Source organism: Oncorhynchus nerka, linkage group LG5 (genome assembly GCF_034236695.1).
Source record: "Oncorhynchus nerka isolate Pitt River linkage group LG5, Oner_Uvic_2.0, whole genome shotgun sequence".
In the NCBI taxonomy this organism is placed as follows: domain Eukaryota; kingdom Metazoa; phylum Chordata; class Actinopteri; order Salmoniformes; family Salmonidae; genus Oncorhynchus; species Oncorhynchus nerka.
Window position 1 is genome coordinate 9,175,972 of NC_088400.1, and position 144,179 is coordinate 9,320,150.

A 144,179-nucleotide genomic window follows, 5' to 3' on the forward strand; every position below is an offset into this window, starting at 1 on the left:
CTGAGCGTACAAAACATTATGAACACCTGCTCTTTCCATGACAGACTGACCAGGACTATGCATAGACACTGAGCGTACAAAACATTAAGAACGCCTGCACTGTCCATGACAGACTGACCAGGACTATGCATAGACACTGAGCGTACAAAACATTATGAACACCTGCTCTTTCCATGACAGACTGACCAGGACTATGCATAGACACTGAGCGTACAAAACATTAAGAACGCCTGCACTGTCCATGACAGACTGACCAGGACTATGCATAGACACTGATTATACAAACCATTAAGAACGCCTGCACTGTCCATGACAGACTGACCAGGTGAAAGCTATGATCTCTTTTTAATGTCACTTTTTAAATCAGATGAAATGGAGGAGACAGGTTGACTTGGCAAGACAAAATATTGAAGTGCCTTTGAACTGGGCATGGTGGAGGGTTGGGGGGGTAGATAGATGAGGAAAACGAGGTTCGAAAGACAAGGTTATCCCCTCAGTATCTCCCATGCACTTAAGGAAATTACAAATGTCATGGATATATTGAAACTAGTGGATATATGGAGGCTTAAATATCCTGACCTTGTGAGATATACATGGCGGAGGCTCAATCAAGCTAGTCGTCTTGACTACTTTCTTATGTCATTCTCTCTGGCACCAGAAGTTTTAAAAAGTGTTGAAAGGGGACAGAATGCGGTCGAACCATCACATTACTCATTACAGATTACTCTGTGTATACACATTACTCTTACAGAATTTCCGCAAGGGCGAGGATATTGGAAATGTATTCAAAGCCTACTGGATGACAAAATATTTTTTTAACCAATACCAAGAATAATTAATAACTTACTTTTTCCTACACAACATAGGTACAGCAGATCCCCTTATTGTAAGGAACACTTTTAAATGTGCTTTTAAGAGGCCATGCAATTCAACACTCATCTTTAAAACAAAACAATTGAGGTCTAAAAAACTCAGTCCAGATATATAGCAACAAAAACTGTAACATAGAGGTTCAGAATAAGTTTAGAGGAAAAACAAAAATAACGCAAGTGTAATATATTATAAAAATGAAGCGAACTGGATGGGGAAATGGAAGAAAATAAACCAGATTACGTTTTGATCTTCCAACACAGAAATGCTAACAAAAATAATTCACAGAAACTCATCCATGATTTACCAAACAATATTTTGAAAGAGGAAGCAAAGTACTTTAAAAGCTTAAATGTTTTAATTTCAGTCTCCTCCATTTTCACTAATTGAAAATAGTTACTAGTGTAACTTATTTTAGTGTCGACTTAACAGCTGTACAGAAACACTCATGTGAAGGACTAATTACAGAGGAGGAGCTTATAGATGCAATTAAAGCGTTCAAGTCTGGGAAAACTCCAGGGCTGAATGGGAAGTATATCAAATCTTTTTCAATGTACTCAAAAGGTTTATTAGCTTATTAGCATGTTTTAACCAGTCCTACAAAAATGGTAGACTATCACAAACTCAGTAAGGTGGTTAGATTTGACTATGACTGAAACAGGACCCTGGTGGTAAATATAAAGATCTAGGCCCCCTAAAAAAACACCCCTTACACTGCGGTGTTGTGATGCTAAAATCCAGGCAAAATGCATAGTGCATAGAATTTAAAAGGTATTGTCGGATATTGTTAATCCTAAACAGACAGGTTTTTTTTTTACATGGAGATAATATAAGACAATGTCACACCAATGTCACACCCTGACCATAGTTTTCTTTCTTTTGTGTTGGGTTTTGTGTGTGATTGTCTATGTTGATCGCTTGTGTCAGCACAGTTCTCATTAGCTTCACGGTCGTTTATTGTTTTTGTATAGTGTGTTTCAGTGTTCAGTGTTTTCTTTATTACATTTCATGATGAACACATACCACGCCGCATTTTGGTCCTCCGATCCTTCTCGCCTCTCCTCTTCAAATGAAGAGGAGGACGCCCGTGACAGCTCAAGTACTGGAAACAATAGAACACTATTAAAAATGTGTGAAACCAGGCCTGGTATTCATTGCTGACTTTGAGGCCTTTGATCAAATACGACTGGAATTTATATATAAATGCCTGGACTTTTTTTCTAATATTGGAGAATCTCTTATCCAATGAGTTAAAGTTATGTATAGTAACCCCAGGTGTAAAATAGTAAATAATGGCTACTTCTCAGAAATAATTAAACTGTCAAGAGGAGTAAAACAAGGTTGTCCACTATTGGCATATCTATTTCCTATAGCCATCGAAATGCTAGCTATTCAAATCAGATCCAACAATAATATCAAGAGGCTAGAAATCTAAGGCTTAACCTGTTCAACCTCTCTTTCTTTTTTTCTCCCTCTTTCAGTACAGTGGCCTGACAAACTGATTTTATGGGAAATTAAAATAATTCAGCTGTCACAGTTTAGTGTCACGCTAGCCTCTCCTAGCCCACGACATTCCACCCAAATCCAGATAGCTGATGTTCTGAAAGAGCTGCAAAATCTGGACCCCAACAAATCAGCTGGGCTAGACAATCTGGACCCTCTCTTTCTAAAATTGTCGGCCGCAATTCTTGCAAACCCTTTTACTAGCCTGTTCAACCACCCTTTCGTATCGTCTGAGATCCCTCAAGATTGGAAACCTGCCGCGGTCATCCCCCTCTTCAAAGGGGGAGACACTCTAGACCCAAACTGTTATAGAACTATATCCATCCTGCCCTGCCTTTCTGAAATCTTCGAAAGCCAAGTTAACAGATCACAGAGCATTTCGAATCCCAATCTGTTTTCGTAGCTGGTCATGGGTGTCCACATTAGCCACGCTCAAGGTCCTAAAAGATATCATAACCACCATCGATAAAAGAAAGTACTGTACAGCCGTCTTCATCAACCTGGCCAAGGCTTTCGTCTCTGTCAATCACCACATTCTTATCGGCAGACTCAATAGCCTACTTCTCAGATTGAGTTCAGTGTGTCAAATCGGAGGGCCTGTTGTCCAGACGTATGGCAGTCTCTATGGGGGTGCCACAGGGTTCATTTCTCAGGCCAACTAATTTCTCTATATACATCAATGATGTCGCTCTTGCTGCTGGTGATTCTCTGATCCACCTCTACGCAGACGACACCATTCTGTATACTTCTGGCCCTTCTTTGGACACTGTGCTAGTAATAGGGGTTGCAATCATTTCGGGTTAGGGAGGGTTTGGCCGGTAAGGATATCCTTGTCTCATCGCGTACCAACGACTCCTGTGGCGGGCCGGGCACAGTGCACGCTAACCAAGGTTGCCAGGTGCACGGTGTTTCCTCTGACACATTGGTGCGGCTGGCTTCTGGGTTGGATGAGCGCTGTGTTAAGAAGCAGTACGTCTTGGTTGGGTTGTGTATCGGAGGACGCATGACTTTCAACCTTCGTCTCTCCCGAGCCCGTACAGGAGTTGTAGCGATGAGACCAGATAGTAGCTACTGAACAATTGGATACCACGAAATTGGGGAGAAAAAGGGGTAAAATTCACACAAAAAATAAAATAATAATAATAATAATGAGGTGATTGCTGAGATCATGGTTGAAGACAGCAGAGGTGTATTTAGATGGCATGTTGGTCAGGATGATATCTAAGAGTCTGCCCATGGTTAAGGATTTAGGGTTGTACATGGTCGGTTCCTTGATCATTTGTGTGAGATTGAGGGCATCTAGCTTAGATTGTAGGGCGGCTGGGGTGTTAATAAGCATATCCCAGTTTAGGTCACCTAACTGTACGAACTCTGAAGATAAATGGGGGGCAATCAATTCACATATGGTGTCCAGGGCACAGCTGGGGGCTGAGGGGGTCTATAACAAGCGGCAACGGTGAGAAACTTGTTTCTGGAGAGGTGGATTTTTAAAAGTAGAAGCTCGAATTGTTTGGGCACAGACCTATCTCTGCAGTAGATTGCAACTCCGCCCCCTTTGGCAGTTCTATCTTGTCGAAAAATGTTGTAGTTGGGGATGGAAATTTGGGGATTTTTGGTGGCCTTCCTAAGCCAGGATTCAGACACGGCAAGGACATCAGGGTTGGCGGAGTGTGCTAAAGCAGTGAGTAAAACAAACTTAAGGAGGAGGCTTCTGATGTTAACATGCATGAAACCAAGGCTTTTACAGTTACAGAAGTCAACAAATGAGAGCGCCTGGGGAATGGGAGTGGTGCTTGGGGCTGCAGGGCCTGGGTTAACCTCTACATCACCAGAGGAACAGAGGAGGAGTCGGATAAGGGTACGGCAAAAGGCTATAAGAACTGGTCGTCTAGTGCATTCGGAACAGAGAGTAAAAGGAGCAGATTCCTGGGCGTGGAAGAATATATTCAAGGTATAATGTACAGACAAGGGTATGGTAGGATGTGAGTACAGTGAAGGTAAACCTAGGCATTGAGTGATGAGGAGAGAGGTTTTGTCTCTAGAGGCACCAGTTAAGCCAGGTGAGGTCACCACATGTGTGGGGGGTGGGACAAAAGGGCTATCTAAGGCATATTGGGCAGGGCTGGGTGCTCTACAGTGAAATAAGACAATAATCACTAACCAAAACAGCAATAGACAAGACATATTGACATTAGGGAGAGGCATGCATTGCTGAGTGATCATAGGGTCCAATGAGTAGCAATAGGTGAGTCAGGGAGACGATTCAGTAGTCGCTATTACGCTAGGCGAGCTGGAGACACAGTGACTCAGACAGCTAGCGGGTCGGAGCTAGCAGATGGGCCTTCGGCAATGTCGCAACGGAAGTTCCTATTGAAACCACCTCGGACGATTACATCAACAGACCAGTCGTGATGGATTGGCTGGGCTCCGTGTCGGCAGTAAAGGGTCAAGGCCAATTGGCAAAAGAGGTATTGTAGCCCAATAATCAGCTGGTGGACCTCTTCGACTAGCCGGGAGATGGGCCTAGCTCGAGGCTAGCTCAAGGCTAACTGGTGCTTGCTTAGGGACAGAGACGTTAACCAGGAGTAGCCACTCGGATTGCAGCTAGCTAGCTGCGATGATCCGGTGTAAAGATTCAGAGTTTGCAGTAGGAATCCGGAGATGTGGTAGAGAAAGCAGTCCAATATGCTCTGGGTTGATGTTGCGCTGTACAGACTGGCAGGTATTGACCGAGCTGAGGCTGGCTGGTGTCTGAGTTAACGGTGAAGACCGCTAGCAGTGGCTAACCAACTACTAGCTAGTAGCTAGTTAGCTGTCTAGCTTCTGATGGGGGTTCTGGTTCTTAATTAAGTATAAAAAATAGCAGATCCGTACCACATTGGGTGAGGCGGGTTGCAGGAGAGTATATTCAGTCCATAGATGGAAAGCGAGATTAAAATATATATACGAAATATATACTGGAATAAAATGAAGAAAACGATATTTACAGAGGACAGGACAGGACGGGACAAAACACACGTCCGATTGCTACGCCATCTTGGGTGGACTTTACCGTATGATGTACTGCATGTGATGAGCTTTATTTGTGAGTGCAGCTGTTGTCAAGCCTCTCAGAGTTAAAAGCGGAAAGAAGAAAATAGGGTTTTGAGAGAGGAGGAAATCCCCTACATCAGGCCAAGAGATCCATGGCAACGTGTAGACTGTAGACTGCACCGTGCAGCAGCCCAACACTGATCATTTAAACAAAGACTACATAACGACACAACCTCAAAATTATCCCTATTTTATGTCCGATATTATAAATTCATAGATCAAGGTAAATAGTAAGCTTTCTTTGCAATGCATTGTCAGATCATCACCCTGTGTTGCAAAATTGTCCTTTCTGACTGCTGTAAAAGTAAGGCAATTCTATTGGATTCTCTTCAAGTCAAATTGTATAGTTTAATATAAATGAGATTAGACTTGGTTATTAGGGCCTTATACTGTATGGACATTAATGGCTGTGTTATGTAAACTAAATGTACATAGATACACATGAGACCTCATGTCATTTAATTTCCATCACACTTTAGTTGTGATTCATAAAGGGTACGATGCAAAAAAACTCTCAAACTGTACAGTTTTATCCCCATCTCTTCATTTAAAGACTCAAACTGTACAGTTTTATCTCCATCTTTTCATTTAAAGACTCAACTGTACAGTTTTATCTCCATCTTTTCATTTAAAGACTCAAACTGTACAGTTTTATCTCCATCTCTTCATTTAAAGACTCAAACTGTACAGTTTTATCTCCATCTTTTCATTTAAAGACTCAAACATGGACACTCTTGCTGACAGTTGTGGCTGCTTTGTGTGATGTATTGTTGTCTCTACCTTCTTGCCCTTTGTGCTGTTTTCTGTGCCAATAATGTTTTGTGCTGCTACAATGTTGTGCTGCTGCTATGTTGTGTTGCTACCATGTTGTTGTCATGCTGTGTTGCTACCATGTTGTTGTCATGTGTTGCTGCCATGCTATGCTGTTGTCTTAGGTCTCTCTTTATGTAGTGTTGTGGTGTCTCTCTTGTCGTGATGTGTGTTTTGTCCTATATACGTATATATTTTTTTTAATCCCAGCCCCCGTCCCCACAGGAGGCCTTTTGGTAGGCCGTCATTGTAAATAAGAATTGGTTCTTAACTGACTTGTCTAGTTAAATAAAGGTTCAATAAAATGAAAATAACATAAAACTCTAGTATTTCTGTGTAGAGTAGAATTAACACATACCAGACTGATAGTGTTGATTGTGTCTGTTCTGCTGGTTGTCTTGTGTTGTTCACTTTAGGACAGATCAGTCTACGCTAGCGCTCAGTTGGACGGAGCCCAGGTCCCCCTGCTCTGCTCTGTTCTCTTCTGTTGAGGCTATGAACTGCATCAGATTCTTTCTCTATGTGGGAATTCCCCATGTATCTCTAAAAACATTGAAATAGCTTCCCCCGACTCACCAGTTTCCTTATTAAAAAGCGCCTCTCGGAAAGACGCTCAATGTGTCGGTGAGTTTCTTTGCTTTTTTTCTAAATTGTATATATTGATTTGATTTAGTTAAATGTTATAAGATAGTTTGTCTAGGTTATAAAGAGTCCTGTGCTGAAGCTTTCTGACTCTGACTTGGTCATGCTAAATGAATCATCTAATTTGCTTACAGGGGAATTTGATTTGTGAATGATTGTTAACATTAAAAAGGTTAAATTTATCGAGAATATAATTCTTAATATCTCAAACAGATACATCATAAATATAAATATGATACTCTTTCTGTAATCTAAAAATCATGTTTTGATGTCATATAATATATATATTTTTAAACATTTAAATCCATTTATGTGATGTAATATAATCTCTTTAACTGATTTGGCGGAAGAAAAAGAATTGCAAAACTTTCCAGAGTCATTATAGGTCCTATTTGTTCCAAAAACACATCAGAAATTATAACATTACATTTTTGTAATCACTTCAAATTAAACATGATTTTACAATTGGTGTATATTAACAGTACATTTTTAACCTTTATTTAACTAGGCAAGACAGTTAAGAACAAATTCTTATTTTCAATGACAGCCTAGGAACAGTAGGTTAACTGGTCTAGGAACAGTGGGTTAACTGGTCTAGGAACAGTGGGTTAACTGGTCTAGGAACAGTGGGTTAACTGGTCTAGGAACAGTGGGTTAACTGCCTGTTGAGGGGCAGAAGGACAGACAGACTTGTACCTTGTCAGCTCAGAGGATTTGAACTTGCAACCTTTCGGTTACTAGTCCAACGCTCTAACCACTAGGCAACCCTGCCGCCCCATCTGCTGCCCCATCTGCTGCCCCATACATCTGAATTATGAATAACAAACACTATACTGAACGGTGTACAGTCAGCTTTTCCAGACTTCCATTCAGCACATATCCAACCAAGTTACAGTCCAGATGTGGACTTTTCACAGTATTTTGTTCTTGAGGAGAATTATATTGTATTGCGGAAAATTATGTGATGTTCATTCCTACAAAGAAGAAAATAACTTTGATATTAAAAGTATATTAGTTCAAATGTTTTTGTTAAACATTTGTGCTCGAGACCCAAATGAGAAATTGACAGTCTTCCCTTGACCCAAATCGTCCTCCTGGTTAACGTCTCTGTCCCTAAATTAATTCAAATTAAGAATAAATAATACCCACCTCTCACATGCCCAGGGCCCACTTTTGGTCCTGACCCATAGTTTAAGAAATCCTGGGCTAGATCAAGGGCCAGTATCCACTCGGACAGATGAAAAAATATTTCAATGGAGATTGGAGATTTAGGGTTAGGGTTAGGGTTTCCATCTACTTTATTCTACTCTATTCTACTGTATTCTACTCTACTGTACTCTATTCTACTGTATTCTACTCTACTGTACTCTATTCTACTGTATTCTACTCTACCGTACTCTATTCTACTCCATTATATTGTATTCTACTATACTGTACTCTATTCTACTGTATTCTACTCTACTGTACTCTATTCTACTGTATTCTACTCTACCGTACTCTATTCTACTCCATTATATTGTATTCTACTCTACTGTACTCTATTCTACTGTATTCTACTCTACTGTACTCTATTCTACTGTATTCTACTCTACCGTACTCTATTCTACTCCATTATATTGTATTCTACTCTACTGTACTCTATTCTACTGTATTCTACTCTACTGTACTCTATTCTACTGTATTCTACTCTACCTTACTCTATTCTACTCCATTACATTGTATTCTACTCTACTGTACTCTATTCTACTGTATTCTACTCCACTGTACTCTATTCTCCTCTACTATACTCTATTCTACTCTATTATACTGTAGTCTACTCTACTGTACTCTATTCTACTCCATTCCAATGTATTCTACTCTACTGTACTCTATTCTACTGTATTCTACTCCACTGTACTCTATTCTACTCTACTGTACTCTGTTATACTCTATTATACTGTATTCGAATCTACTGTACTCTATTCTACTCTATTATACTGTATTCTACTCTACAGTACTCTATTCTACTCTATTATACTGTATTCTACTCTACTGTACTCTATTCTACTCCATTCTAATGTATTCTACTCCACTGTACTCTATTATACTGTATTCTACTGAATTCAACTCTACTGTACTCTATTCTACTCTATTCTTCTGTATTCCAATCTACTGTACTCCATTCTACTCTATTCTATTGTATTCTACTCTATTCTACTCTATTCTACTGTATTCTACTCTACTGTACTATATTCTACTCTATTATACTGTATTCTACTCTACTGTACTCTATTCTACTCTATTATACTGTATTCTACTCTACAATACTATATTATACTGTATTCTACTCTACTGTACTCTATTCTACTCTATTCAAAACCAGCGAGCCGATGTTCAAGATAAGCAATACAACTAAATTATTCCTGATTAGAAAGACAACATTTTGCAGGTTTTTTTTGTTTCACAATATAAACATGTTTTGTTGGTTATGTAACGCCAAATGTAAAAATTTTGCAGAGCTAGAATATGTATATTTCTGAAAAACAGATTTGATTAAGCTTTAGCTCAGCAGGCTAAAACTGTCTTTAGTTCCAGCTGGGTTTGAACTGGGTTTGTTCCAACTGGGTTTGTGCCGTCCGACTGGGTTTGATGGAAAGGGAAGAATAAAAAGATAGCAGAGTGCCAAGTTTGAACCATTGTGATGGTTACCTGGCCTGACATGAGTGAACTGTTGTGTCGCCCCCCATACCGGAAACAAAGCTTTTCAGTCTTTCTAGGTCTAAGGTTGGCTCGGAGGGCTGGTTATGGCCAGGGTTGCCTAGGTTACTTTCTAAATGTAATCCGTTTCTAGTTACCTGTCTGATTACTTTCAGATTACCTTGAAAAGGCATTAGAAGACAAAAATGATAGATCAAATGCCTTAGGTTTGTCATCATAGTGGTTTCTGTGTTCAGTCTCACTCAGGTGGAACAAACTGAAACGTGTGCTGTTTTTCAATGCTGAATTGAATGTCATTGGGAAAAAAAAACATACTTTTGGGAATTTAAAAGTAATCCAAGAAGTAATCATCCATTTTTTTCCCAAAAGTATCTGTAATCAGATTACAGCATCATTGCTGGTGATGTAATAGATTACAGTTACTGTTTTTTGTAATCAGATTACATTACTCCCCAACCCTGAATATGGTGTCCAATGGGTCCTACAGACCATAGAGAATGAGAGAGGCCTCTAGTGGAAAAAAGACTGTGTTAGCATGGGCATCGCCAATGAGGGCTTCCACCATTTTAATGTCGTCAAACGGGTGGGACTTCCTACTTCCTTGACTGATCCCTCCTAGTGACACTGTTGGACTCATGTCCACCGGAGTCATCAGGAGAGATCAGCCAATCGTGAAGAAGAAATTGACTACTTCAAAACCAGTGGAGGCTGGTGAGAGGAGCTATAGGAGGACAGACTGTGTAATGGTAGGAATGTAATTCATGGAATGGAGTCAAACACGTGGTTTCCATATGTTTGATACCGTTCCATTTAATTATATTCCAGCCATTAAAACAAGAGCCTCCTATCCTCCTATAGCTCCTCCCACCAGCCTCCACTGGTCAAAATGGAGCCCATGCTGTCACAGACGCTTTAATGACACATATGCAAAGGTGAGTCATCTATCTAACTGTATGGTAAAGACACAGGTCTGCACTGTGTCTCACTTATTTTAGTCAATAGCAGTTTGTGTTTAGGTATTATTATATTTCCCACAAGATGTCTCTATTGGTTTTGGTTGCATCTAGTGTATGGAGGTCACCCATCATGAGATTCCTATCTTTGAAAATAACTGAGCAGAATGTTGTTGATCATAGGCATATCTGCAGTAGGCCTATGCATGCTGGTGTTGGCACTTGTATCAAGGTTGTCGCAGAGTTCATATGAGCATACAGTGAGGGAAATTAGTATTTGATCCCCTGCAGATTTTGTACGTTTGCCCACTGACAAAGAAATGATCAGTCTATAATTTTAAAGGTTTATTTGAACAGTGAGAGACAGAATAACAACAACAAAAGAATCCCGAAAGACACATGTCAAAAATGTTAGAAATGTATTTGCATTTTAATGAGGGAAATAAGTATTTTACCCCCTCTCAATCAGAAGGATTTCTGGCTCCCGGGTGTCTTTTATACAGGTAACAAGCTGAGATTAGGAGCACACTCTTAAAGGGAGTGCTCCTAATCTCAGTTTGTTACCTGTATAAAAGACACCTGTCCACAGAAGCAATCAATCAATCAGATTCCAAACTCTCCACCATGGCCAAGACCAAAGAGCTCTCCAAGGATGTCAGGGACAAGATTGTAGACCTACACAAGGCTGGAATGGGCTACAAGACCATCGCCAAGCAGCTTAGTGAGAAGGTGACAACAGTTGGTACGATTATTCGCGAATGGAAGAAACACAAAATAACTGTCAATCTCCCTCGGCCTGGGGCTTCATGCAAGATCTCACCTCGTGGAGTTGCAATGATCATGAGAACGGTGAGGAATCAGCCCAGAACTACACGGGAGGATCTTGTCAATGATCTCAAGGCAGCTGGGACCATAGTCATCAAGAAAACAATTGGTAACACACTACGCTGTGAAGGACTGAAATCCTGCAGCGCCCACAAGGTCCCCCGGCTCAAGAAAGCACATATACATGCCCGTCTGAAGTGTGCCAATGAACATCTAAATGATTCAGAGGACAACTGGGAGAAAGTGTTGTGGTCAGATGACACCAAAATGGAGCTCTTTGGCATCAACTCAACTCGCTGTGTTTGGAGGAGGAGTATTGCTGCCTATGACCCCAAGAACACCATCCCCACTGTCAATCATGGAGGTGGAAACATTCTGCTTTGGGGGTGTTTTTCTGCTAAGGGGACAGGACAACTTCACCGTATCAAAGGGACGATGGACGGGGCCATGTACCGTCAAATCTTTGGTGAGAACCCTCAGCCAGGGCATAGAAAAAGGGTCGTGGATGGGTATTCCAGCATGACAATGACCCAAAACACACGGACAAGGCAAAAAAGGAGTGGCTCAAGAAGAAGCACATTAAGGCCCTGGAGTGGCCTAGCCAGTCTCCAGACCTTAATCCCATAGAAAATCTGTGGAGGGAGCTGAAGGTTGGAGTTGCCAAACGTCAGCCTCAAAACCTTAATGACTTGGAGAAGATCTGCAAAGAGGAGTAGGACAAAATCCCTCCTGAGATGTGTGCAAAGCTGGTGGCCAACTACAAGAAACGTCTGACCTCTGTGATTGCCAACAAGGGTTTTTCCAACAAGTACTAAGTCATGTTTTGCAGAGGGGTCAAATACTTATTTCCCTCATTAAAATGCAAAACAATTTATAACATTTTTGACATGTGTTTTTCTGGATTTTGTTGTTGTTATTCTGTCTCTCACTGTTCAAATAAAGCTACCATTAAATTATAGACTGATCATTTCTTTGTCAGTGGGCAAACATACAAAATCAGCAGGGGATCAAATACTTTCCCCCCTCACTGTAGATTGAACATCATGGAAATAGTCATTCGTCCTGTAGAGCTTTTTAAAGGAGTAGTGAAGTCTGTGACTGTACTACAGCCTCTGTCTAGAGGTGCAGAGCTATAAAGGAGTAGTGAAGTCTGTGACTGTACTACAGCCTCTGTCTAGAGGTGCGGAGCTATAAAGGAGTAGTGAAGTCTATGTGACTGTACTACAGCCTCTGCCTAGAGGTGCGGAGCTATAAAGGAGTAGTGAAGTCTGTGACTGTACTACAGCCTCTGCCTAGAGGTGCGGAGCTATAAAGGAGTAGTGAAGTCTGTGACTGTACTACAGCCTCTGCCTAGAGGTGCGGAGCTATAAAGGAGTAGTGAAGTCTGTGACTGTACTACAGCCTCTGCCTAGAGGTGCGGAGCTATTAAGGAGTAGTGAAGTCTGTGACTGTACTACAGCCTCTGCCTAGAGGTGGGGAGCTATAAAGGAGTAGTGAAGTTTATGTGACTGTACTACAGCCTCTGTCTAGAGGTGCGGAGCTATAAAGGAGTAGTGAAGTCTGTGACTGTACTACAGCCTCTGCCTAGAGGTGGGGAGCTATAAGGAGTAGTGAAGTCTATGTGACTGTACTACAGCCTCTGCCTAGAGGTGCGGAGCTATAAAGGAGTAGTGAAGTCTACGTGACTGTACTACAGCCTCTGCCTAGAGGTGCGGAGCTATAAAGGAGTAGTGAAGTCTGTGACTGTACTACAGCCTCTGCCTAGAGGTGCAGAGCTATAAAGGAGTATTGAAGTCTGTGACTGTACTACAGCCTTTGCCTAGAGGTGCGGAGCTATAAAGGAGTAGTGAAGTCTGTGACTGTACTACAGCCTCTGTCTAGAGGTGGGGAGCTATAAAGGAGTAGTGAAGTCTGTGACTGTACTACAGCCTCTGCCTAGAGGTGCGGAGCTATAAAGGAGTAGTGAAGTCTGTGACTGTACTACAGCTATAAAGGAGTAGTGAAGTCTGTGACTGTACTACAGCCTCTGCCTAGAGGTGCAGAGCTATTAAGGAGTAGTGAAGTCTGTGACTGTACTACAGCTATAAAGGAGTAGTGAAGTCTGTGACTGTACTACAGTCTCTGTCTAGAGGTGCAGAGCTATAAAGGAGTAGTGAAGTCTATGTGACTGTACTACAGCTATAAAGGAGTAGTGAAGTCTGTGACTGTACTACAGCCTCTGCCTAGAGGTGCGGAGCTATAAAGGAGTAGTGAAGTCTGTGACTGTACTACAGCTATAAAGGAGTAGTGAAGTCTGTGACTGTACTACAGCCTGTCTAGAGGTGCAGAGCTATAAAGGAGTAGTGAAGTCTGTGACTGTACTACAGCCTCTGTCTAGAGGTGCAGAGCTATAAAGGAGTAGTGAAGTCTGTGTGACTGTACTACAGCCTCTGTCTAGAGGTGCAGAGCTTATAGCTAAAATCCTTAGTTGCTACATATTTTGGGGGGACTTATAAATTAATGACATATACCCATTGATTCTTGAAGAATATAATTTATAAACACTTAATGAGATTAGTTCAACAGTCGTACCCCATCTCAAACCAAAATATACATTTGTTTTACACCAATGTTTGTAAACAAGATACATTTAAACACACACACTGTATAGCCTCATAACATGGTTCAAATCATAATTGTGGTATCATGGACAGTCAGTCCTTAGCATCTATAGCTCTGTCTATGAATTTGAGAGTGGTTACATATGTCTAGGTCCATCCCTCAGCTTTTTACCAAACCAGAGGTGGCTTGACGGCTTTGTTATTGTTTCAACTAAGGATTCTAGCTTTAAGGTCACGGGTTCAAGCCTTGCTCTGGCTGCAGTCATCCATGCCCCCGAATCAGTCCCTGAGCTACCAAGGTTTGGAGCAACAACAAAAAAAACTGCACGGTTTCTTTAAAGATTAACAGCCTGTGTCAAGCTTCTGCATTGGTCGGTCCGCTTGTCAACCACAACTGTTTACAACATCAAACGACAGCGAGGTGGAATTTCCCAGGTTACAGCAGAGGCCACTTCCGCAATTGGTGTCTGGGTAAATGGATGGAGCCACTGAAGCAGAAAGGTAGCTAAACATAAGCCAAATATCTCTTTGTTTACCATGAACATTTATAGAAAGTTGGCTAGCTACGGTGTCTGGATTCAGACACTGTTTTTTGTTGCGTAACAAATGACTAGTTCGTTTGCTATCCATTATATATTGTGTCATGTCAGCTATAATTTGCATGACTTTGTTAGCCAGGACGTTATCTTGTAGAAATACTTTCACTTAGATATATAACGTTATCTAACGCGAATAGGGCTATCGTTCAAATAAGCAAAATGTTAGCTTGCTATACAGTCCGATTTACTACTTTGTTAGCTAACTAATGTTTTTTTTTCGGCATCTTAGCAACTGAAATGACTAGTTAGCTAGCTAGCTCCATGGCTAGACGTAATTGTATCGTTAACTAAAGCCAGCGGTGAAACTATCAAGGATGTCGCTCCTAACTACTGAACCGCGAGATATGTTGTTCTCGCTTGTCATCTAATCAGGGACTGTTTTCTGGACTGGATACTTTAGTCGTCTCTTCTTCTAATCTGTAAATGAACGAAGAAAGAAAGAAAGGCCGAAAAGACAGAGTGAGTTGGGTCATGTTGTCTTGTCTCTCGGTGGACATCATCACATCTCATGACAACATCCAGTTTCAATTCAATTGGTTTTAATATATTGTCTTTCATTTCGTTATTCTATTTTGCAACTGAGATCAACTACTAATCGTCTGGTTACTACTGTACAATGTCTTTGTTTCTCATCTTTTCTGTCTGGAAGTTCCGTTTTTTATTATTGCATGGTCATTCTCCAGTGTGGCATTTTTAATAGCATTTTCACAAGGTTGTTATCACTCAATGACTTGACCACATCAGTGTTTCTAGGGTTACACATTTTAAATGATCGTGTCCTAAAATAGCTTTTACAGAAGTCCCCTTTGATGGTGACGTTCATATGTGACTCTTTGCATTGTAAATGATTTAGTGGGAAACCAAAACAATGTTTTTTATGTAACAAAACTTCTCCTCCAACGCTTTCGGGAAGTATTTAGACCCCTTGACTTTTTCCACATTTTAGTTTACGTTACAGACTTATTCTAAAATTGCTTTTTTCCCCCTTTATCAATCTACACACAATACCCCATAATGTCAAAGCAAAAACAGGATTTTAGAAATCTTTGCAAATGTGTCTAAATTATTATTATTTTTTTAAAGACTGACATACCACATTTACATAAGTATTCAGACCCTTTACTCAGTACTTTGTTGAAGCACCTTTGGCAGCGATTACAGCCTCAAGTCTTCTTGAGTGTGACGCTACAAACCTGTATTTGTGGAGTTTCTCCAATTCTTCTCCGCAGATCCTCTCAAGCTCTGTCAGGTTGGCTGGGGAGTGTCGCTGCACAGCTATTTCCAGGTCTCTCCAGAGATGTTAGATCGGGTCCAAGTCAAGGCTCTGACTGGGCCACTCAAGGACATTCAGAGACTTGTCCCAAAGCCACTCTTGCGTTGTCTTGGCTGTGTGCTTAGGGTCGTTGTCCTGTTGGAAGGTGAACCTTCGCTCCAGTTTGAGGTCCTGAGCGCTCTTGAGCAGGTTTTCATCAGGGAGCTCTCTGTACTTTGCTCAATTCATCTTTCCCTCGATCCTGACTAGTCTCCCAGTCCCTGCCGCTGAAAAACATCCCCACAGCATGATGCTGCCACCACCATGCTTCACCATAGGGATGGTGCCAGGTGTCCTCCAGACGTGACACTTGGCATTCAGGACAAAGAGTTCAATCTTGGTTTCATCAGACCAGAGAATCTTGTTTCTTATGGTCTGCGAGTCTTTAGGTGCCTTTTGGAAAACTCCAAGCGGGCTGTCGTGCCTTTTACTGAGGAGTGGATTCCGTCTGAGGAGCTGGCCTGATTGGTGGAGTGCTGCAAAGATGGTTGTCCTTCTGGAAGGTTCTCCCATCTCCACAGAGGAACTCTGGAGCTCTGTCAGTGACCATCAGGTTCTTGGTCACCTCCCTGACCAAAGCACTTCTCCCCTGATTGCTCATTTTAGCCGGGTGGCCAGCTCTAGGAAGAGTCTTGGTGGTTCCAAACTTCTTCCATTTTAAAAATGATGGAGGGCACTGTGTTCTTGGAGACCTTCAATGCTGCAGAAATGTTTGGTACCCATTCCCAGATCTGTGCTTCGATACAATCCTGTGTCTGAGCTCTATGGACAATTCCTTCAACCTCATGGCTTGGTTTTTGCACTGTCAACTGTGGGACATTATATAGACATGTGCCTTTCCAAAGCATCTCCAATCAATTGAATTTACCACAGGTGGACTCCAATCAAATTGTAGAAACATCTCAAGGATGATCAATGAAAACAGGAAGCGCCTGAGCTCAATTTCGAGTCTCATAGCAAAGGGTCTGAATACTTATGTAAATAAGGTATTTCTGTTTTTTATTTTAAATTTGCAAACATTTCTAAAAACCTGTTCCATTTGTCATTATGGGGAATTGTGTGTAGATTGATTTAGAAAAAAAGTTATTAAATCCAGGCTGTGCCATAACAAAATGTGAAGACAGTCAAGGGGTCTGAATACTTTCAGAATGCACTGTATATGAGGGAGTAGGAGGTTGGTACTTCTCCTCCTGTAGGAGGTTGGTACTTCTCCTCCTGTAGGAGGTTGGTATGAGATTTGCATTTTGTAATGTCATGCTAAAGATCATCTCAATGTCTATTAGTTTCCCCCTTCGCTTTGTGTGCTAGATCTATTGACTTAGCCTGGTCCCAGATCTGTTTGTCAACTGTCAACTCCTTGTCATTCATTGCCATGCCATGGAGTTGACATGATGGCACAAACTGATCTGGCACCAGGCTACTAAAGTCTAGGTTCTCCCATCACAAACGGTAAACATGACATGGGCCTATTTGGCCTATTTGCCTATTTCTAAAAGTTACTGAGCATAGTCAAAACACATCCCCTAACTGAAACCTCCCACACAGCTCTGCCTCTCTTTTTCTATTGGTTCTTTCCTATTGACTTTTCTGTTCTGTTGTTCCTCCAGTTCCCAGCACCATGCCTGGTAAGTGAATCCGTGGCGATGGAAGGAAAAGGGCCCTATCATATCTACGACCCAGGCGGGGGCGAGGCTAAGGCCAGAGAGGCCAGGGAGGAGGGCAGCAGCGTTGGAGGGAGCAGCTATAGACTACTGCTGGAAGAGAACAGCGTTCTCCGAGAGAGGATGAAGGGACTCAAGAGCTTAGGTCCGTACCTGCTTTTGTGACGCAGCCTGCCGCTCGGGTCTAGCTCTTTATTATGGTCCTAATCTCTTGTGGACAGAAAACATAGACACATAAGTGGGCATCTGCCCAAATTGCGGCAGATTTGAGTTCTGGGTTCATTTTAAATGATTGTAAGACATGTCTTTAAACAACATCCCCATCATCTACCTGTATTATTGTAGGGACTTGTGGCATTGTACCAATGCCACTGTACAGCAGTAGACCTGGGTTAACTACACCCCTGGTCAAAAGTTTTAGAACGCCTACTCATTCAAGGGTTTTTCCTTTATTTTTACTATTTTCCTCATTGTACAATTTAATAGTGAAGACATCAAAACTATGAAATAACACATGGAGTCATGTAGTAACCCCCAAAAAGTATTAAACAAATCAAAATATATTTGAGATTCTTCAAATAGCCACCCTTTGCCTTGATGACAGCTTTGCACACTCTTGACATTCTCTCAACCAGCTTCATGAGGTAGTCACCTGGAATGCATTTCAATTAACAGGTGTGTCTTCTTAAAAGTGAATTTGTGGAATTTCTTTCCTTAATGCGTTTGAGCCAATCAGTGTGTTGTGACAAGGTAGGGGTGGTATACAGAAGATAGCCCTATTTGGTAAAAGACCAAGGCCGTATTATGGCAAGGACACCTCAAATAAGCAAAGAGAAATGACATTCCGTCATTAAAAATTTCAAGTTGCAGTAGCAAAAGAACATCAAGCGTTATGTCTCTCATGAGGACCACCACAGGAATGAAAGACCCAGAGTTACCTCTGCTGCAGAGGATATGTTCATTAGAGTTACCAGCCTCTGAAATTGCAGCCCAAGTAAGTTCTTCACAGGGTTCAAGTAACAGACACATCTCAACATGTGCCTTCATGGTCAAATTTCGGCAAAGAAACCACTACTAAAGGACACAATAAGAAGACTTACTTGACTTGCTTTTCAACAGGACATTGACCCAACACACCTCCAGGCTGTGTAAGGGCTATTTTACCGAGAAGGAGAGTGATGGAGTGCTGCATCAGATGACCTGGCCTCCACAATCCCCTGACCCCAACCAAATTGAGATGGTTTGGGATGAGTCGGACCACACAGTGAAGAAAAAGCATCCAACAAGTGCTCAGCATATGTGGGAACTCTGTTGGAAAAGCATTCCAAGTGAAGCAGGTTGAGAGAATGCCAAGAGTGTACAAAGTGTGGCTATTTTGAAGAAGCTCACGTATAAAATATATTTTGATTGAACATTGCTTGGTTACTACATGATTCCATATGTGTTATTTCATCGTTTTGTAAGATGGCGCCAGAGAAGGCAGACGTTTTACGTGCCCCCAGCCGATTTGTGTATTTGCAACTTTATTTTTTAAACTTATTTTGTACATAATGTTGCCGCTACCGTCTCTTATGACAGAAAATAACTTCTAGGCATCAGGACTGTGATTACTCACCACGGACTAGCAGAATCCCGGCGTAAAGGATATACTGCTTCCTCGGGAACAGGCCCTGATCTGCGTGAAGAGCTGGCAGAGAAAAAGGGGCCAAAGGGTGGGCTGCCTTCTGAGAATTCGTAGGCGATCGAATAAACCTCCACTTCCTTCCATTCTGCTAGCAAATGTCAATTTTATTCTCCAAAGATTGCACGAGTTATGCGGAAGATTAAACTACCAACGGGACTTTTAAAAACTGTAACATCTTGTACTTCACGGAGTTGTGGCTGAACGACGACAATATCAACATACAGCTGGCTGGTTATACGATGTACCGGCAGGACAGAACAACGGCATCTGGTAAGACATGGGGCTGCGGACTATGTATTTTTGTAAATAACCGGTGGTGCACGATATCTAAGGAAGTCTCGAGCTATTGTTCGCCTGAGGTAGAGTATCTCATGATAAGCTGTAGACCACACAACCTACTGAGAGAGTTTTCATCCGTATTCTTCGTAGCTGTTTACATACCACCACAATCAGAGGCTGGCACTAAGACGGCAAAGAATGAGCTGTATTCCTGCATAAGCAAACAATAAAACGCTCACCCAGAGGCGGCGCTCCTAGTAGCCGGGGACTTTAATGCAGGGAAACCTAATCTGTTTTACCAAATATCTATCGGCATGTTAAACGTGCAACCAAAGGAAAATAAATCTGGACCACCTTTACTCCACACACAGAGATGCGTACAAAGCTCTCCCTCGCCCTCCATTTGTCAAATATGACCATAATACTATCCTCCTGATTCTTGCTTACAAGCAAAAATTAAAGCAGGAAGCACTAGTGACCTAGATGATTTTGTTTTTAAAGTGGTCAGATGAAGCAGATGCTAAGCTACAGGACTGTTTTGCTAGAACAGACTGGAATATGTTCCCGGGATTCCTCCAATGGAATTGATGAGTACACCACATCAGTCATTGGGACCCTGGGACTAAACACCTCCCTTTGCAACTGGATCCTGGACTCCCTGATGGGCCGACCCCAGGTGGTAAGGGTAGGTAACAACACATCCTCAACACAGGGGCCCCTTGGGGGTGCGTGCTCAGTCTCCTGTACCACATGACACAACAGTGGTAGGCCTGTTCAATGACGAGACGGCCAATAGGGTGGAGGTCAGAGACCTGGCTGTGTGGTGCCAGGACAACAACCTCTCCCTCAACGTGATCAAGACCAAGGAGATGATTGTGGACTACAGGAAAAAGAGAACCAAGCACGTCCCGATTCTCATCGATGGGGCTGCAGTGGAGCAGGCTGAGAGCTTCAAGTTCCTTGATGTCCACATCACCAACAAACTAACATGGTCCAAGCACATCAAGACAGTCGTGAAGAGGGCACGACAAAACCTATTCCCCCTCAGGAGACTGAAAAGATTTGGCATGGGTCCTCAGATCCTCAAAGCGTTCTACAGCTGCACCATTAAGAGCATCCTGATTGCATCACTGCCTGGTATGGCAACTGCTCGGCCTCCGACCACAAGGCACTACAAAGGGTAGTGCGTATGGCCCAGTACATCACTGGGGCCAAGCTTCCTGCCATCCAGGACCTCTATACCAGGCGGTGTCAGAGGAAGGCCCCAAAAATTGTCAGACTCCAGCCACCCTAGTCATAGACTGTTCTCTCTGCTACCGCACAGCAAGCGGTGCCGGAGCGTCAAGTCTAGGTCCAAAATACTTCTACCCTCAAGCCATAAGACTCCTGAACATCTAGTCAAATGGCTACTCAGATTATTTGCATTGCCCCCCCCTTACACCACTGCTACTCTGTCATCTATGCATAGTCACTTTAATAACTCTACCTACATGTACATACTACCTCAACTAACATTGACTCTGTATTGGTACCCCCCCTGTGTATAGTCTTGCTATTGTTATTTTACTGCTACTCTTTAATTACTTGTTACTTTTATTTCTTATTTTTATCTTTTTTTTTGTTTTTTTTACTGCATTGTTGGTTAGGGGCTCGTAAGCATTTCACTGTAATGTCTACTATACCTGTTGTATTCGGCACATGTGACTATGATTCACAATGTAGAAAATATTAAATATAAGGATCAACCCTTGAATGAGTAGGTGTTCTAAAACGTTTGACCGGTAGTATCCATGTGATCTATCTGACAGATCTCAAGACCATACCCCCCCCCCCCCACCCCAACCCTCATCACACTCCTCTGTCGAGATTATTGTTGTGACCTATACATTATGGGTACATATTCTCATAGCCTTGTAGGAACAATGTGGTTAGACCTGATTTCATTCTTTGGCAATGTGCTGTAATGTTTGCAGGGAGTTTCTCTAGTGACTTGTGACCTTGTATATTTTTGTTGAGTTTGTGTGGTCCATTCTTCTGGTTATGTGCTGTTTCTCTGTAATGAGTAATGTTCTCAGGGTCGGCATGATTTTAGTTGTTAGTCATCAGAAACACTAGCTACCGTCTATCCGTCATGTATTATAGGTCATGAATAACATTCATCCAAATGCCACAACGCAAAATGAACAAGTGACTACTTCAAATCAAGATGTTTCTGACCGTCTGTCTGTCTGGTGTGTAGGAGCAGTTTGTTACTGCTGTGAATACGGTTGTTACTAATGGTTTGGTGTGTAGGAGACCTGTTACTGCTGTGAATAGGATTGTTACTAATGGTTTGGTGTGTAGGAGATCTGTTGTTACTGCTGTGAATAGGGTTGTTACTAATGGTTTGGTGTGTAGGAGACCTGTTACTGCTGTGAATACGGTTGTTACTAATGGTTTGGTGTGTAGGAGACCTGTTACTGCTGTGAATACGGTTGTTACTAATGGTTTGGTGTGTAGGAGACCTGTTACTGCTGTGAATACGGTTGTTACTAATGGTTTGGTGTGTAGGAGACCTGTTACTGCTGTGAATACGGTTGTTACTAATGGTTTGGTGTGTAGGAGACCTGTTACTGCTGTGAATACGGTTGTTACTAATGGTTTGGTGTGTAGGAGACCTGTTACTGCTGTGAATAGGGTTGTTACTAATGGTTTGGTGTGTAGGAGACCTGTTACTGCTGTGAATACGGTTGTTACTAATGGTTTGGTGTGTAGGAGATCTGTTACTGCTGTGAATAGGGTTGTTACTAATGGTTTGGTGTGTAGGAGACCTGTTACTGCTGTGAATACGGTTGTTACTAATGGTTTGGTGTGTAGGAGATCTGTTGTTACTGCTGTGAATACGGTTGTTACTAATGGTTTGGTGTGTAGGAGACCTGTTGTTACTGCTGTGAATAGGGTTGTTACTAATGGTTTGGTGTGTAGGAGATCTGTTGTTACTGCTGTGAATACGGTTGTTACTAATGGTTTGGTGTGTAGGAGACCTGTTACTGCTGTGAATACGGTTGTTACTAATGGTTTGGTGTGTAGGAGACCTGTTACTGCTGTGAATACGGTTGTTACTAATGGTTTGGTGTGTAGGAGACCTGTTACTGCTGTGAATAGGGTTGTTACTAATGGTTTGGTGTGTAGGAGACCTGTTACTGCTGTGAATACGGTTGTTACTAATGGTTTGGTGTGTAGGAGATCTGTTGTTACTGCTGTGAATACGGTTGTTACTAATGGTTTGGTGTGTAGGAGATCTGTTGTTACTGCTGTGAATACGGTTGTTACTAATGGTTTGGTGTGTAGGAGACCTGTTGTTACTGCTGTGAATAGGGTTGTTACTAATGGTTTGGTGTGTAGGAGATCTGTTGTTACTGCTGTGAATACGGTTGTTACTAATGGTTTGGTGTGTAGGAGATCTGTTGTTACTGCTGTGAATACGGTTGTTACTAATGGTTTGGTGTGTAGGAGATCTGTTGTTACTGCTGTGAATACGGTTGTTACTAATGGTTTGGTGTGTAGGAGATCTGTTGTTACTGCTGTGAATACGGTTGTTACTAATGGTTTGGTGTGTAGGAGATCTGTTGTTACTGCTGTGAATACGGTTGTTACTAATGGTTTGGTGTGTAGGAGATCTGTTGTTACTGCTGTGAATACGGTTGTTACTAATGGTTTGGTGTGTAGGAGACCTGTTACTGCTGTGAATAGGGTTGTTACTAATGGTTTGGTGTGTAGGAGATCTGTTGTTACTGCTGTGAATAGGGTTGTTACTAATGGTTTGGTGTGTAGGAGACCTGTTGGAGGAGTCTCAGTGGGAGGCTTCTAAGTTGCGTCAGCGTGTAGAGGAGCTGGTCAGAGACAACGAGGCCCTGAAGTCTTCGACCTTCAGCTTCGCTACCAGTCTGTGTATGGGAGGACCTGTTCAGACTGAGACACAAGGTATGGTATCAGAGATGCGTTTCCTACCTGATTATTCATGATTTGCAGCAATATGTTATCACCAATGGCCCAGTGCAATCAAAAACGTGATTGTCCTGTTTTTAAAAATATATATATTTTTTAAATATTACATTTCCACACTGAGGTTGGTGTAATATTGTGAAAATGATCATGTAATTTTAGTGTAAGAGGTGATTGAAAATACCACCTGAAATTTCAGCCTGTTTTGGTGGGATGGAGTTTTGGCCTTGGTGACATCACTAGTTAATAGACCAATAGGAGGTCCTAATCTCTCTGTCAATAATGGCTCATTTTCATACCCCTCCCAGACACTCCTAGCAAAATTCCTGCTTGAGAAATTGCCCTTTGATAAGAAGCTATTTTGAATGTATTTTTGACCCTATAACCGTGATGTGACTCCTAACTGTTTCAGGTCAGGGGAAGCTTCACCGTCAGCCCAGTAACGACCAGAGACCGAGTCAGTCGTATCTCTCAACGGAGAAGGCCCTACATCATGATCAGCCCAGCGTAAGTAAACAGAGATTTTACTTTATAGCTATATAGTACTTTATATTTTATAGATAATGTGCTGGGCTGCTCAGCTTGCTCAATAATAAGTACAGCCTCATTAGCCTACATCTGAAACATAACATTCACATGGCCGGTGGTGGTGTCTGTCCCAACTGGTTTCTGGCTTCCAGCAAAAGCTAACTGAAAGTAGTTTAATTTGAATGGTTCACTTACATTCAATACATTGTAGCTACAAGTGTCTATATATATATATATATATATATATATATAACCATATTGGTTAACTAAATAGTCGTATTGGTTTACTTAAAGGGATAGTTTGGGATTTTGGCAATGAAGTTCCTTTTTCTTCCCCAGAGTTGGGTGAACTTGTGGATATATATATTTTTTTTGGGGGGGGGGGGGGCTCTTTGTGTAGTTTTAGGGAGGTTGCTAACTGGCATTAGTGCATCATGCTAGCTGTTCTCATAGACTTCCAGTCATTGCGCTACTGCTAGTTAGCCTTGGTTCGGGAAACTACCTCTAACGTCCTCCTTACTGGATACAGAGGCATAAAAATAAAAGAGGTATCCATGAGTTGGTCGGACTCTGGGGAAGTAGATAAAGGGCTCCATTGCCAAAATCCTGAAGTATCCCTTTAATACTGACCAGTCTGGATCATTGTCCTCCTTGGTGCTTGTAGGAAGGTCTGTCCGAGTTTGAGGTGGTGAATATGGAGCAGAAAACCTCCGATACCCTGACGGTAAGTACTAGTTTTCATACGAGGCTAACAATAACAGGGAGCAAAAAATGGGATGTTTGGAAGATTGGACTCTGTGTGTGTGTGTGTGTGTGTGTGTGTGTGTGTGTGTGTGTGTGTGTGTGTGTGTGTGTGTGTAGTTATAACTTCCAGTCAGCACTGTTACACTGAGCAGTTGTTTTGGGCCCTGTACAGGGCCAGATAAGAACAACAATATGATCAGAAAATAGAAAGGTTTTAAATGATACATCACTATACCTCTTCCCCCATAAATCATGCTCTATGTTCACAGAACATACAACATAGGTCAAGTCACCAAAGGTGTAATTGGTGTCCTATTTTATTTCAAATTTCTCATTCACCAACATGGGGACAATTGTCTGTTTTTTTAAATGTTACTATCTCTGTAGTAGACGTGTTTTTGTTTTTAGGACAACCTCATCAGTATTCCTCTGTTACCTTTTCTAACAGTACTAAAACAGATCCTCCGTACCGCCATACTGACTGGACAGGACTGTGTTTGTAGGACTTAAGAGTTCTGAAACCCCAAAATGTATTTTATGAGGGTAGTAATACAATATTCACATGTCGTTTTAGAAAAAGCCACTAGAGTTAAGAGGTTTTAAAAACCATGGTCGTTATACCTGGTGGAGAATCTAAGAGCGGCTCCTCAAGTTTCATTTCCTTAGCTCTCGGTTGTCTTTGGTCATGTCTTCTATATCAGGAACTTCTCCTGTGTCTCTTTTCTAGTGAGTCAACTAACAGCCAACTAACTCAATACTGGTAGCTCGACATGAGTCAGCACAGGGAATGTCCACGATTTATTACTGACCACACACACACACACACACGCCTGCAGTTAGAGAATGCCTGACAGGGAAGAATGTCAGTCACAGAATATTCCGGACTGATATGGTGTAGAATCAAATGACTATCGCTGATATAATGCATCATCACCCAAAAGTATAGGAAAACTGTGACACATTTTCACAAGTCTATAGACTGAGCTTCTTCTAAATGTTTCATCAGCTCGGAGTCGATCTTAATGGGTTTTTTGCTTCATTGTATAATATTGCACAACATGTATAGCCCTGCATTGCATATAGGATATGGAGCGCTACTTACATGATTGATCAGTCAATACAACACGCAGGGATAGAATCTATCTACAGGCCAATCAATACAACACGCAGGGATAGAATCTATCTACAGGCCAATCAATACAACACGCAGGGATAGAATCTATCTACAGGCCAATCAATACAACACGCAGGGGCAGGCCAATCAATACAACACGCAGGGATAGAATCTATCTACAGGCCAATCAATACAACACGCAGGGATAGAATCTATCTACAGGCCAATCAATACAACATACAACAGGGATAGAATCTATCTACAGGCCAATCAATACAACACGCAGGGATAGAATCTATCTACAGGCCAATCAATACAACACGCAGGGATAGAATCTATCTACAGGCCAATCAATACAACACGCAGGGATAGAATCTATCTACAGGCCAATCAATACAACACGCAGGGATAGAATCTATCTACAGGCCAATCAATACAACACGCAGGGATAGAATCTATCTACAGGCCAATCAATACAACACGCAGGGATAGAATCTATCTACAGGCCAATCAATACAACACGCAGGGATAGAATCTATCTACAGGCCAATCAATACAACACGCAGGGATAGAATCTATCTACAGGCCAATCAATACAACACGCAGGGATAGAATCTATCTACAGGCCAATCAATACAACACGCAGGGATAGAATCTATCTACAGGCTGTATGATCCAGATGGGATTTGTCCTTATTTTTATACATCTCGTATCCATGAAACTGGAGAACTAGAAATATGTTGTTTTTGACATTACTTGATTGGAGTTCTGTCCAGTCAGTATGGCAGTACAGAGCTTCTGATTGGTGTTTCTCAGATCCTCTTTGTTTTGCTATCATATAACTCTTATGAAATAACAAAGATTTTTTTTTTCTTAATGTCATATTTGTCTATAAATGTATTGTTTTGGAGGTGCTATATAAATAAAGTTTGATTTGATCTCCAGGCTGGTGCAGGAACAGGACAGCTTCCTCAGGAGAACCAGGAGTTAACCAGCCAGCTACAGCATCTAGAAAGCTCCTTCAGTATCTTTGCTGAGGCGTCCAACCCCAACCAGCTCCTAGCCCACCTGGGACGCATGGCCGTTGAGTTCCACCACCTCTCCTCCAAGGTCCAGAAGAACGAGCAGAGGACCTCCCTCCTACAGGTAACTGACAGGGGAGAGAGGCAGGTAGACAGCCAGGCTTAGTAGACAAATGTCCACACAGGTATTTCAAAGACTGGAAATTCAGCATATGACCTGAATAGCGAATAACAGTTGTGTATTTTGTCATTCCTGATGCTGAACCAAATGTTGCAAAACCAAACCAAGGCAGCGTCTAGTCTTCCTGGGTCCAAATAGGAAACGAAACACAACAAATGAAATGCATAACACAATACATCATATAATTCAAAATACAATAAAAATGCATTTCTTTATATGCCGTACGGTGTTCTTTTATCAGGTTTTATCGCTAGCTTGAGTTTCCTGGGGTGGCAGAGTTCCATGCTACCGCACAGCAAGTGGTACTGGAGCGCCAAGTCTAGAACCAAAAGGTTCCTTACCAGCTTCTGCCCCCAAGCTATAAGAACTGCTGTAAATAGTCCGGCCACCCAGACTATTGATTATTATGACAGGGGGGGGGGGGGGACTGGAGCACTAGCCTAGCGGTTCACTATGTTGAAGGAGATCATCCTGGAACCACTGTGGTTAGGGAGAATCCCCTCTCTTTTAAAGACTGTTGGTTGCTCCCACAGCAAGTCAAAAGTCAAGTCCCTCAGTGTTACAAACAGAGACGTTCCTGTCTGTGCAAAGTTTCTTCAGGGACTCCTTTAGGGCAGCGAGGCGGCAGTAACTTTCCAAACCTTTCTATAGTACGGCATCGGGCCAGATATGATTATTCTCTTCCCTTTTTATTTATTTATTTTTATTTGACCTTTATTTAACTAGGCAAGTCAGTTAAGAACAAATTCTTATTTTCAATGACTGCCTGGGAACAGTGAGTTAACTGCCTGTTCAGGGGCAGAACGACAGATTTGTACTTTGTCAGCTCGGGGGTTTGAACTCGCAACCTTCCGGTTACTAGTCCGACGCTCTAACCACTGGGCTACCTGCCACCTCTACACTCTAACCACTAGGCTACCCTGCCGTCAACAAGGGTGTTCAAGACAATGTTTTAGTCCTTCTACGGTTCCTCAGATTGCCAAAGTGAGTGACCGATGGTGCCAGTATTAGAGTAGTTGGCTAGAACTGTGGGCAGAAGGGAATTGATGTCTCGGACACGGGCGCCTGTGTGACGCTGGACCTTGGTCAGCCCACAGGCCATAGGCAGGCCGAAGTCTCTCACCATCGAGCGTCCCATGATGACCGTGGTCGAGAGAGTCCGATGGGGAAGGAGAAGGGGGAACAGAACGGGACTGCCTCGGTCAGGGGGGGGTGTGTCTTGATACAGGAGGACAGTGCTGTGTTACTCATGCGTGTCCCTCTGTTTGTCAAGACTCTTTGTGAGCAGCTCAGACACGAGAACAGCGAGCTGAGAAAGAAGATGGAGGAAGACCTTCAGTACAGAAACGGAGATGTGGAACTGCTGAGGTGAGTTGTTGTATTTTCTCTGCATTCAGTTTCATCTCCCCAGGGGAGAGGAGGAGTTTACATTTATTATTGTGAATTGAAACGGTTGGCTTTATGCTGTTTTCTGCTCCTAAGTCAAGTTTAGTACTTTGTTGGAGTTTATTGAGCTTAAATAAAGGCAATAAACTCTTGGTAGTCAGTAAATTATAAGTGGACTTTCCCTTTCTTTTTCACATTGATTCTCTGTCTAGCAACTACAAAGCTTCAAGTGAAGTGACAGTTGGTCAAAGTTTTGTTTTTGATGATTCCCGGAATTGCCCTAATATTCTCCCTACCTCAGTGGGGCTGTAGGGTCTTCCCAGAGAATATTCTAGGGCTCTGCCAAGCAGCACATTCCTCCTACTAAACACTGCGATACATAGTCTAGATATCTCTATAACTGCATAGTAACACTAACCCTGCTGGTCACTGCAGACCAGAGAACCTGAAGCTGAAAGAGCAGGTAACGGGAGCAGGAGAGACCGCGGCAGAGAGCGAGGGGCAGCCAGAAGCCAAAGAAGACGTGGTGAAAGAGGAAACTGCCAGCGTTAGATCCAAGATGGAGGTCAGCACACCACAGAAGGTATGGAAATCCCTCCCCAGAATGGATGGAATGTCACCTGTCTGATTCAGAGTACATTAAAAGCTGGGGGGGAGAGAGAGAGGGGGGAATGATCAGCATAGACGTCTAGGAAGCCACAGCATCATTTCAGAATGGATGGAATGGCACCTGTCTGATTCAGAGTACATTAAAAGCTGAGAGGGAGAGGGGGGAATGTCTAGGAAGCCACAGCATCATTTCAGAATGTGCGCTGTTACAGTAAACACTCCAGTATTTAAATACTCTAGTTTCCGTATTGAGTATTGGCAGTATGAGTCAGGTCATTGCCAGGCATCGCGGTAGTGGAATAGTTACCATGACTGACGTCTCATCCTAACGTACTGTACAGTATGGGGATGTGATTGACTGTAGTACTACTGTAATGCTTTTTTCACATTGTCCCATCGGTCACTGTAGAATGTCTTGAGAGACTTCCCCAAAAAAGCACATGTTTATTTTTATGACACGACTTGTGTAAATGGTGATCTGTACTAGTGCTGGGAATTGGAAGAGCAATGTTTCATATCCTTGTCCTGTTGCAGAGTGGGCTCTGTGAATGAATTACGTTTCTAATCATTTATTGCGAAACGCATCATTGTGATGTTTTGACAGTTAGCTTTTTGAAAGTCCTATGTCTTGAAAATGTGATTGCTGACATGGGGGGGGGGGGGGGGGGGGTGCATTTTTGTCATTGTATCAACAGTGGGATCTAATGAAAACAAATACCAACAAAAAAAAAAAACAGGTTTGGAATTGGATTATTCCTTCTTTAGTTTTTTTTAAAGAATCATCACGTTTTATATCCCTTGTACTACAGCGGAGGGGGAATGCCACAGAGATGGAGAAAGCCCTGGCCAAGCCCTGTGACCCAGAGGCCTACGAGAAGAAGATCAAGCTTCTAGAGAAGCAGAGGAAAGATGTGAGTCCCTCTCAACTTTGATTCAGTTGTTCTCTTGCCACGTTAAAAAAAAGTATTTGTTATAAAAGTGTATGTCCCAAATGACACCCTATTCCCTTTAAAAAAATTATAATTGTGACCTGGGTCAATACATAGTAGTGCACTAGTTTTGACCTGGGTCAATACATAGTAGTGCACTAGTTTTGACCTGGGTCAATACATAGTAGTGCACTTTTTATAGGGAGACATTTTGGGACACACCCTTGATAAGGTGTTTGTGTTCCCGCTTGAGGGAGTCTGTGCAAAAATGTGTACATGTTGTATTGGTTTCAGTCATATTTCTGTTGTGATGATGATGATGATAACAGGTACTGGATGTTAACAAGCAATGGGATGCCCAGTGGAACTCGATGAAGTCACAGTTTGAACAGAAGGTATGTTCTATCTCTCTCACACACACACTGTGTTCATATAGTAACCTGTGTGTGTGTGTGTGTGTGTGTGTGTGTGTGTGTGTTGATGGAGAAGATGTAGTGGTGTGTACTTGGATGACACCCAGTGTGTGTGTGTGTGTGTCAACCACATGTTCTTGTGACACATCAGAAATCCCCTCACCTCTCTGGTACTCACTGTTCCTGCTGTGGTCCACCCACACACTGAGACGCACACACCCACACACTGAGACGCGCGCGCACACACACTGAGACTCACACACCTACACGCCCACACACACTTCCACGGCTCGGAGATTTGGGGCTCACCCTAAACTGCTCCACATCATTCTTCTGAGTCTGAAATGATGATTCTGATCATATGTCTCGTTGAAAAGACATACTCCCTGTATTTAAGAGTTTGAACCCCCCGATCAGATCACAGACCTGCGTCAGCGGCTAGCGGACTCCCAGAAGGCCGTGCAGGAGTTAGAGGCGGAGCGAGAACAGCGGCAGCGGGATTACGATAAGAAGCTGCTGCTCGCCAAGTCCAAGATTGAGAACGTACAGGTGAGAACAGACAGAAACCTAGTATAGACACAACCATGTCCTCAAGACGTATACAAACCCAACAACGTACACAACATTTTTGGTGTGTGTGTGTGAGTTGGTGTTGGTGTGTGTTGGTGTGTGCGTGAGTGTGAGTGTGTGTGTGTGTGTGTGTGTCTTCACTGCTGGGAACACGTGCATGTCAGCGTGGAGGAGAACCGCTCCAGCCCACTCAGCCACGGTCCAATGAGTATTTCTCACCAGTCTGTTGTGACACAATGGACTCAAAATAGCTCATTTGAAGCCAAGGAAATCAAATATGTATGTAGACATAACATGTAGAGTGAGCTACTCCAGGAAGTGATGTTGCGGGCTAGCTCAGTGCTGCCCCCTCTCATTGAGTATCTCAAGTTGAAGGCCAACCGGGGTACTGCAGGCTGCCAGTAGCAACTGAATTATCCTAATAACTTCTTCTGTGTGCAAATTTTTCTGATGTAAAGTTACATTTTGTCACATGCACCGAATACAACTGGTGTAGACTTAACCGTGAAATGCTGAATACAACAGGTGTAGTAGACCTTACAGTGAAATGCTGAATACAACAGGTGTAGACTTAACCGTGAAATGCTTAGTTATGAGCCTTTTCCCAACAATGCAGAGTACTAATATATATATATACACACACACACACACACACACACACACACACCAGTACTGAGTCAATGTGCAGGGATACCAGGTTAAGATAATTGATGTAATATTCACATGTACAGAGCCTTCGGGGTTGGTCTCCGGGGCCTTTGGGGTGGTCTCCGGGGCCTTTGGGGTAGTCTCCGGGGCCTTTGGGGTAGTCTCCGGGGCCTTTGGGGTAGTCTCCGGGGCCTTTGGGGTAGTCTCCGGGGTAGTCTCCGGGGCCTTTGGGGTAGTCTCCGGGGCCTTTGGGGTAGTCTCCGGGGTGGCCTTTGGGGTAGTCTCCGGGGTGGCCTTTGGGGTAGTCTCCGGGGTGGCCTTTGGGGTAGTCTCCGGGGTGGCCTTTGGGGTAGTCTCCGGGGTGGCCTTTGGGGTAGTCTCCGGGGTGGCCTTTGGGGTAGTCTCCGGGGTGGCCTTTGGGGTAGTCTCCGGGGTAGTCTCCGGGGTAGTCTCCGGGGTAGTCTCGGGGTAGTCTCGGGGTAGTCTCCGGGGTAGTCTCCGGGGTAGTCTCCGGGGTAGTCTCCGGGGTAGTCTCCGGGGCCTTCGGGGTAGGGGCCTTCGGGGTAGTCTCCGGGGCCTTCGGGGTAGTCTCCGGGGCAGTCTTCGGGGTAGTCTCCGGGGCCAGTCTTCGGGGTAGTCTCCGGGGCCTTTGGGGTAGTCTTCGGGGGGTAGTCTCCGGGGCCTTTGGGGTAGTCTCCGGGGCCTTTGGGGTAGTCTCCGGGGCCTTCGGGGTAGTCTCCGGGGCCTTTGGGGTAGTCTTCGGGGGGTAGTCTCCGGGGCCTTTGGGGTAGTCTTCGGGGTAGTCTCCGGGGCCTTTGGGGTAGTCTTCGGGGTAGTCTCCGGGGCCTTCGGGGTAGTCTCTGGGGCCTTTGGGGTAGTCTCCGGGGCCTTTGGGGTAGTCTCCGGGGCCTTTGGGGTAGTCTCCGGGGCCTTTGGGGTAGTCTCCGGGGCCTTTGGGGTAGTCTCCGGGGCCTTCGGGGTAGTCTCCGGGGCCTTTGGGGTAGTCTTCGGGGCCTTCGGGGTAGTCTCCGGGGCCTTCGGGGTAGTCTCCGGGGCCTTTGGGGTAGTCTCCGGGGCCTTCGGGTTAGTCTCCGGGGCCTTTGGGGTAGTCTTCGGGGTAGTCTCCGGGGCCTTCGGGGTAGTCTCCGGGGCCTTCAGAGTATACATACACCTTGACTTATTCCACATTTTGTTGTTACAGCCGGGATTCAAAATGGATAAAATAATCTCACCCATCTATCAGTTAGGATCACCTCCTTTTTATTTTAAGAATGTGAAATGTCAGAATAATAGTAGAGAATGATTTATTTAAGCTTTTATTTTGTTCATCACATTCCCAGTGGGTCAGAAGTTTACATACACTCAATTAGTATTTTGTAGCATTGCCTTTAACTTGGGTCAAATATTTCTGGTAGCCTTCCGCAAGCTTCCCACATTAAGTTGGGTGAATTGTGGCCCATTCCTCCTGATAGAGCTGGTGTAACTGTGTCAGGTTTGTAGGCCTCCTTGCTCGCACATGCTTTTTCAGTTCTGCCCACAAATGATCTATAGGCTTGAGGTCAGGGCTTTGTGATGGCCACTCCATTACCTTGACTTTGTTGTCCTTAAGCCATTTTGCCATAACTTTGGAAGTATGCTTGGGGTCATTGTCCATTCGGAGGATCCATTTGCGACCAAGCTTTAACTTCCTGACTGATGTCTTGAGATGTTGCTTCAATATATCCACATAATTTTAGATGATGCCATCTATTTTGTGAAGTGCACCAGTCCCTCCTGCAGCAAAGCACACCCACAACATGATGCTGCCACCCCCGTGCTTCACGATTGGGATAGTGTTCTTTGGCTTACAAGCCTCCCCCTTTTTGCTCCAAACATAATACATTTACATTTTACATTTAAGTCATTTAGCAGACGCTCTTATCCAGAGCGACTTACAAATTGGTGCGTTCACCTTATGACATCCAGTGGAACTGCCACTTTACAATAGTGCATCTAAATATTTTAAGGGGGGGGGGTGAGAAGGATTACTTTATCCTATCCTAGGTATTCCTTAAAGAGGTGGGGTTTCAGGTGTCTCCGGAAGGTGGTGATTGACTCCGCTGTCCTGGCGTCGTGAGGGAGTTTGTTCCACCATTGGGGGGCCAGAGCAGCGAACAGTTTTGACTGGGCTGAGCGGGAACTGTACTTCCTCAGTGGTAGGGAGGCGAGCAGGCCAGAGGTGGATGAACGCAGTGCCCTTGTTTGGGTGTAGGGCCTGATCAGAGCCTGGAGGTACTGAGGTGCCGTTCCCCTCACAGCTCCGTAGGCAAGCACCATGGTCTTGTAGCGGATGCGAGCTTCAACTGGAAGCCAGTGGAGAGAGCGGAGGAGCGGGGTGACGTGAGAGAACTTGGGAAGGTTGAACACCAGACGGGCTGCGGCGTTCTGGATGAGCTGTAGGGGTTTAATGGCACAGGCAGGGAGCCCAGCCAACAGCGAGTTGCAGTAATCCAGACGGGAGATGACAAGTACCTGGATTACGACCTGCGCCGCTTCCTGTGTGAGGCAGGGTCGTACTCTGCGGATGTTGTAGAGCATGAACCTACAGGAACGGGCCACCGCCTTGATGTTATTTGAGAACGACAGGGTGTTGTCCAGGATCACGCCAAGGTTCTTAGCGCTCTGGGACGAGGACACAATGGAGTTGTCAACCGTGATGGCGAGATCATGGAACGGGCAGTCCTTCCCCGGGAGGAAGAGCAGCTCCGTCTTGCCGAGGTTCAGCTTGAGGTGATGATCCGTCATCCACACTGATATGTCTGCCAGACATGCAGAGATGCGATTCGCCACCTGGTCGTCAGAAGGGGGAAAGGAGAAGATTAATTGTGTGTCGTCTGCATAGCAATGATAGGAGAGACCATGTGAGGTTATGACAGAGCCAAGTGACTTGGTGTATAGCGAGAATAGGAGAGGGCCTAGAACAGAGCCCTGGGGACACCAGTGGTGAGAGCACGTGGTGAGGAGACAGATTCTCGCCACGCCACCTGGTAGGAGCGACCTGTCAGGTAGGACGCAATCCAAGCGTGGGCCGCGCCGGAGATGCCCAACTCGGAGAGGGTGGAGAGGAGGATCTGATGGTTCACAGTATCGAAGGCAGCCGATAGGTCTAGAAGGATGAGAGCAGAGGAGAGAGAGTTAGCTTTAGCAGTGCGGAGCGCCTCCGTGATACAGAGAAGAGCAGTCTCAGTTGAATGACTAGTCTTGAAACCTGACTGATTTGGATCAAGAAGGTCACTCTGAGAGAGATAGCGGGAGAGCTGGCCAAGGACGGCACGTTCAAGAGTTTTGGAGAGAAAAGAAAGAAGGGATACTGGTCTGTAGTTGTTGACATCGGAGGGATCGAGTGTAGGTTTTTTCAGAAGGGGTGCAACTCTCGCTCTCTTGAAGACGGAAGGGACGTAGCCAGCGGTCAGGGATGAGTTGATGAGCGAGGTGAGGTAAGGGAGAAGGTCTCCGGAAATGGTCTGGAGAAGAGAGGAGGGGATAGGGTCAAGGGGGCAGGTTGTTGGGCGGCCGGCCGTCACAAGATGCGAGATTTCATCTGGAGAGAGAGGGGAGAAAGAGGTCAGAGCACAGGGTAGGGCAGTGTGAGCAGAACCAGCGGTGCCGTTTGACTTAGCAAACGAGGATCGGATGTCGTCGACCTTCTTTTCAAAATGGTTGACGAAGTCATCTGCAGAGAGGGAGGAGGGAGGGGGAGGAGGATTCAGGAGGGAGGAGAAGGTGGCAAAGAGCTTCCTAGGGTTAGAGGCAGATGCTTGGAATTTAGAGTGGTAGAAAGTGGCTTTAGCAGCAGAGACAGAAGAGGAAAATGTAGAGAGGAGGGAGTGAAAGGATGCCAGGTCCGCAGGGAGGCGAGTTTTCCTCCATTTCCGCTCGGCTGCCCGGAGCCCTGTTCTGTGAGCTCGCAATGAGTCGTCGAGCCACGGAGCGGGAGGTGAGGACCGAGCCGGCCTGGAGGATAGGGGACATAGAGAGTCAAAGGATGCAGAAAGGGAGGAGAGGAGGGTTGAGGAGGCAGAATCAGGAGATAGGTTTGAGCAGAGGGAAGAGATGATAGGATGGAAGAGGAGAGAGTAGCGGGGAGAGAGAGCGAAGGTTGGGACGGCGCGATACCATCCAGTAGGGGCAGTGTGGGAAGTGTTGGATGAGAGCGAGAGGGAAAAGGATACAAGGTAGTGGTCGGAGACTTGGAGGGGAGTTGCAATGAGGTTAGTGGAAGAACAGCATCTAGTAAAGATGAGGTCGAGCGTATTGCCTGCCTTGTGAGTAGGGGGGGAAGGTGAGGTCAAAAGAGGAGAGGAGTGGAAAGAAGGAGGCAGAGAGGAATGAGTCAAAGGTAGACGTGGGGAGGTTAAAGTCGCCCAGAACTGTGAGAGGTGAGCCGTCCTCAGGAAAGGAGCTTATCAAGGCATCAAGCTCATTGATGAACTCTCCGAGGGAACCTGGAGGGCGATAAATGATAAGGATGTTAAGCTTGAAAGGGCTGGTAACTGTGACAGCATGGAATTCAAAGGAGGCGATAGACAGATGGGTAAGGGGAGAAAGAGAGAATGACCACTTGGGAGAGATGAGGATCCCGGTGCCACCACCCCGCTGACCAGAAGCTCTCGGGGTGTGCGAGAACACGTGGGCGGACGAAGAGAGAGCAGTAGGAGTAGCGGTGTTATCTGTGGTGATCCATGTTTCCGTCAGTGCCAAGAAGTCGAGGGACTGGAGGGAGGCATAGGCTGAGATGAACTCTGCCTTGTTGGCCGCAGATCGGCAGTTCCAGAGGCTACCGGAGACCTGGAACTCCACGTGGGTCGTGCGCGCTGGGACCACCAGATTAGGGTGGCCGCGGCCACGCGGTGTGGAGCGTTTGTATGGTCTGTGCAGAGAGGAGAGAACAGGGATAGACAGACACATAGTTGACAGGCTACAGAAGAGGCTACGCTAATGCAAAGGAGATTGGAATGACAAGTGGACTACACGTCTCGAATGTTCAGAAAGTTAAGCTTACGTAGCAAGAATCGAATTGACTAAAATGATTAAAATGATACAGTACTGCTGAAGTAGGCTAGCTGGCAGTGGCTGCGTTGTTGACTTTGTAGGCTAGCTGGCAGTGGCTGCGTTGTTGACACTACACTAATCAAGTCGTTCCGTTGGGTGTGATAGTTTCGACAGTGCTGCTATTCGGGGGCTAGCTGGCTAGCTAGCAGTGTTGATTACGTTACGTTGCGTTAAAAGAACGACAATAGCTGGCTAGCTAACCTAGAAAATCGCTCTAGACTACACAATTATCTTTGATACAAAGACGGCTATGTAGCTAGCTATGTAGCTAGCTACGATCAAACAAATCAAACCGTTGTACTGTAATGAAATGAAATGAAAATGTGATACTACCTGTGGAGCGAAGCGGAATGCGACCGGGTTGTTGAGTGAGGAAGTTCAATTCGGTGGACGTTGGCTAGCTGTTGGCTAGCTAGCAGTGTCTCCTACGTTAAGGACGACAAATAGCTGGCTAGCTAACCTCGGTAAATTAAGATAATCACTCTAAGACTACACACTCTAAACTACACAATTATCTTGGATACGAAGACAGCAAAGACAACTATGTAGCTAGCTAACACTACACTAATCAGGTCATTCAGTTGAGTGTAATAGTTTTTAGTGCTGCTATTCGATAGACGGTGGACGTTAGCTAGCTGGCTAGCTGCTGGGCAGATAGCAGTGTAGACTGCGTTCAATATGGCCAAACAGTTCTCTTTTTGTTTCATCAGACCAGAGGACATTTCTCCAAAAAGTACAATCTTTGTCCCCATGTGCAGTTGCAAACCGTAGTCTGGCTTTTTTATGGTGGTTTGGAGCAGTGGCTTCTTTCTTGCTGAGCGGCCTTTCAAGTTATGTCAATTATAGGACTCATTTTACTGTGGATATAGATACTTTTGTACCTGTTTTCTACAGCATCTTTACAAGGTCCTTTTGCTGTTGTTCTTCGATTGATTTGCACTTTTCACACCAAAGTACGTTCATCTCTAGGAGACAGAACGCGTCTCCTTCCTGAGTGGTATGATGGCTGCATGGTCCCATGGTGTTTATACTTGTTTATCCACAGGTACACCTCCAATTGACTCAAATAATGTCAATTAGCCTATCAGAAGCTTCTAAAGCCATGACATCATTTTCTGGAATTTTCCAAGCTGTTTAAAGGCACAGTCAACTTAGTGTATGTAAACTTCTGACCCACTGGAATTGTGATACAGTGAAATAATCTGTCTGTAAACAATTGTTGGAAAAATTACTTGTCATGCACAAAGTAGATGTCCTAACTGACTTGCCAAAACTATAGTTTGTTAACAAGAAATTTGTGGAGTGGTTGAAAAACAAGTTTTAATGACTCCAACCTAAGTGTATGTAAACTTACGACTTCAACTGTATCTAATTTACACAATTAGTCACACCCCTGAGTCAATACTTTGTAGAAGCATCTTTGATTACAGATTTGAGTCTTTCTGGGTAAGTCTCTAAGAGCTTTCCACACCTGGATTGTGCAACATTTGCCCATTTTTAAAAATATATATATTTTGTAATTATTTTATAAATTCATCAAGCTCAGTCAAATTGGTTGTTGATCATTGCTAGACAACCATTTTCAGGTCTTGCCATAGATTTAAGTCAACTGTAACACGACCATTCAGGAACATTCACTGCCTTCTTGGTAAACAACTCCAGTGTCTATTTGGTATTGTTTTACGTTATTGTCCTGCTGAAAGGTGACTTCATTTCCCAGTGTCTGTTAGAAAGCAGACTGAACCAGGTTTTCCTCTAGGATTTTGCCTATGCTTAGCTCAATTCCATTTCTTTTTTTTATGCTGAAAAACTCCCCAGTCCATTTTGATTACAAGCATACCCATAACATGATGCAGCCCCCACAATGCTTGAAAATATGGGGAGTGGTACTCAGTAATATGTTTGGGGAAAATCCAATACAATACTTTGTATTCAGGACAAAAAGTTCATTTCTTTGCCACATCTTTTGTAGTTTCACTTTAGTGCCTTGTTGCAAACAGGATGCATGTTCTAGAATGTGTTTTGTGTTCTAGAATCTGTACAGGCTTCCTTCTTTTCACTCTGTCAATTAGGTTAGTATTGTAGAGTAACACTAATGTTGTTGATCCATACTCCGGTTTCTGACCATTAAACTCTGTGACTGTATTAAAGTCCCCATTGGCCACTGACAGAACATCTAAATGTAATCCATTTTCAATTCAGGCAGTAACACAACATGTAGGATAAGTCAATGGGTGTGAATACGTTCTGAAGGGAATGTAGGTAAGTGACTAGGTAATCGGGATAGATATTAAGTGTGTGTGAGCATATGTAGTCTGTGTGTGTTGGAACTGTCAGTGTAGTATGTGTGAGTAGAGTCCAGTGCAAGGGTCAGTGTAAATAATAAAGGGGCTCAATACAAATAGTCTGGGTAGCCATTTTGATGAGCTGTTCAGCAGTCTGCTGGCTTGGGGGGTAGAAGCTGTTCAGAAGTCTGCTGGCTTGGGGGGTAGAAGCTGTTCAGCAGTCTGGTGGCTTGGGGGTAGAAGCTGTCCAGCAGTCTGGTGGCTTGGGGGTAGAAGCTGTTCAGCAGTCTGGTGGCTTGGGGGTAGAAGCTGTTCAGCAGTCTGGTGGCTTGGGGGTAGAAGATGTTCAGCAGTCTGGTGGCTTGGGGGTAGAAGATGTTCAGCAGTCTGCTGGCTTGGGGGTAGAAGCTGTTCAGCAGTCTGCTGGCTTGGGGGTAGAAGCTGTTCAGCAGTCTGCTGGCTTGGGGGTAGAAGCTGTTCAGCAGTCTGCTGGCTTGGGGGTAGAAGCTGTTCAGCAGTCTGCTGGCTTGGGGGTAGAAGCTGTTCAGCAGTCTGATGGCTTGGGGGTAGAAGCTGTTCAGCAGTCTGATGGCTTGGGGGTAGAAGCTGTTCAGCAGTCTGATGGCTTGGGGGTAGAAGCTGTTCAGCAGTCTGATGGCTTGGGGGTAGAAGCTGTTCAGCAGTCTGATGGCTTGGGGGGTAGAAGCTGTTCAGCAGTCTGATGGCTTGGGGGTAGAAGCTGTTCAGCAGTCTGCTGGCTTGGGGGTAGAAGCTGTTCAGCAGTCTGCTGGCTTGGGGGTAGAAGCTGTTCAGCAGTCTGCTGGCTTGGGGGTAGAAGCTGTTCAGCAGTCTGCTGGCTTGGGGGTAGAAGCTGTTCAGCAGTCTGGTGGCTTGGGGGGGGGGGGGTAGAACCTTTTTTGCAAAAACATGCCAGGTTGACTATGATATGATGTTGGTCATTGTTAGGTCACCATCAGATGAACTTTAACCTGACAGTCTCTGACATGTGGAACATTACTTATCAGAATGTCACATCCTTCAGTCTGGTTTAAACTGTGAATGAACTCTGAAAAGGTGGGAGTCGAAGCAGGTTATGGTAATGTTGTATGAATGTTTTCAGGGGGAGAAGGAGTGTCTGAACTCTGAGACCACAGAGTTGAAGCAGAAGGTTCGTTACCTGCAGGATCAGCTGCTGCCCCTCAGTAAACAGAGAGACTACCAGGAGAAGGAGATACAACGCCTCAACAGGGTCTCTATCGTGTGTGTGTGTGTGTGTGTACTGTGTGTGTGTGTACACTGTGTGTGTGTGTGTACTGTGTTCTAATTTACTGTCTCCCTCTGCCACCCTTCAGGCTTTAGAAAAGGCCCTGAACCTGCATCCTCCCCCGTCCTCCCAGCAGCCACCGGGCCAGGGCACCAGTGGTAACCATGACGACATGCCTAGTAACTTGAGGCAGGAGCTTCTCACTCAGATAACGGTGTTAAAGGAACAGGTCAGTTAGACACACTTAGTACCTAAGTTAATCCTCCTCCCTCAACAATTTAGTACCCGAGGTAATCCTCCTCCTCCCTCACCAACTTAGTACCCGAGGTAATCCTCCTCCTCCCTCACCAATTTAGTACCCGAGGTAATCCTCCTCCTCCCTCACCAACTTAGTACCCGAGGTAATCCTCCTCCTCCCTCACCAATTTAGTACCCGAGGTAATCCTCCTCCCTCACCAACTTAGTACCCGAGGTAATCCTCCTCCCTCACCAACTTAGTACCCGAGGTAATCCTCCTCCCTCACCAATTTAGTACCCGAGGTAATCCTCCTCCCTCACCAACTTAGTACCCGAGGTAATCCTCCTCCCTCACCAACTTAGTACCCGAGGTAATCCTCCTCCCTCACCAACTTAGTACCCGAGGTAATCCTCCTCCCTCACCAACTTAGTACCCGGGGTAATCCTCCTCCCTCACCAATTTAGTACCCGAGGTAATCCTCCTCCTCCCTCACCAATTTAGTACCCGAGGTAATCCTCCTCCTTCACCAACTTAGTACCCGAGGTAATCCTCCTTCCTCCTCCCTCACCAACTTAGTACCCGAGGTAATCCTCCTTCCTCCTCCCTCACCAACTTAGTACCCGAGGTAATCCTCCTTCCTCCTCCCTCACCAACTTAGTACCCGAGGTAATCCTCCTTCCTCCTCCCTCACCAACTTAGTACCCGAGGTAATCCTCCTTCCTCCTCCCTCACCAACTTAGTACCCGAGGTAATCCTCCTTCCTCCTCCCTCACCAACTTAGTACCCGAGGTAATCCTCCTTCCTCCTCCCTCACCAACTTAGTACCCGAGGTAATCCTCCTCCCATTGCTGTATCTACTCTCTCAGGTGAAGATCTTTGAGGAGGACTTTAGGAAAGAGAGGAGCGACAGGGAACGAATGAACGAGGAAAAGGAGGACTTGAGGAGACAGGTGGAGAGGCTGCAGGGTCAGGTGACCAATCTCACCAATCAGGTTAGGAGCTGCTTTCATCTGCTTCCTAAATGGCACCCCATTCTCTATGTAGTGCACATACCTATGGTCCCTGGTCAATAGTGCACTGTATAGGAAATAGGGTGCCTCTTGAGATGCAGACTGTTTCACAGCACTTTGCATTGACTAGGGAGGTTCTCATCTCCTCCACCTGCCATGTGTAGGTTTTCCTGATGTGTGTTCATCCATTTCTGTTGGTTTGTTCCTCTGACATCTTGTCCAGGCCCAGAGGGAGAGATGCAAGCTGGAGAGACTACAGATGCAGCATCATAAACAGGTACTGTAGTCACCGGGCCTCTTCTCATCTCCTGCTATAGACTGGTACTGTAGTCACCGGGCCTCTTCTCATCTCCCGCTATAGACGGGTACTGTAGTCACCGGGCCTCTTCTCATCTCCCACTATAGACGGGTACTGTAGTCACCGGGCCTCTTCTCATCTCCCGCTATAGATGGGTACTGTAGTCACCTGGCCTCTTCTCATCTCCCGCTATAGACGGGTACTGTAGTCACCGGGCCTCAGTCCCTTCTCATCTCCCGCTATAGACGGGTACTGTAGTCACCGGGCCTCAGTCCCTTCTCATCTCCCACTATAGATGGCTACTGTAGTCACCGGGCCTCTTCTCATCTCCCGCTATAGACGGGTACTGTAGTCACCGGGCCTCAGTCCCTTCTCATCTCCCACTAAAGATGGGTACTGTAGTCACCGGGCCTCTTCTCATCTCCCACCATAGACGGGTACTGTAGTCACCGGGCTTCAGTCCCTTCTCATTTGCCGCTATAGACGGGTACTGTAGTCACCGGGCCTCTTCTCATCTCCCGCTATAGACGGGTACTGTAGTCACCGGGCCTCTTCTCATCTCCCGCTATAGACGGGTACTGTAGTCACCTGGCCTCTTCTCATCTCCCGCTATAGACTGGTACTGTAGTCACCTGGCCTCAGTCCCTTCTCATCTCCCACTATAGACGGGTACTGTAGTCACCGGGCCTCTTCTCATCTCCCACCATAGACGGGTACTGTAGTCACCGGGCCTCAGTCCCTTCTCATCTCCCGCTATAGACGGGTACTGTAGTCACCTGGCCTCAGTCCCTTCTCATCTCCCACTATAGACGGGTGCTGTAGTCACCGGCCTCTTCTCATCTCCCGCTATAGACGGGTACTGTAGTCACCGGGCCTCTTCTCATCTCCCGCTATAGACGGGTACTGTAGTCACCGGGCCTCTTCTCATCTCCCGCAATAGACGGGTACTGTAGTCACCTGGCCTCTTCTCATCTCCCGCTATAGACGGGTACTGTAGTCACCGGGCCTCTTCTCATCTCCCACCATAGACGGGTACTGTAGTCACCGGGCCTCAGTCCCTTCTCATCTCCCGCTATAGACGGGTACTGTAGTCACCGGGCCTCTTCTCATCTCCCGCTATAGACGGGTACTGTAGTCACCGGGCCTCTTCTCATCTCCCGCTATAGACTGGTACTGTAGTCACCGGGCCTCTTCTCATCTCCCACTATAGACGGGTACTGTAGTCACCGGGCCTCTTCTCATCTCCCGCTATAGACGGGTACTGTAGTCACCGGGCCTCTTCTCATCTCCCTCTATAGACGGGTACTGTAGTCACCGGGCCTCTTCTCATCTCCCGCTATAGACGGGTACTGTAGTCACCGGGCCTCTTCTCATCTCCCGCTATAGACGGGTACTGTAGTCACCTGGCCTCAGTCCCTTCTCATCTCCCTCTATAGACGGGTACTGTAGTCACCTGGCCTCAGTCCCTTCTCATCTCCCTCTATAGACGGGTACTGTAGTCACCGGGCCTCTTCTCATCTCCCGCTATAGACGGGTACTGTAGTCACCTGGCCTCAGTCCCTTCTCATCTCCCGCTATAGACGGGTTTAGCTTGTCTTCACATGGCTGTGGTGATCCTAGTCCATTAGTACAGGTATTATAGGCTAACCCCTCAGTCAGACAGACCGGTTTACCACCACAGTCATGTGAAGACGAGCCCTATCAGTCTAGTTTCACATGGCACTTAAAGACATCCCTGAAGTAATGACAGCAATAGGATGGATTTTCTCCTGATAAGTACAAATAGCTGTGTGCTGTGCTTCACTTCCTGTCTGTTTTGAGGAGCACCGACTAGGGCTGTGCTTTACTCCAGTTATATCTCAAACTACTGGAACATTCCTTTGCCTGTCTGAAAACAACCCCCTCCGTATTTCCAGACGTAGATCAACTAGATCTGTTGTATAAATCCAAGTGACTGGGTGCTGTGCTTCCTCTACCTGCCTGCTTGCCCTGCTTTACTCTGCTATGACCGGGGTCACCGAGGTGTGTGTCCCTGTTGCCCTGCTTTACTCTGCTATGACCGGGGTCACTGAGGTGTGTGTCCCTGTTGCCCTGCTTTACTCTGCTATGACCGGGGTCACTGAGGTGTGTGTCCCTGTTGCCCTGCTTTACTCTGCTCTGACCGGGGTCACCGAGGTGTGTGTCCCTGTTGCCCTGCTTTACTCTGCTCTGACCGGGGTCACCGAGGTGTGTGTCCCTGTTGCCCTGCTTTACTCTGCTCTGACCGGGGTCACCGAGGTGTGTGTCCCTGTTGCCCTGCTTTACTCTGCTCTGACCGGGATCACCGAGGTGTGTGTGTCCCTGTGTTCCCTGGTAGGGCCAGCAGCAGCAGGAGAGGCGTACCTCAGACCCCTCCTCAGGCACCATAAACGTCTCTCTGAGCCCTCCCTACTGTGGTCCCTTTATGCAGGTGGCTCCAGGAGGAGGCCCGGGACAGGACATCCGGACAATACACCACCAACCCAGGATACTCAACATCGCCGCGGCCGCCGACAGTGTAGCGCAAACGGAACGTAGCGACTTCACACCGGTAAGGGTCCGTATCACAATAGATTTAATAGTGGAAACTGTTTTGCAATTGAAAACGAAAATAAGCGTTTTCTTATTGGACCTTTTGTCAGGTTGTCGTTCCCTATTTCTTCCGTTTTGGTTCCTAGTGAATATGATCCAGTGACCCAATCCCAAATGGACCGCTAGCCACTACCCCTAGATTATAGCGGCAGGGTAGCCTAGTGGTTAGCGCATTGGACTAGTAACCAAAAGGTTGCAAGTTCAAATCCCCGAGCTGACAAGGTACAAGGTGCCCCTGAACAAGGCAGTTAACCCACTGTTCCTAGGCCGTCATTGAAAATAAGGATTTGTTCTTAACTGACTTGCCTAGTAAAATAAAGGTAAAATATATATCTTTTTAAATAGCTACTGACAAAGACGGAGCGTGTTCCCTTTGCCACGGAGCAGCTACTAGTTGTTTTGGAGGCCTTGTCTGGGTTACCGTAAAGCACTTTGTGACAATTTATGTAAAAAAGGACTTATATGAATAAAAATGTGCTGTCATCGTTCCCCCAGCCCAGAGGCCCCAGGTGGGCCGGCGCCGGGGATGGTTCCAGACCTCCACCAGAGAACATGGGTACGCTGACACAACAGATGGCTGTGGTAAAAGGGTTGCAAACTTCTGGAAAACCTGGTTGGAAGATCAAGCAGGAAGCAGGAAATTCTGGATCCTCCAACCAGGATATCTGGTTGGGAAAAGTTACCTGAATATTTGTTTGTTGCAAAACTCTCTCTCTCTCTCTCTCTCGTTCTCTGGAGTGGCTGATTGCTTAAGAGCTAAACCTTTTCCTCTACTCTTGTCTATAGATCAGTCCACCGCAACTGGGTTTGGAAGAAGAGAGCGATAGAATATTGACCCTGGAAAGCACTAAGGTCCTCTCTACCATTGGTTCTCTCACCGTGGAGCCAGCTGGGTGGTAGCAGCATGAATCACTTAGTTTTCTGTTGACCAGGTGTGATTTGAACTATAATTTTCCTACTGAACTGTAGATATCCTGTTGTAATGTTGTTTATACTTGCCTTTTTTATAAGCCTACTTGTGAAACACTGTTTTCGCTATTCAGAAATATATTATAATTTAGATGCGTTTCTTTTTTAACCTCTTCATTTTTTGGAGGAGATTCAACATCTGCTTCATATGATTCTATGCAGGAACTGAAGTCATTTGTGTGTAATAGGTTGAAATGATCCAAATGTAATATTTAAGACAATATACCCATGAGATTATCGGCTATTGACGATCGTCCCACTTGCAAAATATGTAAAGTTTTTACAAAGCAGTTTTGTTTCTCGTAGGGTCAAAGGGGTCTTATTATCCCATGTCAATAACAACAAGTACTACTTGTATTCATTCCAACGATTTATATAATGAAAAAAGGTCAATTGCCTTGGAATTGGAATCTATAGAAATCGTAACCGTGGGATGTGTTCAGTACTGTTGGTGTTCTAGAACTCTACCACAAGTATAACTGTTCATACAGTGATTTGTTATAACACATTAAACTTGGGAAGTGAATTTAGCTGGTATATCATGCCAACAAAAAAAAATCATGATTGTTGTCGTCATTTTATTTATAATCTACTGTTTTTTTGATGGTTGCATTGACTAAATGTAAATCACTTGTCTTTTAGTAATGCTGTTCTTTCTGTTAGTGTACTCCCAATATATTATAGCTATTGACATTGTATGTTGGTTACACACATACATGCGCACGTACCCGATTGGCCAAAAATTACCGCTGTAATTTCAATGCAACACCTTTTTTGATTTAATTGGTTTAAATATTTGATCATCGATTTCAATATGTATTGCTATCCTAAGGTAGATCAGTCCTCAACATATTTACCCCCAAAGCTGTCCAGTCATATGTCTGGAGGATTGGGTCATAGGTCGTAGTGTATCCAGGCTTTGTCCCAATAGTCTTGAATGGCTTCCTTTCCTGACTTCCTTTCCTTCCCTAATGCTGACAGTTGATAGCACTACAGTAGGCCTGTTCTGGTTGCTGTAAACGTTAGCCTACCTGAGCACTCTGCTAGCAGAGTATGGTCAGTATACTGTAGGTGCTGTAATATGTGCATTTTATATTGAGTTAACGGGGTACAATTGGTCTCCATCATATTGCTTTTAACCTGTCAGTCATGTCTTTTTTTTCTTTTGCATCAGAGGAAATTAAGCTCTTTTTTTAAATTTTTTACGGAGAATCTGCTAACCCCTAAGGATCAGTCAGTCAGCGATTACCTCCGTGATAAACCACCTCAGCCAGACTCCCGGCCCTGGTCAAAAGTCCCTTTTCTATATAGGGAATAGGATGCTGTTTGGGCCACGTCCTTGACTCTGCTGGCTTCTGTCTCAATCCTGTAAGACCAGCAGCTCCATACTAATATCCTATCTATCCGGCAGTCCTGTGAGCCTCTGTGATACCGTCAAGAGCCGGTTTGAATTCCAAACCCAGCCTTGTACCTTACCCCAGGTACTTCTGTTGATCAGAGGATTGGATAGGTGTTGACAAAATGGCGTGGAGTTATTACTACTATACTTTACGATGTTTTGATATCTTCCCTGGTGTCTGGAGTTTTAAGGGGCGAGGGGTTGGTCACTACCCCCTAGAGCCACCAATCCTTCTGATGTGTGATTTGGTTTGGTGGTGAACTAATCTCCTGAATCAAAGCTACATAGGATTGCATATGTATGGATATTATAAACCTTTGTGTATGTTGCATTCAGACTGGTAAAGATGGGTGTTAATTCACAATGTTCACTGTAAATCCAGTTGGATCAGACTTATATTTTTAGAGACGTTAGTTTCCAGAATGGTTGAATTACTCTTTGAAAGGAATGCCTTGGTTTCTTTCCCCCTCTGGCAGTGGTCTTTTTCTAGTTTGTAATTCTGGAGTGTTTGCAGGAGGCAAAAAGCACATTACTGATGTGATGAGACTTTTTGTATTTAAACTGGCTTAATAAACATCTCCTAAATGTCTTTGTACGTCTTACTCTGGTGGTCATCTTCATTTAAAAAAAAAAAGTTTTCTTTGTTGACCTAGACATTTTGTGAAAGCATTTGAGTGGCCACACACACACCACAGTTCATCATCGTTTACAGGAAGAACTTGGCACCATGTTATACTGACGTGATTTATTGACATGAATTAGTCAGGCAGCAGCACTGGGTGGCAGGACCAGGAGGTAACATGGCTCCCAGGGTTACCAGGCCCAGCCTGAATGCACTGAAGGACTGGCCTGGACCCTAGAACTCAGGTTTGGCACCACAGACGCGCTGTTTTCAAGCCTCACCTTCATACAACATGCCACCTCCTCTACGACCAGCGACCCATTACCCACTACCACCACAGCCAGCCGTTCATTTGAATTGATTGACATTTTCTTCTACAAATCAGTTGAATAATGTTCTATTCTACACAGACATGACTTGTCAGAGGGTTTTTTGACAAGGATGGAAAAAAATAGTGTTATGACATTGGTTTCCTTGATCCAGATTAAGCCTACTCTTGGAATAAAATGACAGCATACTCATTGGAGAATTTCCATTGAAAGTGCTTTTTAGTCCAGAAAGAGGTGTAATCTGGACCCTGGACACCAGTCCACTGTGTTTTCATGTATCTAAAAAGGTGAATCTAATAAATCTGTAGGCTGAATTTCAATACAGGAATTTACTCCACTGAAATGAAATCGACCCCAGCCCTGATAACACAGGTTGCATCCTAAATGGCACCATATTCCCAATATAGTGCACTACTTTTGACCAGGGCCCTGGTGAATTGGAGAATTTCCAGTAGTGCACTATCTTGGGATTAGGGTGCCATTTGGGATACATCGGCACATAAAATCTTAGTCAATGTTCTGCTGGGTGGACTGGGAGAAGAGTTGACGGAAGTATTTGAGGATGTCCTCCCGAACCTCAGACACTGGGACCCTGGGGAACCACCTCATCACGGGCTTCCCATCCGGTCCGACCAGGAACTTCTCAAAGTTCCACTTGATGTCGTTGATCTTCAGGGGCTCCCAGAACAGCCTGTTGGTGGGGTTCTCAAAGCTGTCCCCTACTGGCGGGCAGGAGTTCTAGAAGACAGGGTTATAGGGTTAGAACAGTTCTAGAAGGCAGGGTTATTGGGTTAGAACAGTTCTAGAAGACAGGGTTATAGGGTTAGAACAGTTCTAGAAGACAGGGTTAGAACAGTTCTAGAAGAAAGGGTTAGAACAGTTCTAGAAGACAGGGTTATAGGGTTAGAACAGTTCTAGAAGACAGGGTTAGAACAATTCTAGAAGGCAGGGTTAGAACAATTCTAGAAGACAGGGTTAGAACAGTTCTAGAAGACAGGGTTATAGGGTTAGAACAGTTCTAGAAGACAGGGTTATAGGGTTAGAACAGTTCTAGAAGACAGGGTTAGAACAGTTCTAGAAGACAGGGTTATAGGGTTAGAACAGTTCTAGAAGACAGGGTTATAGTGTTAGAACAGGGTTAAAGGTTTAGAACAGTTCTAGAAGACATGGTTAGAACAGTTTGTTCTAGAAGACAGGGTTAGAACGGTTCTAGAAGACAGGGTTAGAACGGTTCTAGAAGACAGGGTTAGAACAGTTCTAGAAGACAGGGTTATAGTGTTAAGACAGGGTTAAAGGTTTAGAACAGTTCTAGAAGACATGGTTAGAACAGTTTGTTCTAGAAGACAGGGTTAGAACGGTTCTAGAAGACAGGGTTAGAACGGTTCTAGAAGACAGGGTTAGAACAGTTCTAGAAGACAGGGTTAAAGGGTTAGAACAGTTCTAGAAGACATGGTTAGAACAGTTTGTTCTAGAAGACAGGGTTAGAACGGTTCTAGAAGACAGGGTTAGAACGGTTCTAGAAGACAGGGTTAGAACGGTTCTAGAAGACAGGGTTAGAACGGTTCTAGAAGACAGGGTTAGAACAGTTCTAGAAGACAGGGTTATAGGGTTAGAACAGTTCTAGAAGACAGGGTTAGAACAGTTCTAGAAGACAGGGTTAGAACAGTTCTAGAAGACAGGGTTAAAGGGTTAGAACAGTTCTAGAAGACAGGTATATAGGGTTAGAACAGTTCTAGAAGACGGGGGGTAATAGGGTTAGAACAGTTCTAGAAGACAGGGTTAGAACAGTTCTAGAAGACAGGGTTATAGGGTTAGAACAGTACTAGAAGACAGGGTTATAGGGTTAGAACAGTACTAGAAGACAGGGTTAGAACAGTTTGTTCAGGAAGACAGGGTTAAAACAGTCCTAGAAGACAGGGTTAGAACAGTTCTGGAAGACAGGGTTAAAGGGTTAGAACAGTCCTAGAAGACAGGGTTATAAGGTTAGAACAGTTCTAGAAGACAGGGTTAGAACAGTTCTAGAGGACAGGGTTAACAATTCTAGAAGGCAGGGTTATTGGGTTAGAACAGTTCTAGAAGACAGGGTTAGAACAGTTCTAGAAGACAGGGTTAGAACAGTTCTAGAAGACAGGGTTAGAACAATTCTAGAAGACAGGGTTAGAACAATTCTAGAAGACAGGGTTAGAACAGTTCTAGAAGACAGGGTTAGAACAATTCTAGACGACAGGGTTAGAACAATTCTAGACGACAGGGTTATAGGGTTAGAACAGTTCTAGAAGACAGGGTTATTGGGTTAGAACAATACTAGAAGACAGGGTTGTAGTGTTAGAACAGTTCTAGAAGACAGGGTTAGAACTACCGTTGGGCAGGTTATGTTGTCCTATCAGAAGGATGTTACGAGAGCTACAGGAAGGATCCCAAGTTATACTCTTTTTGTCCAGAGTGCATGAGATACATGGGCTAAAAATACTGGGACAAAGGGGTGCTGTTTCGCTCTGACGCTTTTTTCTTGTTCACATTTTTGGTTAAGTATGGTTTCCCTTGGCAACCATGAATAGAGCCAGTGTTGTAGGCCTTATGACACCTGCTGAATGCCATTACAGTTGTCTGTCCATAATAAAGCACTTCTCTACTTTCTTAACAGAACTATCAACAAGCCAGGTCCTTACAGGCTCTAGTTTTCTCGAAAAATTACACCGGTCTCAGAACAGGGCAGCACAGCTGGCCCTTAGATGTACACAGAGCTAACATTAATCATATGTATGTCGATCTCTCATGGCTGAAAGTGGAAGAGAGATTGACTTCATCACTACTTGTATTTGTAAGAAGTGTTGACAAGCTGAATGCACCAAGCTGTCTGTTTAAACAACCAGCACACAGCTCAGACACCCATTCATACCCCACAAGACATGCCACCAAAGATATATTCACAATCTCCAAGTCCAGAACAGACTATGGGAGACACACAGTACTACATAGAGCCATGACAACATGGAACTCTATTCCACATCAGCTAACTGATGCAAGCGGTAAAATTAGATTTAAAAAATGACAAAATACCCCTTATGAAACAGCGGGGACTGTGAAGAGACACACACATAAGACACTCTACACAGATGTGCACATGGGTGTTGTATTGTAGATATGTTGTAGTAGAGTAGAGGCCTGAGGGAACACACTAAATGTGTTGGGTAAAATGTTATGAAATGTAATGGCATGTAATATTTTAAACTGTATATAACTGTTTTAATGTTGCTGGACAACAGGAAGAGTAGCTGCTGCCTTGGCAGGAACTAATGGGGATCCATAATAAACCCCAGGAAGAGTAGCTGCTGCCTTGGCAGGAACTAATGGGGATCCATAATAAACACCATGAAGAGTAGCTGCCTTGGCAGGAACTAATGGGGATCTATAATAAACCCCAGGAAGAGTAGCTGCTGCCTTGGCAGGAACTAATGGGGATCTATAATAAACCCCAGGAAGAGTAGCTGCTGCCTTGGCAGGAACTAACGGGGATCTATAATAAACCCCAGGAAGAGTAGCTGCTGCCTTGGCAGGAACTAACAGGGATCCATAATAAACCCCAGGAAGAGTACCTGCTGCCTTGGCAGGAACTAATGGGGATCCATAATAAACCCCAGGAAGAGTAGCTGCTGCCTTGGCAGGAACTAATGGGGATCCATGATAAACCCCAGGAAGAGTAGCTGCTGCCTTGGCAGGAACTAATGGGGATCCATAATAAACCCCAGGAAGAGTAACTGCTGCCTTGGCAGGAACTAATGGGGATTCATAATAAACCCCAGGAAGAGTAGCTGCTGCCTTGGCAGGAACTAATGGGGATCCATAATAAACACCATGAAGAGTAGCTGCCTTGGCAGGAACTAATGGGGATCTATAATAAACCCCAGGAAGAGTAGCTGCTGCCTTGGCAGGAACTAACATGGATCCATAATAAACCCCAGGAAGAGTAGCTGCTGCCTTGGCAGGAACTAACATGGATCCATAATAAACCCCAGGAAGAGTAGCTGCTGCCTTGGCAGGAACTAACAGGGATCCATAATAAACCCCAGGAAGAGTAGCTGCTGCCTTGGCAGGAACTAATGGGGATCCATAATAAACCCCAGGAAGAGTAGCTGCTGCCTTGGCAGGAACTAATGGGGATCCATAATAAACACCATGAAGAGTAGCTGCCTTGGCAGGAACTAATGGGGATCTATAATAAACCCCAGGAAGAGTAGCTGCTGCCTTGGCAGGAACTAACAGGGATCCATAATAAACCCCAGGAAGAGTACCTGCTGCCTTGGCAGGAACTAATGGGGATCCATAATAAACCCCAGGAAGAGTAGCTGCTGCCTTGGCAGGAACTAATGGGGATCCATGATAAACCCCAGGAAGAGTAGCTGCTGCCTTGGCAGGAACTAATGGGGATCCATAATAAACCCCAGGAAGAGTAGCTGCTGCCTTGGCAGGAACTAATGGGGATCCATAATAAACACCATGAAGAGTAGCTGCCTTGGCAGGAACTAATGGGGATCTATAATAAACCCCAGGAAGAGTAGCTGCTGCCTTGGCAGGAACTAATGGGGATCTATAATAAACCCCAGGAAGAGTAGCTGCTGCCTTGGCAGGAACTAACGGGGATCTATAATAAACCCCAGGAAGAGTAGCTGCTGCCTTGGCAGGAACTAACAGGGATCCATAATAAACCCCAGGAAGAGTACCTGCTGCCTTGGCAGGAACTAATGGGGATCCATAATAAACCCCAGGAAGAGTAGCTGCTGCCTTGGCAGGAACTAATGGGGATCCATGATAAACCCCAGGAAGAGTAGCTGCTGCCTTGGCAGGAACTAATGGGGATCCATAATAAACCCCAGGAAGAGTAACTGCTGCCTTGGCAGGAACTAATGGGGATTCATAATAAACCCCAGGAAGAGTAGCTGCTGCCTTGGCAGGAACTAATGGGGATCCATAATAAACACCATGAAGAGTAGCTGCCTTGGCAGGAACTAATGGGGATCTATAATAAACCCCAGGAAGAGTAGCTGCTGCCTTGGCAGGAACTAATGGGGATCTATAATAAACCCCAGGAAGAGTAGCTGCTGCCTTGGCAGGAACTAACGGGGATCTATAATAAACCCCAGGAAGAGTAGCTGCTGCCTTGGCAGGAACTAACAGGGATCCATAATAAACCCCAGGAAGAGTAGCTGCTGCCTTGGCAGGAACTAACAGGGATCCATAATAAACCCCAGGAAGAGTACCTGCTGCCTTGGCAGGAACTAATGGGGATCCATAATAAACCCCAGGAAGAGTAGCTGCTGCCTTGGCAGGAACTAATGGGGATCCATGATAAACCCCAGGAAGAGTAGCTGCTGCCTTGGCAGGAACTAATGGGGATTCATAATAAACCCCAGGAAGAGTAGCTGCTGCCTTGGCAGGAACTAATGGGGATCCATAATAAACACCATGAAGAGTAGCTGCCTTGGCAGGAACTAATGGGGATCTATAATAAACCCCAGGAAGAGTAGCTGCTGCCTTGGCAGGAACTAACATGGATCCATAATAAACCCCAGGAAGAGTAGCTGCTGCCTTGGCAGGAACTAACAGGGATCCATAATAAACCCCAGGAAGAGTAGCTGCTGCCTTGGCAGGAACTAATGGGGATCCATAATAAACACCATGAAGAGTAGCTGCCTTGGCAGGAACTAATGGGGATCTATAATAAACCCCAGGAAGAGTAGCTGCTGCCTTGGCAGGAACTAACATGGATCCATAATAAACCCCAGGAAGAGTAGCTGCTGCCTTGGCAGGAACTAACAGGGATCCATAATAAACCCCAGGAAGAGTAGCTGCTGCCTTGGCAGGAACTAACATGGATCCATAATAAACCCCAGGAAGAGTAGCTGCTGCCTTGGCAGGAACTAACAGGGATCCATAATAAACCCCAGGAAGAGTAGCTGCTGCCTTGGCAGGAACTAATGGGGATCCATAATAAACCCCAGGAAGAGTAGCTGCTGCCTTGGCAGGAACTAATGGGGATCCATAATAAACACCATGAAGAGTAGCTGCCTTGGCAGGAACTAATGGGGATCTATAATAAACCCCAGGAAGAGTAGCTGCTGCCTTGGCAGGAACTAACAGGGATCCATAATAAACCCCAGGAAGAGTACCTGCTGCCTTGGCAGGAACTAATGGGGATCCATAATAAACCCCAGGAAGAGTAGCTGCTGCCTTGGCAGGAACTAATGGGGATCCATGATAAACCCCAGGAAGAGTAGCTGCTGCCTTGGCAGGAACTAATGGGGATCCATAATAAACCCCAGGAAGAGTAACTGCTGCCTTGGCAGGAACTAATGGGGATCCATAATAAACCCCAGGAAGAGTAGCTGCTGCCTTGGCAGGAACTAATGGGGATCCATAATAAACACCATGAAGAGTAGCTGCCTTGGCAGGAACTAATGGGGATCTATAATAAACCCCAGGAAGAGTAGCTGCTGCCTTGGCAGGAACTAATGGGGATCTATAATAAACCCCAGGAAGAGTAGCTGCTGCCTTGGCAGGAACTAACGGGGATCTATAATAAACCCCAGGAAGAGTAGCTGCTGCCTTGGCAGGAACTAACAGGGATCCATAATAAACCCCAGGAAGAGTACCTGCTGCCTTGGCAGGAACTAATGGGGATCCATAATAAACCCCAGGAAGAGTAGCTGCTGCCTTGGCAGGAACTAATGGGGATCCATGATAAACCCCAGGAAGAGTAGCTGCTGCCTTGGCAGGAACTAATGGGGATCCATAATAAACCCCAGGAAGAGTAACTGCTGCCTTGGCAGGAACTAATGGGGATCCATAATAAACCCCAGGAAGAGTAGCTGCTGCCTTGGCAGGAACTAATGGGGATCCATAATAAACACCATGAAGAGTAGCTGCCTTGGCAGGAACTAATGGGGATCTATAATAAACCCCAGGAAGAGTAGCTGCTGCCTTGGCAGGAACTAACATGGATCCATAATAAACCCCAGGAAGAGTACCTGCTGCCTTGGCAGGAACTAACAGGGATCCATAATAAACCCCAGGAAGAGTAGCTGCTGCCTTGGCAGGAACTAACATGAATCCATAATAAACCCCAGGAAGAGTAGCTGCTGCCTTGGCAGGAACTAACAGGGATCCATAATAAACCCCAGGAAGAGTAGCTGCTGCCTTGGCAGGAACTAATGGGGATCCATAATAAACCCCAGGAAGAGTAGCTGCTGCCTTGGCAGGAACTAATGGGGATCCATAATAAACACCATGAAGAGTAGCTGCCTTGGCAGGAACTAATGGGGATCTATAATAAACCCCAGGAAGAGTAGCTGCTGCCTTGGCAGGAACTAACAGGGATCCATAATAAACCCCAGGAAGAGTACCTGCTGCCTTGGCAGGAACTAATGGGGATCCATAATAAACCCCAGGAAGAGTAGCTGCTGCCTTGGCAGGAACTAATGGGGATCCATGATAAACCCCAGGAAGAGTAGCTGCTGCCTTGGCAGGAACTAATGGGGATCCATAATAAACCCCAGGAAGAGTAACTGCTGCCTTGGCAGGAACTAATGGGGATCCATAATAAACCCCAGGAAGAGTAGCTGCTGCCTTGGCAGGAACTAATGGGGATCCATAATAAACACCATGAAGAGTAGCTGCCTTGGCAGGAACTAATGGGGATCTATAATAAACCCCAGGAAGAGTAGCTGCTGCCTTGGCAGGAACTAATGGGGATCCATAATAAACCCCAGGAAGAGTAGCTGCTGCCTTGGCAGGAACTAATGGGGATCCATGATAAACCCCAGGAAGAGTAGCTGCTGCCTTGGCAGGAACTAATGGGGATCCATAATAAACCCAGGAAGAGTAGCTGCTGCCTTGGGAGGAACTAATGGGGAGCCATAAGAACCCCAAATACGAAATACAAATGACCCTGTTTGTAACAGAGGTCTCTTTCCATTCATTAAATGGCGCGTGCACAGTGCACTGTTTGGATGCTGGGATTATTTGGAGAGGACGAACGTGAGCAGCCGGAGGTAGCCTACTCTTTGAAGTGATTTATTTGACAATCAGATGAAAACATCATGACTGGTTGTGTTCATGCCACAATAAAAAATGTAATACATTTGTACCATTAAATGACATGTCTTTACTGTTAGACCTATTAAACACAATGTCTGTACCCAATAGACACAGTGAATGTTACGGTATAATTATCTCTGTGTAACCCAGTTCCGTTTCTGTTACAGGTTTGATTTTGCCAGCTGTCACAGCCACAGTATCTGTCCAATAATTCAGTCAGGATTATAGTGGGAATCAGGATTATAGTGGGAATCAGGATTATAGTGGGAATCAGGATTATAGTTAGTGGGAATCAGGATTATAGTGGGAATCAGGATTATAGTGGGAATCAGGATTATAGTTAGTGGGAATCAGGATTATAGTTAGTGGGAATCAGGATTATAGTTAGTGGGAATCAGGATTATAGTGGGAATCAGGATTATAGTGGGAATCTGACCAGGTAAATCGCCCACAAAGTGTTATTGACTCCACTGTACACTAGGATTATAGTGGGAATCTGACCAGGTAAATCTCCATGACAACAATCAGTCAACTTGTTTCTGATAACTTTCCAATGCTGAAGTTTTCCAGAAGTCCTTGGTTGAAGGTTTTGGGGATTTCTGGAAAACCTGGGAATATTGAGTGCGTTTCCTGAACACTTTCTCTAAACACTTGCTTACTTTAAGGAAAGTGTAGACTCCTTGTTCTGTGTCTCCGTTCACATCCCCCCTCTGGAATAGCAGGAAGTTTGGAACAAATCCATTTCCTGGTCGGACATGCCTGGAACCCAAGGAGAGAGAGAGATACACTTATCACTGGGCTGCCTCCCAAATTGTACTATATTCCCTATATAGTCCCCTACTTTTGACAAGAGCATTATGAGGCCTGGTCAGAGCCTTATGGGTCAGATCCTTATGGGCCTGGTCAGAGCCTGGTCAGATCGTTATGGGGCCTGGTCAGATCGTTATGGGGCCTGGTCAGAGCCTTATGGGGCCTGGTCAGAGCCTTATGGGGCCTGGTCAGAGCCTCATGGGGCCTTGTCAGAGCCTGGTCAGAGCCTGGTCAGAGCCTCATGGGGCCTTGTCAGAGCCTGATGGAGCCTGGTCAGAACCTCATGGGGCCTTGTCAGAGCCTGGTCAGAGCCTGGTCAGAGACTCATGGGGCCTTGTCAGAGCCTGATGGAGCCTGGTCAGATCCGTATGGGCCCTGGTCAAAAGTAGCACGCTATTTAGGGAATAGGGTGCCATTTGGGACACGGACACTGGCTAGACATGCTTTTGAGAACTTAAAGGACCTTTTTAATGGGTGCCAAACTCACTAAGCTATTGCCCTAGATAGACAGACTATGTGACACGAACACAAACCACAACACTGTTAAGCTTCTTAAACATACAATCTCTGCTTTTACTAGAGGTTAACAACCCAGGTTATAAACCCAAATATACTGAAGGCAGACACTGATGAAACCAGGGTTAACAGTCTGGTGAACATGGGGTTTAAGCTGGCCAGGGGTAGAGTCTAAGGTGGGCTAGAGGGACCAGATACCATAGGAATGTTGCTTATTCTCAGAGCGAGCTATACTTTAGGGATCTGTATATCGCATCTCAGAAACTGATCTCCCAATCCTGGGATGTTCTTCCCAAACTAAATGAAGCTCTGTTGATTGACAGAGGATTTGCCTTTATTGGCATGACACTTGTATTAGTTTCAGTTTTATTTCACCTTCATAATAAAAACATTGGTAATGTACAGTATATCATATACATTAGACCACTTTATATGTATTTTAATGACTGTTCAATTGTTAAAGGGTCTTTGAGAGACAAACAATACTTACTTTAGAGTGGCCAGAATCTCATGATTTTCTCCTGGCTCCTGTTTTCCAAACTGATTGGAGGGGAACCCGAGAATGGTAAACCCATAATCCTTCATCTCCTCGTGTAGTGCATTCAACTCTGATTAGAACACACACACACACACACACACACACACACATACATACACACACACACACACACAGCTGGATTAAAGGTTTTATAATAGAAAGATGACACAACAACAAGATCAATCCGATAAACCCTTTTGGGTAACTTGAGGTCAAAGGGCGTATACTACAGTTCCCCTGTTCTGGTCACACATGGACTAGCCTTTGTCTTTGTTGCAGAGCACTCTAGGGGCTCCATTCCTAGGATCAGAACCGACATCTGCATTGCGGTTGTTTTTGAAATGTGTCGTGAGTTGAAACTACGTTAGCTCTGTTAAATCCACAAGCGGCTCCCGGCATTATACCAAAAGCGGACATTGCCATTGGCCGCATGGAGTCGCATTAACAGCCTTTGTTTACAATCTCCAACACTGGAATGTGAGATGTAATCTGCACCTCCATTAGGCTGATAGAAATCCTCATGATTTCGTTTAATGATTTTTCAATTAGAATGTCATTATTTCTATATAGCCTGTACACTTCCTCCTTCTGGGTGTGGCTTCCTGACAATGATTACAAGAGCAGCAGCTCACCGATCTGACAGCTCCAAAGCAGTTCCCACCTCCAACACAGCCAAAACGTCAGCTATGCGGGTGACAGCTATCGCCGGTTAACGCTTGATCAGATTGAATCTAGGCCTCAGTCAGTCAAGCCTGTTAGTCTATGTGTGGACTTGCTCATTGTAAGAGGGATTTACATGGTTGTGGGGATTAAACGAAGTGTGGGTAAGGTTGGGCTGTATCCAGATGTTCATGTTTCCTGTACCATACCAGGCTATACGGTAGTATTGAATTTGCACACAAGCGGTGCTATTAAAAAAAATTATTTATAGGCAACAGGCATCTTGATCCAGGAGGGGATTGAATGTCTGCTATAATAATCAAGAAGCTTGATCTTGACATCTAGTCACTTAGCTAGTAGGTTAGCAAAGCAGATGCATAGCTGGAGCCCTGACCTGGATATAATAGGATTAGATTATATCTATGATTATATTTAATCGATCTCTTAGTTATAAGCAGTGTCGTAGCACGCATGTGGGTATTGGAAATCATACAGCCTGGTATTTTGAAATTCCCCGGTATACGGTATAAACGGTATACCACCCAAGACTATAAGCGTGGGGCCAGTCTACTGTGAAGCCTCGAGTTAGCCTACTGCATTTAGCTAACTCCACTGTTAGCCTACTGCATTCTGCTAACTCTACTGTTAGCCTACTGCAGTTAGCTAACTCCACTGTTAGCCTACTGCAGTTAGCTAACTCCACTGTTAGCCTACTGCAGTTAGCTAACTCCGCTGTTAGCCTACTGCAGTTAGCTAACTCCGCTGTTAGCCTACTGCAGTTAGCTAACTCCGCTGTTAGCCTACTGCAGCTTGCTAACTCCACTGTTAGCCTACTGCAGCTTGCTAACTCCACTGTTAGCCTACTGCAGCTTGCTAACTCCACTGTTAGCCTACTGCAGCTTGCTAACTCCACTGTTAGCCTACTGCAGTTTGCTAACTCCACTGTTAGCCTACTGCAGTTTGCTAACTTCACTGTTAGCCTACTGCAGCTTGCTAACTCCACTGTTAGCCTACTGCAGCTTGCTAACTCCACTGTTAGCCTACTGCAGCTTGCTAACTCCACTGTTAGCCTACTGCAGCTTGCTAACTCCACTGTTAGCCTACTGCAGCTTGCTAACTCCACTGTTAGCCTACTGCAGCTTGCTAACTCCACTGTTAGCCTACTGTTATAATGTTAGTCTTAAACCAGACAGTCTTACCCAGGTACTGGAAGGTGAGTCCTCAGTAAGTGGCTACGTTGACGAAGAGGACGGTCTTCCCCATGTACTCACTGAGGGAGACTGAACGACTCCCATTCAGTGTCTTAGCTTTGTAGTTATAGATCGTGCCATCTTTAGATGGGTCACACACCTGAGGATCAACACACACACACACACACACATTTAAACGGGTTATGCATATTCTCTGCTGTATAGCCATTTTCCCTGAAGTGTGTTTATTTATGCATATACTTTCTTGTGGTGCTATCAGCTGTTCGTCTCGTCTTTAGAAAATAGGTCAAAACACATAGAACCAGTTTTCAATCTTCAACAAAAATCTAAACTAATCAATGACATCCAATAGTGATATATGTGCCTCCTAATTGACCAAGAATGTAACCACTAGTATTCTACTTTCTTTACATAATGAATAATGTGTATTTATCTGTCTAGGGTCGTCCTTGACTAAAATACATCTTGGTCAACCGAGTGTCGTCTGTTCTTTCGACCAATAGATTTTCCCACATATATATATACACCCCTATGTGTTTTATGATATAGGCACTGAGCTTGTCTGATGCTTTAAACCAGGGGATGTCAAACTCATTCCATGGAGAGCCTAGTGTCTGCTGGTTTTTGTTTTTTCCTTTCAATTAAGACTTAGACAACCAGGTGATTTCCTTACTAATCAGTGACCTTAATTCATCAAATCAACCGCAAGGGAAGACCGAAAACCCGCAGACACTTGGCCCTTGACCGAATGACACGCACTTTCAGCACGTTGGATGAAATAATAAAGACATAAATGACTCAAGAGGGAGCCAGAGATCAAGATAACCAGAAGAAGAAAAGGGTATTCACAACCCCCCCACCCCCCCCTCCCGCTGCTGCTGGCCTGTCAATAAGATCCTGAAGGTGCGGGTAATAGGCTACACTAGGGGTCGGCAACCTTTTTCATGTGGAATGCCAATTTATCTTACCATTTCTACCAAACCAGTTATGATGTTCATGTGCACATTTTCGTTGAACAATTTAATTTAAATTATAATAACGTATCTGTTCTATTGCCAACTAGGTCAAATTAGCCTACATAAAGCCAACAAATAAAAATATTGCAAGTAGAAAATATATCCTATAAATCACACTGGCTAAGCATGGGGGTTTGTTCATTTTCTTCAACTGCATTTATCTCTCTACTCCTGTCTGCAATGAACTTGAAACATTGTATCAACTATCAACTGGGTCTGGCTTGAGCTAGGCTATCGAACTTGCAACATTGTATTCTGGGCCCTCAAAGTTGCCCTCTGTAACGGCTTTATTCTTCCTCTTCTGAGGAGGAGGAGTAGGAAGGATCTGAGGACCAAAATGCAGCGTGGTATGTATCCATAATGTAATTTAATGAGAATGAATACAGAATACAAAAAGAACAAGAGATACAAAATGAAAACCGAAACAGTCCCGAATGGTGCAAACACTGAAACGGAAAATATATCACCCAGGAAACACATGTGGGAAAAGGCTACCTAAGTATGATTCTCAATCAGAGACAACTAACGACACCTGCCTCTGATTGAGAACCATACCGGGGTACATGGCACCAGCCCTACGCATGGTGTCCCAATCCCTGCCAATGAAAAACATCCTCACAGCATGATGCTGCCACCATCATGCTTCACTGTAGGGATGGTGTTCTTGGGGTGATGAGAGGTGTTGAGTTTGCGCCAGACATAGTATTTTCCTTGATGGCCAAAAAACAAAATCTGAGTACCTTCTTTCATATGTTTGGGGAGTCTCCAACATGCCTTTTGGCGAACACCAAACATGTCTGCTTATTTTTTTATGGCCACTCTTCCGTAAAGCCCAGCTCTGTGGAGTGTACGGCTTAAAGTGGTCCTACGGACAGATACTCCAATCTCCGCCGTGGAGCTTTGCAGCTCCTTCTGGGTTATCTTTAGTCTCTTTGTTGCCTCTCTGATTAATGCCCTCCTTGCCTGGTCCGAGAGTTTTGGTGGGCGGCCCTCTTTTGGCAGGTTTGTTGTGGTGCCATATTCTTTCCATTTTTTAATAATGGATTTAATGGTGCTCCGTGGGATGTTCAAAGTTTCGGTTATTTTTTTATAACCCAACCCTGATCTGTACTTCTCCACAACTTTTTCCCTGACCTGTTTGGAGAGCTCCTTGGTCTTCATAGTCCCGCTTGCTTGGTGGTGCCCCTTGCTTAGTGGTGTTGCAGACTCTGGGGCCTTTCAGAACAAGTGTATATATACTGAGATCATGTGACATATCATGTGGCACTTAGATTACACACAGGTGAACTTTATTTAACTAATTATGTGACTTCTGAAGGTAATTGTTTGCATGAGATCTTATTTAGGGGCTTCATAGCAAAGGGGGTGAATACATATTTCCAAATACATACTCCCACTTTTTCTATTTTTTCTCATTTTTTTCATTTCACTTCACCAATTTGGACTATTTTGTGTATGTCCATTACATGTATGTCCATTACATCCAAATAAAAATCCATTTAAATTACAGGTTGTAATGCAACAAAATAGGAAAAAACACCAAGGGGATGAATACTTTTGCAAGGCACTGTAGGTTGTGAGCTCAAAAGTGTCCACAATGAGAATGGTAAAGGACTGTAGGCTATATATATATATATATATATATATATATATATACAAAAGTATGTGGACACCCCTTCAAATTAGTGGATTATAATATTTCAGGTGTAAAAACAAATGCACACCGCCATGCAATCTCCATAGACAAACATTGGCAGTAAAATGGACTTACTGAAGAGCTCAGTGACTTTGAATGTGGCACCATCATACAATGCCACCTTTCCAACAAGTCAGTTTGTCAAATTTCTGCCCCGCTAGAGCTGTCCGGGTCAACTGTAAGTGCTGTTATTGTGAAGTGGAAACGTCTAGGAGCAACAACGGCTCAGCCGCGAAGTGGTAGTCCACACAAGCTCCCAGAACGGTACCGTTCTTTGGACTCCGGAGCAGTGGAAACGGGTTCTCTGTCTGGAGTGATGAATCGCGCTTCACCATCTGGCAGTCTGACGGATGAATCTGGGTTTGGCGGATGCCAGGAGAACGCTACCTACCCAAATGCATAGTGCCAACTGTAAAGTTTGGTGGATGAATCATGTCTGGGGCTGTTTTCCATGGTTTGGGAAGTCTTTACGCTACAACATACAATCACATTCTAGACGATTCTGTGCTTCCAACATTGTGGCAACAGTTTGGGGAAGGCCCTTTCCTGTTTCAGCATGACAATGCCCCCGTGCACAAAGCTTGGTCCATACAGAAATGGATTGTTGAGATCAGTGTGGAAGAACTTGACTGGCCTGCACAGAGACATGACCTCAACACCATCAAACACCTGTGTGATGAATTGGAACGGTGACTGCTAGCCAGGCCTAATCGCCCAACATCAGTGCCTAACCTCACTAATGCTTGTGGCTGAATGGAAGCAAGTCCCACCAGTAATGTTCCAGCATCAAGTGGAAAGCCTTCCCAGAAGAGTGGAGGCTGTTATAGCAGCAAAGGGGGGACCAATACCATTTTAATGCCCACGATATTTGAATGAGATGTTCGACGAGCAGGTGTCCACATACTTTGGTCATGTAGTGTATATTGGATAAATTACGTAACCAAACAAACATTGTAGATTCACACAATTAAGTTATGAAACAATGAATGCGAGTGAAATGACGGGAGAAAGCGCACTCTGGAGAGAGACGTGCCTTGCGCATCTTAGCCGCACTCACTTTATTGACTCAACATTATAAATTATACCCAAGGAAAATTATTTTCACACACAGGCTTACTGTAGGCCTAAGGAATACTCTCACAAACGGTGTCAGGTCCAAAGCAGTAGTCACTTATGGAAAAGCAATGCAATTGAGAAACGAGTGCAATTTCACTTATTTGATCAATTTGATCAAATAACTTGGCTACCAAGACAAATAGTCTCGCGGCACGCGTGGTGCTTCACGGACTGTTCCATACGCAATGGATTAGTCCACTGAGACAGGCGCAAATCTGTCAGGAAAGGTATCTCATGTGTCATGAAAAATAAAATAAATTGCGACTGCTTGACAACAACAAAAAAATCTCAGTCGGCCAACAGTTTATTGACCAAATAATCAACTAGTCGACTAAACAGGGTCAGCCCTAATTGTATCTGTCGGATGGTGTTTTTGTTTTTTTTACGATTCTCAGGTGGTCAGTGGTTTTCTGGAAACGTCCATTCCAACGACGTGTCACTTACAATGATAGTAAGATAACAGCCGAGTTTTGCGTAATGGTTCGCGTGACGCTCCAAGGATAAGTCAATGTTTAGTCCCCCGATAGAAATAATAAATTTAACAGCAACCACTGGATTGTGAAATAAACAGAATCATAACTGACTACACCAAAACGATAAAAACAAAGTGCCACCTGTAATATACTAGCCTATGTAGCAATTTAGTTCTCCCAACCATATTTTTCAAATGAAATTATATTGTGTCAATCATAATATCACTAGGCTATATAATATATTAATCAATTTACAGAATGGAATTACCTGACTGAGTGAGTAGCCTGCAGCCCAGGGCTTTAACAGCCCCAGTAGAACCAGAGGTAGGACCCACATACTCTCCTGCATGCCCCGCATCGTGAAAGTGAGAGGGACCTGTCTGCTCCTTCTCCTTCCCCTGGGATCTGGTTAATCATCTATTCAGTGTGCTCTCTCCACGCAGTGACAACAAGCTGACGCACATTTCACTCTCAGCCAATACAAAGCCAGAGCCCAGTCTCCAATGTTTGTTTTTTCTCTCACTGGGGTTCGTGTTGTTATTTATCACTTTTATAGTGCTGAAGACTGCCTTTTGACATAGAGTAGACATCCAAAGAGGTCAGTCGCCACACACACTGACAAATGACAAAATAGATATCGAGAGAGGTCAGTCACCACACGCTATTCACAGCAGCACATCAGCAGTTATTTTTAGTCTTTTCTCTTCTAATCAAAATATGATGTCTATCATCATCACCATGTTTGATGTGGCAGAGATACATTTACAATTAATTAATTCTACTAAATAAGCAACCATAATGTGTTGGGAGAAGTAGGCCTACCATAATGTGTTGGGAGAAGTAGACCTACCATAATGTGTTGGGAGAAGTAGGCCAACCATAATGTGTTGGGAGAAGTAGGACTACCATAATGTGTTGGGAGAAGTAGGCCTACCATAATGTGTTGGGAGAAGTAGACCTACCATAATGTGTTGGGAGAAGTAGGCCTACCATAATGTGTTGGGAGAAGTAGGCCTACCATAATGTGTTGGGAGAAGTAGACCTACCATAATGTGTTGGGAGAAGTAGGCCTACCATAATGTGTTGGGAGAAGTAGACCTACCATAATGTGTTGGGAGAAGTAGGCCTACCAGAATGTGTTGGGAGAAGTAGGCCTACCAGAATGTGTTGGGAGAAGTAGACCTACCATAATGTGTTGGGAGAAGTAGGCCTACCATAATTGTGTTGGGAGAAGTAGGCCTACCATAATTGTGTTGGGAGAAGTAGGCCTACCATAATTGTGTTGGGAGAAGTAGGCCAACCATAATGTGTTGGGAGAAGTAGGCCTACCATAATGTGTTGGGAGAAGTAGGCCTACCATAATGTGTTGGGAGAAGTAGGCCTACCATAATGTGTTGGGAGAAGTAGGCCTACCATAATGTGTTGGGAGAAGTAGACCTACCATAATGTGTTGGGAGAAGTAGGCCTACCAGAATGTGTTGGGAGAAGTAGGCCTACCATAATGTATTGGCAGAAGTAGGCCAACCATAATGTGTTGGGAGAAGTAGGCCTACCAGAATGTGTTGGGAGAAGTAGGCCTACCAGAATGTGTTGGGAGAAGTAGGCCAACCATAATGTGTTGGGAGAAGTAGACCTACCAGAATGTGTTGGGAGAAGTAGGCCTACCATAATGTGTTGGGAGAAGTAGGCCTACCATAATGTGTTGGGAGAAGTAGGCCTACCATAATGTGTTGGGAGAAGTAGGCCTACCATAATGTGTTGGGAGAAGTAGACCTACCAGAATGTGTTGGGAGAAGTAGACCTACCAGAATGTGTTGGGAGAAGTAGGCCTACCATAATGTGTTGGGAGAAGTAGGCCTACCATAATGTGTTGGGAGAAGTAGGCCTACCATAATGTGTTGGGAGAAGTAGGCCTACCATAATGTGTTGGGAGAAGTAGACCTACCATAATGTGTTGGGAGAAGTAGGCCTACCAGAATACATCATGTCACTAATGTCTTGCCAACATGGCAAAATAAATAAATATATATATTTAACTGCCTCCTTCAGTTTTCTGCTGTTACCATGGTGAGCTGAGCCTATTGGATGTTTCTAGAACATTTGTTAGGTATGGGCAAATGTTCTCATTAGACAAAAAACTGCCCAGTCATGGTGATGATTATAGATTGTTTGTATAGAACATTTGTCTGTTATTGCAAGAACATTCTTAAGAACACATTTAGCTCAGTTCTTTAAAAGGTTCCTAAAATGTTTCATTATGTTTTGGGAACAGTTTGGTGAGAACAATGTGGGGACATCACAAAATATATGTTCCCAAAACACAAAAAAAACGATCCAGTTTCTTTTAGGGTGCAAAAAAAAACATTCACCTGACTTTACAAGAACGTTTCCAGAACACATGTTCTCAGTCTTTAAAAGGTTCCCAGAATGTTGTTTCATTCGTTTGTGGGAATATGTGGACATGACGACGAGATTGTTCCCAAAACACGATGGACATTTGGACAGCATTTAATCCTACAAACAAAAAACATATTTTCCTTTACACTTCATATATTGACGATCTGTACATAGGGTTTAAACCTGCAATGTTTGGTCCCAAGCCAGGTCTTTCATCCTCTGCGCCACCAGGGAAGCTTCTTTTTTCATTATGGCAGATCATGAATTCCATGCGTATTTTTTTGCCTTCGGAGCCTTCTCCGAAGGCAAATGACTAACCCAGGGAAATACTGGTTTTTGGGTTATTCACTATCATTTCAGTTATTCACTATAATTTCATTTATTCACTATAACTATCATTTTACCCACCCATGTTTATAAGGTATTTTATTTAACTAGGTTAAGAACAAATTATTATTTACAATGATGGCCTACGAACACTGCCTCGTTCAGTGGCAAAACGACAGATTTTTTTTTTTTTTTTTTACCTTGTCACCTCGGAGATTCGATCTTGCAACATTTCACTCTAACCACTAGGCTACCTGCCGTATTCAATACTACGAGTGCTGATCTAGATCACTTCAGCTCGCGAAAACCTTTCTTCTCCGTATGTAGTGTTTTCAGCGGTGACAGCCGCCCACGGCTACAGTTGGTGTAATATATTTTTTACTTTAAAGATGATTTTGAACTACAATTCAGACGGTGTGTTTTTTAACGTTTAGAAATGTCAATAATCATCGTTTTCAAACTGGTTTTCGAATGTGATGATTTCAAAATAATCTTTAAAGTAAAAATATATTACACCAACTGTAGCAGTTTGGCACAGATTCATATACTGTGTGTGCCTCCAGTTGGCTAGAAAGCTAATTAGCACTGATGGCTGCCTGTGTCTTCCTTAAACAAGTGATGTAAACATGGAGTTATCGCTGTGTTGGTACACTAACCCCACTAACCCTAACCCCACTAACCCTAACCCCACTAACACTAACCCCACTAACACTAACCCCACTAACCCTAACCCCACTAACCCTAACCCCACTAACACTAACCCCACTAACACTAACCCCACTAACACTAACCCCACTAACACTAACCCCACTAACACTAACCCCACTAACACTAACCCCACTAACCCTAACCCCACTAACATTAACCCCACTAACCCTAACCCCACTAACCCTAACCCCACTAACACTAACCCCACTAACCCTAACCCCACTAACCCTAACCCCACTAACACTAACCCCACTAACCCTAACTCCACTAACACTAACCCCACTAACCCTAACCCCACTAACACTAACCCCACTAAGCCTAACCCCACTAACACTAACCCCACTAACCCTAACCCCACTAACACTAACCCCACTAACCCTAACCCCACTAACCCTAACCCCACTAACCCTAACCCCACTAACACTAACCCCACTAACCCTAACCCCACTAACCCTAACCCCACAAACCCTAACCCCACTAACCCTATGTGTAGTAATTTAAGTAATTTAACCTTTTGCTAATGTGAAAGATATGATCCTTATGTTTCCCGAAACCGTACCCACCAATTAGGCCTTTATGGTAGAGTGGCCAGATGGAAGCCACTCCTCAGTAGAAGGCACATATAACAGCCCACTTGGAGTTTACCAAAAGGCATCTAAAGGACTCTCATACCCTGAGAAACAAGATTCTCTGGTCTGATGAAACCAAGACTCTTTGGCCTGAATGCCAAGTGTCACATCTGGAGGACACCTGGCACCATCCCTATGGTGAAGCATGGTGGTGGCAGCATCATGCTGTGGGGATGTTTTTCAGCGGCAGGGACTGGGAGACTAGTCAGGATCGAGGGAAAGATGAACGGAGAAAAGTACAGAGAAATCCTTGATGACAACCTGCTCCAGAGCGCTCAGGACCTCAGACTGGGGCGAAGGTTCACCTTCCAACAGGACAATGACCCTAAGCACACAGCCAAGATAACGCAGGAGTGGCTTTGAGACAAGTATCTGAATGTCCTTGAGTGGCCCAGCCAGAGCCTGGACTTGAACCCGATCTCTGGAGAGACCTGGAAATAGCTGTGCAGCGACGATCCCCATCCAACCTGACAGAGCTTGAGAGGATCTGCAGAGAAGAATGGCAGAATCATATGAATACAAGTTGTTTAAAGGAAACCCTATCAAACTAACTAACACATTTCATAAGACGTTCAACACGCGATGAAGAAAAGAGTACAGAGATGAGGACCGATGCAAAGCCAAGTGTACAGAGAGAGATAAGAGAGAGTGAAAGGGATCAGAGGAAAAGTCCAATTGTACACACACACTGACAGACAGGACAGACAGAGAGACAGAGAGACAGAGACAGAGAGAGACAGAGAGACATAGACAGAGACAGAGAGAGACAGAGAGAGAGAGAGAGAGAGCGAGAGAGACAGAGACTTGACACATTGGAAAGAATTAACAAAAAAACAGAGCAAACTAGAATGTTATTTGGCCCTACACAGAGAGTACACAGCGGCAGAATACCTGACCACTGTGACTGACCCAAAATTAAGGAAAGCTTTGACTATGTACAGACTCAGTGAGCATAGCCTTGCTATTGAGAAAGGCCGCCGTAGGCAGACATGGCTCTCAAGAGAAGACAGGCTATGTGCTCACTGCCCACAAAATGAGGTGGAAACTCAGCTGCACTTCCTAACCTCCTGCCCAATGTATGACCATATTAGAGAGACATATTTCCCTCAGATTACACAGATCCACAAAGAATTCGAAAACAAATCCAATTTTGAAAAACTCCCATATCTACTGGGTGAAATTCCACAGTAGCAAGATTTGTGACCTGTTGCCACGAGAAAAGGGCAACCAGTGAAGAACACACACCATTGTAAATACAACCCATATCTATGCTTATTTATTTTATCTTGTGTCCTTTACCATTTGTACATTGTTAAAACACTGTATATATATATAATATGACATTTGTAATGTCTTTATTGGTTTGAAACTTCTGTATGTGTGATGTTTACTGTTAATTTTTATTGTTTATTTCACTTTATATATTCACTTTATATATTGTCTACCTCACTTGCTTTGGCAATGTTAACACGTTTCCCATGCCAATAAAGCCCTTGAATTGAATTGAATTGACAGAGAGACAGAGAGAGAGAGAGAGACAGAGAGACAGAGACAGAGAGACAGAGAGAGAGACAGAGAGAGAGACAGAGAGACAGAGAGAGACAGAGACAGAAGCATTACCACTCCTTAGTGCATCCAGCCAATACTCTTGGGTAGTACATATAGGCTGAGTACGACAGAAAGGCTCCTCCAACATGCATTTTCATTTATTTAAAGCTGCATTTCCCTCCAGCCTTTAACAACGTTCCACCCATGTAAGAGAGAACTGCCTTCCCCTTGTTGAGTGAAACGTGAGGAATGGGAGCACTGCAGTTACTCTGTCTGGACCCCCCCGTCCCCCCATCCCCTCTCCTCCTGCTCCAGTCCTCCATGCCTTCACTGCAGTTACTCTGTCTGGACCCCCCGTCCCCCCATCCCCTCTCCTCCTGCTCCAGTCCTCCATGCCTTCACTGCAGTTACTCTGTCTGGACCCCCCGTCCCCCATCCCCTCTCCTCTTGCTCCAGTCCTCCATGCCTTCACTGCAGTTACTCTGTCTGGACCCCCCGTCCCCCCATCCCCTCTCCTCCTGCTCCAGTCCTCCATGCCTTCACTGCAGTTACTCTGTCTGGACCCCCCCGTCCCCCCATCCCCTCTCCTCCTGCTCCAGTCCTCCATGCCTTCACTGCAGTTACTCTGTCTGGACCCCCCGTCCCCCATCCCCTCTCCTCCTGCTCCAGTCCTCCATGCCTTCACTGCAGTTACTCTGTCTGGACCCCCGTCCCCCATCCCCTCTCCTCCTGCTCCAGTCCTCCATGCCTTCACTGCAGTTACTCTGTCTGGACCCCCCGTCCCCCCATCCCCTCTCCTCCTGCTCCAGTCCTCCATGCCTTCACTGCAGTTACTCTGTCTGGAAAATGGAAGAATACAGACTGAAACAGGGAGGGACTTGTCCCTGGACTTGTCAGATAAGAAACACCCAATTTCCATAGCGAAATGAATTAAAATGTTTTCCGTTGTGTGCCCTAATGAACATGACCTTACTCTTTCCAGACCCACTCAGGCATCAGTAATAAACGGACGGAGAAGGCAGGGGAAAGCCCAGAGAGACACCAGAACATGTAAACAAAACAAAAAACCAGAACCAGGAGACGGGCAACACCGACTGAAGGACGCCTCGGGCTTCAGAGAGGCTCATCTAGTTGCAGATTGGAAAATTGAAATGCCTTTTTTTTTAAATTAGATTTTAATGTGTGTGTTGTGCCTTTAGCTCCCCACCCTCAAACAAGAAAATAAAAAATAAAATAAAAGATTTGGTCACAAAAAAAAGAAAGGAATGTAAAAAGTTGTTAATGGTTCAATAGGATAACATGATTTCAGAGGAAAATGGCATCCTGACATGTTTTTGCAAAAAGGTCAATTGTTTTCCTCAATACATTGCAGTCAATGGGAAAAGATGTCACAGGGTAGCCTAGTGGTTAGAGTGGAGGGGTGGCAGGGTAGCCTAGTGGTTAGAGTGGAGGGGTGGCAGGGTAGCCTAGTGGTTAGAGCGTTGGACTAGTAAAATAAAGGTACATTTTTTTTTCCTGTTTATGTATGTTTGTCTCTCTCTACCTCATCTTTATCCATCCCTCATTCTCTTCTCTCACCCTCCGTCCCTCTCTCACTCTCCCCCTTCCCTCCTCTCTCCCCATTCCTCCTTCACTCACTCTCCCCCTTCCCTCCTCTCTCCCCCTTCCCTCCTCTCTCCCCATTCCTCATTCACTCACTCTCCCCCTTCCCTCCTCTCTCCCCATCCCTCCTTCACTCACTCTCCCCTTCTCTCTCCCTTCACACCCTCCATTCTCTCTCTGTCCTTCTTTCCCTGCCTCCCCTCCCCTCTCTCACTCTCCCTCCCCTCTCCCTCCTGCCCTTCCATTCTTTTTCCCTCCCTCCCCCTCTCATCTCTCTCTCCCTCTCCTCCCCCATCCCTCCTTCCCCCTCTCTCCACCTCCCTCACTCCCCCCTCCATTCTCTGCCTCCCCCTCCTCTCATCTCTCTCCCCTGCCCTCCCACATACATGCCGACAGATGGACAGACAGGCAGACAGACAAACAGGCTGGCAGGCAGACTGAGCTAATATGACTAATTTCACAGTGAGCTAAGACGCTAATATTTGTGTAAACTCTACATAGTTGTCACCGAGTAGGCTAATACCCCATTTAATGGGTGCACACTCCACAGGTAAGGCTATACAGTGCATATACCGTATGTATGCCCCCAATGCAATTATCCTGTCTAATAAATCCACAGTGGGATTTGAACAATGTGTTTGTTTATTGTAAAATGTATTAATTATTGTATTTATTTGTAAGTTATATTACAACATAACAACATTCCAACCTTATCTAGTCCAAATTCCACTATTATGTCTAATCCTTATTGTGTCAAGCTTCACACAGGTGCAGCTGGCCACCTGACTGACTGACATATCTATAAGCGACTATTTACCAGTTGTGCACTCTCAAGCTCCAAGAGTCGACTTTTGTTTGTTTGCGGGATGTCTGTAGACACCGCAGAAGTTGCGGGCGGTTTTAAAATAGTATTTTTTCCAGCATCTTATAAACACTGTCAGCAGCGCCTCTAGTTGCCTCCTTGAACCGACTCCGAGCTGGGGTCGTTCGTTTCACATCTCAGGCCCTCCGCCTGGGCTGCGAGAGGGCGGAGAGCCGTTAGAGAGAGAGAGAGATGAATGTGCTGCCAACAGACAAATCCGGGAGGCAAATCCGGTTGGCGCAGGCGAACCTAATGATTCAACTCGTTTGGACAGAGGGCAGGTACTATTAAAACGCACTCAGAACGGGAATATAAGCGTTCTGACCTTTGATCAACGCTGGGAGCAATATTTGGTTGTTAGGGAAAATGTATGGGAATAAAAAAGCACATACATTTCTTTAGGAATGTAGTGAAGTAAAAGTTGTCAAAATTATAAATAGTGAAGTACTACTTAAAGTAGTGATTTAAAGTATTTTTACTTAAGTACTTTACACCACTCCCTAGTTGTCTTGTTGTGTGTTCTATGTCAGAGAAATATTCCTCTCGAGGCGCATTTAAAGTTACGAGTTCCAAAGGGAGGGAAACCTGCCTTCTGACAAGGAGTCGATGCACAACAATTCATGCAATCGCGGAGAAAACAGACGTTCTGATGGCCTTTGTTAAAGAGTGGGGTTTCCCAGCTTTCCACTACGTTATTTCTCAACTCCTAAATATGCGCGAACTGCACCATTTTAAACCCGGAGTTTTTAGCAGCGTCATTTTTAAGCACGTTACCACTTGCAATTGGCTGTGACAGCGCTGCTGGAAAAAATACTATTTTAAAACCGCCCGCAAGGGGAGAGTGGGGCTAAATGTAACACGGGTCAATTGTAGGGTAACATGGGGTAAAACGCCACCCGTACCTCCCAAAAATGTTTGGGGGAGTGACTTAAAAAGACATTGTGATGAGACAGGTGACAGTTTTCGTTGAGCATGAGTAATGGCAACTAGGGAAAGTGTTGGGGAGGGAAATGGTGACATTCAGTGGTTTCTGTGAGAAGTACAGGCAGTGGACCTATTACCCTAACAGGTAGACCTACCTAATATTCACTGTGTTTATGCAGGTTTTTTGGGAGGACATAAATTCATCATTAGGATGCTAGCTAGTTAAAATATCAAATTTGGGATCTAGCTAATGATTATTCCATTAGGATGAATACAGATAGACAACCCCATGCTTCAGCCTATTTATTTATAGCTACTATGCTGCATCAGTTAGGCTACAGGAGATCATGGTTCTTGCTAATAGCATACCTGATCATCTGGACCATGCACAGGCTATATACATGGTCGAAATATGTCAATTAAACTTTAACAAAAAATTTTACCAATATATTATTGGAGTTATTTCTTGAGGTGGAAATTATATTTTAAATGGTGTCAGCATCATTTTAATTTAGTTTATTTTGGAGTTGAATTGAATGAGTAGTTCCAATTGAATCAGTACTACGTGGAGATTGGTATGTATCTTCTTCCCCCAGGGAACAACAGTGTGCCAGACTGCAGTACTAGGAGCAGATGTAATATTGCTCTTGACAAGTAGAGCATGCTACAACCTGCCTGTTCTCATACTGTCCCAGAATCACAGAGTGGAGTCCAGACAACATCTCTGACCAGTCTATCACAGTGCCATCCATTTTGTCACCAAAGCCCCATACACTACCCACCATTGCGACCTGTACGCTCTCGTTGGTTGGCCCTCGCTTCATACTCATCGCCAAACCCACTGGCTACAGGTTATCTACAAGTCTCTGCTAGGTAAAGCCCCGCCTTATCTCAGCTCACTGGTCACCATAGCAGCACCCACAAGTAGCACGCGCTCCAGCAGGTATATCTCACTGGTCACCCCCAAAGCCAATTCCTCCTTTGGTCGTCTTTCCTTCCAGTTCTCTGCTGCCCATGACTGGAACAAATTGCAAACATTTCTGAAGCTGGAGACTCACATCTCCATCACTAGCTGTCAGAACAGCTCACAGATCACTGCACCTGTACATAGCCCATCTGTAAACAGCCCATCTATCTACCTACCTCATCCCCATATTGGTATTTATTCATTTATTTTGCTCCTTTGCACCCCAGTACCTCTACCTGCATATTCATCTTCTGCCGATCTACCATTCCAGTGTTTAATTGCTATATTGTAATTACTTCGCCACCATGGCCTATTTATTTCCTTAACTTACCTCATTTGCACTCACTGCATATAGACTTTTTGTTTTCTTTTGTTCTACTGTATTATTGACTGTATGTTTTGTTTATTCCATGTGTAACTCTGTGTTGTTGTATGTGTTGAACTGCTATGCTTTATCTTGGCCAGGTCGCAGTTGCAAATGAGAACTTGTTCTCTACTAGCCTACCTGGTTAAATAAAGGTTACATTTTTTTTACTGTTTACACTGCTGTCTCTTTTCAGCAGCTGGTATGGATCCATCAAGGAGACGACACCTCTCGTCTTTGCCAGTAACCCTCCTAACCAGAACCAACACTACAGAACTAACATGACCCTCTATCTGACATAGTGCACAATACAGGGTAGAGGATGCCATTTTGGACAGGCCCTGATGCTGTCCGTCTGTTGAAGTGCTCTCTCTCAGGTTGCTGACCACTCACAGCTGCAGACAGTCAACACCTCATTCCAATAGACTGATGCATTTTTGCACAACAACAAAAAATAAGTTCAGAACGTCCTCACTGAATATAGTAACTAGGCTTAAACTAACGTTTAATCTGATCAACAGATGACTGACATCTGCAAAGGGGGAGGGGTCTCTTGTTTTATTCCTTTGATTGGTCACAATGTGTTTTGTCAACTGACGGTTGTATTCATTAGCTTGATTGTGCTATTTCATGTCAACTCCTTGTCACGTCAAATGTTTGGCTTGACAATGAGCAAGAGGACAAACACTGACACACAGGCTATATTCATTCCACTATGGAAAGTTTATTTTAAACTTTTCTGACAGGACCAAAAGTTGTTTTTTTACAGGTATTGTTTCCTACTTGCCGGCAAGCTAAAAGTAACGTCGGTGTGACCACTTCCAGAAGTAATGCAGACAACAGTAGATTTGTCATTTTCTGTGATTGTACATTGAAGTTATCTGATTTAAATAAGTTATCACCGTTTTTAGCATTTATGGAACAAATACCTCTTCCTTCTCACCGGCATCCATTTTATACTGGAATTTTCTAGGGGCTTTATAGCTTAAACGGAATATACTGAGATCGGTGTTAATCTTGTAATTACAATAAACACATCGAATGTGAATGAAAATACTGAAGTGGGCCATTTCTTCTAGGTTGGTGCGCCTTTCCCCAGTTTAGGGCTGGATTCAATCCATAACAATAAAATACATTTAAAAAAATCGCTGAAGATCCGCGTTAAAATGAAGGTATTTTCCGTTTGAGCCGAGATACGCAGCATCTACCGTGAAAGCAGTCTCTGCGACTGCGGGAACATTGCCTTTTGTCATATCGCGCTACAAAGCGGATCGACAGTGCTACGTATTGATTGAATAGAGCCCCTACACTAACACTATAGTAAGTGTGAAAACATTTAGAGGGGAAACACAGATGCGATAGGTTTTCCCACCAGCTGAGTACAGTTCGTGTTGGTCTGTCTTTCCTGGACAGCACAGATGAATATTCCTGATAGTGAACCCATCCATGTAGTACATACCAACAAAGACATGCATGCTGAGCTCTGATAACAGCAACGTTACATTTCAATGGTTTATTCTGCAGTATGTACAGGTCATCCCTAGTAAAACAATTTTTTTTACAGTATGTACAGGTTAAATCAACCCAATTTCTTATTAAGTTATAATGCTCACGCCTGCAGCAAAATCTTGATATCCCAGAGAGGGTATTAAGTCGTCCATCACTCGGGACGCTATATGGCTACAACCTATTCCCTAGGAAGTGCACTACTTGGACCAGACACCTATGCACTACATAGGGAATAGGGTACCATTACAGACAAAGCCAGATTGAAATTTAACATTGCTTCCTTTAAGTCAATGGGTCAGACCTCCCTGTAACACGGTCTGACAAGCTGGACAATAAGGAGGATCAATTTTATAGTCACGGGGGAAAGAAGAAGAAGAAGTAACCTTTCACAGTCGGAAGGACAAGTACCAGTGACCTGAGATTTAGAAACACTGTTCACTTTGTCGTCACTGAACAAGAACTCAGGCCAGGTGTGTATTTGAAGAAGTCCGGTCTCAGGCCAGGTGTGTATTTGAAGAAGTCCGGTCTCAGGCCAGGTGTGTATTTGAAGAAGTCCGGTCTCAGGCCAGGTGTGTATTTGAAGAAGTCCAGTCTCAGGCCAGGTGTGTATTTGAAGAAGTCCAGTCTCAGGCCAGGTGTGTATTTGAAGAAGTCCAGTCTCAGGCCAGGTGTGTATTTGAAGAAGTCCAGTCTCAGGCCAGGTGTGTATTTGAAGAAGTCCGGTCTCAGGACAGGTGTGTATTTGAAGAAGTCCAGTCTCAGGACAGGTGTGTATTTGAAGAAGTCTGGTCTCAGGCCAGGTGTGTATTTGAAGAAGTCTGGTCTCAGGCCAGGTGTGTATTTGAAGAAGTCCAGTCTCAGGACAGGTGTGTATTTGAAGAAGTCCGGTCTGTGTGTTGAATATGACTCCTCAGTATTGGGTAAACGGGAGGGGGGGGGGCAAAACCTGCATATGGATCATAAGATGTCAGGCAGTATTTTCTTTTTCTAATCTTACTTTTATGTGTTCCAACAACAACAAAAAAGTTGTGGAACAACAAGTTGGTCCTTCCTCCTCTCTCTTGGCTGTCTGAGTTCAAACAACACAAAACACAGAGTCAGGAAGAGAAAGGAGAGAAATAAAATACAGCTATAATTATTAATTGGTCATCAAATGTATTGATTGATTAAGTCAGTTCCCAGAATGCACCAGTTGGCATGTTTTAGTGGTCAGGAGGAGGGGGTGTGGTCTCGAGTTTGCGGAGACGACGGCGCCTCAGCTCTGAAGGGTTGGGCTCTCCGTCTTCCCCGACTTCCTCTCCATCCCCCTGGTCTTCACTGTCGCCCAACGTGGTAGAGTCTGGCTGGGAGAAACCTGTGGCCCCATTCACAGCTTCAGGTTCAGCGGCTGGAGAGAAGAGACATAGGAGCGAAACTAAAGTGAGAAAATGTGTGTACAGTGTAAAAAAAACATTTTTTTTTAATGGCGCTTTTGAAATCCCACTAACGGCTAGTCCGGATTCCTAACTGAATAATTCTGCTTCACAATATCGGTCAGTGAATGGGAAGACTTAACTGACAGTCATTCTCCTGGGTTTCTGCACTAGTGGAGACTTAGTGCCTTCGGAAAGTATTCAGACCCCTTGACATTTTCCATTACATTTTTTTTTATTTTTTTATATATAAATTAGCAACATTTTCTAAAAAAAAAAAAAAAAGTTTTCGCTTTGTCATTATGGGTTATTGTGTGTAGAAAAACGTTTTTTTTTCTTCTCTTTCATCCATTCCATAAAAAAATGAAGAATGCACTGCACCTGTACTGCTCTGAGAGTCGTTCTCCTGGTTCTCCTGGGTTTCTGCACTAGTGGAGGGAGGAGATGATCCGCTGGCCTCTCCAGCCACGCTGCTGGTTTCTGACTGAGGAGGACTGAGGAGCATGATAATCATATGCCAAACAATAAGGTAAATGTTGACCCACTACAGAAAAATGTGTTTTTTTCCCCATATAAAAATGAAAACAAGGCATCATTACATGAGTGTGGCGACGGTAGTGAGGTATTGGTCGATGTTGAGCATGGCAGCGTCCAGTAGAGTGTGGATGTTGTGGAGACACTGCAGTCTGGCCTCCAGGCCTCTACGGCCCTGCTGCTCCAGCTCCCTCAGCTCAGCCTCTGACATGGTGGACAGGGCCGGGGGAGGAGGGGGCATGGATGACACTGGAACAGAGCACACAGCATGACAAGGTTATTCAAGATGCCAACCTTACAGATTTGTGAACAGCCCTCCCCCCGGCAACTTGGTAAATAAGAATGTTGAAAATGGTGGCCAATCTACAGTATATCATGATGGAGGCTTCATTTATAAGTGAAGGAGTAAGAATGACTCTAGCTCTTACCAAACGGTGGAGGTGGTGGTGGCATAGTCAGCCACGGAGCTGAGGGGAACGGTGGGGGTGGGAAGGAGTGGAAGGGGAACCCAGGCATAGGGCCTCCTGGAGCAGGAGCAGCACCGACTGTACTGGCCCCAGTGGTGCCTGATTCAGACAAAGAGAAATTATGACTTCAATGTTCACAGAATGTTAGGATGGATACTTTAGGGCTGGTCTCCCAGACCCAGAGGAAGTCTAGTCCTGGACCAAAAAAAGCATGCTCAATTGAGAATCTCTATTGAACGTGCCATTTTGTCATCTAGGTCCGGGAAACTACTTCTTCAATTGGTTAATAGCTAGCTATTATACTAGAATGTCAAAATGCCAGTCTAAGTACCAGAGAGGAGAAACGACACTCACCAGCTCCCTGAGTCTGAGCTGCCTCTGTGGCCCCTGGGGTCTCTGTGGCCCCTGGGGCGCCAGCAGCACCAGCAGGGGGGGCCGCTCCAGGGAAGGGCCCCCAGAAAGGAAACAGCCCTGGGGGGAAGTGGGGCATCATTCCAGGGCCAACTAGAGGAGACAAGAGGGAGACGCATGTCAGTCAGCTGCTTGCTTGGGAGTCAAACCAGTTTATATCTAGTAACTAAATTAAACTTACTAGATTCCTATAAGATACACAGTAACTTCTTTAAACCATTACTAGGTTAGTATCAGATACAGTAACTTCTTTAAACCATTACTAGGTTAGTATCAGATACAGTAACTTCCTGAAACCATTACTAGGTTAGTATCAGATACACAGTAACTTCTTTAAACCATTACTAGGTTAGTATCAGATACACAGTAACTTCCTGAAACCATTACTGGGTTAGTATCAGATACACTACATGGCCGAAAGTATGTGAATGTCCCTTCAAATTTGTGGATTTGGCTATTTCAGCCTCACCGGTTGCTGACAGGTGTATAAAGTCAGGCATTCAGCCATGCAATCTCCATAGACAAATATTGGAAGTAAAATGGCCTTACTGGAGAGCTCAGCGACTTTCAACGTGGCACCGTCATAGGACGCCATATTTCTAACAAGTCAGTTCGTCATATGTCTGCCCTGCTAGAGCTGCCCTGCTAGAGCTGCCCCCGGTCAACTGTAAGTGTTGTTATTGTGAAGTGGAAACGTCAAGGAGCAACAACGGCTAAGCTGCAAAGTGGTAGGCTACACAAGCTCACAGAACAGGACCGCAGAGTGCTTAAACACATAAAAAATGTCTGTTCTCAGTTGTAACTCTCACTACAGAGATCCAAACGGTCTCTGGAAGCAACGTCAGCACAATAACTGTTCGTCAGGAGCTTCATGAAATGGGTTTCCATGGCCGAGCAGTCGCACACAAGCCTAAGATCACCATGCTCAATGCCAAGAGTTGGCTGGAGTGGTGTAAAGTTCGCCGCCATTGGACTCCGGAACAGTGGAAACGCGTTCTCTGGAGTGATGAATCAAGCTTCACCATCTGGCAGTCCAACATCAAATATGGGTTTGGTGGATGCCAGGAGAACGCTACCTGCCCCAATGCATAGTGCCAACTGTAACGTTTGGTGGAGGAGGCATAATGGTCTGAGGCTGTTTTTCATGGTTCGGCCTAGGCCCCTTAGTTCCAGTGAAGGGAAATATTAACGCTACAGCATACAATGACATTCTAGATGATTCTGTTCTTACAACTTTGTGGCAACAGGCCCTTTCCTGTTTCAGCATGACAATGCCCCCGTGCACAAAGAAGCGAGGTCCATACAGAATTTTTTTGTCGAGATTGGTGTGGAAGAACTTGACTGGCCTGCACAGAGCCCTGACCTCAACCCCATCTAAAACCTTTGGGATGAATTGGAAAGCTGACTGCGAGCCAGGCCTAATCACCCAACATCAATGCCCGACCTCACTAATGCTCTTGTGGCTGAATGGAAGCAAGTCCCCACAGCAATGTTCCAACATCTAGTGGAAAGCCTTCCCAGAAGAGTGGAAGCTGTTTATAGCAGCAAAAGGGGGACCAACTCCATATTAATGCCCATGATTTTGGAATGAGATGTTCGACAAGCAGGTGTCCACATACTTTTGTATGTGGTGTATCTAGTAATATCATCAAATCATTACTAGGTTCATATCACATATCTAGTAACCACCTGAAACGAGGGACCTTGTTTGCTATATATTAAACGATACTAATTGGCTGAAATGAAAATATACAGATTTCATTTGAGGACAAAAATGTTGACAGCTGTGTCATACAGGTTGCAAAATAAATGGGAAGAGATTTGCGATGTACCGATTCCATGGTACAAAAAAACCTACTCTTGATTCAACACTGAGTTTTTCCCAGTTAAACTATTATATAAAAATTACAACATGCACTTCAAATTAAATCTTACAACTAGCAGGGTCGGGCGATCTGGAAAGCCAGTCAATAAATAACATAATAATACTCGTAGGAAAAGTTTTCATCTTTAGCTCACAATCTGTGGATACTATATGATTAGAATGGTACATTTTGATGTACATTTTATGTAAATGATGTAAAACATCACAATTGAAAGATAAATGGCCCATGGAAACCAAACGAGGTGGTCTATTGGTGATAGGTGGGATTAAAGAGCTGAGGTCTATTGGTGATAGGTGGGATGGACTGAGAGGCGGGATTAAAGAGCTGATATTTGGTAATGTATTATTGTTATGTGACTGCTTTATAGAAAAGTATCATAGCAAAAAAGCTGTCAAAAAAAGTGAATATATTTGTCCTCCAAAGAGGGGTTAATAAATTAAACTAAAATAACGTTGTTTTTTTTTTTAAATCAATGAATGAAACTACATTTGACGTTAGACAATGGGCGTGTTGTTCTGTGTGGTGCTACCCACCGTTCCCAGGTGGACCAGGGACAGGGGCGTTGACAGGTGCTGCCTGGGCAGGAGGCTGGGCAGGCGCTGGGGCGGGAGGCTGGTTGGGGTTAGAGGCCCGGAGGACATCCATACGACATGTAGGACACGTCTGCTGTCTCTGGAACCAGGAGCGAAGGCAACTGGGACACAAAATGAAGGAAACGGTTAGTTAGCTACACAGAGAGCGAAGGCAACTGGGACACAAAATGAAGGAAACGGTTAGTTAGCTACACAGAGAGCGAAGGCAACTGGGACACAAAATGAAGGAAACGGTTAGTTAGCTACACAGAGAGCGAAGGCAACTGGGACACAAAATGAAGGAAAAGGTTAGTTAGCTACACAGAGAGCGAAGGCAACTGGGATACAAAATGAAGGAAAAGGTTAGTTAGCTACACAGAGAGCGAAGGCAACTGGGATACAAAATGAAGGAAACGGTTAGTTAGCTACACAGAGAGCGAAGGCAACTGGGACACAAAATGAAGGAAACGGTTAGTTAGCTACACAGAGAGCGAAGGCAACTGGGACACTAAATGAAGGAAACGGTTAGTTAGCTACACAGAGAGCGAAGGCAACTGGGACACTAAATGAAGGAAACGGTTAGTTAGCTACACAGAGAGCGAAGGCAACTGGGACACTAAATGAAGGAAACGGTTAGTTAGCTACACAGAGAGCGAAGGCAACTGGGACACTAAATGAAGGAAACGGTTAGTTAGCTACACAGAGAGCGAAGGCAACTGGGACACAAAATGAAGGAAACGGTTAGTTAGCTACACAGAGAGCGAAGGCAACTGGGACACTAAATGAAGGAAACGGTTAGTTAGCTACACAGAGCTGGTGATATAAAAAGCAGAAAACCAACAGGACCAGCAAACACACTAATGGGACAGAAATGGTGATGAAATGTATTCATATTTTTAATTTTACCTTTATTTAACTAGGCAAGTCAGTTAAGAACAAATTCTTATTTTCAATGATGGCCTAGGAACAGTGGGCAGAACGACAGATTTTGTACCATGTCAGCTCGGGGGTTTGAACTTACAACCTTCCGGTTACTAGTCCAACGCTCTAACCACTAGGCTACCCTTCCGCCCCATATGACTAGACAAATGTAAAAAATATATATAAAAACCATGTATTTTCTACTTTCTGATAGCGTTCTGTCTAAAACAGGAATAGTATAGTAGTATCCATAAAATACCTTGAGTGGAAGATATGGTTGCAGGGAAGTTTCTTGGCTCCAGCCACCATCTCTTCACGACAGATGATACACACGTTGTCTGAAGCCAGCAGATCTTCAGGAGTGGCATCTGGGTAACTGCAGAGATACACAGAGTTAATAGACCATGGACTAGTCCAGCAATGTTTATTTAAAAAATATATATATATTAAAACCTAATAAAAGATGAATATGGTAAGAGGAATGATTTTATTTTTTTTTTTCATTGTGGAGACACAAAATAACAAATCAAATCAAAACAGATACATAGCACACTCACAGTGTATTCATGTTGCGGATAGCTCGCCGTGACATTATTGCATCCGTAACAGCTTTCTTGAACTGCCTAAAGAATAGAATCCAGAAATTCAAGTGTTCTAATGGTTACACCTGCCTCTAATGACAACAAAACGATAAGAGAAGACAATCTGTTGGCCAGGTAACATACGGAGTCTTCAGAGAGCCCTGGCTTCCAGGTCTAATCATTTAGAATGGTATCTTTATTTTAGGGTTTAGAGCAGCTGTGTTGCTCACCTCATAGCCAGGTACATGGGCCGGATGGCGAATAGAGGGAAGGTGTGCACCTTTATCATGATGGTCATGAACGCCATGTACAGGAGGACCTTGATGAAACCTGGGGGAGGGGAGGGGGGGGGGGGGGGGGGTTTAATGTCTTAAGTATCCCACTTCAGTGTGTGTGTGAGATATATATATATACACACACAAAAGTTTGGGGTCACTTGGCAAAAACATTTCCCAGGTTATTCCATGCAAGAAATTGCAAAGAAACCGGAGCTCTCGTACAACGCTGTGTACTACTCCCTTCACAGAACAGAGCAAACTGGCACTGACCAGAATAGAAAGAGTGAGAGGCCCCGGTGCACAACTGAGCAAGAGGACAAGTACATTAGTGTCTTGTTAGAGAAACAGACACCTCACAAGTCCTCAACTGGCAGCTTCATTAAATAGTACCCGCAAAACACCAATCTCAATGTCAACAGTGAAGAGGCGATTCCGGGATGCTGGCCTTCTCGGCAGAGTTGCAAAGAAAAAGCCATATCTCAGACTGTGTTCTTTTTATTAGCCAGTCTGACATATGGCCTTTTCTTTGCAACTCTGCCGAGAAGGCCAGCATCCCGGAATCGCCTCTTCACTGTTGACATTGAGATTGGTGTTTTGCGGGTACTATTTAATGAAGCTGCCGTACAACGCTGTGTACTACTCCCTTCACAGAACAACGCAAACTGTTTCTAACCAGATTAGAAAGAGTGGGAGGCCCCGGTGCACAACTGAGCAAGAGGACAAGTACATTAGAGTGTCTAGTTTGAGAAACAGATGCCTCACAAGTCCTCAACTGGGGTCTTCAGTTTCTTGGCAATTTCTCACATGGAATAGCCTTAATTTCTCAGAACAAGAATATAGTTATTTGTTTCTTGGCCACTTTGAGCCTGTAATCGAACCCACAAATGCTGATGCTCCAGATACTCAACTAGTCTAAAGGACAGTTTTAATGCTTCTTTAAGCAGCACAACAGTTTTCAGCTGATGTGCTAACATAATTGCAAAATGATTTTCTAATGATCAATTAGCCTTTTAAAATGATAAACCTGGATTAGCTATCACAACGTGCCATTGGAACACAAGAGTGTATTTGCTGACAATGGGCCTCTGTACACCTATGTAGATATTTCATAAACCAGCCTTTTCCAGCTACAATAGTCATTTAAAACATTAACAATGTCTACACTGTATTTATGATCAATTTAATGTTATTTTAAATGGACCCAAAAAAAATGATTTTCTATAAAAAACAAGGACATTTCTAAGTGACCATGTTCAATGAACATGCTTATCATTTTCTGAAATGTGGCTTAATGTGGACCCAAGAAACTGGACCTTTAAAATTGTACAGCAAGTGTAGAGTATATTTAGTGATAACAGGTATCATACCAGTGTAGAGTATATTTAGTGATAACAGGTATCATCCCAGTGTAGAGTATATTTAGTGATAACAGGTATCATCCCAGTGTAGAGTATATTTAGTGATAACAGGTATCATACCAGTGTAGAGTATATTTAGTGATAACAGGTATCATACCAGTGTAGAGTATATTTAGTGATAACAGGCATCATACCAGTGAAGAGCTCGGTGTAGAGTATATTTAGTGATAACAGGTATCATACCAGTGAAGAGCTCGGTGTAGAGAGTATATTTAGTGATAACAGGTATCATACCAGTGAAGAGCTCGGTGTAGAGAGTATATTTAGTGATACAGGTATCATACCAGTGAAGAGTATATTTAGTGATAACAGGTATCATACCAGTGAAGAGCTCGGTGTAGAGAGTATATTTAGTGATAACAGGTATCATACCAGTGAAGAGCTCGGTGTAGAGTATATTTAGTGATACAGGTATCATACCAGTGAAGAGTATATTTAGTGATAACAGGTATCATACCAGTGAAGAGCTCGGTGTAGAGAGTATATTTAGTGATACAGGTATCATACCAGTGAAGAGTATATTTAGTGATAACAGGTATCATACCAGTGAAGAGCTCGGTGTAGAGTATATTTAGTGATACAGGTATCATACCAGTGAAGAGCTCGGTGTAGAGAGTATATTTAGTGATAACAGGTATCATACCAGTGAAGAGCTCGGTGTAGAGAGTATATTTAGTGATACAGGTATCATACCAGTGAAGAGTATATTTAGTGATAACAGGTATCATACCAGTGAAGAGTATATTTAGTGATAACAGGTATCATACCAGTGAAGAGCTCGGTGTAGAGAGTATATTTAGTGATAACAGGTATCATACCAGTGAAGAGCTCGGTGTAGAGAGTATATTTAGTGATAACAGGTATCATACCAGTGAAGAGCTCGGTGTAGAGCATGTAGACTGCTTTGTTGTCCCAGGGGTTGTCACTCTGGAGGTCGACAGTGTGGAGGGTGTACTTGATGAAGGTGGTGAGCACCATTGTCATCAGGATGGCATACTAAACAACAACAGTTATTATTTCGGTAAGAAGAGAAGTGCGCTGAATTATTACCAACTGCTTAGATTCATCAAGTCAACAAATACTACTTTTAAAAAAAATAATGTGGCATGCATGTACCAATAAAGCATCACATATGACTGAAATTCAAAAATGGCAACGTATAGTTTTACAAACCTCAAATCCAAAGACCAGCTGGACAGAGGCCCCTCGTGTGATGATACTGCGACAGGCATGGTTGACAAACAGGAAGTCCAGGACTCCCAGCAACAACATCAGAGCTAGGTGAGAGATGCAATGATTTAGATAAAATGACAGTCAGTGGGTTTCTGTCCATGCCTACCAGTCATTTTGACTAAACACACTAGTATAGGCCTTGAGGTTCTTGCCAAGATATGCCAGTTGTGTTATCAAGCTTCAAGGTCCATGTTTCAGTTTAAATGATGTGCATCCAGGACCAGGTGCAGCAGTCTGATATATTTGCATATTAATTTAAGAAACACACTTGGTCCTAAAAACACCAGTTTCACATATCTGTGAATAAATCAGTCACACTCCAATAAGTAGTAACAACTGAAGTAGTGATATACACACTGTAGGGTCAATTAAAAGATAGCATAACACATACTGTACTGTAAACCACTGAAGGGCCCATTACAAGGTATTGTAAATCACTGAGTGGGCCTTTAACACCTTGAAGAGATATTACCCATACTCACAGAACACCCTGAAGTGGAAGACCCAGGATATATTAGGACTTCTCTCCATCTGAGTGAGAAGGTGGGGAAAATACCATCAGAACAGACAGACATGTGCTTTCCTTTCACATTCATTGCCACTTTATGGATGGTAAACATGTTTAAGGGTATAGTAAACTCAATGTCTTAACTATGTGAAATATCTATACAAATGGGTTTAACATGTAACAGCCTCTCACAAAGTCCACCCTGTCCTCAGCCAGCCAGTGGAAGCACTTGATGAAGAGCAGCAGGGTGAAGAGGCCTACGAAGCGGGGAGAGAAGTCATCCCTGAACACAGTAAAGGCCAGACACGTCTCTGTGACAGCATACCAGGATCGCTCTATCAGATGCTGAACGGAGAGGAAGGTGAATTTTAGTGATAACCTTTTAAAACACTATCATACTGACCCAAACGTGTACTGGCTTTGACATTTCATTTTCTGATTTTCCTTTCTGGCACGAGTCTAGTAAATATGGTGAATGCGTAACCAAGACAACACAGCTTGGCTCAGCTGTGTGTAGAGGGTATAATGGTTGCAACACAGGCGTAAGCACTAGCAGAATTACATAGAAGTCCAGAGGTAGTTCATTGAACAACACAGATCTAGAACCCTAGCAAACCAAACAGGAGGTAAACAAATACTGAAATAACATATCATTGGTCCATACCTCCATCTCTGCAGCTCTCAGCTGCCCGAAGAAGACTTTACGCATGAACTTTCCCAACAGGAACACCAACACAAACGCCTGGATGTACAACACCTGACACGAAGAGGGAGGGAAAGCCACGTTACAGGCCATACATCTGATAAACATGTCAAACAGGGGAATGTAGTGTGTACTCACTGCCATACTGGGGCTACTCTTGGTGAGGTAGACCACAGTGGGGTAGAACTGATGTTTGAGAAAGTAGGCATGGGCAATCACAGCGCCAGTCAGAGCCAGACTGGTGGCAGTCACCAGCGCTGCACGCACCATTGTGCAGGCAATATCTACAGCGGTGTGGTAGGACGACAGGGCAACACAGTCAGGCAATCAGAACATAGAGCAGACGAGGACCTTGACATTTCATAATCCTGGTCGTTGGACAATACAATGTGGAAATTGTCCAATTGTTTCCTTACAACTCGCTAGCTAACAGCCAGTGAATATATACATGCATGTTGACAGCTGCCTAGAGGGCAAGTGTAAACAGAGAGCAATGATTGACATCAACTAAATTAAATTAGATTTAGCTTTAATTTCGCTTAAACTAAATCCTGCATTGTTGAAATGCCAAGTTATATCTATCAAGCTGGGTAGACGTATCGGTTGGCAAGTAAATAAGACAGGCTGGTTTAACATACTAGTACCCTATTCAACTCAGCCACATAAAGCTAATACTTAGCTAGTTAAGAGTGTAGTTGAAGGGTTGTGTAAACTAATCTGGCCTGGAAGGGACTGTTCTCTCTGCACACCCAGCTAGTTTAGCTAACGTTACCTAGCTGTACTACTGTCACTGAAGTACGAAACTAATTTGGATAACTAGCTAGCTACCTTGCTGACGTTAGCTACTCACGGTTTCCGATGGCGTTTTCGCCACGAAATGAACTTGCTGAGTTTTGTTCCAAACGCCTTGATTGAGGGCGTTCACTAGGATTACAAATATATATATATATAACTCGACTTCACCTATATCACGACCAATTAAGTTCCCATTCTTCAGAACATTTCTGCTGTCTAGTTTACTAAAATATATATACACACCCCAGGTGCCAAAGACGCCTGAGTCTCTCGGATACGTGTTTCTTCGTCTTGCTCTCCCGAGTGGCCACGTCACTTCCGGGGAAATCCAAACTAGGTAAACCCAGCCCTTCAAGGGGATGATTAAACGGAGAAAAACACAAATCTGTTGGAATAGCAAGTTAACTGGCGTAATATTACAATACAAATTGTGACACTCAACCTGAAGAATGTGTCAGTGTTGTAGCTAATAGCTAGTTAACTAACGGTCCTCAATGGGAGTGCATGGGTTTTCACACCGGCGTATCCCGGTGGCGTTTTGGCATTGGATTTGTGTACCCTGGTGACCGTTAATAGACCATCTTTTAGTAGACACGCGGTACAACAAAAAAAAAACACGGACCAATAGATGAAGCAGAAATATTTGACCTATGGGGATCTGGCAAGTTGCCTTCCTACCACCAATCAAATGATGGGTTTTATTAACCGTAATGATTGTAGTGGCGCAACCCTTACATTTCAGCATCATAAAAGGTACACACCAATGCAGGTTTTTTTCCATAGAAGTTGTCCTAACAGGCAAGCAGGGACAAAACCAGTCAAAAATAACAGCTAAATAAAATGTCATTGTTGCCCATTACAAGTTCACATTGCGCTAATGAAGTTGATCATATATCAGAATGCCAGAAACTACACACCACAACATACCTAGCCTCCACAGGACCCCCCCCCAAAAAAAAAATAAAGAGGGCACGAAATGGTTAATTAATAGAGTCACTTGAACATATGTACAGAGAATCGACAAGCATCGTTGACAGTGAAAACTCTCATCAGTTAAAGTTATCTGATGATAAGTGTGATGGTCCTAGCTTGTCACCTGTTCAAAGCATTGAGTAAATGAATCCACCATATCATATTTATTAGTTAGACATACTTTATTTAAGGCAGTAAATCAGTGTTGTTGTTTTTTCTTCTAGCGATAGAAACTATTAAAAAAAAGTTAACATTTTGTTATGAGATCTGGGTCTAATAGTGAACATAATGATATCTATACCTTAAGATGGCAAGAAATTAAAGTTAGAGTAAAATCACAAGTAGTTTGACTGTGGTAAAGGCAGAGTAGTGATACATCATTTTCTTTTAGCTGAAACTTACAGAAAGAAAAATCATTACCAAACAACATTTTTTTTAATGCAAAATCAGAAACATTTAAGGTACATGCTTTCAAGTCCTACTACTCTCAATAGAAGAAGCACATGGTTGGTAGTGATGACTCAGAGCAGTAGTTTGTCCAATATTTTGTGCCGCTACTCTGAATATTCTTCCTTTCTCAACATAATTCTGCTGCTCTGGGTTCAAAACCCCTTCTGCTGTCAGATAGTGGAAACAGTTCAGCCTTTGAAGACCTGCTTTTGCTCATTAAACATTGCAAAAAAAATTATAAAGTTAAGTTTGGAAAAAATGTGAAAGAATCTCCCAGCCTGGCAAGCCACCTTAAGGACATTGAAGAGATGGAGGTTGAGAGTCTGGTCTGGGGGGGGACCATTAGGATACTGACAAGATGGGAGGTTGAGAGTCTGGTCTGTTGGGGGGGGGGTTAACCATTAGTACACTGACGAGATGGGGGGGGTTGAGAGTCTGGTCCGTGGGGTAACCATTAGGACACTGAAGAGATGGGGTTGAGAGGAGAGCCCATTTGTGTCAGCACTTTATCCAGCCATTGCAGAGGGCCGTGAAGATGAACTTCTATCCAACAGGGGGTACTGGTGACATCTTGTCGGTGATACTCAGCTCCCCAGCCCTGTTGGGGGGGAGAAAGAGAGATAGAGCTGGGTCATATTCACGAAAGGAAGTAAATGGTCAGAAAAGGAGTGAAACAGCAATTTGTCCAATAAGAAATCCTCATTTTCCATTGCACAATGTTATGCTACAATGTGCCCTGTTATTCTGAACACTGCAGATTTGCTCTCAATGAAATTAATTGTCATTTCCACAAAAACTTTTTTTTGAATCAATGGCCAAGATGATAAAAACTGTGAATTGTACATAGTACTGAAACTAGTAGAAACGTTCAAATCAAAATGTAATTGTATATCACCTTTACAAAGCTCATTCGGATGGTGCACATCTTGGTCAGTTCATAGACAGCCTCAAAGCCATGGTTCACAGACTGGGCCAGTAGCTGAGCAAATTCCTGGTTGTTAAAGATCTTCAGACTGCAGCCACTAGGGATCTTACACACCGTGGTGGGGTGGAAACCGTGATGATAGTTACAGTTACGACTCTGAACGAAGATACTGGTGTCACTCAGACACTCTGCATACACCTCACCTCCTACATAGTACAGGTGGACCCCTGAGGAGAGAAAGAACGAGCGTTACAACTCTGAACAAAGATACTGGTGTCACTCAGATCTCTGCATACACCTCCAACAGTACAGGTGGACCCCTGAGGGGGCCGAGAGAGAGCAAGTTAAAAAAAGAAGCTAAATGCTAGGTGTTTCTAGCTCCACCAGTAGAGTAATGACAACTAGCTAAATTTCTGGCGCCAACAGTAATAACAAAACAAAAAATGCATGTTTCTCACCATTCCTTCCCCACACTTTCTCTGAACCTCATATCCACTTTAAACGAATCTATTCATCTCAATGTGTTGCCCTGCTCACCTTTACCGATGTGGCGGCGTGTGTTCTCTATGGTTGAGTTGCGGTTGACGTTGGAGAGCAACCCCAGGCAGAAGCGGTTCTTGTTGTTGGAGGGGTCGGTGAAGCCGTCCACCAGGACGCTGGTAGAAGAAGCATGGTAGGCCTCACCCACTCTGTTGTTCAACTCATAGTACACAATACTGCACCAGTGGCTCGGTTCCTCGTACTCCACTGGCTGCACATCTACAGGGAGAAGGTAGAGCGGAGGTTTAACTCATAGTACACAATACTGCACCAGTGGCTAGGTTTCTCATACTCCACATCTACAGGGAGAAGGTAGAGAGGTCGTTCAACACAATACTACACCAGTGGCCAGGTTTCTCATACTCCACATCTACAGGGAGAAGGTGGAGAGGTCGTTCAATACTACACCAGTGGCCAGGTTTCTCATACACCACATCTACAGGGAGAAGGTGGAGAGGTCGTTCAATACTACACCAGTGGCCAGGTTTCTCATACTCCACATCTACAGGGAGAAGGTAGAGAGGTCGTTCAACACAATACTACACCAGTGGCCAGGTTTCTCATACTCCACATCTACAGGGAGAAGGTGGAGAGGTCATTCAACACAATACTACACCAGTGGCCAGGTTTCTCATACTCCACATCTACAGGGAGAAGGTGGAGAGGTCGTTCAATACTACACCAGTGGCCAGGTTTCTCATACACCACATCTACAGGGAGAAGGTAGAGAGGTCGTTCAACACAATACTACACCAGTGGCCAGGTTTCTCATACTCCACATCTACAGGGAGAAGGTGGAGAGGTCATTCAACACAATACTACACCAGTGGCCAGGTTTCTCATACTCCACATCTACAGGGAGAAGGTAGAGAGGTCATTCAACACAATACTGCACCAGTGGCTAGGTTTCTCATACTCCACATCTACAGGGAGAAGGTAGAGAGGTCGTTCAACACAATACTACACCAGTGGCCAGGTTTCTCATACTCCACATCTACAGGGAGAAGGGGGAGAGGTCGTTCAACACAATACTACACCAGTGGCCAGGTTTCTCATACTCCACATCTACAGGGAGAAGGTGGAGAGGTCATTCAACACAATACTACACCAGTGGCCAGGTTTCTCATACTCCACATCTACAGGGAGAAGGGGGAGAGGTCGTTCAACACAATACTACACCAGTGGCCAGGTTTCTCATACTCCACATCTACAGGGAGAAGGTGGAGAGGTCATTCAACACAATACTACACCAGTGGCCAGGTTTCTCATACTCCACATCTACAGGGGTCCTTCTGTGTTGTAAAGGAGAAGGGACGCGTAAATCTTGAAAATGTACAACTTAATTTGATCAATTCATGAACGACGTGGTGCATTTGTTGTGCCCATGGTTCCTTCTCTCGCGACAATTACACCCTAACGAGGCCAATGAAATCCACACCTCGCTGGGAGCCCAGCCTCGCACAGGTGATAAGCGTGAGGCTCGTATTCATTACTTTAATTATTCAGCTCGGTGTGAACACGAACGAATCGCGCCATTTTGAAAACACACTGGACAACGAGCCAGTCTTACGTTGCGCCAACTAAACTGTCCCTTAGTGGTAGAGAGTGCTCACCCTCTGGAGGTTTGTGATTAGGAAACATGAGAACCAAACAATTAGTTATCTTTAGAATTGCTTGGCCTGGCTATAGCAATAAGTAAGACGGCTAATGCGACCGAAATGACAAAGCCTAATGTAGCAGGAACAATTTTCACCTGCATTGTAGAGTATTTATATTATGTTCTTCAAAATATATTATATTATAAAAATATATAAAATATATAAAACATAATAAAATATTCTATTCTTATTATAAAATATTATATTCTCATTCTAAAAAGGGAAGGAATTAGAAGATGTTACGTCTCTATTCAAGGCTTATATGCACTGTTCTTATGCCCTCTCCTGGTATGACCTAGTACTGGTCTTTCATTTTTTTTATTTTACCTTTATTTTTACTAGGCAAGTCAATTAAGAACAAATTCTTATTTACAATGACGGCCTAGGAACGGTGGGTTAACTGCCTGTTCAGGGGCAGAACGACAGATTTGTACCATGTCAGCTCGGGGGTTTGAACTTGCAACCTTCCGGTTACTAGTCCAACACTCTAACCACTAGGCTACCCTGCCGCCTCTACACTCTAACCACTAGGCTACCCTGCCGCCTCTACACTCTAACCACTAGGCTACCCTGCCGCCTCTACACTCTAACCACTAGGCTACCCTGCCGCCTCTACACTCTAACCACTAGGCTACCCTGCCGCCTCTACACTCTAACCACTAGGCTACCCTGCCGCCTCTACACTCTAACCACTAGGCTACCCTGCCGCCTCTACACTCTAACCACTAGGCTACCCTGCCGCCTCTACACTCTAACCACTAGGCTACCCTGCCGCCTCTACACTCTAACCACTAGGCTACCCTGCCGCCTCTACACTCTAACCACTAGGCTACCCTGCCGCCTCTACACTCTAACCACTAGGCTACCCTGCCGCCTCTACACTCTAACCACTAGGCTACCCTGCCGCCTCTACACTCTAACCACTAGGCTACCCTGCCGCCTCTACACTCTAACCACTAGGCTACCCTGCCGCCTCTACACTCTAACCACTAGGCTACCCTGCCGCCTCTACACTCTAACCACTAGGCTACCCTGCCGCCTCTACACTCTAACCACTAGGCTACCCTGCCGCCTCTATACTGTTATACTATACTGTTGTGACCAGCTTTGGGGTCTGTTATGCCAATCCAGCTGGCGGCAGGGTGCTCCTTAAACAGCGTTTCTCCACCTGGATTGTGGAGGCCATTTCCCTGTCATGCAGCAGCAAAAGGTTAAAGGTCACCTAGCGGTGTGTGTGCCCAATCCACCAGGAGTCTGGCAGCGTCTCGAGTAGTTGTTTAAAGAGTTGACTATAGGAGACGAGTTGAGCATCACCACACACGTCCTCAAGGTTATCGCCTGAATATCACTGCCCTCAGTGTAGCCCAGTGTGCTTACGACTGGGAAAGGGTCACTAAGGAGCACTCAGTGTGCTCAATACCCAGACTGCCACATCTGGTTGGGTCGGGTATGGATGGTTTGTCATGGGCCGTTTCATTTAGTATCTGTTGGGGTCGGCTTGGAGAGAGATGATATATTTCTCCAAGGTATGTTGTAGCGAAGTTAACTGACAGAAACTATATATTTCTCCAAGGTATGTTGTAGCGAAGTTAACTGACAGAGACGATATATTTCTCCAAGGTATGTTGTAGCGAAGTTAACTGACAGACGATATATTTCTCCAAGGTATGTTGTAGCGAAGTTAACTGACAGACGATATATTTCTCCAAGGTATGTTGTAGCGAAGTTAACTGACAGAGACGATATATTTCTCCAAGGTATGTTGTAGCGAAGTTAACTGACAGACGATATATTTCTCCAAGGTATGTTGTAGCGAAGTTAACTGACAGAGATGATATATTTCTCCAAGGTATGTTGTAGCGAAGTTAACTGACAGAGACGATATATTTCTCCAAGGTATGTTGTAGCGAAGTTAACTGCCTGAAAGGGTACAAAACCTTATGACTGTAACTACTGTTCCCTGAAGGAGGGAAACGAGAGACAACACTTGTTTGGCCATGAGACCCATTTCTGGGCTCTGAGGAAGAACGGTATTAAATTGAAAGAATTTAATCGAGCCACTTATCACCTGTGGAAGGCGTGGCTTCCAGCGAGGCGTGGATTTCATTGGCCTTGTCATGAGTGATTGTAGATCCTTCAACAGAAGTCGCAAGAGTATGACGTACCTCGTTTCCCCTTCCTTCAGGGAACAGTAGTTACCCATAACGTTACGATTTCAATTTGTATTGACTGCTATGTGATCAGGACGACGCAGACAATTAGGATGAATCAGTTCCAATGAATGACGGATAATGTCTGAAAGCAGGAATTCCTGTGATCAGAAAAAAATGTTAAATAAAGTGTCAATTCCGACTCCTCACCCCCACTAGGCATGTTCCTGGGCCCGCTGCTGCCGGTCTCCATGGACCCCTCCTGTCCCATCTGCTCGTCAGGGGGCATGTAAGCCGGGGGTGGGGTATCAGCTGGAAGGGAAGACCACAATGGACGGATAGTTAAGGAGACCAGCTGCTGCAGATGACAAATGGCTGTCCACACACGTACAGCGGACGGACACATACACAAGAAGAGTCGAACGTCCACAGTCACAAGCACACACTCTCCGACAACTCCCAAGAGGAGTGAAAACCCAGCCACCACCACAGGATCTTTCTCTACCCGGAAACAGGTGTAGGGTTTCACACACATCCGTCACATGGAACACTAATGTGTGGCTCTATGGACAGTCCCATTTGTTTTGTATTACACAACCACTTATGGAGGACAGAAATTGAGAAAAATGGGGCGTGGCTGGGGACAATTGGTAATGTTTTTTTTTTTTAATGAGAAGGCTAATCTTCCTACAGACCAGACATTTACAGGTTACCACCTTGCTTAGAGGGTGGCCAGATTTCTCTGGAGATGTATTCGTATTTCTGAAAAAAATAACACTGCTTTTCCTCCTGTCACACCCCAGGGGGGGGCAATTCAACACAGAAGTGATAGCACTGCAGTGTTTCATACCCGGGGGAGGGGGCAATTCAACAGAAGTGATAGCACTGCAGTGTTTCATACCCGGGGGGCAATTCAACACAGAAGTGATAGCACTGCAGTGCTTCATACCCGGGGGGGGGGGCAATTCAACAGAAGTGATAGCACTGCAGTGTTTCTGTATTACCATTTAACTTCTACTTCATTACATTTCTAAAGAAAATTCTCTTTTTTTACATTCTCCCCGACACCCAAAATGACTCGTTACATTTTGAATGCTTAGCAGGACAAACAATGGTCCAACTCACACTAAACCGAACATCCCTGGTCATCTGCCTCTGATCTGGAGGACTCACTCAACACAAATTATTTGTTTTTAAAATGGTGTTTGAGTATGACTCTGTAAAAAAAAATTAAAGTAGTGTGCCCTCTGCTTTGCTTAATATGAGGACTGTTAAATTATCCATACTTTTACTTTTGATAATTTCACTCAAGTAGGAGCATGTTCCACCACTGCATAGAAGTGAAAGCACTGAAGTGATTCAAACCTGGAGGGCAATTCAACACAGAGAAATGAAAGCACTAGCACCTCCAGTGATTCAATTCAAATTCAATTCAAATTCAATTTTTTTAAAGACAAAGGCTCCAGCCTCTTTCCCACACTGCCATTCTGCCTGACTACAACGGCCCATGACTCTGTTGTGGATAAGTGCAGCAGCAAACGTCACTGGCTGGGGATATATTCACCAGAACAGGAGGTCAGACCCCATGCTGTGTCCAGAGATGGGTGCACTGACTGGCGCTCACCAGTCACCCTGATGCAGACCGTCGGTATACACTTTAGACTGTCGACCTGGCTGGCAGAAGACCCTGGTTTGTATCAGAAATTGTTAGAAAAATCAAACCAAATTGTTCTCCACAGATTTCTAATTCCATTTTCATCAGAAAAAAAAAGTGTTATTTTAAATGGCAATCTTACTTGCCTTTTACATTTTCACATAGAGGCCAAAGGCAGTGTGAGACCAGGTGACGTGTACATCACATCATAGAGGCCAAAGGCAGTGTGAGACCAGGTGACGTGGACAGAGGCCAAAGGCAGTGTGAGACCAGGTGACGTGGACAGTACATCATAGAGGCCAAAGGCAGTGTGAGACCAGGTGACGTGGACAGTACATCATAGAGGCCAAAGGCAGTGAGAGACCCAGGTGACGTGGACAGAGGCCAAAGGCAGTGTGAGACCAGGTGACGTGGACAGTACATCATAGAGGCCAAAGGCAGTGAGAGACCAGGTGACGTGTACATCACATCATAGAGGCCAAAGGCAGTGTGAGACCAGGTGACGTGTACATCACATCATAGAGGCCAAAGGCAGTGAGAGACCAGGTGACGTGGACAGTACATCATAAAGGCCAAAGGCAGTGTGAGACCAGGTGACGTGGACAGTACATCATAGAGGCCAAAGGCAGTGTGAGACCAGGTGACGTGGACAGAGGCCAAAGGCAGTGTGAGACCAGGTGACGTGGACAGTACATCATAGAGGCCAAAGGCAGTGAGAGACCCAGGTGACGTGGACAGAGGCCAAAGGCAGTGTGAGACCAGGTGACGTGGACAGAGGCCAAAGGCAGTGTGAGACCAGGTGACGTGGACAGTACATCATAGAGGCCAAAGGCAGTGAGAGACCAGGTGACGTGGACAGTACATCATAGAGGCCAAAGGCAGTGAGAGACCAGGTGACGTGGACAGTACATCATAGAGGCCAAAGGCAGTGAGAGACCAGGTGACGTGGACAGAGGCCAAAGGCAGTGAGAGACCCAGGTGACGTGGACAGTACATCACATCATAAAGGCAGTGTGAGACCAGGTGACGTGGACAGTACATCACATCATAAAGGCAGTGTGAGACCAGGTGACGTGTACAGTACATCATAAAGGCCAAAGGCAGTGTGAGACCAGGTGACGTGTACATCACATCATAAAGGCCAAAGGCAGTGAGAGACCAGGGGACGTGGACAAGTGTGAAAACCCAGTGTGAATACATAACATATGCTGTTAGCCTATTATATTGTAAAAGCAGCTATCAATAAACACATAGGTGCATGATAAAGGATAGGAGTGAATACTGACATCTACCTGGAAGCTGGAAGGGGCTGGAGGGTCCGGAGCTGGCAGGCGAGTTAGGGTAGGTGCCCACCCCTCCGCTGGAGGCTGGGGAGGGAGGGTAGGGGGAGTTGGGGGAGATTGGGAAGGAGGAGCCGCTGCCCCCGCTGTGCTGCTGGAAGGACTCTGGGAAGGTGGCGTTCACGGGCATGTGGGGCTCGTTGTGAGTCATGTTCCTGAACTGGACCAAGAGGCTGTGTTGGGGGTTGAACTCACTGTGGCGAGGCACCAACACCGGAGGCAGCACTGGTGGAGAAGAGATTTTAAATAAATATACATATTGATTTGAAGCGATTTTTATATTAAAAAAATTTAATAAATAAAAACCTTGGGACACTAGTATTTAATTTGAAACCAGTGAAAATAAAAGGTACTACACACTAATAAAGGAATATTCTCATGACCTGTTGTCATCGGGGACTGTGGTGCATGTTGTCAATAACAGTTGCCCCCCAATTTAATTCTAAAAACATGCTAATATGATGCAGATCCTACTGATCAGACCATCTGTAACTGCGCTCTGCTCCTCCCACGACATGTGACTGACAGCTTTGTTTTAACCAATCCAAGAGCAGATATCATGTCACTCAGACGAGACACAACACATCCATCTCTAGGGTAGCAGCCAGAATGGCCTCATATTGTTTTGGAGGAAAATCACCTTGAGACATATTTCTTGGAAATTAAAAAAAATAGTACAAGTAGTCAAGGATTCTGTACTCTCCTTCAATTGGTTAACTGGTCAAGAATGTAGTACTCAATTTCAATTGGTTAAACGATAACTTAAGTCAGATTCTCCTTACTGTGTACATGTTCAGTCCCTGCAGAAGGACGTGCACAACAGCCACAAAGCCATCACGTATAGGCTAGGTTTTTCAATGCATCAGATCAATACTATAGTAGGAACGAACATGACTTAGATACCAGTATGTACTAGCTACAAGCTAATGGTTACGTACCTGGGCTCTCTACTCTCTTGTAGTGGTAGGGGTTAATGCAGACCTCCTTCTGCTTGGACCCAAAGGGGTATTCACACACCTCCAGAGGCTTGAGCTCGTGGTGAGACTGTAGGTCGGGCCACCTCCACACTCTGCAGTAGATAACGTGGGGGAGACCCTTCCTGTGAGACACCTGGAGACGACCGTCCAGAGACCGAGGGATGGTCACACACTTACCTGGCAGGGCAGGAGAGATATGGGTTTTAGGGAAAGGTTTGAAAATATCTGGACCAAGTATGATTGCTGCTATAAAGTCATCTAGCAGACTCTCATCCAATCAGAGTGTCTCTCTCACACCTGGCCCGGACCAAGTATGATTGCTGCTATAAAGTCATCTAGCAGACTCTCTCATCCAAACAGACAGTGTCTCTCTCACACCTGGCCCGGACCAAGTATGATTGCTGCACACGGTACACTAGAGAGCCATCATCGACTCAGTGGGTTTTGTCCAACATGTCTCTGGACCCACTCACTGTCACACTATCATCGACTCAGTGGGTTTTGTCCAACATGTCTCTGGACCCACTCACTGTCACAGTCATACTCTGGACCTAGTTTCGTCTCATGGAATAAATGTTGTGGATCTTAATGTTTTTCCTCATAATCCTGGACTATCGGACCACCATTTTATGACGTTTGCAATTGCAACAAATCATCTGCTCAGACCCCAACCAAGGATCATCAAAAGTCGTGCTATAAATTCACAGACAACACAAAGATTCCTTGATGTCCTTCCAGATTCCCTCTGTCTACCCAAGGACGCCAGAGGACAAAAATCACCTATCTGAGGAACTCAATTTAACCTTGCGCAATACCCTAGATGCAGTTGCACCCCTAAAAACATTTCTCATAAGAAACTAACTCCCTGGTACACAGAAAATACCCGAGCTCTGAAGCAAGCTTCCGGAAAATTGGAACGGAAATGGCGCCACACCAAACTGGAAGTCTTCCGACTAGCTTGGAAAGACAGTACCGAAGAGCCCTTACTGCTGCTCGATCATCCTATTTTTCTAACTTAATTGAGGAAAATAAGAACAATCCGAAATTCCTTTTTGATACTGTCGCAAAGCTAACTAAAAAGCAGGATTCCCCAAGTGAGGATGGCTTTCACTTCAGCAGTGATAAATTCATGAACTTCTTTGAGGAAAAGATCATGATTATTAGAAAGCAAATTACGGACTCCTCTTTAAATCTGCGTATTCCTTAAAAGCTCAGTTGTCCTGAGTCTGCACAGCTCTGCCAGGACCTAGGATCAAGAGAGACGCTCAAGTGTTTTAGTACTATATCTCTTGACACAATGATGAAAATAATCTTGGCCTCTTAACCTTCAAGCTGCATACTGGACCCTATTCCAACTAAACTACTGAAAGAGCTGCTTCCTGTGCTTGGCCCTCCTATGTTGAACATAATAAACGGCTCTCTATCCACCGGATGTGTACCAAACTCACTAAAAGTGGCAGTAATAAAGCCTCTCTTGAAAAAGCCAAACCTTGACCCAGAAAATATAAAAAACTATCGGCCTATATAGAATCTTCCATTCCTCTCAATTTTTAGAAGAGGCTGTTGCGCAGCAACTCACTGCCTTCCTGAAGACAAACAATGTATACGAAATGCTTCAGTCTGGTTTTAGACCCTATCATAGCACTGAGACTGCACTTGTGAAGGTAAATGACCTATTAATGGCATCAGACCGAGGCTCTGCATCTGTCCTCGTGCTCCTAGACTTTAGTGCTGCTTTTGATACCGTCGATCACCACATTCTTTTGGAGAGATTGGAAACCCAAATTGGTCTACACGGACAAGTTCTGGCCTGGTTTAGATCGTATCGGTCGGAAAGATATCAGTTTGTCTCTGAATGGTTTGTCCTCTGACAAATCAACTGTAAATTTCGGTGCTCCTCAAGGTTCCGTTTTAGGACCACTATTGTTTTCACTATATATTTTACCTCTTGGGGATGTCATTCGAAAACATAATGTTAACTTTCACTGCTATATGGATGACACACAGCTGTACATTTCAATTAAACATGGTGAAGCCCCAAAATTGCCCTCGCTAGAAGCATGCGTTTCAGACATAAGGAAGTGGATGGCTGCAAACTTTTTACTTTTAAACTCGGACAAAACAGAGATGCTTGTTCTAGGTCCCAAGAAACAAAGAGATCTTCTGTTGAATCTGACAATTAATCTTAATGGTTGTACAGTCGTCTCAAATAAAACTGTGAAGGACCTCGGAGTTACTCTGGACCCTGATCTCTCTTTTGAAGAACATATCAAGACCTTTTCAAGGACAGCTTTTTTCCATCTACACAACATTGCAAAATTCAGAAACTTTCTGTCCAAAAATGATGCAGAAAAATTAATCCATGCTTTTGTCACTTCTAGGTTAGACTACTGCAATGCTCTACTTTCCAGCTACCCGGATAAAGCACTAAATAAACTTCAGTTAGTGCTAAATACGGGCTGCTAGAATCCTGACTGGAACCAAAAAATTTGATCATATTACTCCAGTGCTACCCTCCCTACACTGGCTTCCTGTCAAGGCATGGGCTGATTTCAAGGTTTTACTGCTAACCTACAACGCATTACATGGGCTTGCTCCTACTTAGCTCTCTGATTTGGTCCTGCCGTACATACCTACACGTACGCTACGGTCACAAGACGCAGGCCTCCAAATTGTCCCTAGAATTTCTAAGCAAACAGCTGGAGGCAGGGCTTTCTCCTATAGAGCTCCATTTTTATGGAATGGTCTGCCTACCCATGTAAGAGACACAAACTCGGTCTCAACCTTTAAGTCTTTACTGAAGACTCATCTCTTCAGTGGGTCATATGATTTGAGTGTAGTCTGGCCCAGGAGTGGGAAGGTGAACGGAAAGGCTCTGGAGCAACGAACCGCCCTTGCCGTCTCTGCCTGGCCGGTTCCCCTCTTTCCACTGGGATTCTCTGCCTCTAACCCTATTACAGGGGCTGAGTCACTGGCTTACTGGGGCTCTTTCATACCGTCCCTGGGAGGGGTGCGTCACTGATGTGATCTTCCTGTCTGGGTTGGCGCCCCCCCCTTGGGTTGTGCCGTGGCGGAGATCTTTGTGAGCTATACTCGGCCTTGTCTCAGGATGGTAAGTTGGTGGTTGAAGATATCCCTCTAGTGGTGTGGGGGCTGTGCTTTGGCAAAGTGGGTGGGGTTATATCCTTCCTGTTTGGCCCTGTCCGGGGGTGTCCTCAGATGGGGCCACAGTGTCTCCTGACCCCTCCTATCTCAGCCTCCAGTATTTATGCTGCAGTAGTTTATGTGTCGGGGGGCTAGGGTCAGTTTGTTATATCTGGAGTACTTCTCCTGTCCTATTCAGTGTCCTGTGTGAATTTAAGTGTGCGCTCTCTAATTCCCTCTTTCTTTCTCTCTCGGAGGACCTGAGCCCTAGGACCATGCCTCAGGGCTACCTGACACGATGACTCCTTGCTGTCCCCAGTCCACCTGGCCGTGCTGCTGCTCCAGTTTCAACTGTTCTGCCTTATTATTATTGGACCATGCTGGTCATTTATGAACATTTGAACATCTTGGCCATGTTCTGTTATAATCTCCACCCGGCACAGCCAGAAGAGGACTGGCCACCCCACATAGCCTGGCTCCTCTCTAGGTTTTGGCCTTTCTAGTGAGTTTTTCCTAGCCACCGTGCTTCTACACCTGCATTGCTTGCTGTTTGGGGTTTTAGGCTGGGTTTCTGTACAGCACTTTGAGATATGAGCTGATGTATAAAGGGCTATATAAATAAATTTGATTTGATGACTACAGACAGGGTCACTCACTGGGCTGTCCTGGGCTGCTGAGGGCTTTCTCCAGGTCCTCCATGGCTCCCTTCTTCTTCTTCAGTTTCTTGACCAGAGCGTCAACAGCCTTCTCAGCCCATTTCTCCTCCTCGTCCCCCTGCTTCCACCCCAGCAGACGCTTCACAGCTGGACTGGTGAAGGAGAAGAGGCTGGACATAGAGGTCATGGTGCTGCTGTCTGTGGTGAGAGGGAGAAATTTACCAGAAAGTTAGGTGATTGACAAGTCCTCTTCTTGGATCACAGTCAACAGGGAGGGAGAATGTTTGTGTGTGTGGTGGTTGGGGGGGTAGGGGGTGGAGAAAGGAGGCTTAGCCTTGCACACCAAGGACAGGAAATAGAGGCAGGACGCAGGCAGGACACAGCTGCTCAGGAAAGGAAAGCCTGCCGTGAGGTGGGATGTACCCTGGCACTGGGTCACAACCAACCCCACTGAGGGGAGTGCAGTTTGGGGAACAAGTCCAGCTGAGATCCCCCCCTCTCTGGGACACAACAGCCCAGAGGATTTACAAACGTAGGCAGATATAAAATAGGGGGGAAAAAGGACCTATTCTCTCCTCTTCTCCCTCTCGCTTTCTGAGTCTCTGGTTTAGTCCATATGTGGTGACCAGCGCCTCGGTTAAGGTCTAGTGTAGAACCTGGGGGGGGGGGGGGGGGGGGGGGGGGGGGGGGGGAGAATAGCAGCTGTTAGAAATATATTGCAACACAGAATCCTCAGGTTAGGGGACATCTAGGACTGGGACGATAACAACATTACCATACACCTTAGTATCGCGGCAAAGGAACAAAACATGTCGGAAACATCGACCTGGCCAAGGCTTTCTACTCTGTCAATCACCGCATTCTTATCGGCAGACTCGGCCTTGGTTTCTCAAAACGACTGCCTCGCCTGGTTCACCAACTACTTCTCAGATAGAGTTCAGTGTGTCAAATCGGAGGGCCTGTTGTCCGGGCCTCTGGCAGTCTCTATGGAGGTGCCACAGGGTTCAATTCTCAGGCCGACTCTTCTCTGTACACATCAATGATGTCGCTCTTGCTGCTGGTGAGTCTCTGATCCACCTCTACGCAGACGACACCATTCTGTATACTTCTGGCCCTTCTTTGGTTATTCTATTAACAAACCTCCAGACGAGCTTCAATGCCATACAACACAACACTCCTTCCGTGGCCTCCAACTGCTCTTAAATGCAAGCAAAACTAAATGCTTGCTCTTCAACCGATTGCTGCCCGCCCCTGCCAACCCAGCTAGCATCACTATTCTGACTTAGAATATGTGGACTACCTAGGTGTTTGGTTAGACTGTAAACTCTCATTCGACTCAAATTCAGCATCTCCAATCCAAAATTAAATCTAGTTGGCTTCCTATTTCGCAATAAAACCTCCTTCACTCATGCTGCCAAACATACCCTTGTTAAACTGACTATCCTACCGATCCTTGACTCTACTCAGCAAATTGGATGCAGTCTATCACAGTGCCATCCGTTTTGTCACCAAAGCCCCATATACTACCCACCACTGTGACCTGTATGCCCTCGTTGGCTGGCCCTCGCGTCATATTCGGCACCGAACCCACTGGCTCCAGGTCATCTATAAGTCTCTGCTAGGTAAAGCCCTGCTTTATCTCAGCTCCACTGGTCACCATAGCAGCACCCACCTGTAGCACGCGGTCCAGCAGGTACATTTCACTGGTCACCCCCAAAAACTATTCCTTTCTTTGGCCGCCTTTCCTTCCAGTTCTCTGCTGCCAATGACTGGAACGAATTGTAAAAATCACTGAAGCCTTATATCTCCCTCTAACTTTAAGCATCAGCTGTCAGAGCAGCTCACAGATCACTGCACATAGCCCATCTGTAAATAGCCCATCCAACTACCTCATCCACATATTGTCATTTATTTGTTTTGCTCCTTTGCACCCCAGTATCTCTACTTGCACATTCATCTTCTGCCGATCTACCATTCCAGTGTTTAATTGCTAAATTGTAATTAATTCACCACTACTGCCTATTTATTGCCTAACCTCATTTCCACACACTGTTTTTAGACTTTTCTATTGTGTTATTGACTGGATGTTTGTTTATTCCATGTAACTCTTGTTGCTGTCTCACTGCTTTGCTTTTTCTTGGCCAGGTCGCAGTTGTACTGCTTTGCTTAATCTTGGCCAGGTCGCAGTTGTAAATGAGAACTTGTTCTCAAATGGCCTACCTGGTTAATATAAAATAAATAAAAGCAATGTCATCTAGAGCAGTGGTTCCCAAACTGTGGGGCGAGTCACCTTATTTTTCTAAAAGGAACTCAGTCTGGCTTGAAACTTACTCTTGAAAGTCGTAATAGTAAAATGCACAAGGTGCCATTTCAAAACTGGGTAGTGCATCATCATGGGGCAGCAGGGTAGCCTAGTGGTTAGAGCGTTGGACTAGCAACCGGAAGGTTGCAAGTTCAAATCCCCGAGCTGACAAGGTACAAATCTGTCGTTCTGCCCCTGAACAGGCAGTTAACCCACCGTTCCTAGGCCGTCATTGTAAATAAGAATTTGTTCATAACTGACTAGTTAAATAAAAGGTTAAAAAAATCCATTCATTTTGTCATGCTAGTCATTGCATACTTTAGAGCTTTTTATAAAATTGTTAAATGCCCATAGATTGACCAAAAAATTACAACACTCAAATATCACATGAATACACCGAATTGTATAGAATTGCAAGAAAATGTGCGTTAAAAAACAGCAACATTTTCTTTGTGCCCCTTGACTAAATATGTGTAGAATGGCAGGAAATAAGCTTTAAAACCTGCTAAATTCTCCCAACCAACAAGAGGGGTGTGAACTGTTTGTGTCATGAACAGTGCTTGTTGCCATAGAAATAGACTTGGAGCACGCAGGAGGAGGGGGGGGGGGGGGCCTTGAGTGAAAATGTTTGGAAAACCCTGATCTAGAGTCACATGTATTTATCTACCACGCTATAGCACACAATATTTCACATACAGCAGGTTTTTAAAAGACCAAAGAGTTTGGTATGCTTGAGATAGTTATCTAAGCAACAGCCCCACAAAGCCCCAATCTGGGTGATATTTGGATGGGATAGACAGCCTGACAGATCTCTGGGTAGACAGACAGGAAAACCGGTAGACAGACTTCTGGGTGGACAGGCAGGGGAAAACCGGCCGATAGACAGGCAGACATATCTGGGTGGACAGAGACCGAAAGACGACAAACACAGGCATGGCCGCACAGCTGTTGAAAACAGCCCTAGCAGAGGATGTGAGGTCACTGAAAGCTGCTTCCTCTCCCATCCTTTCCCATCATATCCCTCCCTTACGGCACACAGCTGTTCAACAGCACCAGGCAGTTTACCCCTTCATTGGTACAATAGGGGAAAAGCACTAATTGAGCTCTATAGGCAATACAATATACCCTACACTTCAGTCACCACAGGAAAAATAAATGAGCTTTGCATGTGTCACGATTAAGTGAGATGACATACAAGGAAAACAAAAATGTAGAAGAGACTAGGTAGGCCATTTACTGACTCTAAAGATGCACGTAGGCCTGTTTCTTCCATGAAGATATGGACAAGCAAGCTCTCTAGACACAGCCTGACCAAATAATATGCTGGTTTCTGTGAGGCGACCGATGACAGCAATACAATAACTTTAATGACAGGAAACGTGCACAGATCCCCAGAGTCCAGCAACTGATCACATCACACCTCAGTATTTTCCTGCCTGGCTGTCCTGTAAAGCAGGGTCAGGAAGCACCAAACAGTGTGCATGTTGAGACAATTGTGACATGGCATGCTCTGGCTACAGGGTGAAAGTGAAAAATGGAGAAGACAAAGGATGAGTCAGGTAACTAAACATGAGATGTCTCCCCATCCAAGGTCGTACTCAAAGAGGATTATTGCCTAATTGCCAAATGGATGATCATTTGACACCAGAAACCCACACTGACATCTTCACTGCAGGATGATAAATAAAAAACGAACTTACTTGACCCATAATCACAACCATTATACCACTTGAAGCTTGAAACCAGCGCAAAAGCCATGTCCCGATGCCCATATAAACGTAACTAGTTACACTGAACAACGTGACAAATTTAACTTCCAAGGTACACAACATGACATGCCTAACTTAACTCGAAAACATAGGTACCGAACATTCCACTTGATGTTTATACACATAGTTAGCTAGCTATGTATTTTGTGTGAGGTAGCTACATACATCATTCATAGATATGTGATTAGTTATGGCTATATGAAGAGTGGAAAATATATAAAATAAAAACTCATCCAATTTCGCGAACTACGTTTTGTTCAGCTAAGCTTAGCCAAGTAGCGTTAGCTTGCTCAACACACTACATGTTCATTAACTAACTTAGCTAGCCTGTTGGGTTAACCGAATTGATGTTTACAAATCAAAAAGTTATTCGTGTGGTTTTACATGGCTGACGTTAACACGTCCTATTTTGACCACAAATCTCGTTTTTTTTTATCCCACTCGAAGTCTAGCTAGCTACCTCTTCCCCTCTCCAGATAACTTTTGCAATCCCTTCTCTAGCTAACTGGCTAGCTACAACAACCCCCCCCCATCTGAAAAACTACCCAAGCCTAACTTCACTGATTAAAAACTTGGTCATTTCCTATTGGAAACATGCTTATCTAGTAGATAAAACTATAGTCTTTCCGTCGCATACCTTTGAATAATTGAGTCAGGCTGGTCGCTTCCTTATTAATTTCTCTCTATTTAAAGCAGTCCGACATGGAGTTGTGTTTTTTAATTTCCGACTTGTTTCCCGACTCCTCCGTCCTGGCGTCACGCCTGGGAGGCGGAGCGCATATCCCTCCGCGAAATGACCGATTTTTACTCTCTTCTTTTTTTTACACTTTGTCACAGTCTTCTTCAAATGAGAGCTATTCCACGTTTTTTTTAAATATAAAAAAGTGATGCTGAGACAAAAACAATAATTGCAACCATACAACTCTATGCACAAGGACTACTTTATACCATTTCCGTAGAACATTTTACTAAAACATTTATTTGAAGAACAGTGCAGATGCAAAGTTTGGTAACAGAATATGAGTTTGTGCCATAATTCTGTTCCCAAACTTTGTATCCGCACTGTTCTCCAAGTAAATAATAATTTACTACATTTGTAAAGCGCTTTTCATTATACAGGACAATCTCAAAGTGCATAAAATAAAAAAACAAATATAAACAATTTTAAATTACAAATAAAATGTGTTTTTGTATAATTTTCTGTGGAAATTATTAAAAGCAGTCATTGTTCATAGAGTTGCATGGTTTGGTTAACTTTGCAATCATTTCTCTTTGTTTGACAATTTAAAGTGAACAATCTGAGTCTCAGAATCACTCTGTTTCTATGGAATTGCCCATGAGCGGTTTGTAATGAAATATGTCGTAAATAAAAATCATCATAATCGTACATCGTGGTCCGATGAAGCAGACGCTAAGCCATAAGACTGTTTCGCTAGCAGACTGGAATATGTTCTGGGATTCATCTGATAACATTGAGGAGTTTACCACACTTTCATTAAAAAGTGCATCAAGGATGTCACCCCCACAGTTAATTTATTTATTTCACCTTTATTTAACCAGGTAGGCTAGTTGAGAACAAGTTCTCATTTACAACTGCGACCTGGCCAAGATAAAGCAAAGCAGTGCGACAAAGACAACAACACAGAGTTACACATGGAATAAACAAACGGACAGTCAATAACACAATAGAAAAAGTCTATATACAGTGTGTGAAAGTGAGGTAGGATAAGTGAGGTAAGGCAATAAATAGGCCATAGTGGCAGAATAACTCCATATAGCAATTAAAACACTGGAGTGATAGATGTGCAAGTAGAGATACTGGGGCGCAAAGGAGCAAAATAAAATAAATAACAGTATGGGGGATGAGGTAGTTGGATGGGCTATTTACAGATGGGCTATGTACAGGTGCAGTGACTATGTACCCCAGTCAGAAGCCATGGATTACAGGAAACATCCGCACTGAGCTAAAGCTGCCACTTTCAAGGAGCTGGATATTAATCCAAACATCTATAAGAAACCCAGATATGACTGCTGACGAGCCATCAAACAAGCAAGTGTGTCAATACAAGACTAAGATCTAATCCTACGACACCGGCTCTGTCACTCCACAGATGTGGCAGGGCTTGAAAACTATCACGGATTACAAAGGGAAACCCATCCACAAGCTTTCCAGCGACGCTAGCCTACCAGACAAACTAAATGCCTTCTTTGCTTTGCGGCAAAGCAGCTGTTCTGGACGACTGTGTGATCTTGCTTTCGGTAGCCGATGTGAGTAAGACCTTTAAAAACAGGTTAACATTCACAAGGCCAGATGGAATACCAAGGCACAGTACTCAGAGCATGCGCTGACCTGGGATGATGGCAAGTGTCTTCACTAACATTTACAACCTATCCCTGACCCGGTATGTAATACCAACTTGTTTTAAGCAGACCGCCATGGTCCCCGTGCCCAAGAACACCAACAGTCATTTAGGCTGGTTATCGCCCCGTAGCGCTCACATCTACTGTATATCCAAGAAATGCATTGAAAGGCTGGTCATGGCTCACAGCAACACCATCATCCCAGTCACCCTGGACCCATTCCAATTTGCATTCCGCCCCAACAGATCCATAGATGACGCAATCTCTATTGCACTCCCACACTGCCTTCACCCACCTGGACAAAGGAACACCATAGTCCCCTCCAAGCGCATCACCAAGCTCAGGACCCTGGGACTGAACACCTCCCTCTGCAACTGGATCCTGGACTTCCTGACAGGCCACCCCCAGGTGGTGAGGGTAGGCAACAACTTATACACCACGCTGACCATCAACATGGGGGCCCCTCAGGGGTGTGTGCTTAGTCTCCTGTACTCCCTGTTAACCCCCGACTGTGTGGCCGCGAACGACTCAAAACACCATCGTCAAGTTCTGATGACACGACAGCGGTAGGACTGATTACCGACGACGATGAGGCAGCCTATAGGGAGGAGGTCAGAAACCTGAGCGTGTGGTGCCAGGAAAACAACATCTCCCTCGACAAAACAAAGGAACCTTTTTGTGGACTACAGGAAACGGAGGGGTGAGCACACCCCCCCCCCACCCCCATCCACATCAATAGAAATGTGGTGGAGTAGGTCCAAAGCTTCAAGATCCTCAGTGTCCACATCACTAAGGAATTAAGATGGTCCTCACACACCCAGCCACAAAGTTGCGAACAGGGCACGACAGCACCTCTTCCTCCTCAGTAGGCTGAAAATATTTGACATGGGCCCTCATAACCTCAAAAAGGTTCCACAGCTGGACCATTAAGAGCACCTTGGCTGGTTGAATCACTGCTTGATACGGGCAACTGCAAGACACGCTCAGAGGGTTGTGAGTACGGCCCAGTACATCACTTGGGCCGAACTCCCTGCCATCCAGGACCTCTATACCAGGCGGTGTCAGAGGAAGGACAACAAAAAAAAAGGTCTCCAGCCACCCAAACCATAAACTGTTCCCTCTGCTACCACACAGCAAGCGGTACCAGTACATCAAGTCTGGAACCAAGAGGGCCCTGAACAGCTTCTACCTCCAAGCCATAAGTCTGCTAAACAAGACTGCTAAATAGCTCATCAAATGGCTACCTGGACTACCTGCATTGACCTCTCTTGCACGGACTCTACACACACGCCGACACAGACACACTGACACCATACTCACTGGCACCACTGCTGTCTATAAACTATCCTGTTCTCTAGTAGTAGTAGACAATGGACCTGATCGGACAGCTCAGAGCCTCTGCTCTTTTCTGTCCATGGACACACCAGTGATGGCTGGTGGGAGGAGCTATAAGAGGACGGGCTCATTGTAATGTCTGGAATGGAATAAACTGAACGGAGTCAAACACATTAATACATATGGAAAGTGTTCCATTGATTCCATTCCAGCCATTACAATGAGCCCGTCCTCCGGTCAGCCTCCACTGATACATAAGGTAGCTACCTCAATTACCTCTTACCTGTGCACATTTCCCTCATTATTGGTGTTCATTTTTACTCATTATTCACTGTGTATTTATTCCTTGTGTCACTATTTAAATGTATTTTTTTTTATCTTTAATTTGTTGGAAAAGGACCTGTAAGTAATCATTTCAATTTAAGTCTACACTAGTGGTTCCCAACCATTTTCGGTTGATGTACCACTAAGTACATGTTTCTCTACCCGGAGTAACCCCGGAGTACCCCCTCGTGTGCATTTTACCAGTAGACCTATGGTCTCATGAGTCTCATCAAGTACCCCCTGTGGATAGGCCATGTACACACCAGGGTTCCTAGTACCCCTAATTGGGAAACACTGGTCTACACCTCTTGTTTACGAAGCATGTGACAAATAACATTTGAGTTGATAAAAATGAGGAAGCAATAGATTTTTATTCAAGAATAGGGCTAGCTAGAATAAATTGTGTATTGCATTGCTTTTCATGTATGACTATATATTTTATACATACATGCAATAGGCTCCATTCATTGTAACAGTATATAGTTTAGCTAGGCTACATTGTAACAATGTTTCAAGCTTTGAATTCTAGGGTTGTGCTTCGGCTCTGGTACGTCACACACGTTGGCTCCAGTCTGTCTGGGGTTCACTTCACGAGAGAGAGGCTACCAATGGAAAGTGTGTCCCGCAGTAATGTTGCTCTCCCTACCAAATGAATTACTTGTGTTCCCGCGACAAACACGTTTTCCAGCTGCTATCTTTTCTATGGCACTTGTCTTTCCACCTTAGAATGAAATTATGAAGTCATGTGTGGACAAGTTAGAATCACGTGAAACCGCTTACACACACTCACAACAAACGCAATTGAACAACCACCGACCAAAAAGCAGAGTTGGTGAAGTGTGCGCCTCTCGTCTGTGTTTGTTGGGTTGTGGTTTGTCTGATTCGACACGTCCAATCGGCGTATGTTCATCATTAAGACAGTGGCTACAGCCGCTCCAAAAGATGCAACTGGAAGGATCCGCCACTAGTGGGCAGTCTTCCTTCACACGTAGCAAGTTCTTTTTTTGATGAGACAGGCTGAAAGACAGACAGGAAGGAGCAGACCGACAGACAGGAAGGAGCAGGCCGACAGACAGGAAGGAGCAGGCCGACAGACAGCGGCAGACAGGAGGAGCATGCCGACAGACAGGAAGGAGGAGGCAGGCAGACAGAAAGACAGGAAGGAAGGAAGGAAGGAGAAGGCAGACAGCAGTATATTAGACTGGAAAATGACTTTTCTAGTTAAATAAAAAATAATAAAACATTGGAATATTGAAGTTATAAAAACTCATATATAGATTAATTGATGTTTTAATCAGATAATGGACAGTTAATTACTTTTTATTTAACCTTTATTTAACCTATTTAACTAGGCAAGTCAGTTAAGAACAAATTATTATTTACAATGAAGGCCTACCAAAAGGCAAAATGCCTCCTGCGGGGAGGGGGGCTGGGAATACAAAAAATAATTATATATATATATTTTTTTTTATTCCCAGCCCCCCAAGGACAAAACACACATCAGGACAAGAGATGTGTGTCCTGTATATAGCCTCGTAATTGTTATGTGATTGTGTTACTTTTTATAATTTTTTACTTTCGATCATTTGGTAAATATTTTCTTAACTCTTCTTAACTCTGCACTGTTAGTTAAGAGCTTGTAAGTAAAGCATTTCACGGTACAGTCTACACTTTTGTTGCATGTGACAAATAAAGTTAGATTTGATTTGAGAGACAACACCACACTCCAGGCTGTATCACAACCGATCGTGATTGGGAGTCTCATAAGGCGGCGCACAATTGGCCCAGCGTCGTCCGGGTTTGGCCGGTGTAGTCCGTCGTTGTAAATAAAATAAAATGTTCTAAACTGACTTGCCTAGTTAAATAAAGTAAAAATAAAGAGAGACATAAGACAAGAACAATGTTACAGCAGTAACCTATGGGAGAACCATGTATCCACTGTCTCCTCAGAATGAAAAGCAGTCCGGGTAATGCTCTTGGGGAGACGGAGGAAACCAACCCCCTACAACGGGTCTAGAATTTCAACAGGCGGAAACAGAACTGCGAGGGAAGGCGTTCCTGGATCAGAATGTAAGCAAACAGCAATGTCAATAACAGATGGAAGGGACATGGTGATACTGTATTTCAAGACCTGATGAACAGAAAACCTATTTTGCCTTGTTGTTTTCACTCGTCTCCTTTATCACTCCTTTAAGTTCGATTCTTTCATTCAAGGTTTAAAATAGGCCTACAGTTTACTCTTAAGTCCTCATCTATTTACTCTGCTTTTAGCCTATAAGCTCCATACTCTACAAATCACCCATAGACAGATACTCTCCCTTTGATGAAAGGAAATGAATTGGTTTGTGTGATCTTTATTGACAGCTCTCACATGTAACGCAGGAGATACAATACCCATTCGATCTGTTCCCCAAATTCCCGGGCCGCATCTTGGGTGTTCTCCTCTTGACATAAGTGGGCCACTGTAGGTCAAGCCTGGTCATGTTAATAGGGGTGTATCAGGGGGGTAACAGATGGACCACAGGTCACAGGTCAACCATCGTACAGGGGCTGAAGGCCTTCTGTTCTGGTGAGAAACATCTGCCTCTATCAATACAGAGAGAATGACAGGATCTTATTATAACAAGGATCTGTTTGTGCTCTCTTGCCAACTTTTATGATCATCAAAATGACCTTTAGGAGTTGGAAATAGAGCACAAACTGATCTTGGACCAGTGTACAGAGAGAAATGTAGGTACAACTGGTGAATGTTAGGTCAAGACACCCTCTTCGCTGATGTCGGTGAAACATCCTGCTCTGTCAGAGATGAGTAATCACTGTTGGAATTACAACTTTAATATAGGAAGAACAAAGCTCTTAGGCTTTAGTAAGCTACCTGTCTTTCCTCCCCTAGGAAGGGTAACAGTTGTCTTCAGGCTTGATAATGTTATGGCTAGGTGTCTCGTAGAAGTGTTAAAGCCACGGGAACAGGACCAGTAGAGGACTACATGAGGTGAAAGCAGTACTAAAGCCAATGTGTTTGTAATTGTACCACATGTGTTCCATATTACAGGGGAATAACGGGCGCTAGGCTGATTTCCTCATGGTCCAGAAGGGCACAGTTTAGGTAAAGAAGGACTGAAACAGAGGATTGAACTTAAACAATGGGTACATTGACATAGAAAACCCTCTGAACTTGCATGACTTTTGCATTTAGAATGGTGTGCCAATCTACCATGTCTTGCTGAAACAATATACTGTAGGCTACTAGTAGCATGTAATACACTACATGACATCCAGCAACAACATTAAGTCTACATGTTTGGTTACTGATGTAATAGTAAGGATGTAACAACGACTCTTCCTGACATTCTTTGCTCCATCTGTTACCTTGAGCAACAAGTCTCTTATCAAATCAGAACTCTGACATTAGAGAGAGTTCCAGAATCCGGTGGGAATTCCAGAACTCTAATAAGTGCCGTGACCTCCATAATTTGTCTCACAATATTTAGACTTGTTAAATTGTTTCTTGGCATCCAGACCAGTCAGTGGCCTTCAGTTCCTGACCAGGGCTCCTAGCCAGTGGTCTCTCTGCCCCCTGTAGCTCCAACAGCTTGGTAGTGTCTGCTCCAGAGTGTAAAACACTTTGGAATGTTTCATTCATTGTTTCCGGATCATTTGCCGGGAGGCCTGCCAACTGGGAGCTGGCTATTGCACACATATATCTGTCTCTCTCCCTCTCTCGCTCTACCTTACAACATTCTCATACATGGCCCCCCTCCTGAGTCTCAACCAAGAAACCGGAACTCACAGTAAGGGTTCCTATGTTCTAATTTCTTGACAGATAACAATTCTTCCTTTTCTCCCTCCAGAGAAAATACATAAACTTCAAAAAGATGTTATAACTTAACATTGAAGTCAATGTTAGTGAGTGGTGAATTGAAAGTATTGGTCTTGGATTCAAGTATTATTGATGTCACAATCACATGGATGAGGAAGAAAAAAAGTCATTTTCAGTTCCTGTACACTGAGGTGTTGACTTTGTTCTACTGAAGGACCTGCGAGGGCGGTTTTCAGCAGGAGTTAGTTCAATTCAAACCGAAGGAAGACATTGTTCTCAGACATTGGATAGGCTACGTCTCAAACGGCACCCCATACAGTACACTGCCTTTGACCAGAGCCCTTGTAGTACACTATAAAGGGAATAGGATGCCATTTGGAACACACAAAACGGGACCCTATTCCCTATTACAGTACACTGCCTTTGACCAGAGCCCTTGTAGTACACTATAAAGGGAATAGGATGCCATTTGGAACACACAACGGGACCCTATTCCCTATACAGTACACTGCCCTTGACCAGAGCCCTTGTAGTACACTATAAAGGGAATAGGATGCCATTTGGAACACAGATAATATGATATAATATACACAATTGCTGTGCCAATATCTTGAAACACTGACGTGTTGTCATGGATAGAAGTTTTAAGAAATCCAAACAAATTCCGGGGCTACAAAATGAACATTTTATTTTTGAAATGTGCGACCATTGCTCTTTGGTTTCCACACAAAAATATATTGCTACAGTATGTTACACATGGAAAGCATGTGTCTTGACTGTGGGTGCATTATTGTTTTCATTAGGTTTAATGACAAAAAAAAAGTGAAAGAGAATCAGAACTCAAGAGGCCATGACTTCAACCTTAATTTGCGTGTGCACAAATAGCTTTTCCGTTCCAGCCTAAACATGCAAAACATGCTACATCTATCATATCAAAACAAAATACAGTATACATTTCTCAACAAAAAAAATCTGCTCTGCGTTTACATTTAAAAACAAAAGTCACGTGTGAACATTCAAAACACTGATGAAACTACAGTATATGTAGTCATAGCTAGTTGCTGTTTTTTTGGTTGACCATTTTTACATGAAATAAAACAGACAAAGTTAATTCTATTTCAATTCAAATCTTCGGTTTTTGGTATATGAAAGCAATTATATAACATATTCCACTAAGAGATATCCCATCTCTGTGTTCATCTAATGCTGGTTTATTATTGATAATCTTTGACTAAGTTAGATCGATAGGACTCCCTTTTAGAGTTCCAAATAAGAATATTTTCCATCAACAAAAGTAACAATCCCGTGATTTTGTGTTGATGTACTGTAGGCAATAATGTTTGGTTTTTTTCCTCCTCTTAAATTTGTTTTACTGGACGCGACTCATCGTCCTGCTGGAGAGACTTTTCCTGACTTTCTGGAAGAGATCATCTGAAACAAAACAAAGATCATAACAACATTTAACACCAGTTCAACAAAAGACACTGAGAGATATAGATCAGAGAGTAGTTACCATTTTTTACTCCGATTCTTGAGTCCGTCTGTGAAGAAAGGAATATACAAACAATATTTAGATATACATTTACAAATACAAAAAAAAAAGACATATTTTTTAAGATAATGAACATTCACATAGCTGCGGATTTACAAAAACGATCATCTAATAAGACAGTCAAAAGAGACGTGATAAGTTAACCGTCTATAAATGTCTTACTCTAATGGAAGAGATGGGGGCATCAGCCTGTTCACTGTCAACCTTAGGAGCTGGAGGAGATAGAGAGAGAGAGAACGAGACAGAGTTGGAATGACAATTGTAGGATAATACAGTACGTTATATACAGTAATGTGAGATGGTTTATTCGGTCTTCATGGACAGTGAAGCGATTGCTCTTACGCAGTGGCTTTATGATGGCTCCCACAGCGTGGACAACTCCATTGGTGGCCATCAAGTCGGCTTCAACCACTGGGACCTTGTTGATGTACACGGTCTGGTTCCTCTGAAGAAGAAAAAGACACAGGGTATATATATAAGATGAAACTTAATATTTTCATAACAGGGGTTCAAGACAATCAAGTCATGTTGAAAGAATGTATATCGATACATTGTACACCAATGATGTAAGCAATAGAAGTACACAACAAAATAAGTACCTCTTTTCTCCACTGAAAACAAAATCATCAATTAAAAGAAAAACATGTACATGTCAGTACTGATATTACATGGTAGTACATGTTAGTACTGATATTACATGGTAGTACTGATATTACATGGTAGTACTGATATTACATGTTAGTACTGATATTACATGGTAGTACATGTCAGTACTGATATTACATGGTAGTACATGTTAGTACTGGTATTACATGGTAGTACATGATAGTACTGATATTACATGGTAGTACATGTTAGTAGTATCAATATCAAATGTGTGTTATAGGATCACATTGTTACAGGATCATGTGTTCTAGGATCAAATTGTTCTAGGATCAAATTGTTCTAGGATCATATTGTTCTAGGATCCTGTGTTCTAGGATCATATTGTTCTAGGATCCTGTGTTCTAGGATCATATTGTTCTAGGATCCTGTGTTCTAGGATCAAATTGTTCTAGGATCAAATTGTTCTAGGATCATGTGTTCTAGGATCAAATTGTTCTGGGATCAAATTGTTCTAGGATCATATTGTTCTAGGATCCTGTGTTCTAGGATTACATTGTTCTAGGATCAAATGTTTCTAGGATCCTATTGTTCTAGGATCATGTGTTCTAGGATCAAATTGTTCTAGGATCATGAGTTCTAGGGTCAAATTGTTCTAGGATCCTATTGTTCTAGGGTCAAATTGTTCTAGGATCCTATTGTTCTAGGGTCAAATTGTTCTAGGATCCTATTGTTCTAGGATCATGTGTTCTAGGATCAAATTGGTCTAGGATCATGTGTTCTAGGGTCAAATTGTTCTAGGATCCTATTGTTCTAGGGTCAAATTGTTCAAGGATCAAACAGTCATAAGGGCCTACTGTACCATGTTCAGCTCCAGCTTGTCTCCCTGCAGAGGCTTCAGTCTGGTATGGGAGCCCACTCCTCCACTGACCAGAATCTCCTTAGCCATGTGGTACTTCAACACACTGGCCAGCTCCTTGGGGTTGCCTAGACAACAAGCTGATATTAGAACACTACCGGACCATGTTGCATCTCTATGGTCTAGACGTTTACAGAGGAAATATGAAAACTAAAACACTGAAGAATGAACATTGATTAAAAAGTGAAAAGTAATCGGTTGTGCAAGATACAACACGGAACTGATGAGTTAAGGTACTTGGCATATACTTTAGCATTACAGCTACATTCTTATTGCTGTGGCCAAGTCATTGAACATGAAGTTATTCAACATGATGCTGATGTTTCCCCCTTCCCCCTTCTGATGACCAGGTGGCGAATCGCATCTCTGCATGTCTGGCAGACATATCAGTGTGGATGACGGATCACCACCTCAAGCTGAACCTCGGCAAGACGGAGCTGCTCTTCCTCCCGGGGAAGGACTGCCCGTTCCATGATCTCGCCATCACGGTTGACAACTCCATTGTGTCCTCCTCCCAGAGCGCTAAGAACCTTGGCGTGATCCTGGACAACACCCTGTCGTTCTCAACTAACATCAAGGTGGTGGCCCGTTCCTGTAGGTTCATGCTCTACAACATCCGCAGAGTACGACCCTGCCTCACACAGGAAGCGGCGCAGGTCCTAATCCAGGCACTTGTCATCTCCCGTCTGGATTACTGCAACTCGCTGTTGGCTGGGCTCCCTGCCTGTGCCATTAAACCCCTACAACTCATCCAGAACGCCGCAGCCCGTCTGGTGTTCAACCTTCCCAAGTTCTCTCACGTCACCCCGCTCCTCCGCTCCCTCCACTGGCTTCCAGTTGAAGCTCGCATCCGCTACAAGACCATGGTGCTTGCCTACGGAGCTGTGAGGGGAACGGCACCTCAGTACCTCCAGGCTCTGATCAGGCCCTACACCCAAACAAGGGCACTGCGTTCATCCACCTCTGGCCTGCTCGCCTCCCTACCACTGAGGAAGTACAGTTCCCGCTCAGCCCAGTCAAAACTGTTCGCTGCTCTGGCCCCCCAATGGTGGAACAAACTCCCTCACGACGCCAGGACAGCGGAGTCAATCACCACCTTCCGGAGACACCTGAAACCCCACCTCTTTAAGGAATACCTAGGATAGGATAAAGTAATCCTTCTCACCCCCCCTTAAAAGATTTAGATGCACTATTGTAAAGTGGCTGTTCCACTAGATGTCATAAGGTGAACGCACCAATTTGTAAGTCGCTCTGGATAAGAGCGTCTGCTAAATGACTTAAATGTAAATGTAAAATGTTATTTGTCTAAACGTGTCCTGCTCATCTAAACAGTTGTTGCGAAATGGTTAGGGCAATTATTAACAAACAGCACTGTTTATTTGTTTTTATAAATGATTTTATATACCCAAAACGAGTGTAACTGTAGCTCCAGTATACTGTAGGTAGGTCATACTGTAACTGAACAACTGGCTCCAGTTAACCACAGCTGTTTGGCATTTATACGTGTGGCAGCATCCAAGATGCATTCCATCGTGTCATCATTTCCTGGGTGTAGATAGGTTATTAGGTTCATTCCAATAGTTCTGTCTGTCTGCTGAACATATTCTCACTGTGGGCCAAATCAGGTTGTCCTTAGGTGCCACTGATTTTTATTTTTTTAGTTTAAAGTGATTTGTTTTGCAAAGCCAGTCGTGAAACCTGTTCACAGTTTGGTTAAGGCAGGATGCCAGACACCCAAATACACTACATATGGCATGCACTACATATGGCATACACTACATATGGCATGCACTACATATGGCATGCACTACATATGGCATGCACTACATATGGCATGCACTACATATGGCATGCACTACATATGGCATACACTACATATGGCATGCACTACATATGGCATGCACTACATATGGCATACACTACATATGGCATACACTACATATGGCATTCACTACATATGGCATACACTACATATGGCATGCACTACATATGGCATACACTACATATGGCATTCACTACATATGGCATACACTACATATGGCATGCACTACATATGGCATACACTACATATGGCATACACTACATATGGCATGCACTACATATGGCATGCACTACATATGGCATGCACTACATATGGCATGCACTACATATGGCATGCACTACATATGGCATACACTACATATGGCATACACTACATATGGCATTCACTACATATGGCATACACTACATATGGCATGCACTACATATGGCATGCACTACATATGGCATGCACTACATATGGCATGCACTACATATGGCATACACTACATATGGCATACACTACATATGGCATTCACTACATATGGCATACACTACATATGGCATGCACTACATATGGCATGCACTACATATGGCATGCACTACATATGGCATACACTACATATGGCATACACTACATAAGGAATACACTACATATGGCATACACTACATATGGCATGCACTACATATGGCATGCACTACATATGGCATACACTACATATGGCATACACTACATATGGCATGCACTACATATGGCATGCACTACATATGGCATGCACTACATATGGCATACACTACATATGGCATGCACTACATATGGCATGCACTACATATGGCATACACTACATATGGCATTCACTACATATGGCATTCACTACATATGGCATGCACTACATATGGCATTCACTACATATGGCATTCACTACATATGGCATGCACTACATATGGCATGCACTACATATTGCATTCACTACATATGGCATGCACTACATATGGCATTCACTACATATGGCATGCACTACATATGGCATACACTACATATGGCATACACTACATATGGCATTCACTACATATGGCATGCACTACATATGGCATGCACTACATATGGCATTCACTACATATGGCATTCACTACATATGGCATGCACTACATATGGCATGCACTACATATGGCATGCACTACATATGGCATTCACTACATATGGCATGCACTACATATGGCATGCACTACATATGGCATGCACTACATATGGCATTCACTACATATGGCATGCACTACATATGGCATGCACTACATATGGCATGCACTACATATGGCATGCACTACATATGGCATTCACTACATATGGCATGCACTACATATGGCATGCACTACATATGGCATTCACTACATATGGCATTCACCACATATGGCATACACTACATATGGCATACACTACATATGGCATACACTACATATGGCATATACTACATATGGCATACACTACATATGACATACATGTGATAGAGCACATATGGCAGAGAGGTATCTGTTATAATTATCCTAGTCTTACATTTCCAGACCTCAACCCTTTGTTCTTGTTTGAGACTGGCTTTGTTTGAGAAACACTAGAATGTCTGGAGCCAGGGCTGTCCTTACCCATGAGTTTGTTGAGGTCAGCCTTTGGCAAGGCGCTGAAGGCATCGTTGGTGGGAGCGAACACGGTATGGGGACCGGCCTGGTTCATCAGCTCTGTCAAGCCAGCCGTCTGGATGGCACCGACCAACAGACTGGCACAGAAGGGAACACACACTTAGAAAGACCCTCCTCAAGAGGAAGACAGAAGACTTGACAACTGACTGATTCCCAACACACACAGTTTTTTTTTTAAATATATAAAAAAATATTCAGAGGAAGAAACAGAACTTAAACAGTTGACTAATAGGAAAGTTTAAAAAGCATCGACGAATTGTGGTTTCTGATGTGCCAAATGTACCGAACGTGTATGAGTTGAATCATGTGGCAGAACAGAACAGATCGCTGGTAGTGAAAAGATACAGAGTAACCACATCTCTGAATGTGGGTGGAAATGAATCAACATGGTGCCTTTCAGTTCTGGATAAAACATTAGACTCTTGGAGGGACTTCTCAGGATATCTAGCTACAGAACGTACGCTGTGGTACGTAGGCAGAAGCTACTATCTTATTTTTGCTCATATGCTTACATGTCTGTTCTTGCTCTTATGAAATTGAATTATATTGCCTCAAGATATTATTGAGGACAAACTTGGTAATCCTTTTCATTGAATCATTCACTGATTCATTGACTCTCACCTGAATCGGTTATCAGCCTTCAGGACATCCATGATGGTGCCCATTGGGGGAGTCAGGACCTTGTCGACTGTGAACATGCTACCGAAACGGCCGATCTTGTCGTGGGCAACGATACAGGAGTTTTCTATGCACAGGCTCTGTTATTTAGAGAGAGAGAGAGGGAGAGAGAGAGAGAGAGATAGATGTTTGTTTGTTTTACCCGTCACCATGACAACATCCCAAATAGCATCCTATCATTTATATAGGGCAGTGGGCTGGACCAGTGTTCCCTCTAAGCTGCACACGGGCAAGATGGAACTCCACTCAACTTTCTACTTGTCCCCTTTAGTTAACACTATCACACAGGCATGCAGCAAGATGGAACTCCACTCAACTTTCTACTTGTCCCCTTTAGTTAACACTATCACACGGGCATGCAGCAAGATGGAACTCCACTCAACTTTCTACTTGTCCCCTTTAGTTAACACTATCACACGGGCATGCAGCAAGATGGAACTCCACTCAACTTTCTACTTGTCCCCTTTAGTTAACACTATCAACGTTTCACTCTACTGTGGGAATTGTGATCGAATCAACGCAGTACTAGCCACTTTCAATGTAACATATCGAAAGAAAATGAACTATGCAAGAGTTAGTACGCAAAACTGACTGTGCAAGAGATTTTATTGTAGATAGAGCACATTAGAGTATGATTCTATTGCATTGACAGGCCTGTAATCGGTGCACCATAACTAATCAGAGCTGCAGTAGGCCTATAGGCAAATATCCATTGCTATATATGGATCTGTGCCGTTCACATTGAACTGGACTGTGTTTACAGCATGAGCACTTGTTTTGAGATCAAAGCTGCATGTAGCCACCTGTGCACATTTGTTCATATCCTTTGCTAGTTAGTGAGTTATTAGCCCAGTTATAGTTCATTTCTAGTCAACATTGGTGGAGTGGTTGTTTCCTACAAGAGCACAAAATATATGCATTTCTAGACATCTTTGAAAAGCCAGAGCTTTTTTTAATGTCTTAAAGGGACAGTGTTGTAATTTGAGACAGGTTTGAATAAGCTTAGTAGCGAATAGACAGGGTATCATAATGTGTCTGTTTCTCTCTAATAATGGTATGAGAATAATGATTATGTTGTCAAGTGGTTTCTTTCATCAAACAACACATTTCCAGTCACCTCCTTGTCTGAAGGAAAAGTGAATAAACAGGTTAATGTGAAGCCCTGCATGTTGATTTCAAAAGTCTGATGGAATGTAGACCAACATTGAACACCACACATTTGCTGCTATGACAGAACAGCTAATTATTCCATGTTAAAATGTTATGTGATGCATTTTCTCCATTGTTTTTGATGGTAGGTCACTCTGGTAGGCCTACGTTATAATCAAATAGCCACAGTAGCCTACTTGACCACTGTTAAAACTGTAACTTAAAGTAGGTACAGCCTCAAGGTTCACAGTAAAAGCGTGCCGGAAGTTGCACAGAAGTATGCGCTCAGCAGACTTGAAATGTGCTCAGTGTCCCAAAAAATTAAGAGGGAACATTACCTTTGGCCAGAGCCATATGGGCCTTGGTCAAAAGTAGTGCACTATATAGGGAATAGGGTGCCATTGGGACCTGGTCAAAAGTAGTGCACTATATAGGGAATAGGGTAGCATTGGGACCTGGTCAAAAGTAGTGCACTATATAGGGAATAGGGTGCCATTAGGGACACACTTGGATTCCTTCCTGTCTGCCCTTTACTCTGAAATGATAGCTCGCAAGTGGTCTCTCTCTCTGTGGAAAAAAGCTTCTTGTGGTCATCTGGAAATTCCATTACAAAGCAGAAATGTGAGAGCTGCTGCCAGAACAACCTTCATCTGCCACCCAGGAGAGAACAGAGCAGAGCTGTGAAAAACGGTGTGAAACAACATTCTGGATAACGATTCTACAGTATGAGGATGTTGTAGAGGGACTCTCTCTCTCTCTCTCTCTCGTGTCATTGGATGAAAACATGTTTCGGGGGGTAAAAGTCCACCAATCAGGCTGCCTCCTTCTGTCACTCATTTGGAGAAAATGATGACCAGCCATAAACTGTTCATTGTAAATATGAAAACAGCACAATAACGCTTTGTATATAGTTAGGAATAGTGTATTTAGGCTAATCTCTGTACTGAGTTGACCCTTAGGAAGGGGCTAATCTCTGTAATGAGTTAACCCTTAGGAAGAGGGTAATCTCTGTAATGAGTTGACCCTTAGGAAGAGGGTAATCTCTGTAATGAGTTAACCCTTAGGAAGAGGCTAATCTCTGTACTGAGTTGACCCTTAGGAAGAGGCTAATCTCTGTAATGAGTTAACCCTTAGGAAGAGGCTAATCTCTGTAATGAGTTAACCCTTAGGAAGAGGCTAATCTCTGTAATGAGTTAACACTTAGGAAGAGGGTAATCTCTGTAATGAGTTAACCCTTAGGAAGAGGGTAATCTACATAATGAGTTGACCCTTAGGAAGAGGCTAATCTCTGTAATGAGTTAATATTTAGGAAGAGGGTAATCTACATAATGAGTTAACCCTTAGGAAGAGGCTAATCTCTGTAATGAGTTAACCCTTAGGAAGAGGGTAATCTCTGTAATGAGTTAACCCTTAGGAAGAGGGTAATCTACATAATGAGTTAACCCTTGGGAAGAGGGTAATCTCTGTAATGAGTTGACCCTTAGGAAGAGGGTAATCTACATAATGAGTTGACCCTTAGGAAGAGGCTAATCTCTGTAATGAGTTAACCCTTAGGAAGAGGGTAATCTCTGTAATGAGTTAACCCTTAGGAAGAGGGTAATCTCTGTAATGAGTTAACCCTTAGGAAGAGGCTAATCTCTGTAATGAGTTAACCCTTAGGAAGAGGGTAATCTCTGTAATGAGTTAACCCTTAGGAAGAGGGTAATGTACATAATGAGTTAACCCTTAGGAAGAGGGTAATCTCTGTAATGAGTTAACCCTTAGGAAGAGGGTAATCTCTGTGATGAGTTAACCCTTAGGAAGAGGGTAATCTCTGTAATGAGTTAACCCTTAGGAAGAGGGTAATCTCTGTAATGAGTTAACCCTTAGGAAGAGGGTAATCTCTGTAATGAGTTAACCCTTAGGAAGAGGGTAATCTCTGTAATGAGTTAACACTTAGGAAGAGGGTAATCTACATAATGAGTTGTATTTTTGCAGAAGAACAACTGTGTTCACTCTCTTAATTCAGATCAATTGGTCAATCTGCACCTCTGCTTCTATACCATCTGATGCCAGCTGTTGGTCCTACGGGGTTACTTACGTTACGGTAGACGAACACTCTGAGTTTGATTCCTCCCAGAGTCTCTAGCTCTTGCCCGTAGTACAGTGACCCGGAAGACAGCTGCTCCTTCAGGATGTGGTTCTTCAACAGCTTCTTCAGGTCACCAGTCATTGTCACACCCTCTGTGAACAATAGATACAGAATTTATCAGATTGATTCAATGAATAGGATACACAGAGAGAGAGCGAGGGGAGAGGGAGGGAGGGATACACAGAGAGAGAGAGAGAGAGAGAGAAAGAGAAAGAGGGACAGAGACAGATGAGATGGGGAGAGATAGAGAGAGAGAGCGCCATCGATCGATGTTACCTTTGAAAGCTTCATTCTGAGGGGTCAGGATGGTCAGAGCCTCTGAGCCAGAAAGGTGGGAGCCAAGACCAGCATCAACAAACAGCTTGGTCGCTGTGGTAACGGCAGATCCCTGGGCCAGCTCCAACAAAGTCTTAGCTTAAAAAGAGATCAGTACATAAATTAACATTTCTCATTGAACAGAGACTCTTCATAAGTAGCGTGGAGGTCTTGTCTCAACATGAACCATCGAGTTGAATCCACTTCATATTCAGTGCAGTAGCATTCCAGACAGACACACTTAGACTTGACTTTCAACTCCTATGACAGTCAGAGACCTTTTCAGACGTGACTCATCACTACTAATAATCTCATAAAAGAAAGCAAGGATTCATTGGTTTGGATTAGAGGTTTACATTTGGCGTTGACGCAACTCTCAATTTAAGACTCTGGTTTTCAATGCCTGTCTGAGATGAGGAGCTTGTTAGAGGTCCAATAGTTTGACTCCAAGTCATATGCAGACGGCTATCTATTGCTCTGGTTTGAATTACCTGAGTCTGGGATGAGGAGCTCGTTGATGTAGTGGACGACCCCGTTGGTCCCCAGCTGGTCTTTCTTCTGGATGATGGCCTTCCCGTTGAGTGTCATGTCAGCCCCATCACAACCCACCTCTAGCACGGTCCCCTGTAGGGTCTCCAGGGGAGTACCAGATGTGATGGACTCTGCACACTGCATGTTCTTCAGGATGTGGTAGTTCAGCAGGTCTGGATGGAGAGTACAGACACAAGTAGAACTTAGTTCACGTTAATAAGTCATTGGGTTCCCGTCTCCGATATCTATCTTCCTGTTCTATATCCAATATCTATCTCCCTGTTCTATATCCAATATCTATCTCCCTGTTCTATATCCAATATCTATCTCCCTGTTCTATATCCAATATCTATCTCCCTGTTCTATATCCAATATATATCTCCCTGTTCTATATCCAATAGCTATCTCCCTGTTCTATATCCAATATCTATCTCCCTGTTCTATATCCAATATCTATCTCCCTGTTCTATATCCAATATCTATCTCCCTGTTCTATATCCAATATCTATCTCCCTGTTCTATATCAAATATCTATCTCCCCGTTCTATATCCAACTGTCATTAAAAAATATTTCACCTTTCAGAGCCACAGGGTCTCCCAGGATCCTGTTGAGCATTTCAGGGGGGATCTTCTCGAAGGCTTCGTTGGTTGGAGCGAACACCGTGTAGTGACCATCGCTCTCCAGCATTTGGGTCAGACCAGCAGCAGCAACAGCAGTCTAAAACGCAGAGAATCAACACACTGAATCAACACACTGAATCAACACACTAAATCAACACACTGAATCAACACACTGAATCAACACACTGAATCAACAAACTGAATCAACACACTGAATCAACACACTGAATCAACACTGCAAATTGCACATACAATACAAAAGACTGAGACCGAGTCAATGATCAGTGAACGTAACATTCCGATAGCTGACACAACATGGTGGTTAGAGCGTTGGACTACTAACCGGAAGGTTGCAAGTTCAAACCCCCAAAGTACAAATCTGTCGTTCTGCCCCCGAACCCACTGTTCCTAGGCCGTCATTGAAAATAAGAATTTGTTCTTAACTGACTTAAGTTAAATAAAGGTACAAACATTGCATAGCATATGTTCAACATGTAGGAAATGGTAAGAGAGTTCTAGTGTGATAGACTGTTCTGTGAATGGATGGATGAATGGATGGTTGAATGGATGAATGGATGAATGAATGGATGAATGAATGAATGAAGCGACAAACTGTTAAAGTCGTTTACTTACACGAAGAGTCTCCAGATCATCGTCGGTGTCGATGAAAGTGTGCACGTCGTTGGTAACCGCGGTGATGACTCTGTCCACGACGTGCACGATCCCGTTGGTCGCATGCTGGTCTGTTTTCACCAGACGAGCACAGTTCACTGTTACAATCTGCAATGACAAGAGAGAGAGAAAAAAAGAAAAGAAACGTTGTCATGATTTAGCTGACTTTTGATCGATGGTCAACGATCGATGGTCAACGTGCGACCATTTGATCGATGGTCAATGTGTGACCACTTGAGAAATTATCAAAAAAGTGTACAGTAAAGTTTTTTAGCTGACGATGTATCTGTTCATGTCTCTCTAGAGGTTCCAGCTTGCTTGGTCCCAGATGGCCTATGTCCTACTGCACAAACAGATCTGGGACCAGGCCAGGTCACAACATCATATACCTTCCAATCACAGGAGGCTGGTGAGGGTAGGATGGCTGACCGAAATGAAGTGAATGGTATCAAACAGACCCTGTGTTTGATGTGCCGTTACCATTCTATTGGTTAATACCATTCTATTCCAGTCATTACCACGAGCCCGTCCTCCCCAATTAAGGTGCCACTAGCCACCGGTGCTTTCAATTATAATGCAACATTAACATTGGACAGATGCTACTCACTCCGTTGGGGTAGTGGTGGATGTGAACGTTGAAGTCTTGGTACATGGAGGGGAAGGCCGATCCGTGCTTCAGGTCCTCAGAGGTCAAACGGCGGTTCACCATGTGGTAGTGGAGCGCGTTGAGCAGCTCAATATTCACGTTACTCACCAGAGCATCCAGGATTTCCTACAACCGTAAAAAAACAGAGTCCTATTTTCATCAGAACAACGATCAATCACAAGTTAACCATTCGTACCATTACATATACTGACCAAAGATTTGGTTCTAGTATCTACTGCTCTTTAAAAAAAAACGTTTGATACGCCACCTCGGTTGATAACGCGTAGTCTGAGGTCAGAATAATACAATATCTCTAGATGCAACAGGATTGGGGTGAATTATACTTCATTTCCAGTTCTCTCTCTCTCTCCGTGTATCCCTCTCACGTGTATCCCTCTCCTGACACACTCACGTTGGGTAGGGCCGCCCAGGCCTGGTTGCTGGGAGCGAAAAAGGTGAAGCTCCCTGGTCCTTCGATCTCCTCCCTCAGCTGAGCCCTCTCTGAGTACATCTTCGTGGTGGCGGCTCCAACCACACCCAGCGTGTTGTAGATGTTCACTAACGGCAGGGCTGGGAAACATTTTTACAGTCTTAACCATCATATGGGGGGAAATATATGAAATTCAAATGTTGATTTGATGGATGTATATTTGACAATCAAAGTAGGATGCCATATTGTGTTTGACAGGCCTCTTGTCTAAAAATAATTATCCCAAATTGGTCGAGTTGTTGCATTTTATGGATAGTAAGTGACTGAGCTATGACTTGATTTGCAGGCTAATAATGCAAATTTCTTCTTACCAGCAGGACAACCCTTCTCCCCTGGAAGCTTCTCATAACCGGGGCAACACTCATAGCTGATCACCCTGTTGACCAATAAGAACACGTGTTAGGGACGACTGCAGCCAATCAAGAGATGAAAACAACAGGTCAGTTTCTCCTTACTCTTTCAAGTCAAAAGACTCTAGCCTTGTTCCAGATCTTGTTTGTGTTGTCTTGCCACAAACGGATATGTGACCAGGCTACAAAAGATTGAGCAATGTGTCTTAGGTTAAATGATACAGCCACATGCTATACACATAGTTCTGTCATTTTGTGCATTAGAGATATTTCCACAATAAATCTGAACTGGGCTCAGCTGGTACTGGAAGGTCATAAAAGCTCATTTCCTGAGGGAGGGAGGGAGGGAGGGAGAGGGAGAGAGAGGGAGAGAGAGGGAGAGAGAGAGAGAGAGAGAGAGAGAGATAGATGTAGACCCAGAGTTGGCCAAGGGAAACTCCAGAATGGGGACTAAGAGAGCGGTACTGAAACACAGGCTCCTGCCAGTAAAAACAAAGAGAGAGCGGCCAAGCGAAGGTGTACCGGATAAAAACGTGAACCTTAAAGTTAAGTTTAAAAAAAACTGGTCTATATCCATGAAAATGATTATCCATGATTATTGCTAATCAAACAGTAGTGAGGAACACACAGTGGCAACATCAACAATGCATAACACAGTCAAAAAAGACAAGGCAAAAGGTGTGGAAAGCTACGCAAAAATGATTTGGCATCTTGCGACCCCCTGCAGACCCTACATCCCAACTCGAGTACTCCGTTCCGCCAGCTTGGCCCTCCCACCCCTACGGGGGGCATCAGATCCCGTTCATCCCAGTCAAAGCTCTTCAGCAGAGTTCCTGCCCAAGCTATTTTAAAGATGAATGCACTAACTGTAAAGTCGCTTTGGATAATAGTCTGCTAAATGACTCAAATGTAAAAGAGGACCAACTCTGAGTCCTAACATTGAATGGAAGGTAAATGGGAAACTACCTGAGCCAGACACATCTATACCCACTTGTCACGTCAACCCTAGTTAACTCCACCATCTCCTTCAAGCTTAATGTAAAAGCTGTAAAAGACCAGGCGAGGATCTGAGCAATTAGCTACTGTTAAACTCCTAGGGAGAGGGTAGTTGGTCGCTAGAAACATGGTTAGGGGACAAATCTCACAGTCAGTGAGGGTGGGTGGGGTGGGAGGGGGTTTATGAGGAAACCCTTTAAAACACAGTAGCTTGGAAACCAAACCAGTCGGATTTTCAAAACAGATGTTAACTCAACTTCGATTTGTTCTCCACAAGCATAAACAAAGATGGTAGCCATGGATTTCTGACTAAATAAACAGTAAGGTAGCATAATTCATACACAGTGTGACATTGAGACTTCCAAGTGTTGAGGAAAACTATTCACCAGACAAAAGTATGAAAGAAGAGAGGGAAGGTCCATTAGACTTTATGGGTTCCATGATGAAATTAGCATGCTAGATAGATTTGAATTGGCTTTCTATTCATAGATACAAAACATTTTTTTTTTTTTTTTTTAATTCATTAAAAAACTCAAATGTTCCTTTCCCAGGCAAATAAAAACAAGATGTAAATTGTAGTAAAAGTGAGCGTGTATAAAGCTTTACAGACTAGTTAGCTCTGGGATTCACCAAATGTTACTACTTCAAAACATAGTGTGATTGCTGAGAAAAACAGAAGAACCAATGCATTGGCGTTGAGAGTGGGGCTTTAAAGGTAGCTAAGGGCTGTTGGGTGGTAGCTAAGGGCTGTTGGGTGGTAGCTAAGGGCTGTTGGGAGGTAGCTAAGGGCTCTTGGGTGGTAGCTAAGGGCTGTTGGGTGGTAGCTAAGGGCTGTTGGGTGGTAGCTAAGGGCTGTTGGGATGTAGCTAAGGGCTGTTGGGAGGTAGCTAATGGCCGTTGGGAGGTAGCTAAGGGCTGTTGGGAGGTAGCTAAGGGCTTTTGGGAGGTAGCTAAGGGATGTTGGGAGGTAGCTACGGGCTGTTGGGTGGTAGCTAGGGGCTGTTGGGAGGTAGCTAAGGGCTGTTGGGTGGTAGCTAAGGGCTGTTGGGAGGTAGCTAAGGCCTGTTGGGAGGTAGCTAAGGGCTGTTGGGAGGTAGCTAAGGGCTCTTGGGTGGTAGCTAAGGGCTGTTGGGTGGTAGCTATGGGCTGTTGGGAGGTAGCTAAGGGCTGTTGGGTGGTAGCTAAGGGCTGTTGGGTGGTACCTAAGGGCTGTTGGGTGGTAGCTAAGGGCTGTTGGGTGGTAGCTAAGGGCTGTTGGGTGGTAGCTAAGGGCTGTTGGGTGGTAGCTAAGGGCTGTTGGGTGGTACCTAAGGGCTGTTGGGTGGTAGCTAAGGGCTGTTGGGTGGTAGCTAAGGGCTGTTGGGTGGTAGCTAAGGGCTGTTGGGTGGTACCTAAGGGCTGTTGGGAGGTAGCTAAGGGGTGTTGTTAGGGTTATTGGTGACTCAAGAGTTATGAGGTCTCCCCTCAAGTGACCTGTAACCTCTAGCACCAGCAGCACCATGTCCCCATGGCCTGCACTCTAACCCATTACCTGTTAAACCCAGTGGTCAGCTCCCTCTTTCCATGGGTGTCTGTAAATGTAATTAAATTCAAACTGATAAAAGCTTTTTGGAACCTTTGTTGACACAAGCCCAGGTTTGTCCTTTTGAACGCCACTCTCATTCTCCCAGCCCTCTCAAATGGACACTTTAGGTCTCGCTTGCTGTGGAAAAAAGTGCATTTTCCTGGCTCCCTTATGAATGATTAGTGTGTGTTTAGGGATGGAAGTCCCTCAACAGTGCCCTCTAAAGCCATCATTTCCTCCAAACATCCAGCGCCCACAGCAAAGTTTCCCCTTCCTCTTCAACTTTCATGAGATTTCCAATGAAAGAAACACTGTTGTGAATCGCCAGCAAACGTCTCCCGTTACAAAGTCATCAAGTTCGTGTCTGTGGTTCAATTTTCTACAGGAAACATCTAGATAATTTCACAATAATTATCAAGGGAGATCAAATAACAAGAAAAAGCCGGGAACAGAAGACACCACACACATACACACACACACACACACACACACACACACACACACACACACACACACACACACACACACACACACACACCCTAGATAGCAAATAGCAAATGCATGTTTTCTTAGCACACCCATTCCCAAGGCAGTATAATGGTGAAATGGTCAACACATGGCTTTCCCATGCCATGCAAAACCTACAACACAATCTCAGAGGAATGTTAGACAGAGCAATAACCAATACCATCTTGCCCCCTGCAGGGATGTTAACATTGACGTCAATCAAACAGCCGCTACTGTGGAAGGCTGTCAGTGCCTTTACTGCCCAGGGTCCAGGACAGGGCCTATCTGGAAGATTGATGTTGGTAACCTGAGTTGTCCTTTTACCCTCAGAGGTGGTCAAGCTATTTAACACTACCCGGACTGATTGAATAGAGACACACAAGGTATCCATTATCTACTGTGTAACTACCTAGCTTACCCAGAATATATCTCCCCCAAACTAGCTAACCCAGAATATATCTCCCCCAAACTAACTACCTAGCTAACCCAGCTATTTATCTCCCCAAACTAACTACCTAGCTAACCCAGCTATTTATCTCCCCAAACTAACTACCTAGCTAACCCAGAATATATCTCCCCCAAACTAACTACCTAGCTAACCCAGCTATTTATCTCCCCAAACTAACTACCTAGCTATTTATCTCCCCAAACTAACTACCTAGCTAACCCAGAATATATCTCCCCCAAACTAACTACCTAGCTAACCCAGCTATTTATCTCCCCAAACTAACTACCTAGCTAACCCAGCTATTTATCTCCCCAAACTAACTACCTAGCTAACCCAGCTATTTATCTCCCCAAACTAACTACCTAGCTAACCCAGAATATATCTCCCCCAAACTAACTACCTAGCTAACCCAGCTATTTATCTCCCCAAACTAACTACCTAGCTAACCCAGCTATTTATCTCCCCCAAACCAACTACCTAGCTAACCCAGCATTTATCTCCCCCAAACTAACTACCTAGCTAACCCAGCATTTATCTCCCCCAAACTAACTACCCAGCTAACCCAGCATTTATCTCCCCCAAACCAACTACCTAGCCAACCCAGCATTTATCTCCCCCAAACCAACTACCTAGCTAACCCAGCATTTATCTCCCCCAAACCAACTACCTAGCTAACCCAGCATGTATCTCATCCAAACCAACTACCTAGCCAATCCAGCATTTATCTCCCCCAAACCAACTACCTAGCTAACCCAGCATTTATCTCGTTCAAACCAACTACCTAGCCAACCCAGCATTTATCTCGTCCAAACCAACTACCTAGCTAACCCAGCATTTATCTCCCCCAAACCAACTCCAACTACCTACTACAGCTAGACTAGAGACTACTACAGCTAGACTAGAGACTACTACAGCTCGACTAGAGACTACTACAGCTAGACTAGACTACTACAGCTAGAATAGAGACTACTACAGCTAGACTAGAGACTACTACAGCTAGACTAGAGACTACTACAGCTAGAATAGAGACTAATACAGCTAGACTAGAGACTACTACAGCTCGACTAGAGACTACTACGGCAGGACCCAACGACTGTCCTGGCAGGACCCAACGACTGTCCTGGCAGGACCCAACGACTGTCCTGGCAGAACCCAAGGACTGTCCTGGCAGGACCCAACGACTGTCCTGGCAGGACCCAACGACTGTCCTGGCAGGACCCAACGACTGTCCTGGCAGGACCCAACGACTGTCCTGGCAGAACCCAACGACTGTCCTGGCAGGACCCAACGACTGTCCTGGCAGGACCCAACGACTGTCCTGGCAGGACCCAACGACTGTCCTGGCAGGACCTAACGACTGTCCTGGCAGGACCCAACGACTGTCCTGGCAGGACCCAACGACTGTCCTGGCAGGACCTAACGACTGTCCTGGCAGGACCCAACGACTGTCCTGGCAGGACCCAACGACTGTCCTGGCAGGACCCAACGACTGTCCTGGCAGGACCCAACGACTGTCCTGGCAGGACCCAACGACTGTCCTGGCAGGACCCAACGACTGTCCTGGCAGGACCCAACGACTGTCCTGGCAGGACCTAACGACTGTCCTGGCAGGACCCAACGACTGTCCTGGCAGGACCCAACGACTGTCCTGGCAGGACCTAACGACTGTCCTGGCAGGACCCAACGACTGTCCTGGCAGAACCCAACGACTGTCCTGGCAGGACCCAACGACTGTCCTGGCAGGACCCAACGACTGTCCTGGCAGGACCCAACGACTGTCCTGGCAGAACCCAACGACTGTCCTGGCAGGACCCAACGACTGTCCTGGCAGGACCCAACGACTGTCCTGGCAGGACCCAACGACTGTCCTGGCAGGACCCAACGACTGTCCTGGCAGGACCCAACGACTGTCCTGGCAGGACCTAACGACTGTCCTGGCAGGACCCAACGACTGTCCTGGCAGGACCCAACGACTGTCCTGGCAGGACCCAACGACTGTCCTGGCAGGACCCAACGACTGTCCTGGCAGGACCTAACGACTGTCCTGGCAGGACCCAACGACTGTCCTGGCAGAACCCAACGACTGTCCTGGCAGGACCCAACGACTGTCCTGGCAGGACCCAACGACTGTCCTGGCAGGACCCAACGACTGTCCTGGCAGGACCTAACGACTGTCCTGGCAGGACCCAATGACTGTCCTGGCAGGACCCAACGACTGTCCTGGCAGGACCCAACGACTGCAGGAGAAGTTCTCATGAAAGGATGAAGCAAAAAGAACTTCCCACTTCGACATGGAGCTGCTTGCCAACTGAACCCATCTTAACAAGGTTAAGTCCTAGCAGATGATTGAAAACAGACCTCTCTGCAAGTTATTATGGTTAGCGACTTAAATAGTTGGGCTACTGTTTCAGGAAGGAATTTCACTTATGTGCTCCTTATAACTGTCACCTTCATCATGCTTACTCTCTCTGAAGGTTTAGGTGTTACGCAAGCTGCTGTTTTGGACTGGAAAATGTACTAAATTTAGCATAGCTCAGTCAAATCAATTCCTTCTCACTGTACACCATCTATCTCTATTCTATGGGTATGTCCCAAATGGGCTCTGGTCAACAGTAGTGCACTACCCTGTGGGCCCTGGTCAACAGTAGTGCACTAACCTATGGGCCCTGGTCAACAGTAGTGCACTAACCTATGGGCCCTGGTCAACAGTAGTGCACTACCCTATGGGCCCTGGTCAACAGTAGTACACTACCCTATGGGCCCTGGTCAACAGTAGTGCACTACACTATGGGCCCTGGTCAACAGTAGCGCACTACCCTGTGGGCCCTGGTCAACAGTAGTGCACTAACCTATGGGCCCTGGTCAACAGTAGTGCACTAACCTGTGGGCCCTGGTCAACAGTAGTGCACTACCCTATGGGCCCTGGTCAACAGTAGTGCACTACCCTATGGGCCCTGGTCAACAGTAGTGCACTAACCTATGGGCCCTGGTCAACAGTAGTGCACTACCCTATGGGCCCTGGTCAACAGTAGTGCACTACCCTGTGGGCCCTGGTCAACAGTAGTGCACTAACCTATGGGCCCTGGTCAACAGTAGTGCACTACCCTATGGGCCCTGGTCAACAGTAGTACACTACCCTATGGGCCCTGGTCAACAGTAGCGCACTAACCTATGGGCCCTGGTCAACAGTAGTGCACTAACCTATGGGCCCTGGTCAACAGTAGTGCACTACCCTATGGGCCCTGGTCAACAGTAGCGCACTAACCTATGGGCCCTGGTCAACAGTAGTGCACTAACCTATGGGCCCTGGTCAACAGTAGTGCACTACCCTATGGGCCCTGGTCAACAGTAGCGCACTAACCTATGGGCCCTGGTCAACAGTAGTGCACTATACAAGGAATAGGGTGCAATTTGGGATGCAGGCCTCATGGTAGAACTCAGTTCATCTGTTGGTTTCTGCCTTTAGACCTGCTGCTTTTTGTCCTCAACAAAGGTTAAATGCTTCAGCTACTTTTCGTTCAGTTTGACAATCTTAGTTAATCTTAGTTCTTCAATAAACCCACACGAAAGGAAAATTCCTTATTTACCCCCAATGTAAAACGGATAAATCTTACTTAAAATATATTGTTTTAAGATATGCTCAGCACAAATGACAAAAAAACGTTTTCAGATCTTCCTTCCTTAATGATGGCCTGAAAATAATAATTTGTTCTTAACTGACTTGCCTAGTAAAATAAAGGTAAAATAAAAAAAATAAAAAATAATCCATGCGCACTATATGTATAGTCTACACTAGTAGGCTATAATACCAATATATTGACGCAGCATGTTGTAATAAATCAACTCGCTGTCAACTATTCAAATGAACACCCATGTGAATAACATGTTTATATTACACTCACGTTGGTTTGCCGCAGATCTTGCGATGGTACCATTGCTTGCAGTTGGTGAAATATTTCTTGTCCGTCCCCTGTATCTTTTGCATCGCGCACACATTGGGTCTAAAAAGAGATGAGAGAATATTTCATTCAGTTTTATTTTTGCCGGCACAGTTACAGTAGACACTTTGAGTTTGCCTATCACTTATATCGAATTACCGGTTCACTTTACTTCAAGCAGTTGTGAAGTACAACACGGTATGCCATTAAAAATCAGTAGCTCTAGAAGGCTATATATTTTATAGCATAAAACATAAATCATGCTTTGTAATTATACGAACCCAAAGTTATGTTTACTTTTGCCATTTGAAATTGCAGAATGCAGAACTTTCTATGCGCACATTATCATTGGAGTAGTAACGTATGCTCCTTACCCATGCTGTCTGCCTCTTATCCTGCTGTGCTGAAGAACTGATTGATAGGGTGACTTTGCAAAACAAATCGTTGCAATCAAGGTGAGCGCCAAAGTCAATAAAGTTAAGTGCTGCATCTTGGCCTTTTCCCCTTATTCTGTTGGCCTCCGATCTCCCGACAAGTCGCAGAACGGTGCGACCAGGAATATATAGTGAAGGACTAAACGGTTATAGGGAGGGGCGTGGGGAGTGAGCCAAGACACTTTAGCACACACATAAATAAAAAATTAAAACTTAACCGAGTCGATCTTATTTTTATTTTTAATTTTTTTAACCGCAAATAGAGTAATGATATGAAAAGTAAATGTGTAGAATAGATTTAAAAGAAAATAGATTCATTCATGTGAACAAATACATTTTTGAGATATCATTATTTGTCATCAAATTAATCCCAAATGCAATGCCATCCCTCGCCTGAGACATGAAGACTTGCATCAGCACCTCAAACTGATGCCTAGGCTTTAGCTCAGTTGCCTAACACATGACCCTGGTTTAAACCCGGTCACCCACACATGAAGGTTATTTCACCTTCTGAGGACATCCACTGTAGAGAGTATCATAGCCAGGGCATCTATTTTACCACAGAACGTTTTAGTTTGTCCTCAACAAAGTTGATTTAGTCGTTGGCCTGGACTGGGAACCCTGGACTGGGAACCCTGGACTGGGAACTCTGGACTGGGAACTCTGGACTGGGAACCCTGGACTGGGAACTCTGGACTGGGAACCGTGGACTGGGAACCCTGGACTGGGAACCCTGGACTGGGAACTCTGGACTGGGAACCCTGGACTGGGAACCCTGGACTGGGAACTCTGGACTGGGAACCCTGGACTGGGAACTCTGGACTGGGAACCCTGGACTGGGAACTCTGGACTGGGAACCCTGGACTGGGAACCGTGGACTGGGAACTCTGGACTGGGAACCCTGGACTGGGAACTCTGGACTGGGAACCCTGGACTGGGAACCGTGGACTGGGAACCCTGGACTGGGAACTCTGGACTGGGAACCCTGGACTGGGAACTCTGGACTGGGAACCCTGGACTGGGAACTCTGGACTGGGAACTCTGGACTGGGAACCGTGGACTGGGAACCCTGGACTGGGAACTCTGACAAAACTCATTTTTGTTAATACCTCTGTCACACCCAGAGTGTTTCAGCAGGGATTAATCCATTGTTAACTGTTTCATTGGGTTTTCTCTGTGGCTCAGCTGCACAGCACTAGAGCAATGTCAGGATTATAGGATCATTTCCTGCTGGTATATATTATTATATCAATTAACTTTTGAATTTAGAACTGGTAAACCAAAATAAAGCACAGTTGCGTTGGATCTCCTGCGAAAGATGTAAAGTTCCATCCAAGGAGGACATACTGTCTTTCTGATTTTTTTTTTTATGTCACTGACTGAGACCTGAATTACTTCAGCAGACCTGAAGCAGTTCGTTATTGTTGGCTTCTGCCCCTGATCGCTACCATAGAAACAAACCGCACAACAGAGTTCCTTCTGTTATTTGAAGAAAAACAACGGACATTCCCCACTTTATTTCGATTGTCCGGATAGTAGTCCACATGCTCGACAGATAGTTTGTTGATCGTATGACCGTCTGTTGATAAGCGACTGCTTGCTAACGTTACGGTTAGGGGAAGGATCAGTAGATCGTTAGTTGAAATGTTACTGATAGTCTGTAGAGCATCTTCAGATGGACTATACAAATAAAGACTTACCAAACTGACACTTGAAGGAAACCAAACCACTGATGAATTATTTCTAGTAATGTTATTTTTACCTTTATTTAACTAGGCAAGTCAGTTAAGAACAAATTCTTATTTTCAATGACAGCAGGTGGGTTAACTGCCTGTTCAGGGGCAGAACAACAGATTTGTACCTTGTCAGCTCGGGGATTTGAACTTGCAACCTTCCAGTTACTAGTCCAACGCTCTAACCACTAGGCTACCCTGCCGCCCCGGAAGAATGAATCAAACTATTCAAGAGTGAATCCAACATGTTTCAGTAAAAAGATCATGATGAAGCAAGCTAATAGTGATGCTGCCAGGCGGACTGACACATTTACATTACATCATCAAGGCTACACTGCCAGGCAGACTGACACATTTACATTACATCATCAAGTTACACAGACTGACACATTTACATTACACCATCAAGGCTACACTGCTAGGCAGACTGACACATTTACATTACATCATCAAGGCTACACTGCCAGGCAGACTGACACATTTACATTACATCATCAAGGTTACACTGCTAGGCAAACTGACACATTTACATTACATCATCAAGGCTACACTGCCAGGCAGACTGACACATTTACATTACATCATCAAGGCTACACTGCCAGGCAGACTGACACATTTACATTACATCATCAAGGCTACACTGCCAGGCAGACTGACACATTTACATTACATCATCAAGTTACACAGACTGACACATTTACATTACATCATCAAGGCTACACTGCCAGGCAGACTGACACATTTACATTACATCATCAAGTTACACAGACTGACACATTTACATTACATCATCAAGGCTACACTGCCAGGCAGACTGACACATTTACATTACATCATCAAGGCTACACTGCCAGGCAGACTGACACATTTACATTACATCATCAAGTTACACTGCCAGGCAGACTGACACATTTACATTACATCATTAAGGCTACACTGCTAGGCAGACTGACACATTTACATTACATCATCAAGGCTACACTGCCAGGCAGACTGACACATTTACATTACATCATCAAGGCTACACTGCTAGGCAGACTGACACATTTACATTACATCATCAAGGCTACACTGCTAGGCAGACTGACACATTTACATTACATCATCAAGGCTACACTGCTAGGCGGACAGCTACAGGATCATATGTTTCTAGAGCACATCTAACTGTTACAGAGCTCTGATGTCTGCCCTGTCTCCCCTTGATGGGTAGTATTTGGGCAAATGGAACAGGAAAACATTTATGGGGGGGGTTTCCCTCAGACATGGCTTTAGCTTTTATGCCATACAGAACAGTTTTAAAGCCCTCAAGATCTAGAGAGACTGGGAGTTGCTGCAGCTTTGATGCCAACCCAGAAGTTGAGTTAAGCTGCTGTACAGTAATACCTCTCTGCCTCTACAGCCTTGGAACTTCTGACACAGAAGCTAATAATTACATTTATGTTGATTCAGGTCTACCACACAAATATGAGTTCCTTGCAGAGAGAGAGAGAGATGGAGCAGGGAGGTTGGAGGATCGGATTAGTTCCTCACAGAGAGAGAGATGGAGCAGGGAGGTTGGAGGATCGGATTAGTTCCTCACAGAGAGAGAGAGAGAGATGGAGCAGGGAGGTTGGAGGATCGGATTAGTTCCTCACAGAGAGAGAGATGGAGCAGGGAGGTTGGAGGATCGGATTAGTTCCTCACAGAGAGAGAGAGAGATGGAGCAGGGAGGTTGGAGGATCGGATTAGTTCCTCACAGAGAGAGAGATGGAGCAGGGAGGTTGGAGGATCGGATTAGTTCCTCACAGAGAGAGAGAGAGAGATGGAGCAGGGAGGTTGGAGGATCGGATTAGTTCCTCATTGAGAGAGAGAGTGAGAGATGGAGCAGGGAGGTTGGAGGATCGGATTAGTTCCTCACAGAGAGAGAGAGAGAGATGGAGCAGGGAGGTTGGAGGATCAGGGGTTTGTTCCTCATTGAGAGAGAGAGAGAGAGAGAGAGAGAGAGAGAGAGAGGGAGAGAGAGAGCGAGAGAGAGAGAGAGGTTGGAGGGTCGGATTAGTTCCTTACAGAGAGAGAGAGAGAGAGAGGGAGCAAGGAGGTTGGATTGTCAGATTAGTTCCTCACAGAGAGAGAGGGAGCAAGGAGGTTGGATTGTCAGATTAGTTCCTCACAGAGAGAGAGGGAGCAGGGAGGTTGGAGGTTTGGGGGATAGTTCCTCACAGAGAGAGAGAGAGCGGTTGGAGGGTTGGGTTAATTCCTCACAGAGAGAGAGAGCGGTTGGAGGTTTGGGGGATAGTTCCTCACAGAGAGAGAGAGCGGTTGGAGGGTTGGGTTAGTTCCTCACAGAGAGAGAGGGAGGTTGGGTTAGTTCCTCACAGAGAGAGAGAGAGGTTGGGGGGTTGGGGGTTAGTTCCTCACAGAGAGAGAGAGAGAGGTTGGAGGGTTGGGGGTTAGTTCCTCACAGAGAGAGAGAGAGAGGTTGGAGGGTTGGGGGTTAGTTCCTCACAGAGAGAGAGGGAGGTTGGGTTAGTTCCTCACAGAGAGAGAGAGAGAGAGGGAACAGGGAGGTTGGAGGTTTGGGGGTTAGTTCCTCACAGAGAGAGAGGTTGGAGGGTTGGGTTAGTTCCTCACAGAGAGAGAGGTTGGAGGGTTGGGTTAGTTCCTCACAGAGAGAGAGGTTGGAGGTTTGGGGGTTAGTTCCTCACAGAGAGAGAGAGGTTGGAGGTTTGGGGGTTAGTTCCTCACAGAGACAGAGGGAGGTTGGAGGTTTGGGGGTTAGTTCCTCACAGAGAGAGCGAGAGAGGTTGGGGGGTTGGGGGTTAGTTCCTCACAGAGAGAGAGAGAGAGAGGTTGGAGGGTTGGGGGTTAGTTCCTCACAGAGAGAGAGAGGTTGGAGGGTTGGGGGTTAGTTCCTCACAGAGAGAGAGCGGTTGGAGGGTTGGGTTAGTTCCTCACAGAGAGAGAGAGAGGGAGCAGGGAGGTTGGAGGTTTGGGGGTTAGTTCCTCACAGCGAGAGAGAGAGAGGGAGCAGGGAGGTTGGAGGTTTGGGGGTTAGTTCCTCACAGAGAGAGAGAGAGAGAGGGAGCAGGGAGGTTGGAGGTTTGGGGGTTAGTTCCTCACAGAGAGAGAGAGGTTGGAGGGTTGGAGGGTTAGTTCATCACAGAGAGAGCGAGAGAGGGAACAGAGATTAGGGGTTCTGATCAATGTTAGTAGACTATATGGGGAATAAGATGCTATTTCAGATGCACCTCTAGCAGTGTAGCATTTATGTAATGTAATGGATGTTCGAGCCTGTGACTTCATTCTGAGATATTTAGCTGGAGTTTAACATAAACTGTGCATGTTTCTTTAATGCCAAGGTGGGGAAACACCCAGACTGTAAAGTAATACCTCTCTACCTCTACAGCCTTGGTAATAATTACATGTTTATTCAGGTCTACCACACAAATATTTGACTGAACACAGGAGGTCTTACCAAATCAACCGATGCGACCATGGAGCGTTAGTTTCTAGAGGGTTTCAGGAAGACTGAGTGAACATAAAGCTATACCTCAGTCCAGTCAGTCAGACACGCTTTAGCAGGACATGTAGCCTCCAGGGTGTGTCCGGTCTGAAGGGGGACCAATAAATCTACAATTACCAGTCTCTAAAAGACCTCTCTTGTTCCCCTCCATACCGTTATAATGCTCCATTGACCATGTGGTATTTTCTACTAGCTCACTTCCACAGACAGACAGACAGACAGACAGGCAGGCAGGCAGGCAGGCAGGCAGGCAGGCAGGCAGGTAGGCAGGCAGGCAGACAGACAGACAGACAGACAGACAGACAGACAGACAGACAGACAGACAGACAGACAGACAGACAGACAGACAGACAGACAGACAGACAGACAGACAGACAGAAGTTGGAGGGTCAGAGGTGAGAGAGAGAGAGACTGTTCACAACCAGAGCCCCAGGACAGCAACACAATTAGACCTAACCAAATCATGAGATAACAAAAAAGATCATTACTTGACACATTATAAAGACCAGAAAAACGGAGTAAACTAGAACGCTAATGGGTCCTAAACAGAGAGAACACAGTGGCAGAATACCTGTCCCACTGTGACTGACCCAAAATTAAGGAAATCTTTGACAATGTATAAACTCGGTGAGCATAGCCTTGCTATCGAGAAAGGTCGCCGTAGGCAGACCTGGCTCACAAGAGAAGACAGGCTATGTGCTCACTGCCCACAAAATGTGGAAACTGAGCTGCACTTCCTAACCTCCTGCCAAATGTATGACCATATTAGAGACACATATTTCGCTCAGATTACACAGACCCACAAAGAATTCGAAAACAAATCCAATTTTGATAAACTCCCATATCTACTGGGTGAAATATCACAGTGTGCCATCACAGCAGCAAACATGTGTGACTTGTTGCCTCAAGAAAAGGGCAACCAGTGAAGAACAGACACCATTGTAAATACAACCTATATTTATGTTTATTTATTTTCCGTTGAACTATTTGCACATCAATACAACACTGTATATAGACATAATATGACATTTTAAATGTCTTCATTCTGTTGGAACTTGTGTGAGTAATGGCTGTTGTAGCATGTGACTTAATTCTGAGCTATTTAGCTGGTGTTTATCATAAACTGTACAGGTTTCTTTAATGCCAAGGGGGAAAAATACCCAGACTTTGTAACAATGTAGCAATTACTTAGAAACAGTCGAACCCAGCAGGTATACAGGATGCTGTGTGGAGGGAGTCAGGCTAATACACTCCCCCCGGTCCCACATCTACCATCATCCCTTAGATTACATAGAGCTGTGGAATACGGCTAATTAAACTCATTCAGAAGCCACATCTTCAGTATAAGGACTACAGTGCACTGTTTGAGACCCAAGGTTCATTGTTGTAGGTGTGCTACAGTATATATAATTATTTATGTATAATTTTTTATTTAACACATGGACCTTCCTGCCCATGTGTTCTAGAGTGACCTTCTCTTCCTTCCTGTCTATGTGTTCTAGAGTGACCTTCTCTTCCTTCCTGGCTATGTGTTGTAGAGTGACCTTCTCTGCTTTCCTGCCCATGTGTTCTATAGTGACCTTCTCTTCCTTCCTGTCTATGTGTTCTAGAGTGGCCTTCTCTTCCTTCCTGTCTATGTGTTGTAGAGTGACCTTCTCTGCCTTCCTGCCCATGTGTTCTAGAGTGACCTTCTCTTCCTTCTTGTCTGTGTTCTAGAGTGACCTTCTCTTCCTTCATGTCTGTGTTCTAGCGTGACCTTCTCTTCCTTCCTGTCTGTGTTCTAGTGTGACCTTCTCTTCCTTCCTGTCTGTGTTCTAGAGTGACCTTCTATTCCTTCCGGTCTATGTGTTCTAGAGTGACCTTCTCTTCCTTCCTGTCTGTGTTCTAGAGTGACCTTCTATTCCTCCCTGTCTGTGTGTTCTAGGGTGACCTTCTCTTCCTTCCTGTCTATGTGTTCTAGAGTGGCTTTCTCTTCCTTCCTGTCTGTGTTCTAGAGTGACCTTCTATTCCTTCCTGTCTGTGTGTTGTAGAGTGACATTCTATTCCTTCCTGTCTATGTGTTCTATAGTGACCTTCGTTCCTGTCTGTGTTCTAGAGTGGCCTTCTCTTCCTTCCTGTCTGTGTTCTAGAGTGACCTTCATTCCTGTCTATGTGTTGTAGAGTGACCTTCTCTGCCTTCCTGCCCATGTGTTCTATAGTGACCTTCTCTTCCTTCCTGTCTATGTGGTCTATAGTGACTTTCTCTTCCTTCCTGTCTGTGTTCTAGAGTGACCTTCTCTTCCTTCATGTCTGTGTTCTAGAGTGACCTTCTCTTCCTTCATGTCTGTGTTCTAGAGTGACCTTCTCTCCCTTTCTGTCTGTGTTCTAGAGTGACCTTCTCTTCATTCCTGTCTGTGTGTTCTAGGGCGACCTTCTCTTCCTTCCTGTCTATGTGTTCTAGAGTGGCTTTCTCTTCCTTCCTGTCTGTGTTCTAGAGTGATCTTCTCTTCCTTCCTGTCTGTGTTCTAGAGTGACCTTCTATTCCTTCCTGTCTGTGTGTTGTAGAGTGACCTTCTATTCCTTCCTGTCTATGTGTTCTATAGTGACCTTCGTTCCTGTCTGTGTTCTAGAGTTGCCTTCTCTTCCTTCCTGTCTGTGTTCTAGAGTGACCTTCCTTCCTGTCTATGTGTTCTAGAATGGCCTTCTCTTCCTTCCTGTCTGTGTTCTAGAGTGACCTTCCTTCCTGTCTATGTGTTCTAGAGTGGCCTTCTCTTCCTTCCTGTCTATGTGTTCTAGAGTGACCTTCTCTTCCTTCCTGTCTATGTGGTCTATAGTGACCTTCTCTTCCTTCCTGTCTATGTGGTCTATAGTGACCTTCTCTTCATTCCTGTCTATGTGGTGTAGAGTGACCTTCTATTCCTCCCTGTCTGTGTTCTAGAGTGACCTTCTCTTACTTCCTGTCTGTGTTCTAGACTAACCTTCTCTTCCTTCCTGTCAGGTGTGTTGTAGAGTGACCTTCTCTTCCTTCCTGTCTATGTGTTGTAGAGTGACCTTCTCTTCCTTCCTGTCTGTGTTCTAGAGTGACCTTCCTTCCTGTC

At 44.4% G+C, this 144,179-nt stretch overlaps 5 protein-coding genes across 16 annotated transcripts; 1 reads left to right on the plus strand and 4 right to left on the minus strand.

The window, feature by feature from the left end:
• Positions 1-6,781: 6,781 nt before the first annotated feature.
• Positions 6,782-47,409, plus strand: LOC115115623 (TNFAIP3-interacting protein 1-like). 5 transcript variants are annotated; one of them, XM_065018313.1, is made up of 19 exons: positions 14,471-14,494; positions 14,965-15,051; positions 17,512-17,710; positions 23,342-23,491; positions 23,925-24,019; positions 24,705-24,764; positions 26,844-27,044; positions 28,375-28,469; positions 28,923-29,070; positions 29,906-30,007; positions 30,355-30,420; positions 30,856-30,987; positions 40,153-40,281; positions 40,385-40,525; positions 41,401-41,526; positions 41,768-41,821; positions 44,199-44,417; positions 44,948-45,008; positions 45,239-47,409. In XM_065018313.1, exons 2-19 carry the CDS (start codon positions 15,016-15,018, stop codon positions 45,277-45,279), a joined length of 2,055 nt encoding a protein of 684 aa, XP_064874385.1. In that variant the 5' UTR covers positions 14,471-14,494; positions 14,965-15,015; the 3' UTR covers positions 45,280-47,409. The 5 variants fall into 5 exon arrangements, with proteins under 5 accessions (XP_064874388.1, XP_064874387.1, XP_064874385.1 ...); XM_065018316.1 differs by lacking the exons at positions 14,471-14,494; positions 14,965-15,051 and adding an exon at positions 6,782-6,900; XM_065018315.1 differs by lacking the exon at positions 14,965-15,051 and having other exon boundaries at positions 14,387-14,494.
• Positions 47,410-47,550: 141 nt separating this feature from the next.
• LOC115115624 (glutathione peroxidase 3-like) lies at positions 47,551-64,317 on the minus strand. Its single transcript, XM_029644116.2, has 5 exons — positions 64,170-64,317; positions 59,589-59,739; positions 57,682-57,799; positions 56,525-56,624; positions 47,551-48,509 (listed from the first exon to the last, which is right to left on the minus strand). The coding sequence occupies exons 1-5, from the start codon at positions 64,257-64,259 to the stop codon at positions 48,279-48,281; spliced, it is 690 nt and encodes a 229-aa protein (XP_029499976.1). The 5' UTR covers positions 64,260-64,317; the 3' UTR covers positions 47,551-48,278.
• Positions 64,318-75,727: 11,410 nt separating this feature from the next.
• Positions 75,728-87,829, minus strand: syvn1 (synovial apoptosis inhibitor 1, synoviolin). 2 transcript variants are annotated; one of them, XM_029644110.2, is made up of 17 exons: positions 87,701-87,787; positions 87,513-87,586; positions 86,801-86,946; positions 86,624-86,716; positions 86,152-86,304; positions 85,934-85,982; positions 85,392-85,495; positions 85,088-85,214; positions 82,753-82,852; positions 82,499-82,564; positions 82,201-82,317; positions 80,982-81,142; positions 78,506-78,655; positions 78,113-78,250; positions 77,750-77,933; positions 77,532-77,644; positions 75,728-77,125 (listed from the first exon to the last, which is right to left on the minus strand). In XM_029644110.2, exons 3-17 carry the CDS (start codon positions 86,930-86,932, stop codon positions 76,941-76,943), a joined length of 1,872 nt encoding a protein of 623 aa, XP_029499970.2. In that variant the 5' UTR covers positions 86,933-86,946; positions 87,513-87,586; positions 87,701-87,787; the 3' UTR covers positions 75,728-76,940. The 2 variants fall into 2 exon arrangements, with proteins under 2 accessions (XP_029499970.2, XP_029499971.2); XM_029644111.2 differs by lacking the exon at positions 87,513-87,586 and having other exon boundaries at positions 87,701-87,829.
• Positions 87,830-89,306: 1,477 nt separating this feature from the next.
• Positions 89,307-109,696, minus strand: LOC115115619 (mothers against decapentaplegic homolog 5). 7 transcript variants are annotated; one of them, XM_065018319.1, is made up of 10 exons: positions 109,676-109,696; positions 102,489-102,579; positions 101,924-102,121; positions 98,085-98,300; positions 97,093-97,371; positions 95,717-95,839; positions 94,363-94,464; positions 90,342-90,563; positions 89,775-90,031; positions 89,307-89,477 (listed from the first exon to the last, which is right to left on the minus strand). In XM_065018319.1, exons 3-10 carry the CDS (start codon positions 102,108-102,110, stop codon positions 89,334-89,336), a joined length of 1,530 nt encoding a protein of 509 aa, XP_064874391.1. In that variant the 5' UTR covers positions 102,111-102,121; positions 102,489-102,579; positions 109,676-109,696; the 3' UTR covers positions 89,307-89,333. The 7 variants fall into 7 exon arrangements, with proteins under 7 accessions (XP_064874391.1, XP_064874394.1, XP_064874390.1 ...); XM_065018322.1 differs by lacking the exon at positions 109,676-109,696 and adding an exon at positions 106,632-106,765 and having other exon boundaries at positions 97,099-97,371; XM_065018318.1 differs by lacking the exon at positions 109,676-109,696 and adding an exon at positions 106,632-106,765.
• Positions 109,697-114,505: 4,809 nt separating this feature from the next.
• Positions 114,506-135,995, minus strand: LOC115115618 (transforming growth factor-beta-induced protein ig-h3-like). The gene is made up of 17 exons (XM_065018323.1): positions 135,808-135,995; positions 135,398-135,496; positions 127,942-128,006; positions 127,553-127,710; positions 127,102-127,266; positions 126,456-126,602; positions 125,778-125,919; positions 125,162-125,374; positions 124,632-124,769; positions 124,305-124,447; positions 121,019-121,155; positions 120,344-120,474; positions 116,852-116,976; positions 115,729-115,831; positions 115,549-115,598; positions 115,348-115,375; positions 114,506-115,265 (listed from the first exon to the last, which is right to left on the minus strand). The coding sequence occupies exons 1-17, from the start codon at positions 135,921-135,923 to the stop codon at positions 115,204-115,206; spliced, it is 2,022 nt and encodes a 673-aa protein (XP_064874395.1). The 5' UTR covers positions 135,924-135,995; the 3' UTR covers positions 114,506-115,203.
• Positions 135,996-144,179: the final 8,184 nt, after the last annotated feature.

Bases quoted from the DNA above. Each gene is read 5' to 3' on its own strand.
- LOC115115623 (XM_065018313.1), top strand. From the start codon at position 15,016: ATGAACGAAGAAAGAAAGAAAGGCCGAAAAGACAGA. The intron at 23,492-23,924 runs GTATGGTATCAG...TAACTGTTTCAG, and splicing joins TGTTCAGACTGAGACACAAG to GTCAGGGGAAGCTTCACCGT. The intron at 40,282-40,384 runs GTCTCTATCGTG...GCCACCCTTCAG, and splicing joins AGATACAACGCCTCAACAGG to GCTTTAGAAAAGGCCCTGAA.
- LOC115115619 (XM_065018319.1), bottom strand. From the start codon at position 102,110: ATGACCTCTATGTCCAGCCTCTTCTCCTTCACCAGTCCAGCTGTGAAG. The intron at 97,372-98,084 runs GTACGTAACCAT...CTTCTCCACCAG, and splicing joins CAAGAGAGTAGAGAGCCCAG to TGCTGCCTCCGGTGTTGGTG. The intron at 90,032-90,341 runs GTGAGCAGGGCA...TTCTCTCCTCAG, and splicing joins ACGCCGCCACATCGGTAAAG to GGGTCCACCTGTACTATGTA.
- LOC115115618 (XM_065018323.1), bottom strand. From the start codon at position 135,923: ATGCAGCACTTAACTTTATTGACTTTGGCGCTCACCTTGATTGCAACG. The intron at 127,711-127,941 runs GTAAGAAGAAAT...AATGTTTCCCAG, and splicing joins GGAGAAGGGTTGTCCTGCTG to CCCTGCCGTTAGTGAACATC. The intron at 121,156-124,304 runs GTAAGTAACCCC...TCTAAATAACAG, and splicing joins GAGTGTTCGTCTACCGTAAC to AGCCTGTGCATAGAAAACTC.
- syvn1 (XM_029644111.2), bottom strand. From the start codon at position 86,932: ATGGTGCGTGCAGCGCTGGTGACTGCCACCAGTCTGGCTCTGACTGGC. The intron at 85,983-86,151 runs GTGAGAGGCTGT...CTTCTCACTCAG, and splicing joins CTGAGGACAGGGTGGACTTT to ATGGAGAGAAGTCCTAATAT. The intron at 78,656-80,981 runs GTGGGTAGCACC...TGTCTCCTCTAG, and splicing joins CCCTGGTCCACCTGGGAACG to TTGGCCCTGGAATGATGCCC.